General features: G+C 39.0%; 5 protein-coding genes and 1 long non-coding RNA gene across 7 annotated transcripts; 3 read left to right on the forward strand and 3 right to left on the reverse strand.

The window, feature by feature from the left end:
• Positions 1 to 60,498: 60,498 nt before the first annotated feature.
• Positions 60,499 to 64,114, reverse strand: mrpl22 (mitochondrial ribosomal protein L22). The gene is made up of 7 exons (XM_044369589.1): positions 64,062 to 64,114; positions 63,924 to 63,960; positions 62,314 to 62,449; positions 62,135 to 62,200; positions 61,686 to 61,763; positions 61,436 to 61,505; positions 60,499 to 60,807 (listed from the first exon to the last, which is right to left on the reverse strand). Exons 1-7 carry the CDS (start codon positions 64,084 to 64,086, stop codon positions 60,599 to 60,601), a joined length of 621 nt encoding a protein of 206 aa, XP_044225524.1. The 5' UTR covers positions 64,087 to 64,114; the 3' UTR covers positions 60,499 to 60,598.
• Positions 64,115 to 64,317: 203 nt separating this feature from the next.
• Positions 64,318 to 84,012, forward strand: gemin5 (gem (nuclear organelle) associated protein 5). The gene is made up of 28 exons (XM_044369585.1): positions 64,318 to 64,576; positions 65,159 to 65,313; positions 67,423 to 67,604; positions 68,625 to 68,776; positions 68,885 to 68,983; positions 69,148 to 69,280; positions 69,533 to 69,698; positions 70,270 to 70,482; positions 71,604 to 71,689; positions 71,943 to 72,025; positions 73,424 to 73,560; positions 74,094 to 74,167; positions 75,102 to 75,283; positions 75,657 to 75,796; positions 76,361 to 76,532; positions 76,652 to 76,867; positions 76,960 to 77,016; positions 77,115 to 77,240; positions 78,057 to 78,152; positions 78,480 to 78,617; positions 79,360 to 79,507; positions 79,659 to 79,778; positions 79,912 to 80,122; positions 80,334 to 80,594; positions 81,049 to 81,211; positions 82,128 to 82,629; positions 83,497 to 83,584; positions 83,761 to 84,012. The coding sequence occupies exons 1-28, from the start codon at positions 64,435 to 64,437 to the stop codon at positions 83,923 to 83,925; spliced, it is 4,407 nt and encodes a 1,468-aa protein (XP_044225520.1). The 5' UTR covers positions 64,318 to 64,434; the 3' UTR covers positions 83,926 to 84,012.
• Positions 84,013 to 84,508: 496 nt separating this feature from the next.
• cnot8 (CCR4-NOT transcription complex, subunit 8) lies at positions 84,509 to 90,115 on the reverse strand. Its single transcript, XM_044369588.1, has 7 exons — positions 90,017 to 90,115; positions 87,746 to 87,956; positions 87,461 to 87,654; positions 87,095 to 87,256; positions 86,651 to 86,795; positions 86,416 to 86,526; positions 84,509 to 85,460 (listed from the first exon to the last, which is right to left on the reverse strand). Exons 2-7 carry the CDS (start codon positions 87,860 to 87,862, stop codon positions 85,332 to 85,334), a joined length of 858 nt encoding a protein of 285 aa, XP_044225523.1. The 5' UTR covers positions 87,863 to 87,956; positions 90,017 to 90,115; the 3' UTR covers positions 84,509 to 85,331.
• Positions 90,116 to 90,970: 855 nt separating this feature from the next.
• fam114a2 (family with sequence similarity 114 member A2) lies at positions 90,971 to 100,985 on the reverse strand. Its single transcript, XM_044369587.1, has 14 exons — positions 100,706 to 100,985; positions 99,487 to 99,722; positions 98,320 to 98,419; positions 97,716 to 97,817; positions 97,454 to 97,557; positions 96,787 to 96,921; positions 96,092 to 96,256; positions 95,850 to 95,973; positions 95,657 to 95,742; positions 95,332 to 95,433; positions 94,669 to 94,793; positions 94,492 to 94,564; positions 94,071 to 94,124; positions 90,971 to 92,790 (listed from the first exon to the last, which is right to left on the reverse strand). Exons 2-14 carry the CDS (start codon positions 99,700 to 99,702, stop codon positions 92,689 to 92,691), a joined length of 1,488 nt encoding a protein of 495 aa, XP_044225522.1. The 5' UTR covers positions 99,703 to 99,722; positions 100,706 to 100,985; the 3' UTR covers positions 90,971 to 92,688.
• Positions 100,986 to 102,101: 1,116 nt separating this feature from the next.
• On the forward strand, positions 102,102 to 107,441 carry LOC122995348 (microfibrillar-associated protein 3-like). 2 transcript variants are annotated; one of them, XM_044370519.1, is made up of 3 exons: positions 102,102 to 102,341; positions 103,136 to 103,430; positions 104,358 to 107,441. In XM_044370519.1, exons 2-3 carry the CDS (start codon positions 103,181 to 103,183, stop codon positions 105,137 to 105,139), a joined length of 1,032 nt encoding a protein of 343 aa, XP_044226454.1. In that variant the 5' UTR covers positions 102,102 to 102,341; positions 103,136 to 103,180; the 3' UTR covers positions 105,140 to 107,441. The 2 variants fall into 2 exon arrangements, with proteins under 2 accessions (XP_044226454.1, XP_044226455.1); XM_044370520.1 differs by having other exon boundaries at positions 102,329 to 102,402.
• Positions 107,442 to 133,680: 26,239 nt separating this feature from the next.
• LOC122995263 lies at positions 133,681 to 136,208 on the forward strand. Its single transcript, XR_006406768.1, has 3 exons — positions 133,681 to 135,070; positions 135,442 to 135,462; positions 135,745 to 136,208. It is a non-coding gene; the product is annotated as an uncharacterized LOC122995263 (long non-coding RNA).
• Positions 136,209 to 144,179: the final 7,971 nt, after the last annotated feature.

Consider the following 144,179-nt stretch of genomic DNA (forward strand, 5'->3'; position numbering starts at 1 on the left):
AAATAATGTTTTGGAAAGGAGGAAAGAGAGCTAAACCTTTCACTGGGAGGTGGATTAGAGCCAAATGAATCAATCAGAAGTTAATACCTTCCTGGCCAGTCTTAACCCGCCTCTTTTACACACACACACACACACACACACACACACACAAACACACAATTGCCTACACTACTGCCAGATAACCCTGGAGTGGAGATTGATTCATGAGGCGAGTGTCAAGTTCAAACCAAGGACACCTGAGCACCTGCTTACAGCCAGTAACTGCTGAACACCACACATAAACACACATAAACACACACACACACACCACACACCTGCCCAGATATATATGCCATCACTAGACAGGTAACAGGGAAACACACACACAAACACGCACATGCAAATACAATCATGTAGTGAGAAATAATAGGCAGGTCAGGACTGACAGAACCGTTCTGACAAAGGCGACCTCAGGTGAGAAAACATACTTACTGGAGATAATCACCAATTAAAACAAATAATTAATTATTATTTCTTTGGGTTCATTTTTAATAATAAAGATTGTGAAATGCATGTTGCTGATGTATTTTCTGCACACCTTTGATCGTGTTTTACCTCCACAGAAGAGTTATAATCATTAAATAAGAGCACAAGATAAAAATTATTGACTAAAGTGAAATAAATAACATTCAAAGGAGCTGCTGTTTTCATCTTAAGTCCTCCACCAATCAATATGTGTTTTAGTTATTGTTAATTTATTTGAATGTTTGAGCTTCACTGTACAGAATAATGTATGTACAGAGTTTGACACTAGAAGGATTTATTCACATTCATCTGCTGAAAGTGTTACGAGAGAGTTCAAGGTGTGTACCTGCCAGCATGATTTGTGACATCACAACTTGTTTGGAGCCAATCACGGTCCAGATTACACATGTGTGATGAAACTTGAAGCCTCAGGTGCACATACAGTACACTGAGAACGGACTTCTCAGTGAAGTTGGAGACATCTTCTCCCCATCAATTAAACTTTTGAACATTTTAACATATTTGCATGTTCATACACTCTTGATTTTTTTTTTTTAGTGAGGCAGAAAGGAGTACTGTGAAGTCATTTTAATCATTCTTTACGAGATCACTTAGCTTTTTTTCTGGAAAAAAAAAAAACATATCAGACACAAATTATTATTCCTAGTAATTTTTTTTTTTTTTCTGGAAAAAAAAACATATCAGACACAAATTATTATTCCTAGTAGGGGACAGTAAAGTCATCTCAGTGTGTGGTGGTTCATTTTGATTTTCACCTTATATATTCCTGTGACCCACCAGCACCTGCATGGGGAGCTCTGTTCTTTGAGAGGATTTTTATAATTTTAAAAACATGTCTGGAGACATGTTTAATGCATGTACTGTATATCCTCCAAAGTGTTTCAGAAATCAGGTCACCGCATCTACAAGACATCCACATGGAAGCTCAGCAGTGTGACTCATTCAATCTTTCAGTTACTGAACCTTTGCAAAGCTGATCTGATGAATCACTTCCAGAAAATGTCCACAGTAACCAAACTTATGATAAATAAAAGGGTCACAAGTGATCTTATTTGCACAAGATTTGAAATAGAAACCTTTCCAATTACAATTACAAATTAATTATTATTTTTGTTTGAACTTTTTTGAGTTCAAAACTGCACAATGTTTGTTAAAACGACACAGTTAATTGTTTGCATGTGTGTACCTACTAAGTGCAAATCCACACATGTTGCAAAAACACAGACGTTGCATCAATCTCATCTATTATTGACACTTTCTTTCCTCATCACTACTCACTGTAATGCAATACATTGAAAATTTAACTGAGAACTGAAAATAAATCAAAATCTGTAATGGAAAAAGCCCTGTAAACACAAACACAATAGATGAAGAAGTAACACACACGGACACACCGATGCAGACGCTGCACCATAACACACACACACACACACACACACACACACAGCAGTCTAAGTACAGCATATCTCTCTCCTCTCTCTCCCCATCAGTCTCCCCTCATGTATGTGTGAGTAGCAGTCAGGGGAGCAGAGGTCAAAACTCGGCACTGAATCAAATTCTCTGCCTTCTCGCTGGGAAATGGAAAATGTCCAGTGGCTTCATAGCGAGGAGATGATGCCTTCGTAGCGGCTTAGCGCTGTCATCCGGATTAGCGTGTCATCAAGCAGCAATAAGGTCATTGAGTGTCATGTGACAGTCGGGAAGGGCGAGCCAATTATATGGGGTCAGAGACTGGAGCGACGGGCTTCCATCTGAGCAACACATGCACAAGGTTCTGCACGGAAGGATACATTTTTTTAATGCCTGTAACTTGATCATCTCCTGTGGCTTCTTGAATGTTGTTCTACCCAGTTTTCCATAAATAATGTTAAATGTGTCTGTGACCGTTTATCATACCACATTTAAAGCCTCTATGTATAGGAACTCATCTTCCAAAGAAAGGCAAAATTCATTACAACTTTAGTTTAATTTTTGCATCTTTGACCAGCAGATGTATTGGTTATAATAACACTGTACTCACTAAAGAAATTGCTTAAATCTTGGAACATCGTTTAAAATAAGAGGAACAAACAGGGCAACAAACTTCAGATAATAAAGTTGATGGTTGTAAACGTATTTGAAAGAGAAAACAGTAAAAGTGCAAAATGTCAGTTGTAAATAACCACCACCGCTTGCAACCCGACTTCCTGGTTCAACGATGACCTACCGTACTAGTCGTGCGGATTCACAGTTTTCATATATGTTGAGGGATTGTTGGTTATGGATGCGTTCACTTGTGTTTGTTGGATCTGTTTTTATCTGTGTTGCTGCTTTTCTAAGATCAGCAGTTGCTTTGATGAGTACATTATTATATTATTACAACTGATAAAACTGATGGAAATAAAAACATAAATTGTAAAAAATCATAGTTTTCCATTAAGAGGAATGTAGAAGCCAAGTGCGGTAAATCCAGATACTCTTTAAGACTGATCTCTGAAAATAAACTTTCCTTTGGCACTTTGGGTTAAACAAGACCAAGTCTATTAAAAGATGTATTTCATCAAGATTTTTAATGTTCAAAACAAAGACTGATTCCGACCTCACTGATTCTTTATGAGAAATGTGAAAATTATTGACTTTGCTGTATCAATTATTGCTTTGTTAGTATCAAACCCCCACGAATGGGATAAATACATGAGATTGTCTGCAACAATCAACAGAGGCAACAGGATCAGACAATAAACCCAGTCAAAACAACATGAATAAATAAACAATAAATAAATAAATTAAACTTTGGCTTAATAGTCGATGCAGAGGGCAGAACTGTATTTATTTATGATTCTCTCTATTTTTATTTATGGCGAAGTTATTATACTCCCCTTTCTCTCCTCCTTCCCCTTCCTTGCTCTCTCCTGCTTTAGGTCGCTGTCAGACCTGCAGGAGGTTACCAGCCTGTTGCAGGTCAGATACCCTCTAGAACAGCCCCCCCTGCACCTGGGGGGGGGGGGGGGCTGCTCAGACACCAAGCTGTCCAAACCAGTCAGGCACCCTGAGCCATCTTTTGGTTTTTGAAAATGCATTTTTTTTAAAAAGTAAATAAATAAATAAGTGGAAGAAAAGAGAGAAAAGTGAAATAAATGGCAATAATACAATAATAATCAATAAATAATAATAATAATGATAATAATAATAATTTAAACAACCAAACAAAGCAGAACAAAATGGCAAAACAAAACAAACAAATAAAAAAAAAATCATCGTACTATTGGAGATAATCAGTGTAATAATTTTTAAGCATAATAGTAACCATCATCACCAATGTCGTCCTACCAATAATAATCTATAAAATAATAATAATAATACTGATCATCATCATAATTCATCATCCAAATAATACTACTCCACATATCATATCAATAATTATACAACAATAGTATTGATGATAATGATGGAAACAAAAGCAATGGTAATAAAATAATGACAATAATAATAACTACCAGCATTAATAATCAATAATAATAATAAAACCATTGCTCACTTTTACTATCACTACTACCACCACTATTAATAACAATAATAACAACAATATTAGTAACCAGAAAATATAGAAAAAGTATATTATAATATTCCTAATATTATAAGAATATATATGTCTCTATCTATTTTCTGGAATCTGTTAATTCATTTATCAATCCTTTATCTTTCATGCTTTTTATGGACTTGTGGAGATGTGCGTAGGTTCAGCTCTAAGGTGTGAAAGGGTTTCAATTGAGAAGAGTAAGAAATAGGTTCCAGGTTTTATTACAGGCTGATATATTGCTTTTGTGAGAGGCTGCCATTTTCTCTATTGAGATGAATTCTATGTGAAGGAGTTGGTTCAGTGGTTGATGTGTGATGATTGCTTTGTCTTACTAGTCTTTAAACAAAACCAGAATAATTTGATAGACTCTATAATCACATCAAAATTTATACCTGAATGAAAATTTACATCCTTCTTTCTGGGTGTAAATCCTGAAGCTAGTTGCAATCTTGTCAGTTGTTTAGAGCTACAAAATCCAAGTTATCACTCACACATTAAGGTGAGAATACTAAACTACAACCACCCAAAACCCAACCCTGGTTTCAGTTCAGGTCTGACCTGAATTGTTTCAGAGCTTAGGATATGTGTTAAATATTTGATTGGTTAGGTAACAGAAAAACTTCATCATTAGGCACTGCCATGATTCCACTTTCATTTTTTTTTAAAAACTAAATTAAGTATGCAGTCAGATCATCAATAATGTGATAAGAGGACTGATCCTACTAATACAACTTTTACACTATACAAATAAAAATGTTTATTATGTTGTTTCATACAGAGAGCTATACTAAGTTTAAATTCTACTAGACTGTAAATGTGTTCCCATTGCACTTTGCACCCATATTTTCCATTAGATGAGTCTGCTCATCATGGACCAAATAAGGCAAAAAGTGAAAAGCAAAAGAAGGTTGAGAGAAAGATAGTCTAACAGTCTAATATTTACAGAGAAAGAGAGAAAGGGCAGAGGGATGGAGGAGATAAAGAGCGAAGGAGAAAAAGTTGGATGGAGTGAAAGAATACTGGAAGGACGAAACTTTGGAATAGAAAGACCATCAAAATCTTCATGACTGCAAACTGACGAAAACAAACACAAAATAGTACAAAAAAGAATGTTTTCATGGACTGGATCCAATTTCATATGCTGGGCTTGTTTTTGCCACAGGCAACCCAGGCTCCTCGCCCATGTGGAAGTGAGCGGCTGCCTTGGGCCATAATAACATATTTACCTGACTGTAATGAAGAGTGTGGACTCTCAGAGGCCCGGAGGTCACGCTGCCTTTTGCTGACAGCATCTGCCAAGATCTTACCATCTCATCTCACCTCCAAAGGAACGAGCCATTGATTTGCAGATGATGAATGAATGAATGAACTTTATTTATATAGCACCTTTCATGCACAGAATGCAGCTCAAAGTGCTTTACAAATCAGCAGCACAAACAAAAACACCAGTTTAAAAGCATAGACATACACAAGAAGGAAGGGAGAAAATAAGAACAATGAGTGTTACTATTTAAAAAATAGCATTTACACAGTTTCTTTGGAAAGAAAGACAGTGCACCTAAAAAAGTCATTACATAAAAATTATAGAAAACCATAAAAGATTTAAAAAAAGACAACCGCTAGTTATAGACTATATTAAAAAGATAAAACTGTCCACTGAGCCAGCAAGTCTAATATTTGAAGGCAGAGTATTCCATATTTTGGGGGCGTAGCAGCTAAAAGTAGCATCCCCAAACATTTTTGTGGTGACCTTGGGTACAGTTGAAAGAGCAGCTGCGGAGGATTTTAGGGTTCATGGAGGATCATAAAACGATGGGGAGTCTGTGATATAAAAGGGGGCGAGGCCATTTAGTGAGAAAGACTTGAAAATCAATTCTAAAAGATACAGGGAGTCAGTGCAGGTTTGTGTAAAACAGGAGCTATATTATCTCTCATTTTAGTTTTTGTTAAAACCCCGGCAGCAGCGCTCTGAATGGTCTGTAGTTTTGCAGCGGCTGCTTTTAGTAGGCCAGTATATAGAGCATTACAGTAGTCAAGACGACTAGAAACAAAAGCATGAACAAGCTTTTCAGCATCTTGCTGGCTCAGTAGAGGTCTCACCTTCGCTATATTGCACAAATGATAAAAGGCAGTTTTGGTCAATGAATTAAAATGGGCTTTAAAATTGAGGTCAGAATCTAAAATGACACCAAGTTTCTTACTTTTGGTCGTGTCTGCGAGGCCGGACTTCCCAGTTAAGCAAGAATGGGATCCCTCTTTTTTTTGAGCCAAATAGGAGGATCTCAGTCTTATCATGATTTAGCTTCAGGAAGTTCTTGCTTATCCATTTATTAATGGCTGAACACACAGTCAGTCAAACTGGACAGCGTACTTGGGTCATCTGGCCTCACGGACACATACAGCTGTGTGTCGTCAGCATAGCTGTGGAAATTCACACCATGCTGACAGATTATGGATCCCAGTGGCAGCATGTAGATTGAGAACAGCAAAGGTCCTAGGAGACTGCCTTGGGCCACACCAAGTCAATGTTTCTGCTATCCTGACATGGAATTTCCTTCTCAGTAATATATGACTGAAACCAGGTAAGAACTGTACCAGACCAACCTATTTCTCAAGATGGGTAAATTAAAGATTGTGGTCAGTAGTGTTGAATGCAGAGCTGAGGTCAAGGAGAATGAAAACAGATATATTTCGACTATCAGCATTTAATCTGAGATCAATTAAAACTTTGACAGTAGCTGTCTCTGTGTTGTGGTTCGCTTTGAAGCCAGATTGAACTTTTTCAAGAGTACCATTCTCAGAAAGGTGTTTAATTATTTAAACACTTCCTTCTCTAAAACCTTGCTCAGGAAAGGTAGATTTGAAATGGGGAGGTAATTAATAAGTAATGAGGGGTCTAAATTAGGTTTTTTGAGTAAAGATTTTACAGTTGCGATCTTAAAAGGGTTTGAGAAAACGCCAGATTCTAGGGAGGAATTTATAATAAGGAGTGTATTGTGGTGGAAATTTGAAAAATAAAAAGCTGACAATGACCAAATTGTCTTTTGTCTTTTAATGAGAACCTTACAAGGGATCAGCGTACAGTCACAACAAAGTGTAATTGCAGACTGATAATCAAATACAAAGCGTACATGCTTTTTATAGACAAGGAGTGTGGGAAACAGTATCAGGATGTGTGTGGGGTGCAGTGCTGGATGTCATCAAAGCTGTCAAACTGTCTCAAAAGGAACTGTAGCATGTTCTAGGCAAAGCTACTCCCTACTTCGATCCAGACAGTGACAAAAAAACAATAATGAGCATACAACCAGATGGTTACATGTCCAAGGTTATACAATGTGAGTTTATCCAAAGTGCAAAGTCTGAAGTGTGGAGCAGAGAATACAAAGTATGTTTTTTTTTTCCATCACATTATTTAAGGACTGTTTATCATAAGTGCTCTTGAAAAGGTCAGCTGGAATAGGGTCAAGAGAGCAGGTAGTGGGTTTCATTCTGGAGACAGTTTTGCATAGTTCATCCTCTGTGATTATGTCAAAGTCATGATACTTGGTGATGGAGGAGGGGAGGTTGGGGGGGGGGGGGGGGGGGTGTCTAGTGTTTACTGGGATAGTTTGAATGTTGAGCCTAATATTCTAAGTTTTTTAAGAGAGAGGCAAATTATTCACATTTAGTGGATGAGGCCTGGTCTACTAAGTCTACAGTTGAATGTAATGCTATTTATGGTTGAGAATAGTCTTCTGGGATTGTTAAAGTTGGCTGTGATAATGTTGGAGAAATGGGTTCTTCTCTCATCTCACAAGTGCTTTATTGTATTTTGTAATAAGTTCTTTGTATTAGTCATGGTGGACTGTCAATTTATGTTTGCACTCTGTTCTTCTACATTTACTTTTCAATTTACAGATAGCAATGGGTCTCACCATTGGTCTTTTATTCTCCTTTATGGGTGAAGCAGTGTCAAGTGCACCAGGAAGTTGACTATTAAAGTTAACTACTAGGTCGTGTATGGAGCTGGTGTGAGGGGAGAGACATGGTAGTTTGACTCATGATGTCAGAAAATTTGGGGACTGCAGAGGCATCTACTGTATATAACATTATTACATGATTTACTCTTTGCTTTGTAGTGGAAATAGACACTTCAAACAGAACACAAAAATGATCAGAGATGGCCAGGTCGGTGATAGCAGTAACATCAATGTCAATACCTTTGATAAAACTAAATCAAGGGTGTGGCTGTGTCTGTGCGTTGGTGTCTTTACATGTAGAATAAAATCAAGAGTCAATGAGATTTAAAAACTCTAAGGCAGATAGGAAGTTTGCATTGTGTTTTGGAGGGCAATAGATCATCACAAGAAGTGTTGGAGTATCATTTGGCCTTTACAGTGATACAGCTACATATTCGAAGAAGACCGAGGTCAACCTTGTGGCAAAGGGAATGATTTGAAAAAATAGTAGCATTTATATAATAGTCGCCCTTGGAGAGTAAATGAAACTAAATATATCCTTGTGGAAATCATTTGTAGATTGCCAGTCCTTCCCTCTAAAGAGAGAGTGGCAAAAGCAGAGATATATAGAAAGAGGGTGTTTTTTTTAAATTTCAAGTCTTTGTACATTAAAATTACTGCACACAGCAATTATGTGTAGGTGCACAAATACATACTTCACACTGGTGTCACTACAACTACAGACTAGTTGTGGATCCAAGCCTTTTCTGTGTTCTTTGTGCTGTTTAGTGTCTGTATTCATGTACATATTGAGCATTTCTCAGTGTTTTGCATCTGACATTTAATAAGTTTCAGATGTAACTTTCAGTTTCACATCTGTCCATCCTCATACTCCTTAACTGTCTTTTGTCTGCCAAACATGCAGACATGCAAAACAGTAGTATGAAATAATAGTAATAACCTTATTTCGATAGCACTTTTCAAAAGCAAATTACAAAGCGCTCTACAAAGACATAAAACCAAAAGCTACCAGATCAAAAAGGGATAAAATAATCAAATAAGATTGAAAAAAAATATATAAGATGCATTTGTACTGAAGCACAGAATAAAAACATGAATTAATAGAGAGAGAAAAGAAGAGAATGCAGTTCTAAAATAATGCATTTTTAAGAGAGATTTAAACAAAACACAGAGCAGTTGAGCTGTGAAAAGCCCTCCCATCTCTCTCGTTCTTCCTCCTTTTCAGAGAGTTGACTGAAGGATATTTAAACATTGGTATTATGAAATCCATTTTCATCCCTGGAATTCCCCAGGATCCCTGTATGGCATTGAGTTTGTAGTAGTTTGGTAATTTGGTTGGTAAAATGCACTGTGAAAGCACGATGTGAACTGAACATGCATTTTTATTCAATCTTGAGGCCCTGTCTTGTAGAGGAGCCTGGTGTCAAAAATCTATTTCAAAGACTTCTATCAGTTCTTGTGATATTAGCATACATGGTGCATATTCCTAATTTAATTTTGTGTTAATTAAGATTTCCTGGGGCTGATTAATATTCCAGCATTAAAGTACTTGGGCGATCATGTTAGGTTAGTTGTTTGCACTGTACCTGTTTGGTACTTAAAGAGGACATAACATGCACATTTCCAGGTCTATATTTTTTATTCTGGGGCTCTACTGGAAAATCTTTGCATGATTTACAGTTTATGCAGCATCTCAGTTCAGTCTCTTTCTGAAACAGGCCGTTTTAGTCTCTTTAAGGCCCGATCCCGATGAGCCCACTATGTTCTGAATGGTTAGCACCTGGAGGCTACATAAACAAACAGTAGAAGTTGGATTTCACTTCTTTTTCCCATCCTTTACTCAAAATATAAACTTCTCAAATTCATCTGTACATGTTTAAGCCTGAATCCAAAATATGCAAATGGACAACATGAACAACCCATGGAATAATGTTTGCAACAAGGCTACCAACGAACTGACGTTTGTGGACATGCATGAACAATTGGACGTCAGTTTGATGAGGAAGTAGGAGGTAACATTGCAAACGGAGCATTCATAGTAGGATGAAGCCCTCGTTTTTGACTTGAAGGCAGCATTTTTACACACGTTCACCTCATGTTTTGGAACTTTATGTTTAAAGGACGACTTCACCGATTTTCAAGTTAATTCCTATGGTTCTAATGTGGGTAGAATTATATATAAATGGCATTAAAACTTTACTTTGTCTTCCCTGAAATAAAATATCCCTTTTCATCTAGCTGCAAAAGTCGGTGTGCCTTCAAGGACTATCAAAGGGGGGTCTCCCAAATAGCTGTCTGCTATGTTGTTTTCTTGCTAGCAATAGGGAAAAGCAGACACTAAAATATTAGTATATTTAGAAGAAAACTAGTTTCATGATATGATGTTGGAATCAGAGATGTAGCGCTTCTGTTACGAGGCCAAATATTGTGCTGTAGACACAGACACTACAGAGTATGGAGGAGGAAGCGGCCACCAGACTATGTTACAGCCACAGCCTGACACACAAACTTCAGCTACTGATTTTCTTGTGGATAAACTCTGTGATTCCACCAAAAATGACCCTGAGAATTTTGAGCCTCAGTTGGACAGAAAAACTTAATCTAAAATGTTTTGTGTTTTTACAAAATAATATTGGGGTTATATACAGGCTATGATGCTACTGTGACAACGCCAAATATCTGTCATGATGGAGTGTAGGCAGGTGGACCCAAGTGCAAGAGATGGCAGCTATTTACAGACAGAAGTAACAAGGGAATAGGGAACAGATGACTAGGCAGGAGAACAGGCAGGCTAGCTTTACAATGTAATGTCAGATCAGAGACATGGCATTACTGTTACAACAGCAGTGCCCGTTGAGCATCGTCAGAGAGAACGGAGATTTCATGGTGCTTTGGTAAACCTGACTTTGTTTTCTCACAGAATATTATATCAGACTTTGCCAACTCTGAATACAGACCAGCACAACAGCAAGTGTGTTACCTGTAACAAACTCACAGCTACGTCCAGCTTGAGCACAATTAGGTCCAAGTTTTTCATTGTCTATAACAATAAAAGAAACAGCGTTTGGTTGCAGTTTTTCACCCCTTCATCCAGGATTGTTTCCCAAACTGAACTGAAATGGAGATGGCAGACTCTGAAGTTTTTTGACTGCCCACTGACACCGATGTGCATTCTGGCTTGTTAGCGGCTCTCAGTTTGCAATGATCTGTACAACTAACTCCAACACGCCGTTTGTTTTATGATCCTTTCACACCAGTATAATGTCTCTGCTGACCGGCTGCTCTGCTGGGAAACGTTCATTCGCCGCCTGTGTTCTGTAAATACACAGCTTTGGACTAGACTGCGTGCAATACATTCTGGTCGTTGCAGGATTCTCCTTTAAGATAGATACAGGAATTTACACCCCTTTTCTCCATTTTCTTTAGTCACAGGGCACCAGTTTCAAAAACAATTGCACATTTCTACTACAAAGGTGACCTAGTTTTAATAAATAATCATATTTACAGCTGTGAAGTTCCCCTTTAAAATAAACATCTGACATACAGTGCAACAGTATATCCATGACAGAAAACACTTTAAAGGCAACACAATATGTACACAGTAATTCAGTCCAGGCACCACAGGAATATAAATTTTGTTCTTGACCAACATTTTGGTCCATGCCAGGGAACTGCAAAGACTTTTGACCTGATTTCCATAAAATTTTCTGTAGACATTCATGGTCCTGTGAGGATGAGGCCTAGTGTTTTTAATGACCCTCTGACCTTACCTCTGGTATCATCTCAGCCCACAACATCAAGTTCAAACATTCAACAAAATCTATTGGGTAGATGGTGAAAATTACTGAACAGTCTCCTGCTCCCCAAAGAATGAACTACCTCCATTTCCTCTAGCACTGTCATAAAACTAAAATGTCAATTTAGCAAACAAGCTGTGTCAGCGTCTAAAAGGCAGTTTGTCATGACATCTGTTGAGCATGTTGCCACAATATATAAGTCTTTCAATAACCCTCAATATAAACCACCAGGCGGCTAAAAACAGCAAAATCATACATTGTTCATTCCATCCAACAGTCCTGTACACTGCTGTCTGTCAGGGCCACTGGCAGAGATAAGACTGTAAGTCTTATTATTTCAGGGGTCACTGGAGCTGATGGGGAGTAAGAGGGGGGCGGAGCTGCTCTGGACGAGTCAGTGGTCTCCAGAGCATCAGGAAGGTGATAAGACTAAGCTGAATATATATGAGCTCCAGTCCAGGGGATGGCCAGGGAAAAGGTCAGTGTCATCAAACCTGGACTGAACACATGTTCTTAGACCTTTTGTCAGAGACAGAAGCAGGAAGAGTTTGTGCCTAAAGCTCAGAAGCCCCACCCAGACTTCTTGCCCCCCCCCCTCACTTTGTGCACAAGCATTTATCACAAGTTCAGATGGAAAACAGCCCTTTAGGTACTGGTAAGACCATAAACTGTATACAAATATGGACATCATGACAGCTCCCCAAAAGTGAAGCCAAAACATCTTGATCACCCCCTGGTGGCTGGCTGCAGTACAGGTCATAAATCTCGCCCCCTCAATGTTAGCAGATGGGACATGAGCCAAACTAAAAATCAAAGTGCACGTCAAATAAATTTTTCCCAAAGTTGGTTTCTGTCATTTATAGGTTGTTCTTACCATGCTGACATGTGTCCAAGTACTCGTTTTTCAGATAAGTTTGTTTTTAATCAGCTATTTGACGATATAGAAAGTGATGATTGACAGCTGTGACAGCCTCAAACCTCTGTCAGGCAGCGGACAGCTAAGGGGGCGTGACCTGCATCCCCGACTCTACTGCACAGACTCTGGCTCCAAATGACATCACACAAGCAAGATGGCAGCTCCCAGAAAGGAGATATTTTGGCTTCGCTTTTGCATAGCGGTAGGAGGTGCAGACCTGTCGACCATATTTATATACAGTCAGTGGGTGAGACAGCAAAGGCTTAACAGACACCAAAACACTGCACAGGGGTTTATTATACTCAGAGGCAGGATTTTACAATTCTGGAAAGTTTTATCCTTTGGCAATTATTTTATCTTTGTCTGTATGATTGTGAGGTAATCAGTAAACAACCAGGAATGCGGTCTTGCACGTATATTATTGGTCACCAAAGCGCCTTGCCAGATGATTACATTGCAGATTTTTTTTACCAGAGCTCTCTGTGTTGGCATCCCCTGCTGCATCAACAGACTGAGAGAAACAAGCTTTATGTATCCCTTAAAGTAAAGGCCTTTGAGCTTTCAAACCAACCCTAGAAGTGACTTTCACATACTACTAAATTGCAACAACAAAAACGTTTTGCTAGAAACGTAATGCTGGCTGAGTTATGAATACTGCATCTCAACTTAATGAGACAATGCTCTTCATCAAAGGATTTGGCAGGTTGCAAAAATGTTGATACTGTACGTATTAGCGTGAAACGTTCAGAGACAACATATCTGGTTGTTTCCCACCAAAATATACAACCTTGCAGCACAATATCTGCTGGTGGAAATCACAGCATTATTAAACTTTTTATGGTTATGTTTAGACACTGGCAGCATTTGGTTAGAGAAAGATTATGGTCTCCGTTTAATACAGGAAAAAGTCTGCAGTGACTTGAAGCATAACACATATTAGCATTTAAGCCACACCACAATCTCTCACTAATCTTAACCAAAGTGCTTTTGTTACCTAAAGCTAACCACATGCAGGACTCAGTGAACTCGGGTCTCTGGTGTCAGAGTCCTGAGGCTTGTATGTTCCCCATCCACCCCGACCTCCTCCATCTGACCTCAGAGCGATATATAAATGTAGCACTTCAAAAATGTTACATCTGAAAATAATCCAGGCAGCGGTTACGTTTGCTAATGCAACGTAGGTGGTAATGCTATTTAGTTGTAGAAACATTATTTCTAGGAAACAGGGTTGTTCATACATAGGTAAATGTAGCAGCTGTAAATAAAAAAATAATGAATAATTTGTGTTCACAATTCTCTGAGTTTAAAACGTATTTTGCTATCGAAGCTTTAATTAATAGACCTTTGGACTAATGCAGTAAAATACATGCAGATGCAATTATCTACTTTATTTTCTTCTAAAAAAGTAATTCAGGTGACCTTTTCCTTTTCCCACTACTTAATTAAAAGCATAGCTGTAAGATAAAAATTCTAATTTAACAATTTCGATAAGCTTTTTAAATTGCAGACGTTATTTTAATGAGTTATATGTTAATATAATATAATATCGTGAGTCATTTCAACTCAAATTAATTCATTGATTTAAAACAAAATTCAGGTTGTAGTAACTTAATGAAATTGAACCTGCACCTTGAATGCAGGATCAAGTACCATTGCCCACCCACTTAACAAAATCAGACAGTTCAGACTGTGTATCAGAGGAGCTGTAGGAATACAGAGGACATTTTCAAGGTGAGTATCATTTTATTTACAAACAAATTCTACTGTAATGTAAAGTAATATCTTTGGGCATGCCCTGAATTGCGATATAACCAGTAGTGGACTTGTGTACAGAAGTTAGGCTACACCTGCTATCTGTTCCTACTACACATAGCTAAGGCTCGTCATATCTAGCAGTGTAATCTGGCCGTCATAGCCTTTATTTTAGTGAAGTGGTGGATTAGAATGATAAAGTTTTATTTGTGGAATCTGCTCAGCTAAACAGGGCTTTTCATGAAGCTTGAAGTTCCCTGTAGGCAAATCGCTGTTGGCCAAACGCAGCCGTTGGACTGTGGACAGTTCTGTCCGAGGGATGCGGATGATGCGGTGCAAGTTTTTTTATGTTTGTTTGTTTGTTTTGTTTTTCTCAATCTCTTCCTCATTCCTCCAGTGTTGCTTTTGTATCTATAAAACCAGCAGCAAGAGATATAAGGTATAATAATATTTGTATTGTAGATAATTTGGGATTTTGGTTACTGTGATATTGTGATACAACTTAGAGTGTGTGTATTTTTCCTGTTCTTAAAGGGAGCATTACATTTTTTCTTAAACCCACAGTGCGGAACTTTTACATATAAATGAACGGCCGTTATATTCGAGTCCTTGCTAAACGAGTTCACACAAAGCTGATTAAATCTAGAGAGTTTTTAATCTGGTGTCTGGTTTGACATTCCCGTGTATTTTACATTTGGCACTGTGGTTTTAAATACTGAAGGCCTATAACTTTATAGCAATATGGATATTTGTGGGACAATTTACATTTGTGTTGTTGTTGTTTTAAGATTTAAATATCAAATGCCATGTGTTCAAATATACGGAAGTCGAGAGCAGCCATGCGACACTTTTTTTTTTCTTAATGCCGTTATCTCGAGATTACGAGTTAATTATTCAGTTATCTCGAGAAAATGAACTTTGTTATCTCGAGATAACGAGATAATCAACCCATTATCACAAGAAAACAAAAGGTTGTTTCCTCTTATTACTCATAATGGTTATCAGAGATCAGGAGCGCCATGCCAGCGTTCATAGACGGTGTCTTGACAACTGTAGCAACTGATTTAAGCTGAAAATGTCAGATCAAGGAGTTCCCCTTTATTATTAACAGCACCTTTATTAATGACATCTGTGTCACGGCCAAATGGCAGGTTGATTAACTCCTGGTGATAATATGATGGGATGTTACATGGAGGAGAATTACCAAATAAGACCTTTCAAGTGTTTCCATTTTATTAGAATTAATGGGAGACAGAAGTAGGGTGGAGAGAAGGAATAAGAACCAACATATGACAAATCTGAACCCATGTCCTTAAGAGCCATCTGAAGGCTTCTTGTGCTTGATCTGAATATTTGAACCATCCATGTGAGGGAGACATGGAGAGAAGAAGACACCCGTGATAAATCTAATGATAAATTATCTCATTCTGAAGAAATCAGCCTTTTGTTTTTTTGAGATAACGAGATAAATTAACTTGTGATTTCAAGATAACAGCGTTAAAAAAATAATTGCAAGCACAGCTGTTCTCAGCTTCAGTAAACGGCAGTGCAAAATTTTAAAAAAGTTAATTTCCTAACAATTTTGTTGTTGAATTAATTAATTTCTTAAAGCTACTAACACGAAAAAAAAGTAAAAGCTAAAAACTACTGAAGAAAATCTAATTGGACCAACTAGATTTTTTACCAGCTGTTCATAATTATGGTAATCAAGTACATGACACTTTTAAATATTGTAGGAAAATTAGTTGGAACAACTTAATTTTTATGAGTAATCAACTTAAAAACTTGTGTTTATGCTACCAATTGTTCTTTTGATTGTAGAGATAAAAACTAATTCCCGTAACTCAGAGTAGTTTTGGCTGGTTCAACATAATTTCATCAGACGTTGTCATAACTCACAAAAGCTTGACGCAAACTGCTGCGTTAATTCTTTTTTTGTTGTTGTTGAGCCAAAACATTTGTTTTTCAACTGCCCTAGTACTCTTGTTAGGTAAGTAATTTTAGTTGTTATAATTTACTTACTTAATACTTACTCATCTTATTTATTTATCATTTCAGTTATAATTTTTTTCTCCTTTATTTTTAACCATTACATGTCACGTATGGGACCGCTGTAACTGCAAGATAATATACAAAATGTACATTGTTAACATAAAAACTTGCACATTTATGAGATAAATTCAATTTCTTCATTCATTTCTTATATTGAATATAGATTTTGTTGTTTATTTACAGTCTGACAGAATCCAAGCATCGCTATAAATGACAAGACGTTGTGATTCTCATTTAACTCCCATGCATTCATGCATTCACATGCTGTATCTATTCTGATAGATATTCACATTGTATGTAGCTGACTTTAAAGATAGTTGAAAATTAAGGAAGGATGGATATTTTTATAGACTTATCCGACAAGAGAAGAATCTCCTTGATGATAAGAAATGTTTCAATTATACATTTATTACAGTGCTCTTAATAAGACAAAAGAAATCACACATTGACTCTCTTTCTGTACATATTTAAACCTTCTGTATGCTGCCTTTCCATTAATGTGACAGTATTTATTTCAGATTTAAGCGATGTTGAAAAGTGTTACAGAAATGCTCCGGAGGTCAACATACTATGATTGCCTTTTTGACTTTTACAGAAAAGTGTCTCTTGGTTTATTCAAACATGAGACCTACATGTAAGATTTCCTTCACATTTATGTAATAAGGGGGCTTTTGACTGTCAGGATATGTTGATTCACACTTTAAGCAGCAGAAAGCAAACAAGGGATGCTAAATTAAATCCCCTTTCTTTGGAGATTCTGTCTAAATAAATGATGATAAAGATAATTGTGAGTGAGAGCTGGAAACTGGAGGGAAACTCGGGAGCGTGAGGGTGCAAATGCCACACGGCGGGGTAATTCTGCCCTTTCATTATGAATCATGGTAAGCTTTATTATGATCAGCTGTGGCTAAACTGAGGGGAAACACTTTTCCTGTGGTCTCCATTTCCCTGCAGGAAGGGGGGGGGAGCAACAGGGTTTAAAATAGGAAAAAATAACTCACATGGAAGTTGGGGAAGGAAAATTGCAAGTGACTCCTGCCATACTGTATAAAATGGAGGGAAATTTGTTAAGGGGTGGTATTGAATTAAAATTGTTATTCAGTCAAAGTGATATAAGAGCCCTTGACAGTGTGTAATTGCAATCAGTTAAATTGCTTAATTCAAACAGAGAGCCATGGGGAGCCACAATTTGCAGAGAGAAGAGAACAGAACAGAGAGGCAAATAATAGAAAGAAGGGAAGAGAGAGCAAGTAGAGAGAGATTTTGCGGATTTTATTTATTTTCATCCTAACCACCTCTAATAATGTTTACATCACACTGTGCAATTAATTAAATCTGGATATTGCAAACAAATGTGCCAGTGGATATCAGTATGTCGGAGAGTGACTTCTGAAAGCACTAAACTATAATAGATTTCTTTTTTCTTCCTTTTGTTTCAGTCTTTAAATGTTGTTACTCAGCCCCATTACTGAAACAAATACAAAAACCAATGAAAAACACTCCTGCCTCTGCGTGTGGTGTGTCAGAATCCAACAGCACGTTGTAAACAAAGACGATTTTAGTTCTATGAGGTTCATAACATCACAGAATGTCATTAAACAAGTGTTTATGCTGTGATCCCAGACCTATACTGAATGTCATTTGAACCTATTATTTGAAAAACACAAATTGTGTATTCCCTCCTGTCATGTGGACCAATCATGTAGTTTGTAGTGGTAGTTGTTGGCTTTCAAAATTAGTTTTTTTTCCACACAGAAACATACAGATAACCACACTGCAACATACTGATACATAAGCACATAACATTCATTCCCCTGCCTGTATCCCAACACATATGTATCTGCACACACACACACACACATCCACAGTTGAGTCTATACACCGTGTCAGCGAGGCAGTTTGTTCAGTGCTGCGATGGAGCTCTTCTCCACTTTAGGGTTCTGTATCTACGGTTCAATGGTACTAATGTGAAGTGTGGATTGAGAGGGTGATCAGTGTCATTCAAAGCAAACCAAGACCAATGTTCTGTGAGTCTGAGAACAGGTTTCGTGGTGCAAATGTTCACCTTGTGTTATTCCACACGTCCTCCAGAATGACACATGCAAGCAGTTTTTGACGTCACTATCTACTAGGGTTGTGCCCGAATACAAATACGTTATTCGGCAAAGCACAAATAGCGGGTTTTATACAAATATTTGTTTCATACAAATGTTTTAAAAATTATTTGTTTTTGGGAAGAAAAAAAACAACATGTCAAATACCAGTTCGCAGGTCGGTTACATCGTTGTCTCAGTCTGTCTCCTCTGCTCCACTGTTACATCTATCAGGGGCAAGTCCCAAGGGACTCTCCATAACCTGTTGTTCCCCTTCTCCTTTCCACAAAGTTAGGTTGTAAAAAATAGGCAATGAATGAAAAGTACAAAGCAAGAATCGTTTTTGAAGTTCTTACATGTTACATGGTGTGCTGTCTCTGTGTTATGGGTGTATAAATAGGTAGAGGTCTGTCTGCAATGAGGTGATGAGTAAAGTTTTAGCTCAGTAACGCAGTCGTCTATGATCTGGGAGACTCCAGTTCCAGACCCGGTGTGGGGACCTCCTTCATAAGGTAGTTTATTCATGAACACTTATTGTAACACTTTAATTTTCTAAAATTAAAAGTGTAACAAAAACAGGATTTTTAAGCCTCTTTCCACTTTTATTTGAATACAAATACAAATAATTTTGCTGCCTCAACAAATACAGATATAAATACAAATACTGGACTCTCTGCACATCCCTAGCATGTGCAGAGGACAGACGAGCAAGACAGCCACAGAAAACCAGCGAAGAAGAAACAGTATACTTTTTCCATTTCTGTGGCAGCTTCCTGATTTTAAGTTTATTGTGAGCAGATTACAACTGTTTCTCCAGTTCGAGACCCGGTGTGGGGACCTCCTTCATAAGGTATTTTACACTTATTTTAACACTTTAATTTTCTAATTAAAGTGTTAGAAAATCAACGACATTGCTGTGTCATAAATAAAACCTGATCTGACACCTCAGTGGTTATGATTTGGTGAGGTTTAGGCATAGAAATAAGTTAGTTAGGGAAAGATGATGCTCTAGGTTAAATATGTAACAAATACATTGTTATGGTTAAGGGACCTTCCCCGTCATGGTTGCATTAGTAACAACTCGGTTACTGTTAACATCCCCTCCACTCAAAAATGTGTTTTTCTTGTTCCTTCAGTTGGACGTTTGAGCTTCACTCTACCTTTTCCTTAAAAACAAAACATATCAGACACATTATTATTCCAAGCGGAGAGTTTTTATATCTTGCAACATGTCTGCAGGGGATCTTTAATGGCTGAAATTAAAAGAAAACACCACAAACTGAAACGTGATATGAGCAGCAATATCCTGTAAACTGATGTTTTTTTGTTGACCCACCAATCCACCCCAAACTCAGACTCTGGGACTCTATAACGTCACCCGACTTCCTCCTTTGTCCTCGACAGACAAGACTCATAATTTCATGATCACTGGACAGTTTGTGGAGTGTTTACTTGCCATAAAAGACCAATGTACCGACTGCACAGCTAAAACATGCAATTAGCTAGAAACATACAAATTCACAAGTATGTGTGGAGTTCAGACTTTGACTACTAACTAACACTTCTTTCTCTTTATTTGCATCTGTTTTTTTCTCCTGTCTCCTCTTACCTCTCTCCTTTTTCTATTTATCTCAATCATTCATGAGATGTAGTCATAAAACCTTCGGATAACGACTTTTTTTCTCTCAAAATGTTTTCCACTTGCTTGCACATTTGCATCTGTTCACATCCATAAACTCTCTGAAAGGAGGTCGTAGTACATTCTGGATCACAGATCATATCTCAAAAGTTGATCAAGTAAGTGAGGGGAAAAAAAAACCTTTTACTGCATGGATATTTTCCAAGCAGCCATGCTGGAGGGGAAAATAGGTAATAGTGGTTTGAAGTGGTTACTCATATGAACATGAGTGTATAATCAGGCATTAAAGTGAAGTGTGTTATGGCACTTTGCAAGCCACAAAGAGGCAGTTTAACACATTTCAGAGTGTGTGAGAGAGATAAGGAGATAAAGAGGATGAAGAAAAAGAAGACAGAATGACAGGGAAGGAAGAACAAATGTGAGGAAAGGGCAGAGAGAGTTTCATAAGAGAACCAGAGGAAACCGGATAAAGAAAGAAATGTAGAAAAGAAGGGGAGGAGGAGGAAGAAACAAGGAGCTCTCTGTCACATCCTTCCATTATTTCATCCAGTTTTCAGTGCAAAGAGAGCTCTCTGATTGAAATAATACATTTGGAGTGTTAGTAATGCCACCTTAAGTGCTGCTGGAAGAGTAGGGTGAATTAATCGCCTCCCTGACTCGATCTCAGCCAATTACATTATCCCCTGATTTATGACACAACAGGCCTGAACGCCACCATAACCTTGAGACCAAGAGGTGCTGACGAAAAACCATCTTCTGTGTTATTCCAACGGCAGGATGAAGGAAAATGTTAATGATAAAATGTCAGAGAGACCGTAATCACAGAAAGATGTGTTCATTTGAATGTGTTTGTATGTTGTTTCCAAACCTTTGTACGTCATGCTTTAGATTTGTAAACGTGGTTTCTTTCTGACACCATCTGTGCCACAAGTAACACCAGCTACTGGTACATTTTTTGTAATTGTTTAATATCTTTTACGCATTTTATTGTCATATATTTTGATTTTTAGAGGACCTACCACCTTCAAATGATGTGTTGCTTTTTGTATTTCTTGCACTCCCAACCGAGTGTATTTACTTTTTAGGATTGTAAAGCTAAAGGACGGGTTCACAGTTTTTCAAGTCTTTCTTCCCAAATGGACGTTGACACATGTTTTTTCATCCCTCCTGTTTATACTGGCCATTAGAAGATCCCTCCATAATGCACTTACAATGTAAATGATAGAAGACAAAATCCACAGTCCTCCTTCAGTGTAAAATGTTAAAAGTTTATCTGAAGCTAATATGAAGCTTCAGTCGTCCAAATGAGTCAAATCAAGTAGATATCTTTCTACGTTTGTTACTATACTTCCACCTGCAGCTCAACAGGGAAACACTGTCCGAGGAAACACAAAGAGGGAATTTGATGCTAAAAAGACTGTAAATGTGTCAGATATCCACTTGATATGACTAACTCAGACTGCTGAGGCCTCATATAAGCTTCACATCAACCTTTAAATGCATCACTTCCATTGAAAGCACATTTAAAGGGGATCTTTAAATAGCCAGTATGAACAGGAGGAATGATTACAGCTGACCGCTGCTTGAAAAACTGTGAAGTTGTCCTTTAAAGGTGACTTGAGATCGATGAATTCATGGAGAGATAAAATAATTAAGACAGAAAAAACATTGGTGTATATAACGTAAAGCGCTATCTATTCTACACTAAATGAAAGAATTAGATTAGACTTGGAAAATGGTTAGTCAATAGACAGACAGAGATGCCCCCTGTAAAAAAAACCAATCAGTTTCCTTTACTTTTAATTTTCACTGACTCTGTGATCGACTTCACAGCTTTATTCCCAGGAGCATCTGAGAAAGACAACAACCAGAAAAGTCGGTAGCGGCACCAGCTCCTCGTCTTTTGACAGGCATTATGGGTGATTGGATTGTCTGTATCTGCGTGTCAGCGGCCATGAGTCGCGCAATGGAGACCCTGAAGCTGATTAAAGGCTGGCGCCGTCCGCCACCTCCTAAACAGCTTGTGACAGGCTAGAGTCCAGCAGGCTCCGCAGAGGCTCCTGCTGCAGCGAAGCGGAGACCAGAGGTGCCATCGCTGCTTAGACTGTGTGTGACAGGAGCAGCTTTGCAAGCCGGACAGACAAAAACCCACAGAAATCAATGGATGCTCAGCAGCGGCAGCAGCAGCACCAGCATGGCAGCTCTGGTTGGCTGCTGCTGTTGTGATGTTGCAGTCTGAAAGCTGATCTGATTGTCGTTAGCTGGCGGATTGGCAACAGAGAGGCAGATAGAAATTAAAACCAGCTCCCCAGAACGTCCTTTTCAACCTTAGAGGACTATCTGCATTTTTGAATGGCAGACCAACAAACAGCCGACTTAACGGCTACACGCAACAGTAAGCACAGAGCAAGGAGTGAACATAATGACTTTGCTCAGTACATAACAAAGTCCCTCTCCGCTAAAAACAAGTTAATGGCTGCTAAAGATATCCAAAGGCAAAAATATCAGGTATTTTCACTGTATCAGGAGGGAAACATTATTCAGGGCTGTTAACAACAAGGAATTACCAGGCCTTTACTTTTCAAGGGTCTTTGAGCTCCAAGGACGCTAATAGCTCCTATTGATATTCAAGGAAAAACATGAAGCATTTTGCCTTTTTTCAGCCACATCAAAAGAAAGCAAAATACTTTGCACTGCAGCAAGATCAATAGAGCCTGGCCATTCTCTATCTGTTATATCAGTCTCATTATGTTACATACAGTATATTATGCTCTTTATGCTCTTCGAATGGAGAACAGGTCTGTACACATGCAATATGTGTGCTGTTTCTATCTGTATGTGCCAAAAATACGAATCTTATACAATGTAAACAAGACCGCATTCACCTTTTAAGAGTGTATGTCGGTTGGTTTTTATACACTTGATATATTTATTATTTCACCACAGTGGGCTAGCTTGGTATTTAATATAGCTGCAAAACACTTCTCCATATTTACATTAAGTGTAATGCTGGAATTTGTACCTGCAGGTAAAACTGAGACACTTTCAAGTGGTAATTGAAAATATAGGAACTGGAAAGTAGTTGCTCTGAGAGTTATGTTGATGAAGTCATACAGACTGAAAAAATTAACCCTGCCATAACCCCACCCCCGCAAACACACACTTATGTTCCCAAACACAATGCTTTTGTCGAACACACTTCTGATAATGTGATGAACTAGCAAAGCGTGTGGACAACAGGTCTTCCAAACTAAACAGCAAAATAATTTGTAATTGACATATTTAAGTGTTTTCTGAGTAGACACTCCTAAAACTGCAAAACTGTCATGAATCACAATTGCAAATATCAATCTTTTTCTGATCTTATACCACTATGGTTTGGATTTGGGGGGCTTTATGCATGAAAACGAGTTGGTTAGGGGTAGAGAACTACTACTTGGTTAAGGTTGAGGACTAATCATGGTCATATAGATAAAAGAAACCAATGTTTACTGTAACAGAAAGCTTTCTCCTTTGTTAAAGGAGTCCGTCCACCCCAACATTCTCCCTGTGCAGACTTTGTGGCTCTATAACAAGGCTGACAGACAAGGGTCATTATTCCTACAGCCACTAGAAGATTTTGACATTTCAGTGTACACAAATTTTGTTTTGGGGCATTTTGCTGAAATGACTGATGTGTTTTTAGGCCTACATGACAGCAACTGCAATAGAATACCTTCTCAGAACTTCTCACAAAACCCAAACCAGCTTCGTTGCCAGCAAAGAACAGAGTTCAGATAAGAACAGCAACTCTACATGATCACTTCACATTACCTACATTATTTTAGTCTGCATTCTGCCATTAATAACTTTAACGTAGTTTGTCGTTTGGCATGCGAAAACATGTTCAGACTCCTTCTCTCTCTCTTTACAAATTAATTCATGGTCATTAAAGATCTCTGATTCTTTGAGTTAATCGATAGTTGAGTCGGGAAGAACAGGGAGCAAGAACATATAAATGCAGGGCTGAATCCCTCCATGGACCTAAGAGGAATTGGAAACACTCACAAGGTGAATACTAAACAAATAAGTAAAACAAATTTAAACAATATGTTTTTGGTAAAAGTTAATCATTTTATTAATTTAAAGATCCCGTTGAGTCATGTTTAAAGATATAGAAAAATACTCAAAGTTCAGTTAACTACAGTAGTTAAAATATAATAAAATGACATCTACTCCTTTCTCCTCATTATAAAATCCAGAATCTATGAATATGCAAATATTGTTCATTTCAAAAGTTTAAAGGTTCTATATGTAGGAATCAGAAATTCCTTCTCATTAGTGACACCGGTGGCCGTTAAGTGAACTGTAGTCAACATCCTGTTGCACGCACTTGTGCATGTGCTCGCTCAGTGGCGAGAATATTGCAGGTGATATCTTTTTTCCTCGCTTACACTTCTCATAATATCATAAAAGATCTCTAACGTTGACACAGTCAGTCAGAAAAAACATCACATCCTTTGGATTTTTAAGGAAAATCCGGCCCAGGTCCTTCACGTAGAAATCAGTCCACAGGTTATTACAGACAACTGTGAAAGTTGGGGAAGGTCTCACTTTTTATGTTATGTTTCAAACCGTTCACTCATTAGCAATAAAAACGATTAATACATGTAAGGCTTCACACTTCTTATATATAGTAGGGATGCGCAATATTTTCGGCACGTCATCGGTATCGGCCGATAAAATGAAATATCTAAAACGACCATCAGGGTGATACAGTCCATCAAGGAGCTGCTATGTTTGGCTGCACAGATAGGAAACACTTGGGCTGACAGGATGTATCACTCTGTGCAAAAAAACAAACAAAAGCTTCTTTTTGGTTTATAACGGCGGTTGGCAACCAGCGTATTAGTTGCATTACCGCCACCCTCTGCTCCGGAGTTTGGGCCAGAGATTAAATCCTACACATTAATCCTGTCTGTCTAATGAACTCAATGAAAACTCTACTGCTCCTCCTACTTGGCAGGTTCATTAAAATTTTAAGGCTTCCTGAATTCTTCCTTCATATATTGTCTTTCTTGATCATACTTAGTACAATCTAAGCTTGCATGCATAATAGTCTCCTCAGCCAGCTGGAAAAAAATGTGCATATATCGGCATCATCATCGGCAATCAGCCACAGTGAGTTGGAAATATCGGCATATCGGATATCGGCAAAAAATCCAATATCGTGCATCCCTAATATATAGAACCTTTAACTGCTGGACACAAGATGTCTCGTACTTCACTGCAAAGTCTATTCTCAGTTTATGTTCACTGGAGGTTTCAGAAACATTCCCCCCTTCGGCAGATTAATGTGAAAACAGCTTTCTAGTGTCAAACTGCACATACATCATTCTGCACAGTGAAGCTCCAACACCACAGTCAGGCGACAACCAGAAAAACATATTTTTGAGTTGAGGGGGATGTTTGAGAGTTAAAAAACACTTCTTTTTTTTTCCAGGAGAGATGTGACTAAGATGGTACGCTGTTAAAAAAGCAATCCTTCCAGTGGCTGAAAAGGAAAAACTTTCTGAACAGCTCCTGCAGATGCAGCAGCACAGCTGAATCAGTTAAATGTGGGACTTTAACAATGGCTGCATCTATATACTGACTGTGTGTGTGTGTGTGTGAGCAATATGCGCCCCTTCCTCCTGAGACTGGGCGAGTTGACAGTGTGGGCTAGACCAGACGAATGACCATTTTCACATACACACAGACCTACACTCACGGTCAGCTGTTGGAGAGCCACAGATCCATTATCGAGATCAGCCTGTGGAGGATCCAGGTGTCTAGACATGGAGCGCATTACATGATTAAGGAGAGTTAAGATGCCACGTAGGTCGAGTGTGTATGTGCACACCTGTTTGTGTATAGTGTGTGTGTGTGTGTGTGTGGTGCAGATGAGGTGTACCCGTTACTTCAGCAGCTCAGGGCTCTCGTTGAGCTCTCAGATGAATCAATCCTCGGCCATCCAATTTAGCCTGTGGGGAAAGGCGCATCGATCCAGGCTCGGGGTTTTCCACACATGGTGGTGGCTCCAAAAAGAGAGAGAGAGGGGAAAAAAAACACTTCCTGCACTTGTGCAGCAACAGCCACTGCAGCATAATTTACATCTTGTAACACCTCTGAAATCTTCTAAATTCTTCCTCTCCTTCTTCTTCTTCTTCTCCCCCTTCTTCTCCTTCCTCTTATTCATCTTCTTCTCCTTCCTCTTCTTCTCCTTCCTCTCTTTCCTCTTCTTCTTTCTTCTTCTTCTTCATTGTTTTGCCCACAAGCACAGAGTGATGTTAATCTCTGAGCAATTTCTCTCCTGGGAAGAATGTAACTAGGTTTAATAAACTTCTTGTTATAAATGTTTGTTCAGACTAAACACAAAGGGGATTTTAAAAGTTGCACAATTTGATTGATTGGTTTACTAAGTAGGCCAACACAGGTGTGAATAATCAAAAGAATTGATGGCTGAATTTCCTTCAGCTGCTGTTTCAGGGTCCCGATATTGTGTATTCTGGCTCGCTGTCACACTGGCATGACTTACTGGGATACTTGAATAGAACAGTAATGGTATTAGTAAGTTGAAAATGTTCCAACCTCAGCAAATAATTCACACTTTTCCCAAGTCTGTATAGCTCTACTTCATGAGTGTACAGTGACAAGAGAAAAAAAAGGGGAGAAACTAGAGGAAGTTTCCTGTAAGTTTTTGGTTCAGTCAACTGTCTCATGAAATAAAATTCGGTGAAAATTTAAAAATTCAATCTGAACACACCTTAAAGGAGCAGTTTGTAAGATTTAGTGGCATCTACAGGTAAGGTTGCAGACTGCACCCAACTAAATACCCCCCACCCCTCCCTTCCAAGTGTGTATGAGAATCTATGGTGGCCATTAAAAACACAAAAGGCCCTGTCTAGAGTCAGTGCTTGGTTTGTCTGTTCTGGGCTATTGTAGTAACATGTCAGTGCAACATCCATGGAAGAGGACCTGCTCCCTATGTAGATATAAAGGACTCATTCTAAGATAACAAAAACACAACAATTCTTATTTTTAGGTGATTATAAACAAATTAAAACATACTTATGAGTATTACCGTTAAGCCAGTTCCGCTAGATGCCATTAAATTCTACAAACTGGACCTTTAACTGTTCAGTAAGAGAATTGTGGTCCTTTGTGAAGTAGGTTTAGTGTAGTGTCACCATGTATATCTAAATGAATCAAAATTCAGAATTTTTCTATTATTTATATCAGGTCCATGTAGTTAAAGGGGACATATTCTGCACATTTCCTGTTCCATATTTATATTCTGGGGCTCTACTGGAATATGTTTGCATGATATACAGTTAAAAACTCCCTTTTTATCTTATACTGGTCCTTTATGCAGCCCGTCAGTTCAGCCTGAAACAGGCCATTTCAGATCATGTCTCGTTAAGGCCCGCCTCCTGATGTGCCCGATCTGTTCTGATTGGCCAGCTTCCAGAAGCTTCTGCTGGCTCCAGAGGCTTTTTTCTCGTTCTTTATTCAAAACGGCAACTTCTCAAATGCATCTGTACATGTCTGAGCCAGAATCCAATCTGAAATATGCGAGTGGACAACATAAACAACCTCAGAAAGAAAGATTACGGCATGAATGACGAGGGGTTAAATTGAGCCAGAGCTGTCTTAATAAATTCAAACAATGATTAAAACATGTTTTCTTTGTAGCTGTAGAGAACATATATAGAGCCTATATGAGGTGATGTAAGAACATCAGAACTTTCACAAGTTTTCCCTTTTTTTCTGTCACTGAGTTTCCTTAAAAGCCACCTAGCAGATCAGCACCCTCAGTCACTTGTCAGTCAGTCAGACAGCACAGATGGCAGAGTGATAGGTAGATGGCAAGGTAGGGAGGAAAATAGGTCAGAAACTGACAGGTTTTAATAACAGAATGTAAATTGCTCTGAAATTCTGCTTAAACGTTGTTTCTACTTTACAAAATGATACCATAACTTCAACGCAAGGTAGTTTGCAGAAGATTGTCTTCAATCTTTGGAAGCTAACTGTTACATTAAGCTAGCTGGCAAGCTCTATTTAGAGTTAAACTGTCAAGCATGCTAGTATGTATTGAAATCTCTCAGCATTGTCAAGACAATCGTGGTTTGAGCAGAATATCAGAGTAAATTACACCATGGCTAGGTAATGCAGGCTAGTTTGACCATTTCCTAGCTATAACAATGAATCAAAAGGAACTAGCTTGCGGTCTTTCACTTGCCTTTCATAAGAACAAGGCTTCATTTAATTTTAGTTTATCAAGCTTCTGTACACTTCAATTTTCACTTAAGGTAGATAATGTGTGTATGTTGCATGAATTTATTTCCTTTATATTTCGAGGTTTCAGAGGCTAAAGATACGTGAACATATCAAACTGAAATGGCTCAAAAGATTTGGTCACACTTGCTTGCTACTTGTATACTAGGTGAGATAACGAGATAAGAGAAAATTGTGAAGACTGATAAAGGCTGACATAGAGGTAGATTTAAGGAAAACGTAGAGGACAGAGCAACACAAGAAGAGCAAGGTGGTGAAGGAGACTGATACCTGTAAACGCATTCAGTTGTGCTAAATTCCCTCGTTGAGATGCTCCACAGCACTGCTCAAATAATGAGCGAAATACTGCCTGGCTATCAAACCACATATAAACCTTTATCACTCTCAAGCTTTGACATTAAAAAACACCTCAGAGTAAACAGTCACCCTTATAACCAATATAACCAAAGCTCTGTGTTTATGAGCTTAACAGTGCTGTATGTCTTACATGTTGATCACCGTCAGGACTGTGTCAGAAAATCAATATCAGTCTGAGCCTCCTAAACTCACATGCTACACACGCTCATTGGATCATTATATGGTGGACCACAAGGGTCTAGAACATGGATCATGCCCATTACTCTGTTTACCTTATTGCACTGTCTGAGTCATTTCTGCACTTACAGCAATAAAAGATGTAGTGTTGCAGCTTTTACTTGAAGAGGATCTGTAATTGAAATCATTACTTAAAGGGTAATTTCATCGAAAATTAGCAGGCAGGGCGAGTTGTTTGGGTTTGCGGTTCAATCTCTGGTTTCTCGTGTCCAAGTGTGCTTTGTGTGTGTGTGTGTATAATACTTAAATAATAAAGTTCCCCCGAGACACTAAAGCCTTGAAGCCATTTCTTTTGTAAAAGTGAAATGTTGACATTAAAGCAGAACATAAATCCCAACATTTATTTATCTTGTCTATCAGTCACACACTCACACTCTCTCCTCTAAGGCTTTTGGAAGTGGTCAAACTTATTTTCTCATGTAGTTAGCATTTTTCAAACTTGAGTGTTTTTGATTTTTTGAGCTCCTCATCATCTGTGACAGCAGTAAATCTTGGCTGCTTGATACATGATTCAGTCCATGGTCAGTTTCTGCAATAAACATGTCAGAAGATGCTTTGGACTTGTTTTCACTCATCATAAATGTATTTCTTCCGTGGCAGAAAAACACTTTATAACAGCCTTCAGAAAATCTTGCAGGTTAAACTAAGCTAATGGAAATACTGTTAGGTCTGAATATCTCCAACAGACACTATAAACAGACTTGGAGATATTCACTAGCATAGCAACACCAAGGCTACAAACAGCCTATAATGTTACATCAGTGCTCTCTCCAGTCCCCCTCATGACCATGATCCCCACTTTGTCAAATGTAATTACAGGAACAAAATGTTGTTTTATATTCAGGCCAATACAGTAAATGCAGTCAATTTACCATTCATATACCAGTAAGTAGTAAGTAAACTATTTATAGAGTCGACTAATTTTATATATATCACTTATCAAACTAGTATTTACAAAATGCTTCACAGAAAGAGGAGACAATGCTAACAGGACAAATAGCTTGACCATCCCAACATAAAATCCAGCACGTGTGAAATCCATGTTTTTACGTGTACACTATGATGTTTAACTTGTGATTAAAAAACCACATGTGCCTCCACTGAGACATTTATCACATTGTCCCCAGAGCGCCTTGACCCCCACTTGGGTACCACTGCCCACTGATCCACCAATGAACTACAACTCAATAAAGTAAAAAGAGAAAAAATATTAAACTTGTCATGTAACTGCAGCATGACAACAGCCACTTCAGACATGCTGTGTCCAACTGGTTTGAAACTTGAAAGAGAGAACGACACGTCAAACATATGATAAATCTAAAAAACCATCCACTGATACAAAATAAAAAGAAGCAACAATGGGTAACTCATCATGGAAAGAGACATCTATTGATCATTTTAACATCACTGACTCCAGACTCTTTCAAGCAATAATTGCAAGGAGGAAGAATGGTTTATTGAGGGCTTTTTTCCCCCTTTCACAGACAATTTCAATTACACAGTGCCCATCTTGTCACATTTCTTGTTAGACCATTTAATCCCTCTCCAAAGATTTGATGCAATCAAAATGGAGGGCTCTAAATGTTGATTTATTGCTGAAAGCTGTGTTTACTCTTTGTGCTCAGTTTCTGGACTGGCCTGACAGTAACATTTTTGATGGATATACAAACATCAAGGTCAAATGCTGCTTATAGGACAAGTCAAACTAATTAATTAAAGGATCATACCAAAGCCCTTGTCGGTTTGATCTCCTCTTTACACTCAGTTATTGGTTTTAGTGATTTTCACCTGTGATCTATGAGAGAGAGTGGCTGCACCAGAGATGGGTTCCTGAATACATCTCAAACTTGAACCTAAACAGTGGGACATTTTGCAAAATAACCTCCAAATAATCTTCAGAAAAGACTCTAAAAAAAGAGGTAACAGCATTAATCAGCAAGAGCAGAAGAGGAGATATCATCTTTGGATGTATTTTTTAAACCAAAACAACTAGCTAGCTACGTCTACGTCTGTGTCATCATGTGGAGTGCAAGGCATAAGCGGAGCAACCGTGGAGGCAGAGGGGGCAGCCGCCCCAGGGCCCACACTCAGTAGGGGCGTATTATGCAACCCTGCAGGTGTAGCAGGTATAGGAGAACTTAACTCTCTCAGCTTCTTCTGTTCATTCTTTACGGTAGTTCTTATCACTATGGTTGTAATAAATTTTGGTTATGAAGAAATCAGTAAGAATATTAGATTTATCTGTTGTTTAGCTCCATGCTTATCGCATCTCAGCACCTGTCAAATTCAAGTTCAAATAAGCTTTATTGGCATGACAGATCAGAAATCTACATTGCCAAAGCAGTACAGCAAATTATAAACATTGACAGATTATTAATAATTTTACAATAACATGTAAATATAAACAATAATATTAAATACAATATAATAAAAGGCATTTTTTTACAGATGTAACTACACAGAAACATTTACTACAGAGCTTATTTCTCTCTCTTATGTCTCTGTCACTGCCTGTGGTGTTGTAGACTGTCCGCTTTGTATTTGAATAGGCCTTGTACTGTTGTAGACCACTGTCTCTATTTTATGTTTATGTTATTCCCATGTAAGAAACACATGGTATGGACACAGAGCACCCCAAATATCAAAAGCGGTGCGACAGGACATGGAAGCGAGGCAAGCGCAGAGGAGCGCAAGCCAGGCTAACTGTTAACCCATACAACCAGCAGTTCTGACGAACATGTTACCTAATGTTCTCTGGACAGCAAAATGGATTATATAACTCCCCCATCAGTACTGGTAACTCGTTGACATGCGAGAGCTGTCTACATCCAACTGAGACTTTTCTCTCTAAGTGCACTTTAATGCACTGTGCTGCAAACTACTTGTTCTTTTCTTTTGTTTTTTATTTTTTTCTCTTTGGGATTTATATGTTTTTTTAATCATTTTTTTAAAGGGACTTTTTAGATATACAATATATCTTTATCCTTTCTTTTGTTGTTGCACTGTTGTGGGCTGGGAGAACAGCACTTTGTTGTTTGTGTATGTATGCATATAATGCCTGTTTATTCTATATAATCAGCAATTATTCACTTTATTTTATAAGGACTGTCTTGAAACCCTTTCTTGGCGGTGCATTTAAAGACACTCTGCATATCAGGGATTTGTGACTCATGCAAATGCATTTTATTTTATTGTATTAATGACATATGTTGTTCTACAATAAAACCCAGAGGATAACCAATAAGCAAACATGGACTTGGATTTTAATTATTTCTTGCATTAAAACATTTGTTGTCAGGTAGCTGACTGTCAAATCTGAGATGTTGGAGCATCTGTTATTTTGGAATCATATGTCAGTCTTTAGGTAATACATCAAACAAATCACAGGGCACATATGAGTGGAAGAATGCTTATTTGTTACCATACTATACCTCCAACAGTCTCAGCAGCTTGTTGTCCTTGAGTTTCGATGCCTCCTGGAATCTTCACCACAATCTGCTAAAAAGATGAGGTTCATTTATCTTTTTAAGTGGGAGAAACACGCTGAGATGTTTTTCTTGCTCGCAACAAACCACAACCTTCCCCCAAAACAAACTTGCGTGCAACATTTCCAAAGCAATTAAGGACGTAATTAATGAAACCCAGCACCTGTAGTGCCAGAGCAATCACCAGAGAGGGGACAGTGAAAAATGTAGCAATCAAATTAATCAAGCAAAAGGCACAGACCAATTACTCACAAACCATCTAGAGTATGGAGCCACACTCAGAGAACAGGTGATAGTTATCATTAAATTAGAGGGAGATCAGTGGCTCGAGCTGTTTCATCATGTGGGACCTTGATGAACTGCGGGCCGGGCGCCGTATTTGTTGCGGGCACAGTGGCAGACAAGGCAGCCCATATGCTCGATTTTTTTTTTTTAAGAGGAGACGAGGAGAGGTGTTGAGATAATGATTAATGAAAATGTGAGTGACTCTGCAGTAGCAACACAACAACAACATCTGGTCCTGCATCGGGCCCTCTTGTACATCCAGTGGATCAGCGGTGGGGCCTGTAGGTGAACACACACACACAGCCTGCAGAGTTAGAGAAAGTTGTCAGAGTTAGCAGGTTTGGGAAAAATTTGCAGCTATTTCACCACACATAATGGCAGCAGAAGTGGAAAAAGTGCTTAAGTTTTTTACTATTCATACTGGATTTCAGACAGTTGGCTTCTTCAGCTATGTTGATGAGTAATCAAATCCAGATAACAAACAGGAAGCAAACACTGAAAATGTCCTTATCATCAGTCTTACCATACCCAACTGCACTATAGTATAACTATGCTAAAAAGTAAAGGAAACTAAATGCGATGGATCACATCAAAATGAAATCAACAGATGCAAAATAATCAATCTACAAATTCATAATTCATGCCAAAATATCAAATCCTTTATTGTCTTTGTAAGCCTCTTGTAATGATGAATACAGACTGGTGTCTCATTATGTGACCCTGGTATACATGTTGTGTATGTGTTGTAAATAGCATGATTGCTGTAGACACATATAGGGGTAAACTGTTAAACTGTAATCAAAGGATAAGTCTAGCGATCTTTTTCTCATTGTCAACAAATCTCATGTGCAGAGCCAAACCAACAATGAACTGATTTACTTAAAAGTCTTGTGTGTGTATCCAAAATCCTGATATATCTTATTCCTTTGTGCAATAGACCTCCATTTTTGTCCAAAAACTATTAAGTGAGCCTGTGAACCACTGCAATGGGTGACATGTTCTTTACCCCCAAAGAGAGTAATTACCATAGCTTGTTTAGAAACAAAGAGTAATAAGAGCGATAAGATTGTTTTTAATAGTTTTTGGAGGTCTACACCACCACCAGGAATACAATATATCAGGCTTTGGATACACACACAATACTTCTAAGTAGAATGTGTTCGTTGTTGGTTTGGCTCTGCACACTTTTTAAATATTAATATAATGAATTACTCAAAAGTAAATGAGTTTCTTTATACGTAAACGCACAAAGTCAATCAAAAGTTGTAACATGGGCTTTTTCTGATGCCAATTGGGACAATTTTTAAAAATGTCAAAAACAGAGGAGTCGGCAATCAGCAACGTCATGTAAAGTTCCATCAAAACTCAATCAGATCAGAGATGACGTGTGTGATGATGAGATTTGGCAGATCTGTAGTCTGTCCCCCAGTTTCATCATTGTCTTGAGCTTTTTTTGTCTTAAGCTGGCATCTCTTCTTTTACATTCTTCTAACTTACTCATTCGATAGCTTTGAACTCTTGAAGATATGCCATACAACTTTAACTGATGATCAGTCATGGTCCTCTTGGCGTCATTCATCAAGGTTCATTTTCTAAAACTTTGTCTCAAGCATATTAAACATGTCGTCTTCCCTCAACGATACAGGCTAATCATTTGGAAAATAAGTGACAAGTTGCATCATCCATCCTGGAAGAGGGATCCCTCCTCCATAGCTCCTCCTGAGTTTTCTTCCATCTTTTCTGGGTTTTTGGGAGAGTTTTTCCTTATCCGAATCAAGGATCTAAGGATAGCAGGTATTGCGTGCGTGCAGAATGTAAAGCCCCTTGAGGCAAATTTGTGATTTATGATATTGGGCTGTAAAAATTAAACTGACTTCACTAAGTAAAAACACTTAAATTATAGCTCACCCATCAGGGAAATCATGTCATTCATCTCAACCTCCTTTTACAATAGTACCAAGACATAGATATGAATGTATCATATGGGTTTTTAAATCATTGCCCTTTTTAGATCTTGTGTTTTGTATTTCATTACATTTCTTATTAAGCTGTTAGTCTCATCGTCACCATGATGTGAGCACTTTTTTTACTGTTTTTACTGCTCTCTTTCTCTGCTGCTAGTCTTTGTGTATGTGTATGTATTCATTTATTTATTTATTTTGAACATCTTTTACCTTGTTATCTTTGTACGATCTGTTCTTTCCCTTCTGGCATAATAAAGGTTATCTTATCTTACCGATCACATTATGTTCTTAAGCTCTGGAATCAATTCAACATATCCCACCAGTTTTATCCACAGCGTGGTAGCTGTAGCTGTTGAATGCTAACAGAATAATCCATCCTTTATTTTTGTTGAATGATGAATGTGTTCAAATGTTACTCTCCATTATAGTAGTAGATACTCATATGTATTAGATTATAGACATAAAACTCCAAAAACATATTTCAGTTTTTCAGAAAGACAGATGAAAGAAACCTTCTATGAGAAAACAACTCTGGTATGAATTGACAAAGTATGGATTGTGGCTCCTGATAACACCATGAATTGCACATTATTTGCAACCATTACCTGCACCGTCTCAAGGCCTGATTCACAGAAGCACTAATGATATGATGGCACAAACACTGCCATAAAGGTTTTGCAGCTTAGCGTAATTTACCCCTGAAATTTGCGTCTGACTGAGTGAGCAGAGCGGTTTCCAGTGTTTCGGGCTTTTCTCCACATGTTAGCACACAGATCGGTTCATAATGAAAAACTGCAGAGAGCACAAAAGCCTCAGATTGCATGTCTTTAATTAGCAGAGGTGCACACACTCAGAGCTCTCTTTCATGTACTTTGCCTCTTCTACTTCTGGTCGTCTGACACATGTTAGATTAATGTCTGAATCTTACAGTAACGTTGTTCAGGTGTCACTGAATGTATCCGAGATTTTGCAGAAACATCAGTACTGATGTACATCAGTGCATCTCCAAACTGAGAAAGAGGCTATGCACATAACCTCATTAACATTGGATCAGTCAGGATCTGATGGTAATTAATGTTCTGTGTCTGCTACACATCTACACCAACCCAGTCTCTCATCAAAATGTATAATAGCTACGCTGGTCCACAGTGCAACAGCTCTAAAATTGTGAGATGCCTATGTTTTTGGGTCTTTTTTGGCCTCTCTATTGGCCTGTGTCCACATTACAATGGCTGCCATTTCTTTTATTCACAGTGGAAAATGTAATACTTTAGGATAGTTTCAGCATTAAAATGCATTTTGATGACATGTCTAGCAAGAAATGTGCATTCTGTTTTCATAATCTTTGTTCAGTGAATGTATATGATGTTTAGTTTGTAAGTGTTAGTTATGAGGGTTGTTTCAGGTCTTGCCAGAAAACTGTAGGAATGTGTGATGGAAATCTGAAAATACAAAGCCGACAAAGACCAAGTTGTCTTTCTGTCTTTAATGAAAAACCTTGCAAGGGATCAGCATACAGTCACAACAGAGTGTAATTGCAGTCTGATGTCAGTCTTTTTATAGACAAGGAGTGTGGGAAACAGTATCAGGATGTGTGTGTGTGTGGGGTCCAGTGCCGGATCTCATCAAAGCTGTCAAACATTCAGGAAAATAACTGTAGCGTGTCCGAGACGAAACTACTCCATATTTGGATCCAGACTGTGAACAAATGAGCATAGACTAAATGGTTGCATGTTCAAGGTTATACAATATGAGTTTTTCCAAAGCGCTAAGTCTAAAACGGTGTAGAGAATACAAAGTGTGTTTATTTCATTACAAATGCCACATTTTCTATCGTTGCTATGGTGATTGCTGCTGTTACTGAAACCTTTCCGTCGTGTAGTTATCTGAGCTGTTATGTTATTTGTGTAATTTTATTGTTTGATGATGTTATTTCAATAAACACGTAGATTTTAGAGTGCAGAAATGACTCATTGTCACCTTGTTGAGGTTTTCTTTTAGTGATATTTTTAACATTAGTCAACACAAAAACACAACAGTGTCCCTGATAACTCAACATTATGATAGGTTAATGCTACGGCCATCCATTTTAATTATTTCTCCTTTGATTCTGAGAAATAAAGTTTTTCTGTCAGGTTTTGATAGCGGAAGGCTAGGGAAGAGCATTGTGTTGTGGGCGGATGTGGCGCGTTCGACTACCTCATTCCATTTCAAATTGCCGCCATTGGCCACAACCAAAATCCAAATGCCACCAAATACTATGTGTAAAGAAAATTTTAGAATTTTAAGAATTTTATAGCCTGTGATTGTAAAATGTGAAGTTGCTTTTATATTTTATAATTCCAGGAAGATGTGGCTGAGGATATTTAATATGAAATCATTTTTCTTAAAAAATAGAGTCTTCTTCAATGATATATTGAGCCACGTTATCCAATAAAGCATTCCACCTCTGTGTGTGTGTGTGTGTGTGTGTGTGTGTGTGTGTGTGTGTGTGTGTGTGTGTGTGTGTGTGCATCAATACCACATTTAAGATGGGGTTATCAAACCTGACTTTACATTTCACATCCCTCATTTAATCCCTGCATTTGTCACTTTCATATATTTAATGTGCATTGCATTCAACTTCCATTGTTACATAATTTAATTATTTATGCACATTTAATTGCTACTCTTGTCACCTTAACATATTTCATGCACTTCATTTCTTTGTCTGCAGCACAATCCATATTTCCTTTGTACAGTCAATATTTCATTTTAAGTTTTATATCCCATTTCAAAACTACTACTATTCCATTCTGTAAATAGATTTTAAAATTTCAATTTAATTTTATTATTAATCTGTTTTTTTTCATTATTTTTGTTATCTTACCTTTGTTTTTATTCTTCTGTGTTGTTTTTGGGAGCGAACACCAAGACACATTCTTTGTATGCTTGCATTGGCTAATAAAACAGATTCTGATTGAATGGGCTACTGTATTTCATACTGACAAAAAACAAGAATCATAAAGATACAAAAAATATCCAGGGTTGTGTAAATAGTAACCTATGCATGCACTGAAATTTGACGACCTGGAAATGAGAACAGGTTGGTCATCTCAGCCCTAGTCCTAACCCTAACCCGAATCTGAGCACTTAAGGCCTTCTTCCAAGCCTGTAGAAATGTACTAGATTGTCAGAAGTATGTATAATCTCTGAAGGTGACTCATTTTGGTCACTATTTCCACCAAAAAAAACAAACACGCAAACAAAAAGCTTAATTTTATATATCAGACCTTCAATGTGTTCTCTGAAACTAGGCCTGAGATGGCTTGTGTCCATGAAATGAGAAAATTAAAACTTTGTCATAGAGCTAAACCAAATACATTGTTGGAAAGGTCTCAACCTGGAGAGTAAGCAGTATGAGCATGGCTCCGTCTTTGAAATACTGACCTTTGAACTTTGACCTCAGTGCATGTTTGAAGGCTTATAATTCAGCAACAGAAAGGGGCTTCAGACATGGGACCAACTGTTATAGAGAGCTCTTGACCTCAGCTATCATGTGAGTATAGTCAACAACTGGGGGTGCTGTCAGATATGGTATTATGATATTTAATATCTGATTACACAAATGTGTTTACCATCCCCTTAAACTCCTCAGTGTAATCTCAATTCAGTATTTACAACTTCAAATTCTAGGAAAAACACTTATATTTTTTAAAAACTACAGTTCCCAAGAGCTACGCCATGCAGCTTGATACAAATCAGCACCACAGTTGCAGTTCTTCCGGTGTGCAAAATAGGGTTGTAAAATAGGGTTGTGAAAAGATATATCTACTGAATATACAGTGGAAACCGCTTACAGTGATCACCTCCATACAGGTCAAATTGATCACTATAAGCAGACGATTATTATAACTGATTTTTTTTCTTTTTCTTAATTTCTCATGCAGATTACCATCTAACATTTGATACCATTTAACATCTGTATATTTATAACGTGAATATAAAGTAATGAAATGGGCAGCTTCGCTATTTACTGAATTTTATTGACTGTTTCAAAATACAGAACAGCTGTTTAAACACTTGTCGTTTCGCTGCTGCATCTCAGCTCGTATTTGGCAGTTTGTCATAAGCTTCAAGGAGACTACATTTTTCATTGAGAGTAAATGACTTTTTCCTTTTCTTTTTCCCATCATGATTTCAGTGTGCACGCAGCATCAGCCTCAGGTCACCAGCTGGCAGCAGACATGTTGTGTGTTAGGTTTCAGGGGTGGGGGATGCAGGGGCTTTGCAGCAAGAAAGTTGAACCAGAATGAACTTTTGGAGAAACGCAACCTGTAACACTGTACAACCCTGCCATGAGGGAGGACAAAAACATTACTAGGAAGAGGGGAGGACATTTCTCTTTGTTTGCTAACGATAAAAGTAAAGTTAGGCTTTGCTGATGGCTTCCTGACTCATTTTAAAAAAGGTCGAGCAAGCTAGAAAGTGGATGAGGAGAGCAAGCAGTGGTAGCAAGAAAGCTGGTGGATGAGAGGAAGAAAACGTTATTTTCTAATGGGTTGGGGTGGGGGAACTCCATGAACCAACCTACCTTCGTTTCCATTGCAAAAATATTTATTTACTTCCAACTCTCTCTGCAGAACAAACAGTCCTTGCTGCCCGCATATCCCAATCCATTCTCTCATCCATATTCTTTTCTTTTTTTTCAAGTGTTTTGCTGCACATCAGCTTACTTCTTGCGTGTGTTTTTGTAACAAAACATTGTTTGGAGACCAGATTCCTCCTGCCGAAAGATCTTGTAATGTGTGACCCCCTGTTGCCAATCAGTCATGTAGTGTGCAAACCACTACGACTTCAAGCCTCTTGATTACAAGACAGAAAGTCGTGTAGTGTGTCCATGGCATTAGGCGACCTTCGTCATCATGGCTACAATAATAACCACAGAGTTAAGGTTAGGGGACGATCATAGTTACAGTTGTTAAAAACTGTCCTGACTAGTGGTTGAAAATGTGACTCTCGCAGGAAACAAACAGCAGTCTCCTGTCCACTGTTGGCTTATAACCTCCATCCACCCCTCTTCCCCCGAATGAGGAAATTTGCTGACATTTACATCATATGAACTGCTGCTCTGCTCCACGTCATAATTACTATGGCTGCTAGTTGGCATCTGTCACTCAAACGTAACTATTGGTCATTTTTGGGTGACTGACATTACGACCTACTGTGTAATTTTTCTTGGGAAGACAGCCTCTTAGAAAGACATATACTGACCATAGAGGATGTATTTAGAAATATTTTCACCATTGTTGCAGACAATCATCACATTTTCCAGGCTGCTGTTTTTGATCATATCTATAGTATGTTGTGTGTCCCTGCAAAGAAATTGATTGCTCTGTATGGATCTAAATTTGATTAAAGCTTGTTGTGGAATGGTAAATAAATGGTGGATTTCTGCTGGGACATGGGGTGAAAACAAAGGCTGGACTGAACGTACCGGAGTGTGAACGGCGTTGTGCATTTCAATTGTGTGAAGCGGCGGCCGAGCAGAGTGAAGTGTGAGAGGTGCTGTCCATGGTGCTGATTAGTCTGGACGTGCATTACAGGTCGGCTGAATGGAAACAGCTCTGATGGACTGTGTGTAATAAACCATGATGACCTCCTGCTAATCCACACACTGCAGCCCAGGGTATCTACAACACGGCCAATGAATGGCCAGCTGGCCAGTCACCACTCTGCAGCTATGGTCAGGTAAACTGCATTGGAAATTTAATTTTCGAATTTTTCATATATATAAATATATATATATATATATATATATATATAATCTTTATTTAAACAGGAAGGGGCCATTGAGAGCAAGCTTTTTACAACCATACCCTGAGTTGCAGGGTATGGATAATCAACAGATTATACAACAAATAGGCCAAAGACATCAACATAAGGGACAACATCAATTCATAGAAAACACATGCATTCACACTGCTCTATGTCAGTCAAAAGAAATTTAAATTGATTAAAAGGAATTAGCTTGTCTAATTTACATGCTCCTGCAGGTTGTTCCACTTGTGTGGAGCATAGATTTTAAGAGCCAGTTTCCCAATCTCAGTATTAACATGGCAATTTTTGAGGACCAAATAGTCTTGGGACCTAGCACAGTGTGACAATGATCTATGTTCAGAAAGGCAAGTGAGATACCCAAGAAATTTTTCCAAGAAGTGCTTTGTAAATAAATAGAATGCAATGCCTTTCTCATCTTACTGCCAACAACTGCCACCCAACTTTCTCATATAGTATACAACAATGCATTCTAAAGCCATACCCAGTTATAAACCTCAGGGCGGAATGATAGATTGCACTGAGAGGTTTGAGAGTAGAGGCAGGAGAGTGCATATAAATTACATCGCCATAGTCCATAACGGAAAAATGTTGACTGAACAATTTGCTTTCTGCAATTCTGGGTAATACATTCCTTATTTCTATAAAAGAATGCCAGTTTTGCTTTTAAGGACTTAGTCAGTTCATTAATATGTTTTTGAAGCACAGCCAGAAACCAAGATATTTATAAGAGGATACTCTTTCAATTGCTGTCCCATTAAGGATCGTAATATTCACTTCAGTGGAACTGTTAGAAAGTAGCGTGAATTTTGTTTTTTATCAGAGTTTAAGTAACTAATTTAAGATCAATTAAAATTTGCTGTACAGCACAGAAATCAAAATGCAAGTTTTGAACCACCTGGGCAATAGAGGGCACTGTTATATAGAGAATAGCATCGTCCACATACAGATGAATTTACTGTTTCTAACATTTTCTCTTAAGTCATTTATAAAAATTGTGAATAAAAGTGGTCCTAGAATAGAACCCTGTGGCACACCTTTGTTAACACTCATAAAGCTGGACTGATAGCCATCACCCACAACAGCTTGTGCTCTACTACTGAGATAATTTACAAACCAACTACATGACTTTTCATCAAATCCAAAAGATTCCAGGCATTTCAAAAGAATTTGATGATCAACAGTATCAATAGCCTTAGATAAATCAATAAAAAGGGCACAATTCTGCTTGTTATCTAACGCACTAGCAACATCACTCAAGACTTTTGATGTTGCTGTCACAGTACTATGCCCAGGTCTAAATCCTGATTGATACAATTTGAAAATGGAGTATTGACTTTAAAATATTCTCACTTGATCATTTACCAGTTTCTCTAACACTTCAGCTAGACATGATAGTTTAGAGATTGGACGATAATTATTTAGCTCGTTGGATTGACCACCTTTATGCAAAGGTAGGACGTAAACTGTCTTTTAAAGGTCAAGGATGAAAAAAAATATAAGTAAAGCATCCAGCTAGTAATGGAGCTGCTAATAATAAAAGCCTTGGCTGTAACTGATCAGCCCCAGTGGACTTTTTTGGGTTGATAGAACAAAGAGCATTAAACACTTCATGATTCATAAAAAGCTTCAATGAAAAGGTCTGCATGCCCAATCTGTTTGCCCAGCAAGGTGCACTATGATCACACACAGCAGGATGAAATCCAGTATTTTCAAATAATTAACCTGATGAAATAAAATGTTCATTGATTGCATTACATATTTTCTGAGATTTCTGAGATAGCGGTAGAACCTTGAACAGTTTCATTGGGTAAGGATGAAGTAGGATTATGTGATAATGATTTAACCATTTTCCAAAAATTTGCTGGGTTTCCTTTACTTTCACGTAATGCTGAATCATAAAATGATCTGGCATTTCAAATAACAGTGAGACACCTATTACTTTATTGATGAAAATATTGCCAATCAGAGGATGATTTAGTTGTTTGTGCTTTGCACCAGACAGCATCAGCAATTTCCATACAAAACCAAAGATTGTTACGTTTTTTTTACTCTGAATTTCTTACAAGGTGCATACTTGTTAGTTGTCTGGAATTGAATGTTTTTATAAAATAATCTAAGGCAAAGTGTGGATCAGGAATGACCGTGGAAAATATTCAATATCACTGTAATACAAATCAAACAAAAATGCTTGTTCAGAAGAGTGTTTAAATTTTCCTTTTGACAGTGATACATGGTTTGGATCTTTGTAATTTCATCTCACAGATGCATGCTGTTAGGCAGTGGTCACTGAAGTCGAGAGGAAAAACACCACTAGATTTATAATGTTGGGGTCTACTGGTTAAAATAATATCCAGAAGTGTGGCCTTTACTGCATTTTTTGGATCTGGCCAAGTAGTAGAAGAAATGAGCTGTGTGAGATTGAATTCATTACAGAGATTTTTTCGATGATCAGAAGTGTTAACCAATTAATGTTCATATCACCCAGGCTAAGAAGTTTTAATTTTCATAGCTGGATATCAAATCAAATGAAACATCTATCACACCCACAGGTGTATAGGGTGAATGATAAAAACCCAATGACTAGTACTTTTCCAGTATTATTTTTCCCCAAACACTTACATTCAAGAGTTCAAAACATTTTGGCTTAGATACAGAGGTAACACCAGAGACAGATAAACAACTTTTTACAAAAATGGCAACACCTCCTCCCTTTGTAGGCCAATCACATGGAAAAACATTATAGTTATCTAGACAGATATCAGCATTTTTAAGTTTGTTCAACAACCATGTTTCAGAAAACACAAAAATGTCAGGGTCAGTTTGTTGTACCCAGACTTTAATATAGTCCATTTTAGATACAATACTATCAAATGCCTATGATCAATTCCCATGCCCTTGCAATGCAAAAAGCTTTGCATGCTAAAATCAGCATTTAGAGTTTCCAACAAATTTGACTCTCAACCTCCAGAGCCACAAGTGGCACTATTTATAAGTGGAGAACATAGTAACGGGGTATGTTTTGAATCTGGGTTCATGATCCTTTGACTTGCTTCCTTCTGTGGAAAGCAAACAGTCTGAATCATGATCAAGTTATTTAAATCAACACTACTGTGATTAGTCTAGTGATAGTTTAGCTGACTATCACTCATTACTACTGGGATATTAAAACCAAAGGGAGTGTTGTACTAATGGGTCAGACTCACCGAGTGTCAGTTGTAAAAATGTTGGAAGGACTTCAAGGTGAGCTCCATGTGAAGAGACAGGAGTTCCACACATACTCAGGTGAAGGCTATCCTTTTTGAAGAGATCTGGGCAGTTCAGGAAAGCAGCTGAGCTGTCAACAAACAAAACACCTCGAGATTCACAATGTCCCTTTAGCCATACGTCAAGCTAACAATGCGACTAAACATGATGTCACCAAGTTGGGGTGAATGAAGGGGCCCACATACAACACATTGGATCTCCAAATCCAGTAGAGTGTCAATAACATATAAAATTGTTCATAAGCCTCTCAGACTGCTGGAATTTAATTTAATTTTAATATTATTAAATCCAACATGTACCAGGACGGTTTTCAACATCAGATGTTTTTCAAGGAGTGATGGTATTTTTAGAGTGACATCCTGCAGTCGGGAACCCAGATAACAGTATGTTGCTGCTGTAGGATTCCTGATATCCCTGACAATCGACAAACCCAGAATTAGCATTGTAGTGAGCTGGAGGGGGACACTTACCTCAATATCCAGGGCCAGGGACTGGGTCTCCAACAGCAGCAAATGGGGGTGCACACTGGTTCCAAGCCCAGTAATCCCTCTGCTGCTCCTGTGGCCAGTGTTCACTGGTAGTCTGAGGGCTAGGTGAAACCATGCAAATACATATTATGCCCAAGTTACTCACCTGATATATATGTCATAAATGACAATATATGCAAATATGCATATATTGTCATTTATGACAATTACTCCAGTGTCAATACCTATGCAACTTTTTAAAGTTGTTAGTTTCAAGTACTCATGTCTATATATAAACAAAACTTGAACAACTTACAAAAATGTTCCTCACAATGCTGTTTTAAAAAAATGTAAAAACTGCTCTGGTGTTAACCAGAATATTCTGTAGATTGACCATAAAAATTGTGTTTACATACAATTTAAAGATGCCATGTAGGGCTTTCTTGTAAACATTCAGTTAAAAGTGTTTATTTTTATATTGACAATGGCTCAAATGACTTCAATGTAAAAGGTATCATGCTTGTAGTGATGAACTCAGAGAATTATCATTTGACTCTGCAGTTCCTTCAGCTCTAAGAACTGTTTTAACTTCTTTCAGCTAAAACAGTCCCTTTTTTTGGCCCACCCTCACCACTCACATAAACTTTGTTTCCAATTTTCAGCTCTTTTCAGAGAACTAGCTTTAAAAATCCACTGTCTGCTATCTATTCATCATCAAATAGCAGAAATGGAAAGTTAGCAACTAGCTGGTGAACATAGTGGAACAGCTGCTAGCTGCTAAAGAGCCAGATATTTCCCTCAGGTGTTGGTTACAGATATTGGAGTGAATATTGGATCTGCATTTGTTGGGTTGTCAGAAACATGACTCCAAATAAATGCTAATGTTTGTCTATGTCTGTTGGATGTGTAAATAAGCAAGCTTGCCAACACATTCACCATTACAACTATATAATGTGAGAATACTGTATATAAGTGTTGTGTTTACTGTTTGTTCCACTGCTCCCAAGTAGAAAAAAAATGTACAGATTTTTTTATTCAGTATTTCCGAGCAAAACACAATGTATGTCCTTGAGGCCTCATAAATGTATTGAATGCATTTACTCCCTCATAAAACATTTGTAAAGTTACTTTCCTAAAAAGAAAAAAAAAACCATTAAACTTGCACTCTCATGCCAGATAGCAGTCTTCTTCTTCCCTACCTTTTGCCAGCACTTTTCTGTGTTTCTTGGTGTATTACCACCACCAAGACCAGTAGACTAGCATGGCTTGGATTCACTATACATTTGTGTTTCCACTCTGCAGTCGGAAAGAATGGGTATCATATTACTCATGTGCTTGTATGTGTCCTTGTCCTTGTATGTGTGCATATGCTGGTAGAGCACAACAAACAAAATACAAACAAAAAAGGAGCTGCTCATAAAAAAACATTGCTCCATAGTGCTACTTGTGCTCAGAAAGTCCACAGGGTACCTGATATGGGCATCTCAGCTGTAAATATAAAAGTAAATATAAAAGCCAGTGTGCTTAAAACAATAAAACTGCAAATAAAGCCAAATGTATTTTAAAAGATGGCTCACCTTGTGTATGATCAGTCTGAACTACTGCTGAAGGGTACTTTTCTAGAAAGCACCCAGTTTGGGGAAGTTTATCATCCAAATATATACATGTAGTAAAGATTTTTGGCTATTTATTCAGTGTAGCGATGATTAGTTTTATCTCACAGTTTGAGTTGTGAGGTTCACCAAAGTCTGCTGTTCAACACAGATACCAAAATAACCAAAATTCGGGCACCAAGTGGCTTCCATTTGGTCTGGATTAGTTTCTTATCTGTACTGTACAGATGGATACTACAGTGAAAACACATTCAAATTTTTGTCATTTTTGATTCATGAGGTTCTCAGAATTGGCCCAGCTTGGACACCAGAGGCACACAATCCCATTATAGTGAGTTGCTGATTGTGAACTACATTTGGAAATGTGTCTAATTCTCTACTCTTTTTTTCTGTTTCTCTTTTAACAGCTTGACTGGAATAGGAACAAACACATCATTAAATCAGCAATGTCCCACTGTCGCCGTCATTATGAAACTCAGTTTGATGCCAACATCTTTCATTAAAAAAACATGCAGCCATTTGGGGCCCTGAGTTCCCTCGGTACGGAAATATGACGCTAATCATGGACACAGTGGACGCCAAGCCCAGGGAAAACTACTCTATGCTTTAGGAACGTTTTCAAATAATACCATTAAAAAATAATAATTGATGAAGTTGGCTCTGAGCAAAGGCAGTAAGCGCTTTAAAAGCTTTCTGTCGTCTTACAATACAATTTCCAAATCAATATTTCATTAACTGGATAGAGGTGCAATGTTCTTTGTTAATAAAGAAGGTTTGGCTCAGCACAGAGTTAACGTTTAGCTTTAGTGAATTTCAGGCAAGGAGGTGGGCAATTATGTTCCACCTGGCCTTCACACGCACACACACACATACACACACGTACACACACATGCCTGGTCCTCCCTTGATTGTTTCTGTGTTTATGGGCCGTTTTATGACTGGAGAGCCCCTGATCTCCAGCGTCGGTGGGCATCAGGTGACTTTCCCCGCGGCAACAGCAAGAAACAAACATGAGATCGTCTGACTTTGGCCCTAATATAAGTGACAGAGAAGGTGCAGCCACCACGCTAACAACGCTGTAAATACAGAGTGAAGTTCAGGACCAAATTAACTCACAGAGAGGCCGTATGCATCACATTTATAGAGCTGATTTGAATTAAGGAAGAGTCAGACCAATTTATTCAGTTCTGATGAGCTGGAGGGGTGCATTATTCTAACATAACCACATGGCTCTTACAGCCTCATCAGCATCCAAAATTAATATCCAAAGCTGGACAATTACTTGTTTCAGCTGTTCTTCTCTTACTTGTGGAATTAGTATTTTACATTTATTCCAAAGGTTGACAAAGATAAAAGCAAAACTAGTTTTATATGTCAAGAGTGTAGTGCCCCAAAACAATAAATATATTTGATTTGATCACTGACAGGAGGAAAATGTATATGTGAGATAATCTGATCTGACCTGGCTTTTTGTCTTTTTATTTGGATCACAGATTGTGCCTTTGAAGACCTACTGTCACTTACACTATTACATTTAAGTGGCTTTCAGTGGAGAGATCCATGCTTGGTCCTTCAACACTTCACATTTATCTCTTGACAGAAATTACTTTTTCAAGTGGAAGAAATACTGAAGAGCATAAGTGATGCAACTTATGTTGTACTTCTTGATCTAAGCGCTGCATTTGATACAGTCGATCAAGTGATACTTCTTAAAAACTGACTTAAAAATTGGATTGGTCTCTGAGGTACAGCTCTGAACTGGTTTAGTACGTACCTCAATGGCAGAAGATGTTTTGTTAGCCTTGGTGACCATGTTTAAAACAAGCATGACATTGTTTTTGGTATTCCACAGGGTTCTATTCTTGGTCCTTTTCTGTTTTGTCTAACAACTTGGAAGAATTATTTGTGATCATGGAGTAAATTTGGATTTATATTATATTTATCTGTAGTGCCAGATGATACTAATCCCCTAAATCCCTTGATAAATTGTCTCTCCAGCATTGTACAGTGGAGTAATAATTTCCTCAAATTAAATAAAGATGAAACAGAAATTCTTATAACTGGTAGAAATATACGGAGAGAAAAAATATTAAACAAACTTTGAAGTCTGGCCCTACAGAACAAGGCTGAAGTAAAAGGTCTGGGTGTTCTTGACTCTGAGTTGGATTTTAAATCACATATCAACAATGTTACAAAGATTGCTTTTTTTCATTTAAGAAATATTGCAAAAGTTAGACCCCACTTCTCATAGGAAGATGCCCAAAACTTGACTCATGCCTTTGTATTTTCATGCTAAAAAAAAAAAAAAAAAGCTGCAACTTGTACAAAATGCAATAGCCAGAACATATTACACCAGTTCTAGCATCATTACACTGGCTATCTGTAACATTGAGGATTGATTTTTAAATTCTTTTACTTTTTATAAGGGCCTAAATGGTTTAGCACCTTCATACCTCTCTAATTGCTTATCTGAGTATGGTTCAAACTGTTCTTTAGGTCGTTTAGTGCTGGCTTGCTCAATGTACCAAAAATGAATCACAAAAAGTATGGTGAAGCAGCTCTCTGTTAATAATGCACCAAAGGTTTGGCACAAACTCCCATATATCAGACTGTCATGTCATGTAACGGTTTGTTTGTGCAGGTCTGAACACTGTATTAGCACTCGGGTGTGGACCAAAACATTCGCACTATGACCCTATGAAGTGGTCTCAGTCTGGTCCCAAACACACTCTGTTTGTGGTGGGAACGTGATTCGATGTTGATCAGTTCCAACTACTAGGTGTACTGTGCAAGCTTGAGCTAAACGGCTCACATAGCCAGGTGTGCTTACTGGAATGAGGATGAGTGAAATCAACAGTTGCTAGCAGCTAGCCCGAGAGATCCGATCTGGAGTAGTGCAACGTAGTATGTTGCATTTAGCAAACAGGAGATTCTTCAGGACCTTCTTCTGTGTTTATGTTCTCATTCCCGCCCCAGGCACAACTAACCAATGAGCGGTGTGAATGTGGCTTTTAGTGACACATTTTGGTTGGCTTTAATTTTCTTCTGTGTGAAAAGACAATGAATACAGTGGAAAATGCAACAGGTTTACCAACCCATTATCACCCATTAAGTTGGACCACAGTAAACAAATATGTATTCCCCTACATAGTGTGTTTACCTTTATGTTGTATGTGTTGTCCAAATGTCTAGTGAGCATCATTTTACCCATCATTAGTGGACTCAAATTATCCTGCAATACAATTAAACAGCAGCATACAATCAATACTCTCTAACAAAGAGCCACCTCAAAACAAGGTACATTTAGATGGCTTCAGAGTCATAGGACCAGTGGTGTCTGAGTATTTTGCCATTTGTCACACTATTGTGTACTGAATAGTAAAAAAAAATAATTTTCTACTTTCTCTTGCCAAGGAATAAATTACTATGAGATGCTATTTTGTCGCGTGTCACTTTGGTGTCCTTTGGCGGGGTTTTTAGAAGCTTTTCTACTCTGACACATTGAATATTTTCAAATATTTGGTACAGAATATTGACATACAGAAAATCCCTGCAACAGTATGGGCAGCATAACTCCTGATTCTTTTTTGCTTTAGACATATTAAAAAAAACAAAAAAACAAACCCTTTAGCTTCATTCACGCATAGAGACAGAAGCAATGTGGATGTTATAATAAAAAGCATTTATTTGTTTCATGGCTTATTCTCAATCCTTAATCTTGATCTTTGTAGGTAAATAACTATTTTTATACATTCATTCAGTATGGACAACATATGGATGACTTTTGATGACATTCAAAGGTTTTGGAGAAGTATCTACTCCACGTTTGCCAACATGTGAGTTTTGATGAGTTTGGGGGAAGAAGATATGACGATGTGTGAGCCCCTAAAGATTTAAGACAGCGTTTGTTTCTTGAGTGCAACCAAAACCTTAACGATCAAGCACAGCACTATCCATTTGTACTTGTATATCAGTTGCTTTTAGTCTATATACATTTTGATTTTTCAGGCCCAACTAGATGTTACCTTAAAGGATGGGTTCACAATTTTTGACGTCTGTCTTTAAACAATAGTCAGGGGCCAAAATTAACATTGAAATAGGTTTTTCTTGCTGTAATCATTCCTCCTGTTCATACTGACCATTAGAAGATCCCTTCATGATGCATTTACAATGTAAGTGATGGAGGACAAAATCCACAGTCCTCTTTCTGTGCAAAAATGCATTTAAAAGTTTATCTGAAGCTAATATGAAGCTTCAGCCGTTCAAATGAGTCAAATCAAGTAGATATCTTTCAACATTACAGTCTTTTTAGTGCCAAAGTCCCTCTTTTTGTTACTGTACTTCCACTGCAGCTCAACAGGGAAACACAAAGAGGGAATTTGATGCTAAAAAGACTGTAAATGTGGCAGATATCCACTTGATATGACTAACTCAGACTGCTGAAGCCTCATATAAGCTTCATGCAATGAATTTTTGCACAAAATGACTGTGTGGACACACTGTGGATTTTGGCCACTTCACTTGAATTGAAATTGAAACACTGAAAGCACATTTGAAGGGGATCTTTCTATAGCCAGTATGAACAGGTGGAATGATTACAGCGAGGAAAACCTCTTTCACTGTTCATATGACTTTTGTTTTAAGAACGACTTGAAAAACTGTGAACCTATCCTTTAAAGTGGCCTGGTGGAGGTGAGGTGTGACAACTGCTTCAGACTTGTTTGTTCCTCTTATATTTTTGACTTTGGGCCTCTGCAGTCTGTAAAACTCACTTTACTTCTATTCAGTTTTAGATGGATTTATGGGGAGAAATCACTGTGGAGTTCTGGCATCGATGCAAATTCAGTGGTGCTTGTCATTCAGAGCTGTGTGCCTTGTCGTTTGATTAACCATTGTACGGCTGTAATGAAATATTGGAATGCACATGCACAGTATCAGAATTACAGAAAGTCAATTTTACTGTAACATTCTTTAATAGTACTGTTTTTCTCAGCCTGCTGCACATCGTCCCTGCACTGCATGGCTCTCAGCTTAGAGCTGCAGCATGCGTGACGAATTGAAATATTGAAATTCATCTTGATGAATTGAAAGACATGCAGCACACATACCCAGCAGAATTGTGTCAGATTGGTTTCTGTGTCTTTGGTTTCGTGTGGGATGTGATCCGTTGGAGGAGTCCGCAGACATGTTAGGGGAAGCTGTCCTCTGCGTCCTGTAAAAATGTGACTCTCGGGGTTTGTCCTGCTCATGCTGCTGCTGAAGTGTCAGACAGGCAGTTTGAATCAGGATGACTCAGACATGATGCAACAGTGACACCCAGTGTACTGAAAATGCAGCAGTGATGCTGATGTGCTACCATGCATGTACTCTGTTGTGTGTCATAAAAATCTGTAATGATAATTACAGCCAAGAAAATAGGAAAATTCTCTCCTCCCCTCACCAAAATACTGGTTAGCTACCGCTTCTGGCTCCAAGCAACAAATACTGCATGTTCATATGTAGATTTATACATACTAATGTATACTGTAATTAGCTATACAACTGTATAACAAATGTTATGTATTATTTTGTGATTGTGTATTTTTAGGTCACAAATTCAGAATTAACAGTGTAAAGTGATCAGTGATTTTTTTTCCACTTTCATACATCATATTTGATTTAATTTCATTTTTATTCTCTAACATACTATTTGGACTACTTATTTGATATTGCTGTAAAAGTAAATGTATCTTCAAACCTGTGACTTTCGCTGCCAAACTAAAATTCCCAACAGGGATTGGCAGATTTTAATTCTTATGTAGTCCTTAGTAATCATTGGGCTCAGAAGCGTTTGTGCACCTTATGGTAATTTCATACTTTTCTTTTGCTTCTTCTTTTCAGGGAAGTCAGTCAGTGCAGCTCAGCACCCATGGGACCTGCAGAACAGTACCCATGCTTTCTGTTCTTGAACAAAGCATTGAGACAAAGTAGAGCAGGGAGGTTTGATGGTTTGAATCTGGGTCTGCTGTTCTGCTGATCTACAAGGCCTCTCCAGCTACAGCATTTCAGTGGTGTCTTCCTTCAGTTATTGTACATGTTTCTAGAGTTAGGTCTAGAAACCAAGCCTATGAGAAAATAGAGAGTGAGTTTGAGCAGGTTGGGTTCACAAACATAATTATCATTGGAGCCTGACAGCGCAGCAGCAAAGTATTTATATATATATATATATTTTGATGAAACAATGACTGTTTGTAACATGCTGAGCTGAGTGGGTTGGGAACGAGTTTCTGCCCTTTATGAAGATGTTAAAGTATCTTCGTCATTTGTTCATGAATTCACCAAATGAACAACATTGCAGATACAAGCAGCTATAATGAATTTCACTTGCAGGGTCCATGTCTTTAAGTCATCGTTAAAGACAGGGTGAGGGCATCTGGAATGAACTTGGAACCGTTGCTCGTTCATGTTCAAAGGAGCCAGTTGAGGTGGTTCAGCGTCTGATAAGATTGCCTCCTGGACGCCTCCCCAGGGAGGTATTGTGGACATGTCCAACTGAGAAGAGACCCTGGAGAACACACTGGAGAGATTGTATGTACCATCTGACCTGGGGACACACACTGGGATTCCCCATGAGGAGCTGGAAGACCTTGCTGTGGAGAAAGATGTCTTCCTTATCGCCTCAGTAACAAAAGCACTTGTCGGATCATCTGACAGCATCTGAAACTCCCTTTCCAACATCAGAATCGGAGGAAGGTCGGTGACAATTTTGGTAACTTTCCAAAACAAAAAATGCAACATTCACACTCACTTCATGCAGGTGTAAAAGTAGGTTGGGTTTGAACTTGTAGCTAAATCTATCTTTTTTCATTCTTTTTTCCTACTACTTCTATTACTTTTCCTGTCCTTTACCAAATGCAACACCACAAATGCATTTGAGGAGAGAGAGTTGGACTGTGTGTGCTGTTATTCTCAGTTGTAAGGTTCATTGGCACGCTTTTCCCAATGCCTTTTAGTGTGGTCATTCAGAATAGGTATAAATACTTTCTGTCTTTAGACGTAGTCAGACTCAGACACATTGTACAAGTTACAGTAGGTCATTTGAAGCATACTGAAACCTTTAATCTATTGCTACCACAACCCAGATAAGCAGCAGGAAATGGATGGATCAATGGATGAACATAAAAATGGACAATGCAGACTGTGAAAACCATTGGAGTACATTGTAGGTGGTGACCTTAGTCCTTAGTCACTCTTCTCAAGAAGGAAACCATAAGCCATGTTTCAAGCTTACAGGGTATGTTTGATACTCAAAAGATTAAAAGGTTTCAGTAGTATCACATGCGTTGAAGAGCATGATGGGGAAACAGAGTATTAAAAAAGCCTCACTGTTGTTAATTCCAAAAAAAAATCAGCTAAAATATTGAACTTCAACAAGAACAGACAAGCACTAAGGTACTTTTGTTTCTACTACTTTTGTCCTTTTTTTTCTTTTAAAAACAGAAGTATCCCTGTCAAAGAGATATAGACTGTGAGCTTTTTTCAGGGAAAAAAGAGGTGAACGTAGCTTTATTGGAGGCTGTCCAGAGAACTAACAAAGTGTTTTGTGTCTGGATTTGTTTCTCAAGGGCAAAGCATTCAGCGCCGGCCAGCAGGCAGCCTGCTCTGTGGTGTTTGTGCCGAAGATTTCATTTGGGAGCTAACACTATTTTGCGGATGTCATTCCCCGCACACTGCAACCACAAAGAGAGAGAGAGAGAGAGAGAGAGAGAGAGAGAGAGAGAGAGAGAGAGAGAGGGAGAGAAAAAAAACATAAAATGGAAAAGTTGAAAGGAAATGAATAACATCCTGAGGCACTCCCCACACAACTGGCTTCTGATTTCTATTTGTTTCTCAATCTGAGCCTCCGCTGGGCCGCTCAGCACGTTGACCGACAACCAGCATTAAAAACAAATGAAAAGAAGCGTCATGGCATCCCATTCTTTCATCCAGGTGTATGTATGTGTGTATGTGTGTGTGGTGGCCTGGGTTGTGTAGTGCATACATTTGTGTACAGAGTATTTTGAATGCACAATTTCACCCGTCATGAATAATAAAGTCCAGACTATTTGAATCTTTCCTCCAGTTAATTCCCAACGCTGGTAGCATGTTTTCTTGTCTTGTTGGTGGATGAACTCATGCTTAGAATGAAACGATACATAATTCACTTCATGTAACCACTGAACTCCTCCATGGCATCCCTGCAGAGGGATGTTGGGGGGCAACAGAGCTGGATAGAAGCTTACTTTTGCATTTCTGATCATTTATTTATATGACTTCTCATGAAAACCACAATGGAGGGAAATAAATGTTTCACCACACAAGTGACTCTTGACAAAAGACATTTAGATTCTGGAAACGATGTGTTAGTTTTGCATGTACTTACATCATGTGCTTGTGCAGTGGTTATATAAGGAAATGTTGATTTGCATGTGGACCTTGCTGCATGGTCAAGAATGTGTTTGTCTTTGCCTACACAGCAACTACAGTAAGACATTGACAGACATGATATGAACACAAAGCAGAATATAAACTAAGCGTAAAAGTTGATTCATGACCTTGGAAATAGTTTGACAAAACTCAAGGGCCGCTTATTAGATTTTTCCACTTCCATGAAAACTGAGCACACTCCATCTGCTGAAGAAGACCATATTATACAGTTAAAAGCCGGGGACAAAACTAAGTGGACGGTTAATTGGGATTGGTTTATCCAAAAAAAAGAAAAAAAAAAGAAAAAATATGCTTTTAAGTTTTCACTGTTAACATTATAGGCTATTGATACAGATTTTAAACTTAGATTGGCTATAATCAGTATTTTTCATAGTAACATGAAATGTAATGTGTTGGCTTTACAGAGCTTTACAGCAAGTTTCAGCTCATGATCCAGCTGCACCGGCTCACTACTTGTTTCCGCTGCCCTCAAGTGGCCAAAAAATATGCTACCACAGGTTTAAGTCATACAAATGCATATTGTACAATCTTTGAATGTATGTCTCCGGCCACTCTTGGCAACAACTGGTTTCCATTAGCCCCTTAACATTCCTTTAAATTCCTGTAAAATTAGCCTTAAATGCCTATCCAAGGCATACCTAAAGTAAACTGAAAGCTCTTCTTGAACCATTAGGAGTGCATGCATTGTTTTCGTCTCTTTTGAAAGGTAACACTCTGAAGTTTTTCCTCCAACAGTCACTGTAAATGTTACTGGCATTGAGTAATAGAAGTCTGAACACACTGAAGGTTTTTATTTCTGTCTGAATATTTTTTTTTTGCAAACAGATGCCTGCAGATGACCTATAGTTGTGACTTATTAGCTGGAAAACACAATGGGACCACAGTATGGAGCCTTACGTAGTCCAAGTTCGAATTTAATAACAATTCCACAGAAAACGAATATTTTACACATGTTTTTCTAAGGGTATTTCCAGGCATCTGGCAAAAAAAGGCCATTTAGAGACACCAAATAACCCTGCTTCAAAGTAACTGAAGCATAAATTACATTATAGTGCTTTGTTCCCCTGTTGAAACTAAACTTTGTGCATATGAAAGAGTCAAAACAAACACTATGGTGGAAAGCAGTTAATAAAAGTAAAGCACAACAAACTATTTAAATGCACATAATTTCCATGTTGTGGCTTTATAGAAACCACTAAAGTTGTATATGGTCATTTTTGGAATTTCATTGGCAACTTGAAGCGCCAGTCATCGGCAGAATCTGTTCCTATTGGCTCGGTCTTTACACGAAAGAAGAGGGGCAAGCACCTCCTTTCAACGCGAACTCTCATTGGCTATTGTAGTTTATTTTTTAGTTTGGCTCATGTCCCATCTGCTAACATGAAGGGGATGGGATTTATGAGCTATACTGCAGCCAGCCACCAGGGGGCAGATGTTTTGGCTTTACTTTTGGGGAGTTGTAATGATGTCCATATTTATATACAGTCAATAGTGTCTATTGAAACGTCAGAGTGCAGCCACCATTTCGATACTGAGATGTGGCTAATGTTTACATGCTAATGCAACTTATGATGGAGAATACAATGAAGATTAGGACATCTGCTGGGTAATTTGAAATGATGCAACAGCCGTTCATGGATATTTATTGGTGTAATAATGTGTTTTGGACTAGATATTTTACTGGATTGGATCGACTGGACCTTTGCCAAGAGTTGTATCAATCAGTGGAGGCTTCACAGATGAGTAACATTAGCATGAATTTTGTAATTGTTGTCTGACAGAGGTGTCATTGTACCTGTTGATTGTATCCTGAAATGGCTTGCATCAATCGAATCACAAGAATCTTGCTTGCTTTCCAAAGATGTGTCACATGAGTACCCAATTAAAGACAGGAGTTGTGTACATAGCATAGTTGCATACTCAATAATCTGACAACCCGTAGGCGGGCTGTTGGAACGTTAAGGGTTCTTCACATTAAAAAATAAATTAGCAGAATTTAACACAATGTGAAGATCAGGTCTGCATTTATTTTTGTCCAAGCTACATTATTATTGTGTGGTATTGCATATATTTCATGTATATCACAGATATTCATTGAATCCAATGGATGTTTAAAGGTATAACAAATTCAAAGTTCTAAAACAACTTGCATGATCTGCAAAATAGTCAGCTGTGGAGTAAATGTCATGTAAACATACAAAACACTGATATGATTCTTTAAGAGTTTTTCATTTTCATTCATTGTTATTTCATTGAAAATGATGACTAGAGTATAAGACAAGAGCTGAGTGACAAACCACACTTATACATTCTCTCAATGGGCTATTCACTGTCACACTCATGGCTCAGTATTCGCGCATCCATTCATCAGCGGTATTGCCACTTCACCAACACGACTCACAGAAACGCACTCTTATCTGACAGAAAGCCCAGATGGACCACGAGCCTCTCAGGTTTATTGGCCGAAGCTTTGCCAAACATTTTTCACTTCAATCTCAGTGTGTATCTGTGCGTCCGAAGCCGCCGGGCGAAGGCAGTCATCTGTACAATTTCGACTAATTGGTGGAGGCATGACACACAAGCAAAGTTGTGTGTGTGTTTGCGACCTGTCTTTGCATGATTACAGTGGGAGAGGGGGACAGTTTGTGGAAAACAAAAGTTAGTGCTGAATTTTTCTGTTTTTCTGTGATAGGAACCCTTTTCTCAGTGCTCTTGAATGCACCATTGCTCTATTTACTGACCTCATGGATCAATGAATGAATCTTCCAGTCAGTCTTAATGAATTTAAAAAGATACAAACTGATTATTCCATAGATTTTTGCGGGAATGTTCTTCTTTCATCTTTGAAAAATCCAATAAACTCCATGCTTGGACTGTACTGACATCTATAGTTGTAATGACTAATGAAAAACTCCGTTATCTGAAAAGGATTCATTGTCCTGTACTCTTTGGAGCTGTGTCCCAATTCAGAAGCTGGATCATCCTGTGGACACGGCAGTCAAAGGTCGGTTTACTGGGCCACATCCTAAAGAGATGCTGAATGATTGAACCTCACAGCCACACATAGACTAACACTAGACTGACACTTTTGGGTCGCCCTTATTAACTCATAATGCCAAACATGTTCTATCACCTGGTTGTGAGGTGTAAATATTTCCTTTTCAGATTTTTGCCCTTGTTTTTTCCAAACATTGGCCGGGATCCAATTCAACCCCCTACCAACCTGTCAAGGATATGATACCTCACTGGCTTCCCACACTTAAACAGCCAATGGAGCTCCTTGGAAGCCACAACCAGAGGCATCGCTACTAGGAATTGAACCCAAAACCCTCAAAAGAAAACCAGAAAATATTCACATTTAAGAAGCTTGAACCAGAGAATTTTAGCATTTTTTCTTAAAAAATGACTCAAAACGATTATTCAATTGTCAAAATAAAGAGCGATGAATCTTCTGTCGATCAACTAATCCATTAATCAACTAATTACTGCAGCTCTAAAATGGAGGCATGGCCAATATCATTGGATATTAGAGATGTTGGTATCAGCATATACTGTATATCAGCTGACAGGTAACAAGAAATATCAGTACAGAAATGTAAAAAGTGTCTTCATTGCAGTTTGTCCACCAGAGAGCACTGAAAGGTTTATTTTTAAATTGTAAAATATGCCTCCCAGTACATATCTTTGTCACAATTTGACCAAATTCAAGAGATTGTTCTGAAAAATGTCCAATGCTATCAGACATTTCATTATCTAATTTTTTTAAACTCTCAAATATCAGTGTTGGCAGCTTCAAAAAATCCAGTATGGCTAAGGACTGTGTGGCTATAACTGTTTTAATAAATTGTAAATAATTAATATTCCACTAAATGTTTTCTGCTCAGAGAGGTGGAGGGAGGGCACGAGGAAACAGAGACCATCGGGTAGTGGAAATCTTCAACAGAGAGGAGGAAGAAAAAAAAACAGATTAAGCCTTTTGGTCTTTTCAGAAGTCAGTGTTGCTTTGTGCGGTGGGACCGAGCCGGCCTCCAACCTGAGATTGAGGGCAGAAAGTGGGGCCAGCAGATGGCATTTTATTTGAAAATACACTGAAAGCTGCTCAGAGCTGACAAGGGCTTTGGGAGGGACATGGTGACAGGCAGATACATGAGCTGGATCACTCACATCAGGAACAGGAAACTGAAGGCCAATTAGGAACATTGAGACCAAATCATTGAGACACTTTGACCTTTAGAAAATACAAATTCCCAAAGAGGACATCTTTTCATGCTTCAATCTCTGTTTATTCTCCCGTGGATGTTTTCTCTCCCTCTAACTTCAATTTATTAGCAGAATAAGACCATAATGATGAGTTGGTGGCTGATTAATCCAAAAGAAAAAGAAAATAAACAGATGAAAACATGAAAGACACCACATTGAGTGGACGTAATTAAATTCAGTAGGGTTTTAGATAAGAATGTACGAGCAACAAAAAAAGCAAACTGATAAAGCAAGAAATTGAATGAATAAGCAAACAACATATCTGTCCTCCCACAAGTGTTAGTCACAGGCAAACATTCAACAGATAATGGGAGCTGTAACCAAGTAATTGTTGTATTTTTAAGAAGGCTGCTTTTACCTATGAAATTCATTTTTAAATTTACATTTAAAACCTCTTTTTTGGCAGACTGAAACCTCCTACGAAAGCCAATCACTTCAAGCTTATTGTTTCCTGTGTTTTATAAAGGCACTGAGGTGGTTCTCAGGATGTCTGTGGGCTAGTTTCTCACAGAGCTTCGGTCCAAGTGACAGGATGAAGAACAGTGAAGCTGACAGGTTTATACTCAGAGGAGGTGTTGTGGTGACTCCTGTCACCCTAAAAAAAACTACCAAGCCCATCAAAGTAAAGCTGGGACAGTGTGACACACACTTAAAGCTCTATTTTCATGTGGCACAAAAACATTTATATTTTCCTGAGGTGCAGTGGGATGTTCTTCCTCGCCTGTATAGTGTTGTGGTGACTTGCTGTGTGCTACACTGGGAGCAGAGGCACAGCAGAGGGAGTGTCACTGTGGCAAACTCCAATTTGAAGTCTGGTTTCAGGTGCTAAAAGTGAAATTTTAGAGAAAGAGAAAAGTAAAAAAAAAAAAAACAAACTCCTACTCCTACTTGCAAACTTAAGAATAAAAGCAATTCTCATATTCTTTTGGAATATTATATTTAAGGGGGCTCCAGAGGTCTTTTAAATGCAGCTTTGGCAAAGGTTCAAGATCTATTTCTCCCTCACATTCTGCCTTTATTCCACTGAATGTCTGCTGTGTCCTCCTGTTCTATCTCTCCGTCACTTCTGCTTTCCCACATTGTCAAAATCCCTTCATAGAGTCTAATCGCCAAATATCTTTCTATCACCAACATCAATAATTATTATTATACACTTCCAAGTGATCTCTCCTTATTGATTGAGTGGCCTGTCCGGGTCTTAGATGGCTGCAGTGTACAGAAACAAAGTTGACGACACTCTAGAGGCATGTTTTAGACTGACAGCACAATACAACACTGGTCAGGATAACCAATGTAATCTCAAGCAACACGTATGACTCTGAATTGGGTAATTTTTAGCTACTATTTGCAGTTGCTGTTATATCATATGTTATATTATAGTTATTTCCAAATGCACATTTGCAGTGGTACATCGGTCATTGTGGAACTAAATTCCCAATTATCCCTTTTCTGTTACATAAATTTACTTTAATATCAACAGGAAACAAAATTTATTATAAGTTATCTTTATATTTGATTAATATATGCTTGTTTTTTGTTAAACATTCACTTAAGCTTATATATGATCTCTGCCTTACGTAGTCCCCATTTTATTTAATACTGCATAACTGGACACAGTCATTATTATTTAAAAAAAAAAAAAAAAAGACAAAACACAAAAAATGAGCAATGGTAGAATTCATTCACTCAGTAATTTATTTACAAATGTCAAATGAAATATACACACAGACAGAAGAAACAGTTGGGGTAAAATATGTTGCTGGATGTCTGGTCTATAGACTGTGGATAATGGTTCGGTTCTTGAGGCTCTGGACGTACTCTTTTGCCTGGTCGAAGCTCGTCTTCTCCTCTGTTTTGGGTGGCGAGCCCTCCACCAGTTTGACGAAGTAGTGACAGTAAACTTTGTCCATGATGCCAAACATCCCCCTGCCGTGGAAACGGATCCGCTTCAGGTACTTCCCTTTGCCGGTGTGGGACTCAGCTGCGGGAGGTGAGAGACGGGAGGAGACAGTGTGTGATGGAAAGACAGGATGAGATAAGCAGAGAGAAAGATAAGGTACAGAATTACTCATTTGATTCGTAGAGGTGCCTTTGAATGAAAACAAGTCAAAATAATAAGGATGGCTTATCTGTAATGACGTCCGCAACTCTATATAAATTACTCGCTCTGCTCAGCTCCGAACAGAAAGGAAATCTGCTGCTTTTTACCGAAATATTCATTTACCAGCTTCCCCTCCTACTGAAGGTCATTTTTTTGTCACTTTGAAATATTTGTTATTTGCTTTTGGCACAATGGCTGACAGCATGATGACTAATGTGAGATTTCTGAATATGTTTGGAGAGGAAAAAGTTTTTCATTTTTAAGTCTTTGAAGAAAGTTTCAATGTCCAAATATTTAAAAATGTACTGCATCCTAAAATAATATTGCTTATATGTTCTCAGTCTTATCTTCTTGTCCGTTTGTCTTGGTAGTTCGCAGACTGTCTCAAAAAATACTCAATAACAAATGTTTTATGTTGAGACATATTGAGCCATTACTAATGGGCGTCACATTACTTGATCCTAATGTCTTCTTGTTGACCTTGTGTTCCTAATGTGCAGACACTTACCTACATACAGGTTAGATTTGTACTCTACGTTGTGATTCTTAACTGCCTTCTCCTGAGCTTCCAGAAGAATCTGAAGAAACAAGGATAAGGGGGATGATGTCAAAATAATGCATGAATAATAGCAGTAAAAAGGGGAACATTTTAAAAATCATACAGGCACTTCATTAAGACCTATCTGTGACTGAGGTCTCTAGTTGTATCAAACAAGTACAACAGCCAGGAAGGCTGAACTGAACACGCAGCTACGGACCTCTTTCATGATCTTAGCCCCTTTCTTGTCGTTGAACTCCAGCTGCGCGATGGCCTCGTCGATACTCATCCCTTGGATCTGTGGAGGAGAACGAACATTTAGACGAGACAACCGAACGAAGGTTTCTTGCACAGCTGTCAGGGCAGCGGGGTGTTGCGCTGCCTGAGGAGGCCGCTTTTTAACTGCAGCTACTATACTTTAGTCAACCCTGAGCACAGCGAGTCTATCGACAAAATAATAGGGAAAAAAAATGCTGCATGCAACAAATGAGATTAAAACTAGAAAGCACTCAGCTCGTTTGTACAGGCTATATGCACACAGTGACAGACAATCATGGGATACATCTTGTTTAAAGTGGAAGAGACATGATTTACCGCTTCATGTTCTGGCACGAAAGTGTTTTGAGGATGTGATATTTATGACAAAAAGGTGTCTCCTGAACGTCTCACCATTTTGGCTAGGTACCACATCTTGTCTTTGCTGTACTTAATCTGTCTCCTGGAGTGGTAGATCTCCTGTGAAAAGAAAAAAAACAAACAAAAAAAAACACCAGAGTGTTCAGATTCTTCACACAGGAATAACAAAAGATCTTCTCTGCTTATTCAGTTAATATTTATGAAAGACTCACTGCTGGTCTGCGGGGCTCGTCCGGAAGCTGCGGTGGATACACCTTCAGGTTGTTCCTCTCCCAGTTCTTTGATTCCAGCGGAGTGCTGGTGTGGAGGCATGACAGCTGCTGAGGGCCACCGACCAGAACCGGTAACCTGGAGAGAGCAAGCTCAGACCTTCACACATACAAAAAGCTGTGTTGCTTTGAAAACAGAGCATCAAAAAAATCACAGGCTCACCTCTACCGTCACACAAATCTCTGTACATCAAACACATAATCAGAAAGAGCAGGTACAATCATGGAACCTGTCTGGGAGGTGCTACAGGTCTTTGTCCACCAAAACATTCTGCAGTAAGGACTCTGAACTCTGCCTTCTAACTGTAGTATATACCTCTGCATGTATGCAACGTGTTTTCAACATGGAGATTCCTCTGCCTTTCTTGGAACACCATTACATTTGATTATAATGTGACACTGATGTCTCACTATGTGTAATGCTGCTGATACTGTGAACTGAGCCTTGTTAAAATGCTACACCCGAAAGGCCACAAACACCCCTATGTAAAAGAAGCCCAGCTGTGCCTGTGTTTCAGGATGAAAATGGCTATTTCTGTTATTTGGAATCTTCTGGAATTCTTTGTATATGACTGAAGTACGCATTTTTGATATTGATTTTTCTTCATAATGAATAAGATTTTTCTTATTTTTTCTCGATTGATCAATTAGGTGTTTGGTGAAAAATGTCAATCTCTGTTTCCCAAAGCCCTTAATGCAACCTCAATTGTCTTGTTTTGTCCCAACCAACAGTCCACAACTCAAAGATATTCAGTTTGTTGTCATAGAAGATTCAAGAAACCAGAAAATATTCAAATTTGAGAAGCTGGAACCAGAGAATTTGTTTTTTTATTGTTGTTTATTTCTGGAAAAAAAATACTCAAAGTGATTAATCTATTATCAAAATGATTGGCAACTGATTTTCAGTCAATTTACTAATCGTTGCAGCTCTATGAAAGTTATCATTACATGTAAAAAAAAACAAAAAAAAACAAAACAAAACAAAAAAAACACCTAGACAAAACTAATGCAGTGTAATATAACAGCCCTCCAATAAATCCTACCTTCATGAAGGTGTTGATTTTGGAGGCTGTAGTTTGTGGTGCTGTTGAACTGTGTCGACTTATACTGACAAGTGCTTCTAATATTTAGTCTCCCTCAATGGGATGGACAAAATATTAGAACAATATTAGAAACATCTCTCAGTATAACCCAGTAACTACAGTTTATCGTGCCATGTCTCAACCAAAAACAACCAGGAACCTCCACCATTAGACGGTAAAGTCACACTGTAGTTGTGTATTTCTAAATGCTACTCAACAAAAACATTTTCTTCACCCTACAAACTAACCAAAACGAGCAATGTTTTAAATTAAATTTCCCTTTAATTAATTCTGAACTACACCTCCTGTTTATGAACACTTTAAAGGATTTTAGCCGAATATATTATGCAAAGATAACTTTAATGTAAATGAGAAGTAGCCAATATGAGTTTGATTTGTCCTTCTGCAGTGACAGTGATAGCTTGCTAGCTCTGATGCTAACGTTACTGATATCGATGTAGCGTTACTTACCGCAACAGCCCAGTTAGATTCCTAACGACAGCGATACCTGTAAACAGGTAAGATGCAGTTAAAAACACCAGCAGAAGACACAGTTAATAATACCAGGTAATGACAAATTTGTAGATAATTAGGCTACATTACTCTTACCACGTCCTGTCATAGCGGTGGCCATGTTGCATTTTTACGACGGTTTAGCGTTCGCTTTACGGTACAGTTAACCTCTGTTTATGTAATAGTTTTTATCAGTACTATGTGGCGTTTGAGATTTATTATAAATTTACAATTAATGAGTTGTCAGTCCTAGTGGTGATGTATATAAAATGTAGTGTTAAACAGCTGTAATTGTATTTTGACCCAGCTAGGATTCCGTACTAAGAACCGGCACGATTTACGACACCACGCTGAACGTACGGCCGTTGATGTAGTCGCTGCGACAGTGATGTTAACATGTGAGGAGTTTGTTTTCGTTTTTTTCACACTTAATTATTAAAACGTTTAACTTTAAAGTGTCCCAGGCACCATGCACGAGAGGTCGCTCCCCGCCTCTCCCAACTGGTACTGCTCGCGCTGCAGTGACGTCAACAGCAGCGGTTTATTGGGCGTCGGAGCCAAAAACATCATCTACCTGATTGATGTGTCTGCGTCCTCCTGCAGAGTCGCAGGTGAGTCTTCTGTCACACCCAGCACAAGGCTCACTCTGGTGTTTGTCTGGAAGTCTCTGTTGTATAAAACCAGTGTGAAACGCCAGTAAAAGTCATGTCTTTGTCTAAATGAAGTGGATCTGATCATCTCAGGTGTGGTGATTACCTCTCTTGCAGCCCTGAGCCAAAAGAAACACATATCCGATCACCTGGGTGGATTGGTGTCATGAAACATTAAATATCCCCTCCAGACAAGTTTTAAGATGTATATAAAATAATATACTTTGAATAATAATCTGTGTCTGATATGGTTTTTCCACTAAAAAGTTAAATTGTCTTGTTAAAATCCTTGAAATCATCATTTAAACTGAGTCTTGTCTTGATATGAGTGCTAAAACAATCAGACAATTTATCTTATAAGTCATTTATCAAGCAACAATTTCAAACAGTGGTTGGTTCCAGCTTTTCAAATGTGAGGATTTGCTGTTCATCTCTGTTATATATCATTGTAAAGTGAATATCTTTGTGTTTTAAACTGGTCTTTTTCAGCATTGTGAAGAAACTGACATTCAACCCTTTGTGTATTCATTTATGTATTTTCAGGTGAGCTGGTCGGCCATAAAGGCTTAGTGTCAGGCTTTGCGTTCTGTCAGCATGCAGGCCAGAGTCACATCTGTGTCAGCTCCTCCAATGATGGGAATGTTCTTTTCTGGGATTCAGACAACAAGACTCTTATTAGAGAGTATGCAGCTCATCAGGTGAGTTCTGTTGTTGGCAAAGAGACTGCATCTTCCAAGCAGGTAGCTCCCTGTCTGAAAAGTGATGCCAATGCGGAAGTGCCTTAAACCTGCATTCTTTCTGATGGCCAGCAGGGGGCGACTACACTGGTTGCAAAAAGAAGTCTGATTGTATGGAAGTCTATGAGAAAATGCTGCTTCTCCTTTGATTTATTACCCCAGTAAACAGTTTCCTAATGAGTTTATGGTCTCAATCGCTAGTTTCAAGTCTTCCTCAATACAGCATGATGTTCATTTTGTAAATTATGGTCCCATTTAGAGTAAAATAGACGATAAAGCAGGGTATACTTTAGGGCGTGGCTACCTTGTGATTGACAAGTCGCTACCATGGTGACAACGTTGATTACATAATGTAACCATGGCGTAACCCCAGATTCACAGAGTATAGGCGTAGCTGCCGCTATTTCACAATGTGTTTTCAGTTCATTAAAGTTAATTGTAACATTTTGGTCACCTAAAAAAGTCTTGTTCAGTGTTTAATTGTAACAAAAATCTGCTAATTTTTTCCACTAATGCTCATTTTCGCTAGCATTATCATTATCACAGTTAACCATAGACTGTAAATGCACAGTGCTAACCAAACTAGCAGCTAGCACAAGGGTCAGCTCCAACCTCTGGTACAAATATGGTCACTTCTGGCTCCAAAAATCAAAGACGACGATGGTCAAATCCAAGATGGCGATGGTCAAATTGCTAAACCCGAGGCTTCAAAACATGGATGTATTATAAGAGCTGGATAGGGCTCTGCTGATCAGCCTTGGAGCCAGTTTTTCCCAGTGGTCACTTGCAGTATTGCAGTGAAAAATCCCCCTCAGACCCAAAAAGACATCTGTAAAACTGTTGATAGGACACCTTGAACTGCAAACGAGGTCAATAATGACTCTTTCTGTTATGAATTTTTGATCCATGGAGGTTTTATAATTCTAAAACTTTATTCAAGCTGAGAAAAGCAATTTAAAAATCTGTGACGACATCATAATGTAACGTCTGAGGGCCGAGTGGGAGAAACACTACTGCACATATTCAGTTGGCCGCACAACGCAGAAGCAAACCCGGAAACTAGAAACTTCTTTTGGTTTATGCGCCAGCCGAGCAATTCTTATTGGACTGAATAGGCGCCATTTTTTTGTCCGGTATCCAGCTCTTATAATACATCCGTGCTTCAAAACAGCAGTCCATAAACCACTGTGTGGCGACACAATGACTACGTCCATATTTTTATTACAGTCTTTGGCATCTTCATGACATCCTGGTGCCCCCTGCAGGCTGCATTCAGCTCCGCAGGGGGTACAGAGGTGATGAGGCAGCTTTCTCAGCTCAGATGCTGAAGCAGTTTCTCTCTGCTCAGATTTTTAGCGGTGATGATGCCAGTAAATGAGCAAGTCTGTTACACATTTTGGTTTCACATTTCTGTACTGATGTGGTCTGAGTGGGCTGCTGCTGACCCAGGTCTGGAGAGAGGGAGTTCACTCGACAGGATGTGGAGAACAGTTTTTATTTTGCAGGGGAACAAAAAGACCTATTTTCCATTATTTACTTCAAATTCCACCTTCAAGGGTCATATTTAATGTGGTTTTAGACAGGATGTAGACAGGATGATGAGACTTCCATTTTTAAAGACAGATTCAGACCCTGAATCGATGTGATTCTCAATTTGTAATGAAGAGAAACAAAGGATTTGAATTTGCTGGCATGACACGAATGAAGAGTGAGACATCCGAGACACTTTACATCAATGCTGTGATACAAATAGTGCTTTCTTGCTTCTTCTGTCTTTTGAATATATCAAATTAATGCTCAGCTAAAACTGATAACAATGATTTTAGACTGAGATGTTAACATTAGGTGTCTAGATCGTGTTACAATGTTAGTTTTCACACCAGAAACTGAAAATCCTGGGAAAAAAAACATGTTTAGCTGTGATTGATTTCCTGTCAAGGTAGAAAAGCATTGGATACATCATTCTGACCGTTATAAGACATTAACCTGCCACTGAAACTAGACAAATAAAATTATATTATTATACAGTATCAACATAATCACATAAAGCTGTATTGTCTACACACTCAGAGCCCCGTCTCAGCCGTGCACTGGTCCCCCGTGGATAAAAACCTGGTGGTTTCAGGGGATGAGAAGGGCATCGTGGTCTGTCACTGGTACCACACAGGAGACACCGCCAGCTTCTTCCCCGAGCCCAGGACCATCTTCTGCCTCACCTGCTCCCCCCACACCTGGAGCTGTGTGGCTGTGGGGTAAGAAGCCCACAGAGTACACGGCTCACTACACTCTGCTGGATCACAACATGTTTTTCTCCTAAATAAAGCCCAGAAACTCAAATTTGGACACATGTTTTTATACACAAAAGAGGGATAAAGTAATGTTTTTGCTTTTGACGTTAATTGTCCTTTTAACCGTAAAGTTACAATCTCAAAGATTGTTCTCTTTTTACTTGTGAAGCTTTTATTGCAGTTATAGTAACGTAAAAAGTGTAGTTGTCATCAACTCAAGCATTTCACCTGGTTCACTGTCCTCTGCTCTGCTGTGAGGAGCAGCGAGGGGCGCTCAGCCCTCTGTGTGTGTGTGCTGCACGTACAGCACAACACAAGAGAGACAGTTACTGTATGTACAATAAAAGCTTCACAACTAAAAAGCCAATAAGAAAAAGCTTTTACACAAGTGAATGAAGAGCGAGTCTGTCAACTCAGCTGATTTGAATGCATGTCGGGAAAATCGCCACCAACACCCAATATGTAATACTCAAGATCCTGCAAATGCAAGGGCTTTCATCAGCGGGCCATAGACTCGCCATTCAGGGAAAGATAGTGACTTAACAGACATTCATTTAAATGAAATCTTCGAGATTATAACTTTAAAAGCATAATGGAATTCGGCCGCTTAGTCTTCCATGAGTGAAACAATTTCATATTTGGCTGTTGCCTCCAGGCAAATCAGATCAAATCAAATCAAATCGGTTTGACCGGTTGTTGCAGTTTTCACAGGGTGTTTGCAGTTTATTTGAAAAGTCTTTATGAATACCAGGGATTACATTTGATTTTATAAGGTCTTCATTTTAACATCACTAGTGTGTGATTTTATTTTTTTGTCAAAATGATTCAATTGTTTCAGCCACAGAATCAATTAAAACTACTCAAAACCACCTTCCTCTCGAGAAACAGATTCTCAAACACTATCTTTACGTAAACTTGTGCTCCTCTAATAATCCTAAAAAAATAAAAATCTAAATATGCAACACTGTTATTATACTGTTTAAGGTACAAAGACGGGATGATCGTGCTGATTGACGTGAGTAAAAAAGGCGAGGTGATGCACCGTCTCCGTGGACACGATGATGAGATCCACTCGCTGGCGTGGTCGCCGCTGGCCAATGAGAACACCCTGTACAGCAGACCCGAGGACACTGAAGGTAACCGTGAATGTTTGTGTTAATTTGGCACAAATGACAAAATTTTGACAGAAAAAAAGTAGAAAATGTGGTGATGATTTTTTTTTATTGTTTTTTATCATCCCATAGCAACCAATGGCATAACTGCAGGAGAGGAGAAGGGCTGCTATCTTGCCTCTGGGAGCAAAGACCAAACAGTGAGGATCTGGAGCACAGCAAAGGGCAAAGGTGAGAGATTCAGCCAGCCGAAGTTTGAAGTTAGATTTTTTTGTATTGAAGGTGCAGATAGCTGGAGTATTTTTAAATAAATTAGTTTTAAGTAAACATAAAAGAATCATCTCAAATCCACAGACGACTCTCTGCTTTCTCTCCCCTCCCTCCCCTCCTTGCAGGCGTGATGACCATGAAGCTGCCATATCTGAAGAAAAGAGGCTCTGCAGTTGACCCCGGGGTCAAAGAGAGACTCTGGCTCAACGTCCACTGGCCGAAGGGACGAGCGACACAGCTTGTGTCCAGCTGCTTCAGGTACACACGTCTTTTCAGTCAAAGGATCAGAGGGAGACTGATGAAACGTAACAGCAGAGCTCAGTAGTGTTGGGTTGAGCTTGTCATACTGTTTTTCCTTCATATGTTATGATGTTGTCTCACGGTAGCAGGGTTGTAAGCAGGGGCTACTGAGGACTAACAAGACCTTTTTACTGTATGTTTATTTAATACACAGAAGCTTAAATGAGTAACTGAGCATGCTTGTGCTTATATTTGTGTGTGTGTCCCAAGTGGTGAGTTGGTGATGTGGGACTTGACCAAGACAGGGAAGCAGAGGTGGACTCTGTTCGGGACGTCTTCAGAGGGTCAGAACCACAGCAGGATCGTCTTCAACATGAGTTCAGTTCACCTGCAGGACGACAGAGAGCTGCTCCTCAGCACCTCCATGGACAGAGACGTGGGTCACAACATCCACTTTTATCAGCCTTTCTTTGACCTGTCGTGTACTTGTTTGTGTAAGATGTATTTGTTTATATAGAATATACTGCGTATCGGACAGACCTGATGACCTTTCATCCTGCCTGGTTAGAGATTTTTGAAGTTCAAATACTAAATCAGGAGTCGGGCCTTACCTGACATTCAGCAACTTCAGCCCTTATTTTATAAATCCATACCTGTGTGTATCAGGTTATGTTTAACCTTTTTTCAAGACAGAAAGTCTACCGTTTTATAAAAGAAGGAAACACCTGAATCGAGTGAATTTTGGTGAAGAGTAACTGTGTGAAGTCAATGCTTTTAACTGTTCGTATAAAACAAAGTCTGGGTTTGTTGATCTGCTAGAAGCACGATAAGGCTGTTTGACATATTTAGATGTATTTCTTGTAGATGCACTATTGTTTATGAGCTTAATGTGAACTTTACTTCACTAATATTGTTCCAAAAAGGGCCCTTTTGATTGAAAGCAGACTCATCTTGTTGCAGCAATAACTTTTGATTAGTGGTTTATCTGCAACTTGTAAAATTTGCAGATTAAATGCTGGGACCTGGCGTCTCTGGACTGCTGCTGGACTCTACCCACCCTGGGTGGTTTCGTCTACGCCCTGACGTTCTCCCCCGTCGGCGCAGGGTGTCTGGCGCTGGGCGTCGGTGACAACATGATCCGGGTTTGGAACACACTGACCACCCAGAACCAGTACGACACCAGGTCCTTCTGGCAGGGCATCAAATCCAAGGTCACAGCGGTAAGATGTCACCCCTGTTTTAGTTGAATTACATTTAGTTTTTTCAGGATGAACTTTTATCTTTTTTTACCAGTGTAGTAGTGAAGTCCTACATGATGTAACTAAACATTTAGTTTAACTGAAGATCCTTCAGAAATACCTTTTTTCTTTTTAATTACATGACATTTCAGGGGTGAAGTGGTGTCTTTTTGTGTTTAATGAACAGTTATATGAGCAGTTGTAATTTTTCTAAAGATTCCTTTCTTCTTAAATGCATCTTTAAGAGAAAGAGGAGCTTTAAAATATCATAAAATGTCAAAAATGTTTTTGTTTCGTTATTCGTCATTAATTGTTCTGTGAAAAAAATTAGTGAAATATGCCCGTTATAATTTCCCAGAGTCAACAGTGACGTCTTTACATTCAGTTTACTATCATGTATGACGAAGAAAAGCATTAAATCGTCACATTCGAGAAGCCGAAACCAGCAAATTTTTACCGTATTTGCATAAAAAATGATGATTTTGCAATTATAAAAATAGTTGACGATTCATTTTCTCTTGATCTGCTAATCAATTAATCAACTAATTGTTGTAGCTCCAGACTTAATGGTGTGTGAGATTATGAAAAGACAGCGTAGTTATATTTCATACAGTCAGCATGTCGGGGTCTGGGAGGTTTGTCTAAAATGTGAGGAAAAAGAAAAAGCATTTCTCTTCTAAATGTCTGCTTTTTAATAAACGCTTACACTGAACTGCCGATAAAACCACACACACACACTCTTATCACTCACTCGCAGGCGTAATATTCAAAAGAGACATTAGTATAAACTTGCAATGACTCGGCCTATAAAATAATAATTCAGACTCAATTTTTCACCCAAATCTTCAAACCTCCATCATGTCTGAGGTTGATGCAACGGCTGAATGATTGTCAGTCGTCTAATGAAGAGCAAATATCAGCCTGACACATCTGTTTTTAGTTGCTCAGAGCGACCAGAACATCTGCGAGGAAAGTTTGTTAATTATAAAAGTGAAGCATCTCACATTATCAACAGCCGTTAGTCATTTTGAGAAACTTTTTTAGATGACACCAAAAGAAGCACTCGACATAAAATAAAGAGTATTACTTCTCTTTCATTGCAGCTAGCGTGGCACCCTAAAAGAGAAGGATCCTTGTCTTTCGGAACAGACGATGGTAAAGTCGGCATCTACGATGTCTTCTCAAACAAGTAAGATTCCCTTTTTTTTGGCAAGTATTTAATCTGATTATTTCAACTATTCTCTCATGTCAGTCCATACATATATATTCACCTGAGTTCCTTAGTGTGAAAACTTTTGTCGAAAGCAATGAAGCCTTGTTTGTGTTTTGCTGGGGGGCCTTGTGGATTCTTCACTCGAGGCTCCCGAGTGGCATTTTTCCCGCCGCTATCCACATCGTATATATTCCTGACTGGGCGTTTGCTCTGCTCCGTCTCCTCCCAGGCCTCCTCAAATATCGAGCTCCTATCACAGAAAAACAGTCTACACGTTGGCTTGGGGACCCCCAGTACCCCCGATGTCATTTGGTAAGTGCTTAATGAACTCATAGCAACTGCTGCTGTTTGCTCCGAACGCTCTGACCCAGCAAAAAAAACACACAAAAACCAGGGAGTCAGCAAAAAAAAAAAAAGTCCAAACATCTCCGCACGCTCTTTTTTTTTGTAATCGACTCCGTAATTGAATGAGCTGAGAAAACACTTAACGGCTCACCTCCCTCCACTTCAGCCGCTCGTGGGGAAATCAAGATGTAGGAAGTCAATTTTACCAGCTGTCGGCAGACGACGTTTTGATTAGCGTATCAGTCACTCGCCTTCCAAGCCTTAAACGTAATTGTTGCCGTGCCAACAATCTGCTGCCTCCTAAACAAACAAAATGATTTTTTAATTTGTTTACCTGCAGCATCGGCGCTGATTCAGCTCTGTTCATTTTTCTGGTGGAGTCCTGCGATCTCATTGGTTCAGACCGTCAGGATGAGCCGCAATAGGTGTGCAGAGGGAACGAGGAGCAGCCGTCAACTTTCACCTTCCTTTTTGGTCTTTACATTGAAAAGCTCTGCACAAATGCAGGCTAAACCAGATATGTAAACTCATTTGTTCATTCTATAAAATGAGCTGAAAGTGATTTACAACTTGAGGTTTTTTCATAATTTTTCCCATCATTCATATCACCAGCTTCATTGTAGAAACATGAGGACACAGGGGTCATGGGACATTGCCATATGAGCCATCAAATTGGTTTCAAACAAGACATAAATATATAGTTTAATCTACTTATTTGGAAGGACAGCAAAGGGGATCTCTCCTAAACTGCACATATAGTGGATCAAAGCTGAACCAGGATGTAGCTTTGCAGTGCAGTGGGTGTTGACAGTTTGCTGAAAGTGAAAACATAAAGGTGAATGTTTGAGGTTTAAATTTGTGATTTTTTTTTTTTTTTTTGCTACTTGGCTGACCTTCATGTCTTTTTATGAAGTTGGTGAACAAAGTCATTTTACAAAAATGAAGCAGAAATGAAGGTTGCAAAGACGGTTTTAACGCCAGAAATCCAGTAAATGACAAGTGTTAGCGTTTCTACTGAAATGTATTCTGTCAGGATGCTTCTGAAACAGCACTTAGGTTATAACGAGACACCGAAACACTTTACTCAAATTCAGCGTAATGAAATTCTTTCACCTGTTCATTGTTCAGTAAATTTGGGATACAATCAATTTTCAGAAACTAGCACTGACCAAATGAGTTAAAAGTCGATTTATTTTCATTCAGGTTTTTATTTTCCCAGTTTTTGACATTCAGTTTGGTCAATTAAATCAATATATAGATTAATATTCAGAATCTAAACAACTAGTCCAAAGTGTTAATAAAACACGTCCTTTTGGTCCTTCCAGTGTATAGTCATCAGTGATTTCGTTTGTGTGTGATGTTCAGGTGCAGCGGGAGGAAAGCCGTCCTACAGCTTGTATAGCTGCGCCGGCGAAGGCGTCATCCTGCAGCACGATCCATCTAAACTGAGCGGTGAGGCGTCGGATATCGACAGACTGATCAAAGACACCAACAACATCAAGGTGGGAGGATGTTGATGCTTTTTCAGTGTGGATCAGTGCCATGATTGACTCACTGAAACCACACAGCAGCACCGTTTATTACATGTCTTCATCCACACTTGTGCACACTAGGGACCGGTTTTAATCTATTTATATTTTTAATTAGATACAAGTAGTTCTAATGTCTTGAAATCAAGTTTTTATCAAATTTTAAAGATAAACTTCTTCTTTACATACATCACTAAGCTCTTGTAACCTGAAAGCAAAGAGAGCTACGACGACCTCTGTCTGTTCTCACTGTCCTCTTACATACATGCACAGACTTCATAAACCCTTCGGCGAACCGGGAGCGTCTGTCAGCCGCAGTAAAACCTGACAAACACACCTCCAGGTGGAGGACAAACCCAGTAGAATTCACATTAGAAGTTGTGATTTCAGGTTGTCACGGTGCAGATACCGCGGCCAGCGCTCCTGGCTGCAACTTCATGTTTGCAGCAGAATGTAAATGGAGGTGATTTGAATAGGTTATGAAGGTGAGCTCTGTTTCCCAACAGCACAAGCTGTCTCCACACACCGACCTCAGCTGGAAGCCAGATGGGAAAGTGGTTGCCATCGGCAACGAGGATGGGTGAGTGAACGGCCAGGCCTGACCCCGTCTCATAACAGACCATCAGCCTGTGGAGTCCTGGGAGGAACCAACTGTCTGCTGACAGCGTTCAGTCTTTAGGCTACAGAATAATGGATTTGTTTCTGTGTGAACTCTGTGAACTAGGTCGCATTATGACTTTATGACTGAGTGTCACACTGACTCAACTCAACTTTTTAAAGACTGATTCATAGGAAAACAAAAGCACACATCAGTGGTTGTCTGTGTAGGATGAGATCCAAGAGCTACAAGCTTTTTTTCTCTGACATTTGAACTTTTTGATTCTTTTTGATCTTGGGGAAATCTGTTTTACACTGATCTTTTTAAATGTTTTCTTTGATATAATTCTTTGATAATAAATTATTTGGGCTTTAATAAAACAATGACATTATGCTGAAGACCATCAATGTGTTGATAAGCCAATGGCTAAATGTTCTTTTATTTAAATTTCCAATAAACACTCAGTGACTGATAGCAAAAAGTCATTGTAGAATTGGTATAGAACCAAATGCAATTTAAAAAAAACAAACAACAAAAACATATGCATGCTTACATGTTTTTCTTTGAGTCTGTCTGCAAAAAGATTAATACTTTTAATCAATAATTAGAACTCCCACAGTGCCACATTTTGTATTTGGGAGGATAAAACTCATCAGCTCATGGAAACCAATCAAGTTCTCTAAAATATATATTTGTTTTTTTTAATTTTTGAAGCTGTTTTTACATTCAACACTCTTAGTGATTTTAAGTCCCTGTCCTTTACCAGTTTCGAAAGAGCAGATGTCAATTTCTTCAAAATAGCAGATATTTAAGAAACTTTTTCTGTTGTTGCATCTCGTCATGTTTTCCTGATTTTAAATACCAATTGAAGTTTTGTGTTTTCTTGCAAATGTCATGCACATGTTCTCTGCTGCAGGTGCATCGACGTGTATGAGGCTCCCAGCCTGAAGCTGCTGTGCAGCATCCAGCAGCACCACAAGATCATCAACACGCTGAGATGGCATCACGACCACAGCTCTCCCACAGAGCTGCACTGCCTGCTGGCCTCAGGCTCCAGCAACGCCGTCGTCTACGTGCACGACCTTCGCTCGGTGATAGGTAGGATGAGGCTTTTTTTTTTTTTTTTTTTTTTTTTATTCACTCTGTCCGAGGAATTTTCCTGGGAAGCACTCATTATTTTTGTTTGACTCTGAAGTGAAAATGGTCAGATTTGAGGAATTATTACATATTTCTATTTTGTTATCAGTTTTTCTACCTACTGCACAGAATTCAAGCCCTTTCTTTGTGTTTGAAAGTCACCAAAATGAATGTGTCACAGACTACAGTAAAAATAGGCTACTTTACCAAAATATAAAACTACAACATGTAAGTGTATTCCAGCAGTTACTTTTGGAAGAACATCAAATCTTAGATATGTGAACGTTTTAAAGAGCTCAGTATGTATTGACGCCAGTGTTTTGCATTTGCACAGAGAATCCTCCAGACAGCCCTGCGGTGTTGACGGAGCCGTATCGCAGGCTGTGTGGTCATACGGCTAAAATCACCGGCATGGCTTGGAGTCCACACCATGACGCCCGGCTGGTCACCGTCTCGTACGACGGCACAGCTCAGGTCAGTATCAGGCCAGTACTGAGAAAATGAAAATGAACAATTGGCACCCACCCTGCTATCCATCAAGCAAAGATCCAACATCTTTATACCTCAACAAGTGTTTATTTAAAATTGCTATGAAGGTGCACATTAGAAGAGGTGAAATTAGCTGCTGAAACTATTAACTTCTTGTTGAAAAACATAATTTCCCATTTAGGTTGAATCTAGGAGGAAATCTTTTATATGATTGTAAAATTATTGCATTTCTGTTTTAATTCTGATTTAGTGTGAACTGTCTTGCTTTCTTTGTCTGTATCTTGTTGTTATTGCTGCCCATCTTGAAAAAGGAGAGGGTTTTCCCATTCACTTCAATACCACCATCACCAGAAATAATCAATAAGAGGACTTAGGTTAAGATTTTATTGTCAAAGTATTGGTTTCTTTTTTGTTTAGCTAATGAGTCAGATTTGATTTCCTTTTTATATATTTTGATTCCTTTTTTTAAATTTCTGACTTATCCACTTTACATAAGTAAATACAGTCATTTGGGGTTAACGTGTTGTTGGGTGTTTTTGTTCTGTTCAGGTGTGGGATGTGCTGCAGGAGGCGCCCGTCTCAAACTACCGGGGTCACGTCGGTTACCTGTTATGTGTCGACTGGTCGCCCGTCGACCCGGATGTGATCTGGACCGGAGGAAAGGACTTCACTCTGCAGGAGTGGAGAGTCTCCAAACAAGAGTTTACAAATCCACCTAAAGGTGATCGTCTCGAAACACCACCTCCTGCAGCATTTAAGAGCCAGTTAAAGATCACTTCCTCTGCTCTCGTCCTCTCGTGTAACCAGTAGCCTTTAACGTTCACGTGCTTGTCCTCTCAGGGAAAAAGATGCTCGACCTGAAGGAGAAAATGAAGGCCAATCCCAAACAGAAGAAGAAGAACAAGAAGGCGGCGGGGGCCAGTGGAGCGCTGCCACTGGAGACGAACGGACAGCCAGTTACAGGAGGAGAGAAGGTGGCGGCGGCAGGACAGGAGCCATCCGATGAGGACGAGGAAGATGAAGTCAGCTCGACAAACAGTTCTTTACCTCCATCAGGTAACAAAGTAGGAAACACACATGACAGATTTGATAAGATCGTTGGGACCTTGAAGTCTCAAGCTAACTTTATTCTAAAACTTTTTCTTCAGCCGCTTTTGAGACGCAAAGAAAATCCTCCACAGCAGCAAAGAGCAGAGACAAACCAGGTACATACTTTTAATTATATAAAGGTAACTTCAACTGAATGCATTTCTGAAATCGTGTGTATGTATGTAACTGTGTGGGTGCATTTGTATGTTTCCAGACTTAAACTTGCTGAAGAGAAAGAAGCCTCGCTCCATGCTGCCCATCAGTACGTCCATGGACCATCGGCCCAAAGAGGAGCTGCTGCAGGACTGCATCACTCTGGCCTCTGTCAAACACAGCGACTGTGAGTCTGCCATGGAGAAGACTGGTTGGGTTTATACACTGATTCTAATACTAGAATAAGGGAGACTGTTAATTGTAGGCATAGGTCTGGGGAAAACGCTTTGTTTCTATCTGGTGGGAAGATGGGAGCAACTTGAGACCGGGGGGGGGTTTGATCAAATGAATCTTAGCAGACTAGCTTGAGATAGGTGGTTGCTATGGTAACAACTCCTGACTTTCAGTAAACCAGTACATTCTGCGTTTGAAACTGACTCTCTGACGCTATGAAGAAAACCTCAGTAAAGATCGTGTTGTGACCCCAAGTCGGTCAGTCCAGGGTAGAGAGGAGTAACATAAAACCAGAGGACAGGATGTGACTCTGCAGTTCCCCTCAGCTCTGTGGAGCGTTTCGGTGTCTTTAAGCTCATTGTTTTGGTTTTCCGAACTGGTTGAACATAGCAGAGCTTCTAGCTGCTACAGAAACCAGATACAGTATTTCCCTAAGGAGTGGGTGAAGACCAAAACAGAGTTGAAAGGAGAGTAAATATCGAGCTGTGAGAATACTTGAAACGAAGAAGACGATGCCTCCGGTTCTGCTGCATCGATTTTTGTCCTTTTCATTTGTCCGTTGTGAATTCGGTGGAGAACCCCTTTAAAAGGTGATGGTGATATGTTGTTTTCACAGCTTGTTTTTCAAGTTTCCAAAAAAAAAGAATCAGTAAATGCAGGATTAAAACTGTATTTTGACCAGCTAGACTAGTTAATTTCAGTTTATACCTCACATCATGTTGACTAGCTTGTTTACTGGACTGTGTTTGTGTGTGTGTTCGTTCTCCAGCGCCCCCTGCAGGCTGTGTCCCAGGCCAGGGAGAGCACATCCATCTGGGTCTCTTCTCTGACAGACAGGCTCTGTACCGCATGTTTGAAGCAGAAGGTTTGTTTCTCTTGTTTTTTTTCTCTCCTCAGCCTGGAATTATAGCGTTCCTTGTGTAGTAAACCCACTCTCTGGACAACACTGAATAGTCCTTTAGCGATTCATTTTCCGTCTACTCTGTCATTCTGCTAATTTATAGTTTCACAAGTTTTATTAAAGTGATAACAAAATTAAAACTTCAAACCTTTTAAACAGCCTGAACATACTCATGATGCACACAGCTAATCCTAGATTAAAACGTGCTTGTGATATAAATCACAGCACTGAATTACTATTTATGGATTAAATGGAGAGTTGTGTCGCTCTGCCGTCTGTCTCGTTCCTCAGAGGAGAGTCACGTGGAGGCGGGTCACTTTGAGTCTGTTGTGTACCTGCGGCTGTGGAGCGGAGACCTGGAGGGGGCCCTGCAGCTCGCCACAGAGAAAGGAGAGCTGAACGACCACCTGCTCTCCGTCGCTCCCATGGGTAAAGGCTTGTTTAGAGTCGATCCGGCATTGATCTCTAGCCTCTGATATACACCGCATGACATACAAGTTCAAGATGAGTCATCGAAATTGAAAATATGTTATTGTTTTATAGGAAAAAGAAGGATTTTTTTTGACATACTTGTCATATAAGAAGAGATAACTGAACTATCACCTGGTTGAGATAGGCTGTAGCTTAAATCGAACAAACAGTCAAACCTCAGGTAGAAATGTTGGTATGGAAGCCTGTTCCTACCAGGGAAATAATGAAATAAACTCACAAGAAGATATAAAATGATTAAACTAACTGACTCGATCAAAATACTAAGAGATAATAAATGCAAGTTCTGAGGTTAAAATTTTGACCTGCAGAGTTGAAGTTGATGTATCTCATAAGAGAATCTAATGATTTTGTCTCACTGAGTAAAAATTTGACCAAATGTCTCATAGTTAACCATCATTTTGACTTAAAGCTCAGCTCCACTGATACAGAAATCAACACAAACCTTCCCTACACTCTCCGACCCTTTCAACATGACTTGCAGGGTTTCTATTGGTCCCGGCTGTCAAGCCAGGAAAATATAAATCTGAGAAATAAAACCAGGGATCAGAAGTTGTATCATTCTAATGTGGCCAGAACTGATGTTAAAAGATAATGAAATACACAAGGAAGCTTCCAGATATTGTAGAGACACTGATCCTATGTTTTAGTTTTTGTCCTTTTTGTGTGTTTGTTTCTCCAGCTGGGTTTGAGGTGTGGAACCGGACGGTGGAGGCGTTCGTCAAGCAGCTGTGTCTGCAGGAGCAGTACCTGAAGGCAGCGTCCCACCTGCTGTCAATCAACAAGCTGTACGAGGCCGTCGACCTGCTGCGTTCTCACAAGCTCTACAGGTTCGTCTTTTCCAAACCGCTAGTTTTCAAAATGTTGTATCCTGTTGAATCCTTTTTCTAGTCTTACCATGTGGATAGATAGTAGAGTGTAATCTGCTGTCTCCAGATGATGTTTGTTTATCCGCTAACAGAACAAACGTTGTTTTTTCAGGGAGGCCATAGCTCTGGTCAAAGCCAGGCTGCCAGCAGACGAGCCGGTCCTGAAGGAGCTGTACACATGCTGGGCCTCCACGCTGGAGAAAGACGGACATTTCTCTGCAGCCGCTAAATGGTGAGAACTGGAAGGACTCAAGGAATGAACTCTCATAGAACCATACCTCTAGCTTTTAATGTTAATACAAATCTATGCACACAAACAGTATTTAAATTCGCCGTCCCTTGTTTGTTTTAATCTCGTCTCCTAGTTATGTAGCCGCTGGTGCCAGCTTCGATGCGGCCAAAGTCATTGCCAGGAAGAACGACGTTTCCTCGCTGAGGACGGCGGCCAGTTTGGCGAGGATCTCGGGGGAGGTCACGCTGGCTCAGTCGCTGGCGATGCGTTGCGCTAAAGATCTGGCCGCTGCTCAGGACTGGGTCGGAGCCCAGGAGGTCCTGAGCTCACAGGAGAGCCTGCTGGTCAGTGGCAAGAACGTCATGAACACACAGAAAAAACACAAATAATAACTTTTACTCTTTACTCAAAGAAGGAGACATGTAGTTTTAAGTAAGCATTGCTTTACTTAAAAGGTCACAAATCAACAAATCAAACAGGCAGGTTTAACCTTCTCTGTTTAAAGGTCAGAAAAAGATATTTGTCTTAGTAAAATCATGTTTGAATCATCTGCAGGTCCACAGGCTTCATCTCTGCGTCGCTGAGCTGCTGTCTGCGACGTTGGCTGAAGTCGTACCTCAGTCCCGCATCTCCAGTCACCCGTGGACATCGCCAGGCCAGCCGCACATCAGCATCCAGGACCGAGTGAGAGACGTGTGGGAAGAGCAGTTTGGCGTTTCACAAAAGTCGGAGGGTCATCGCAGCGCCAGAACGCTCCTGCAGGAGCTGAAGTCCGCGGAGAGTCCGACACCCACCGCCAACGTTCCCCTCAGACAGGTACGGTTTACTTTCACTTTACAAGACTTACAAGCAGAAAAGGGATGTAAGTAGGATCAACTGACCTCTTCAAATGTCAAGTATATTTAGTAGAAGCAACCTTGGATGGATAATGACAAGATTAACTGATCACAAAAAATATTCACAATTTCTGTTTATTCAAATTTAAATTAAAACTCAAATCACTTATAGTACAAATTCCACCAAACTCTTTCAAGGTTCGTTGGTATTTGAGTCTGAAAGAAAACTGGAATTCACTTTTCTTAAGTCATTATTTATTGGACTGTCTGTAGAAATGTTTTTGTTTTCTTTCTTAGAGTTTTGGAAATTCTCTTACAACCATATTTTTAACATTTTCAAGGATATTTGACTGAATATTTTTTTCTAATAATAAATATTTTCTCAAGATGCTTGATGCAACTATACAGAGAATTTAATCAGACTTCATCCTCAGGTGCTGCTGTATTCATCCCTCCATCTGACCCGCTCCGTGTTGAGCTGGTTATCGGACGATGATGGACAGCTGATAAAGGAGCTGTGGCTGGCGGTCGCTTGGTTCAGAGACGCCGGACACTTCAGTGTGTCTGCAGAGCTCTGCAGGCTGCTTTTCCCTGATGGTACGTCTGTCTGACAATCAATCATTCACAGATTAATGGCTCAACATTTCAATATTTTGATTAATCCTGAAGATATCCTGTTGTGGATGATTTGGTGACACCTTGTGGCGGCTGGTGGTTTCTGCAGTTTGTAAAAAAGGAAATGAATTAACTGAACTATTTTGGACTAACAGGGAATGATTCAAGGCATGTGACAAAAGATATTAATCAAACTTTAGAGCAATTTAAAGAGAAAAAAATAAGATTATAAATAAAAAGCCTTTTAAGTAGAATTACTACTTAATGGTTTGGGTTCATTGTGTGTCAGGACACCCTGAGGAAGACAAGTGTGCTGGTACGTTTTTTTTATTTTTAACCAGCCATTTGAATTTTCCTGGAATTAGATTTTTTTGTGCCACGCCCAACCTCGGACGAAGGCACATAGCACCAGTGGTTGTGGTGAACACCAGAAGTGCTCCTGTTCGTGTTCCTTTCTGCCAAACTTAAGAACAACTTTAGAACTCAGCTGCTAATTTCAAGATAAAAATCTTCCCCCAAACAGCAAAAATGTTTATCCAAAGATTCCTACATTTATGTCTTTTATAATGCTGGAATCATTAATCAAATATAGCTGACTGACAGAACAACTAATCGTTGGTTTTGATGATCGATTTTATTACATCATTTAATAACTAAAATACTCTCTGGTTCCTATTTCCATGAAGATTTAGCTTCTTCTCTCTGTTTTTAATATTATAAAATGAATTGGCCTGACAAAACAAGACATTCGAAGATGTCACATTTTGGAAAATGATGATGGGCGTCTTGTATTATTTTCCAGCATAACAGAGTAACCAGTAATAAAAACCATTCGTCATATTGATGTTATTTCATGAGTTATGACACCACCATGCCTATTTTTCTCTCTGTCTGTCAGGTGACGTCAGTGTTTGTTCCAGGAAACATCTGAAAACACTTCATCACACAGAAGAAGAAGAAGAAGCCAAAGCTGCTGCTGACAGTCTGCAGGCTTTTGTTCATCTTCACCGTCTGTATGAACGCTGGTGGAGTCGCTCAGCTGACAACCAGAAGGTCCAGAACGGACATTCTCCCTCAGCGGCCGACTCCAGCCCCGGAGACGAAACGAAGGACAAAGCGGTGAACGGAGGATCGTCAGAGTCAGGACAGAGCAGCGTCTGCTCGGCGGACGGGAGGTTCGGTGAACTGGGCTTCGATCCGTCCCTGCTCCTGTCTGAGCCTCACGCCGCCTGTCAGGCCACTCAGAGGTCCATGAGAGAGATCCAGGAGCAGCTGGCCGCCATGGTGCTGAAGCACGGCAGAGCCCAGGGAGGACAGCTCGACGCCGGGGAGAAACAGGCTGACGGTCCCGCCGCCGGAGAGTCATCAGACAGCCAGGGACCCTCCGATGCTGGACAACGGTGAGGGCTCCGTTACTGATTATTGATAATGATTGTTGTTCTTTCCCAATTCCCAATGTTTGGATTTGATTATTACATCTATAATTACACCATTTAGAAAACTATAAACTGGAAGATTTCACTCCAAAAGTGTGTGAGCAGAGGTTGTTAAATGACTCCTGACATACAGTTACAGGATATTGTGAGATTAATTTACTATTGGTTCTAGCTGGATGTCTCACAAAGCTCAACTTTGCGTCTTCATCTTCATTTCAAACATAGATTGTGTTATTTTCACACTCAAATTCCCCTAAAATACCTTCAGACTGATTAAAAAAACGTTTTATTTTCATACAGATTTTTACTTAAGTAAAGTATAAGACTCGTCAGCAAAAATACACTTAAAGTATCAAAAGTAAATGTACTCATTGTGTAAAAATGCCTCTAGGAGTGTTACATTATAATACACAATTGGATTATTATGACTAAACTGGAGCTAATTTTAACTACTGGTTAGTTTAATCCATGACAGTTCATCATATTTTATAATGTTTGTTCTATATGTAAAATCGTGAAAAGTACAATATTTCCCTCTTTGACGTAGTCTGATAGAGGTATAAAGTTATATAAAATTGAAAGTACAGTATTGTAAATGTACTTAATAACTTTCCACCATCGTTGAAAGCTTCTCTTGTGTCTCCTGGCTGTATTTTGAGACTATGTACTCTATAAATTTAAGTGATCACAGTTAGACATTTCAAAGTAAAGCTCAATAATGTCAAACACTGAAGATTTCCTTTTTCTGCCTGATGGATGGATTTGTGTCTCATCCTGAAGTCTAACAGTTTGATGTTTGGTGATGTTAACGTCTTTCTCTCTCTCTCTCAGGCCTGATGACCAGGAGACTCTGCTCTCATTGTCCGTCAAGATGTCTGACTACCAGAAACAGCTGGCTGACCTGCCCGAAACCATCAAGGTACAACACACTCACGTCTTTGCATGTATTCAACCTGCAAATCTCTCCTGTCAGTTATGACTGAAGGATATATTAAAACCCTCAAGGATAAAGGTTTTCCTCACGCTGCCAAAAAGAATCTCACTTAACAACGAGCGCTAATGAACCGTCGCATCTCCGTCTGTGTCCTCTCTCAGATGTATCCTCACCCAGATGTTGTTGAATGCTGCCTGGTCCTCCTCCACCTCAGCGAGTCTTCCCCATCTGTCTCAGAGTCCCTGCAACAGGAGACCAAAGATCTGCTCCGCAAATACGGAACAAGTCCCTCCGTCCTGAAAGCCTCCCAGCGATTCCTCACCTGAATCTTTCACTAGCAGACTGAAAGAAGCACTTCCACTGTACAGCTTTTTGTTGAATTAAAAAAAAACTTTAATTACAAAATGATGTTTAAACATCCTGAGTCGGTTTGATTCTGTATCAGAGGTGCCTAAAAGGAGGCTGGGAGTGATTTAGGTTCTTTCTTGAAGGAGAGTCTGGTAACTGAAGCAATGCATCACTTGTTGCTAGGCAGGATTCCAGCTTTTTTAAAACATTACATACTTTCATGACCTTATTTGAGCGCTATTATTCTTCACTGGTAAATGGGTGTCTATTGGTAATTTGTTGCTCCTCAAAAATCATGAAAATATTTTGTGCTTTATGACGAGTCAAAAGGATCTGGTACTCGGGTTACAACAAAGAAATGTCTGAAACAGACATCAGCTTAATGTAATAATTCAAACAATTTGATTTGAATTGACAAGGATTAGAAGGATGTGAACGTTTCATTTTAAACCTCAACCTACTGCTTCACAAAAGAGTTTCAAATGAAGCCTTTTCAGACATAGATGTTGCACAAGCTGTGTCAGTGTATGGCTACTTAGTGGAAAAAGATCAAATACTTAATACTTTTACATTCAAAATACAAAACAATTTAATATACAACTGTTTAAAACAATGTATAATGTAAAAACAAGTGTAACCACAACATCTGTAAACCTGACGGTGGGACAGTTCGGTTCGGTGAATGTACAGAACAACAGTAGTTTGCCCATTGAAACACATGCATAACCAGGCACAGTTATACACTTTGACGCCCACTGTTAAAAGTTTCTTGTGTTGAAAAAAGCTAAAACATTTTTATTTTCATCAAAATTATACATTTTTAATTTACAGGCCCTTCCAGCATTAACTTAAAAAAAAAAAAAAAAGAAAAAAAAAGAAATCCCTGCTACAAGAGGCAAAGTCCCGCTGGTGAGAATAGTCTGAACTGAAGAATCTGATTATTGTCAATAGTTTGGTCTGAAATCACAGTATGATACAGGAGCTGGTCCCATGCTGTTAAAGAAGGGTGTTGCTAATGCTGTAAAAAAAAACAACAACAACAACAACAAAGATTTTAAAAAGTGTTCTGAATATATGGCCATATACTCAGTAAAAGCGACTAAAAAGAAACGTCCGGTCTGGTGGTGAGAGTGTGAAAGTGAGCGAGCCAGTGAAGGATCCACTGTCGCTGCGAGTCCCGTTTTTTTTTGTTTTTTTTTTTTACAGTCACTCAGGAGGGAAATTTTAAAGAAATAAGATTTAGTCGTCTTGTTCAGGGATTAAAGGTTGAAAAGGGGGGGGTGGGAGGAGGGAGGGGTGGAGGGGGGGAAATCGAAGGGGGAAATCTGCTGGTTGGGGTTTTAAAAACAAGTGCGTATTCCACTTGAGAGAGTCGACCGCTCGGTCAGTGCTTGTTGTTCGTCTCCTCCTGGCCCGAGCTGGAGAGGCCGTTCTGGGGTTGGCTGGAGCCCGAGCCCAGGCCGTACAGTCTCCCACAATACTTTGCGTCGTCTATGTTGTCTTCAAAGAAAAGCTGAACGAAATGATAGAAAGATGTCAGTTTGATGACCGCCGTGGTACTAAACTCACAGCTAATATCCGTACATGCTGTTTACTTAAAAGTCCCACAGAATACATTAAATAGAGAAAAATGACCGTTATAATTTTTTTTAGAGCCCACGGTGATGTCTTCAAACATCTTCTTTTGTCCAACCAACAGCCCAAAATCCAAAAATAAATCAGATTATCATGTATGACACAAAAACGTGAAGCTGCAACCAGCAACTGTTTGGCATTTTTCCTTAAAAAAAAAAAAAACTAAAACAGTTTAATTTTCTGTCGATCGACTAATTGTTGCAGCTCTATGACTGTTTCATATTGATGCTTTAGTGTCACAGAAACCTCAACTCAATGCTATTAAACTTTGAGACCTTTATCTAAATATTGCAGCGCTGTGATTGGTTAACAAAATAAAGTAGAGCTGCAACGATTCGTTGATCGACTGAAAAAGAACCGCTGACTATTGTGATCAATTGTTTTGAGTCATTTTTAAAGAAAAATACACTAAAATTGTCTCGTTCCAGATTCTTAAATGTGATTTTCTAGTTTCTTTTGGCTTCCATGATAGTAAACTGAATATCTTTGGGTTGTGGACTGGACTTTTCCATTAAAATGTTACCAGTAGCAATTAAACTGAAATTTCTTATCAAGTCACAGAATACGTTAACATCTTCCTAGATGTTTAAGTGTCTATTTCAGGGCAATGTCTCTCAGTTTTACCACATTTTCACCATAAATTCCCAGACTTTTAAGCAGTAAAGTTTTCAAAGTATTTTTCAAACTGATTGTATGCTCCTATGTGATGTTTACAGTAAACAAGGTCCTGTGGTGGTGATGACAGTTAAGATTCTTCTTTCCATTAATCAAAAGTTAAGAGAAAAACGGGGTGTAAATGCTGCATTCACAGCTGGGTATTTGTGAGCTCGTACCTCTTTCATCCTGAAGAAAGCCATGCCGGTGAGCAGCGAGTCCGATCCCGCCTGATGCTGTCTCCCGATCCTCTTCAGCTCCAACTGGTCGGCCACTTCCTGCAGCCCTCCCTGAACAAAACGCATCACACAGAAGTCTCAAGACTCTTTCCTGACATGATTTGATTTCCTTAAAACACGAACGCCGTCATCTACTACAGCTTCAAACTGCTACGTTGAACTCAGGCTATGATACCTTTAGGTTCTTGCAGCTCTTCATTAAGTATTTGACGTCGTAGATGGCGGGGAAGAACAAGTTGAGGATCTGGAAAAAGTCGTGTTCTTCCTCGGGAAGCCGCGCGTCTGTCAGGAGCTTCACCAGGTAGCCGAAGTCGTAGCCGCTGAGAGACGGAACAGAACAGGAGGGTTCAGGTCAGGGTGGTCTGGATTACAAACTGATGATACTGGGTTCAAACTAATAAACAGTCGTCACGGCTGGAAGTTGACGCCAATGTTAAAGTACCTTTAAGTAGTGCAGTAACTGGGAAACTCCCAGCGGTTAGATTAGATGTCTCACTTTAGCATACAAGTACATATCTAAATGATTTGCTATAAAAAAAAAAAAAAAAAACACAGGCACTGAATCTGTAAAACATTTAAGAAACTGCAGGTTTCGCTGAGACCAGTTCAAACGACCGACCTGTGGAAGGAGAGCCACTTGACGTTTTCACACAGCACCAGACCGGACGTCATGAGAAGCTCGGCGAAGTAGAGCGTATCGATTCCCTCTTCTTCGTGTTTTTTAAACTGGAGGCCGGAGTTCTGGAGAAGGTCTATGGAGTCCTGTGAGTACATGTCTTCTCTGTGATGAGACAAAAAAAAAAAAAAAAAAAAAAGATATTAATTTATCAAGCTCAACCTTCAGCTGATGAGTCTTTTAAGTGAGGATGATCATAAATTCTGGCTGTGTAACAGTAGATGGGATTTGCTGATTCTTTTGAAATCTAAGAAAGATTTCAGAATAATAAACAGCTTCCTGTCCTGATGAGTGTAAAAGTCGACCTACGTGAGGTTGAACTTGAAATTGAACTGCCACGTCGTCGTGCCGGGGGGATAATCTCCGTCCTCGTTCATGAACGTGAGGCCGAGCTGGATGATCTTCAGGAGGTCGACGTTGCACCTCAGCAGCTGGTACTGGTAGTCCACTGTGCTGCGAAACTCACCGATAGGTCGGACAACTACCCCGGGGAATTCTGTGTCCTGGTGAAAAAAGACATGAAGAAAAAACACTGAATATTTGCACCATGTTATTTGACATAAATCCTGCTGTTAATGACTCCTCATCTCTTACCATGGCGATGTAATTGTAGCTTTGAATAATCTGCCGGATCTTCCTCATTTCTTCCTCCACATTGCTCGCCCAGACTTCACAGATTATCTGACTGGAATCTGTAAGTGCGGCTGGCATGTTGGCAGGTCACGAAAAGATCTAAAACCCCAACAATCCTGCAGCTGCTGGTGAAGGGGGGGCTGAAGGGTGGCGGTGTGATGAGGAAACAACTCTGAAAGAGGATGAAAAAAAAAAAAACGAGTTAGTGAGCAAATCTCACCTCAACACTGACATCAGGACAAGATGAGATAAACGAGGATGAGAAGCGACGCTGCTGTCGTTACAACAAAGTTTACACATTAAAAGCAACTTTAGTAAATAGACTAAGACAAGTTTGACAGCATCATTATTAAAAAACATACAAAGCTCAGAGAGAAAAGACTGGAGCACACTGATTGATTTGCTCCCTCTAATAGTGCAAACAGACTAACGTTTTCACACGACTGTGTCTTCATTAGAGTCAAAGAAAACACAAAGCATCACTACAGCAGTGGGACAAGAATCTGCCAAACAGATTTAAGTTGAATCTTTTGAAAAAGAGTTTAAATAAGTCAACAGTTTAGCAAGAGAACATTACTGTTCTGAAATTAGAATATTATATTCTGTGCAGGGCTGCAAATGTCATCATTTTACCACTGATTATCACATAGTAGCAGCAAATGTCAATCATAAGTCTTAAGTGTTCATATTTTGTCTTGATTTACAACAAGAATACAAGGACCATTGTCATCTCACCACAGTTCAGGGCTGCAACTAGTAATCATTTTCATTATTGATTAATCTGACGATTATTTTCTCAATTAATTGATTGGTTGTTTGGTCCATAAAATGTCAGAAAGTGGTGAAAAATGTTGATCACTGTTTGCCAAAACCCAAGATGACGTCCTCATATTTGTGTCGTTTTGTCCCGACCAACAGTCCACAACCCAAAGATATTCAGTTATATTGTAGGAGACTAAAGAAACCAGAGAATATTCATATTTGAGAAGCTGAAATCAGATAATTTGGAAATGTTCTTTAAAAAGTGACTCAAAACAATTAATCAATTATCAAAGTGTCGGCGATTAATTTAATAGTTAGCAACTAATCGATGAATCGACAAAAAGGAACAAATGCCAATTATAGATTTAGAGTCCCAAGTCATGTCTGTCACGTTCACATTTTGTCTTAAACAAGTTCAAATGTGTTTTGCAGATTTAGTGACATGAATCACAACGGTAGTAATTCCTCACAGGCTACATCTTCTGAAATGCTCATTAACTGTTTTAAAAGACAACCTTAAGCTGTAGTAAGTGAAATGTTAAGAGCCACTGTGTTTTCCAAACAGCAGGAAGGAAGATATTTTAGTTTCTGTCAGCCACGTTTCTCATGTTGCTTTTTGTCTGAATATTACCGTAAAACATTCGCTCATAAGAGTTTTAAATGCGGGAAGAAGCCACTTTTTGAAGACAAAAGCCAGCACATGTACTACCAGCTGCATGAGTGCATTTTACTGGTGCACCACACTGTTTCCAGTCTATTAAGAACACAAAGCCAAAAGCAATGTTATCTAAACAAACCTCCATGAAAGCTATAATGTACAGTTTCTGTTGAACCTACTTTAGAGGTGATGATTCAACTTCTGAATTGTCCTGAGAGGCGTTTTTAATAATTAGCCTCTACTCTCATTGACAGAAATGGCATTTCTTTTTTTTTTATTAATTTCCAAGGACAAAAACATTTTCGTGCAGCTCGTTAGGGATGTTAAAAAAATATTTCTTTGTATAGCAACACAAAGCAATGTATAATATACTCGAGATGAATTGACCTCACGTTAACGTTGTAGCTGTGGTAACGTTAGTTGTTTACACTTTCAGGCAAGCTAACTCAACTGATATCTATCAAATTGACACCAAATATAAAACGTGTTCAACGTAACTTGATGTCTTTGGGAACAGTTAATGACTCCTAACACCTCTGGAGTTTTTAGTGACTATTAAGTCTGAAATACTGTTAATTGTAAGCAACGACGTCGCAGCGAAGGACTGAAAGTACTAGCTGAGTGCTTAGCATGAAGGGCTAACGTTTACAAGCTAACCCTCGCGTTATCGAGAGAGCTAACATCACCGGAGCAAAGATTAAATGAAACGGCTCTGTTTTTTTCACTTCTCAATAAGTCACAACGGCTACGCACCTTGTAGACATGCCAAAGTGTTACTGAGTGAAGTATAAAACTAAAGAAAACTGTTTTACCTGACAATTTCCTCGACGTAACCTGCCAAGCTATTCTGTAGCGCGTCTGTCGTCTTCTTCTACGTTTTCTTTCCCCTCCTGCTTCTCCTTCGTTGTGTTTATTGGCGGATCGCAGCTAAACGATAAACGTGTCACTGCCGCCTACTGTGCTGGAGTGCACAACGACGCGCAACTAGACCTTATGTTGTACATATTGACATATTTTATATTTCTGATGACACTCAAATACAAAGGACTTGAATTGTGTTTGTTTTACTGCTAAAAAAAAGTGTGAAAATCTACATTTGAAAAACTAACGGCATTGTTATTATTCAGTGGTGAAATGTTCTGTACTTGAGTTACTTGTACTTTACTTGACTATTTCCATTTCATACTATTTTATACTTCTGCTCCATGACATCTCAGAGTCAAATACTGTTATTTTTACTCCACTGTATTTATTTGAGAATTATAGTTACTTTACAAAACATGTGACGAGCATATAAAACAGGATGCATTATTTTAAAACCCAATTTGCAGATTAGAACATCTGTAGTAATAATCCAATATTATAATGTATAATGGTATAATCCTCTCAGGGCTTCTTTTCTGCATAATGAGTACTTTTAAGTACATTATGCAAATAATACTAAAGTAACATTTTTAATGCAGGACTTTTACTGGTAATGAAGTATTTTTACATTGTGGTATTGCTATTTTTACTTGAGAAAAAGATCTTAATACATCCGCCACCACTGGAACTATTTTCAGCCAAAGAAACAGTCCTGTTGGAGTTCATTGGAACTCAAAAAAAAAAAAAAAAAAACTCGACCAAAGACACACAAAGGGGCAGGTGTGTCCCCCAGCAAAAACCACAAATAAAAAAAACACAAGATTCCTCTAAATTAACATCTTTTCATACATGCCAAAACTAGATTAGATGACTAAACATGTTATTTACACACACAAATCACAGATTGGGCCTATAAGAAAGCACATTTATTTTTAAACCATCTCAAATACCTGATGTACAGTACAGTATATTGCCCACAACACAAAGCTGTTAGCAGTTCAATATCAGAAAAACTGAATCTTATTGAAGATAACTGGCTAAAAGAAGAAAATCACACAATCTTCATAGCAAGTAGAAGCTCCTTCGTCTGATAAATGAACACCTGGAGTTTTGAGATTATGTTAAACAGAGAAATAGGCTTTAAACGACTATAATTTACAATCTGTATGTTTGTATATTTCTTCAACATTGAAAATTTACGAGAGGGGAAGAAAGAGTGGTAAGTTTTGTCATTTATGTCTGAATGACAGTGAATCCCAGGTGATTTAGTCAGCATGTCTTAATATTGTCGCCATGGCTACCTATATGCAGTGTTATTTGAACATTCAGACAACATTCAAAGCTTTTAATAGTGTTTTTCTAAAAAGCTGATTAGTCTTTTCAATGAAGACACCAAATTATTAAACATTTAAGCTTGTACAGTATTTTCTAGATTTGCCTTGTACAGTATTTTTAATGGTTCCAGGATTTTATCAGGATTAAACTTGAGACTTTTTGCTTTCAAGTCTTACTGCAGTAACAGAAAATCTTTTTTTTTTTTTTTTTAAATTCATCCAACTCGAGTCTTTAGCCTTAGAAGGATTAAGAGAAAATCAGACAGGAAGTGATCTGAATATGGAGAGTCTGAAACATGTGAGGAGGTCCAGTATTTGCAGAAATACTGAAGAGAAAATACTCACTTAAAGCTGATACTGAGTTACAAAACTCAGAAAATCTGTTAAAAAAAAAAAAAAAAAAGAGTATCAGAGGCAAAGACAGCATCTAAGTCGAATTGCAGACTTGATGACAGACTGTTTAAAGCCAGTCTGCTCATGATTTGAGGATGATACCAAGGTTACCAGACACTAAAAAGAGCAATCTGTGCACCCAAGGCTTATTGAGTCAGCTAGAATCCAGTTTGTCAGATAAACGATGGCCTGGTGGCTACAGAGAAGAGTCACAAATCAAATTTTAAAACTGTCTGCGAGTTCAATCCTTTAGCAAAGATACTTAGCCTCCAGCTTAGCCTCCAGAACCAGACATATGTTGGATGGCAACTGTTTTAAAAAGATATGCATAGAAAACCAACTATTTACTGCTCAGTAAAGAGAAAAATACATTATCACTATATCTTACTTATTTATTTTGCGACACACCTTTTCTTGAAAACGAATGACCACTGATGTTTCCCATCCTTTATGTCCTTTTATGTGTTCTCTGAGGCAGAATTGAGAATTTTACGTTCACAAGAACTCAAGTGCTGTTTGAAAAAAAAAGTAGTGTACATGTTAGAATAAAAGGAGAAATAATATGTTTCTCCCTCTTTATCACAGATGTTTCCCTTAGACTGTGCCTGGTAGATCCAGACGTTCTTCAACACTGTAATTCAATGAGTCCATCTACTGTACTTCACAAATAAACCAGCAATGCAAAAAAGTTAACACTGTTTGACAAAAAAAAAAAAAAAAACACACTTTTACTCCCAGGCGTGAAATTGATTTTGTCCTGAGCTGAAAACCAGACAGAGTAAAAGCTGATGCAGGTGATTTTTAAAAAAAAAAGTTTTAAGGATGTGTCAGTTTTCTGCTGTGACAGTCCCGGCGTCATGGCAACGATGGAGGGCAGCGGTGACGTCGGCTGCTCACTGCTCTGTGGATTCAGTTCTCCTCTGGATGTGGGAGATCTCCAGTATGGGCATCAGCAGCTGGAAAGCATCTTGGATGTAGGAAGCACTGTTGGACGCCTGTGAGGGAAGAAGATCAATCACACAGTATTTTAATATCAGCCTTATAACACACATGAAGACGGTTTAGCTGCAAAACTACATAACATGTTACTTAGGATGCTGTTCAGCGTACGAAACCTTTTTTAACCTTTAAATCGAAACATTTCTGCCAATGATGTAAGATAATTCCACTTCTTCCCAGTGCAGTTCCCCCTTATTGTTGGAGGACTTCAGTATAGTTCAGTATATTTAAACAAGGCAGCAGAAGGTAGATTGCTGCACTATGAAGAAGAGGACTCTTGATTTTAGGAAATTCTTTCAGTTCTTTTGTCTTTTTTTCTGTTTAAATAAACTAAAAAACTCATTTTAAGAGAATAAGATTTTACGATTCAATAACTGACTAAATATGTGGCGAAAAAATAAGATTTCTTTTTTTTTTTCAATCTAATTAGGATAGAAAGCATCACATTTTTGGAAATAATCCTGTGATGTGTGAATAAGAATCAAAGTCAGAATCTTTGACTTTCAGTTGTTTGAGAGAACTGGGACTTTGTGACATCCATCTCATGTTATCAAGAGACAACAGCAATGAAATGTAGAGTAGTGTGTCATCTGCATAACTATGAACAACTGATTTTGTGTTTGCTGTAAAGCTGAAACAAATGGTTGGTCAATGGTCAATTAGTTGGTTGAAAGACAACTAATTTGCTACTATTTTGATGATCAATTAATCATTTGAGTAATATTACAAACACAAATGCTAAACATTTACTAGTTCCAACTTCTCAAGTGTGAAGATCTGCTGCTTTATTTTAATATCTTTGGGTTTTGGACTGTTGGTCAGATAGAACAACCTATTAGACAACGTCAGCTTGGATTTTACACTATTTTCTGACATTGTATAGGCAAAACGATTAATAAAGTAAATAGTCCATTAAAAGATTATTGGATAATGCAAGTAACTGTTAGTTGTAAGCCCACCTTGGTAATTATCGAGCCAAACAGAAGCATATAAATATTAAACAGGAGAGGTTAAAGAATTGACAACTGTGGGATTCCAAACATGTCAAATTAACCCTTGCATGTCTAAAACAACTACACATATAATAAAAAAAATCTCTGTGTTAATCTGATTGTGGTATTGTGTATGTTTGCATTGGAAAGTCAAATCAAATGTCCTTTTTAAGACTTCGAGGAAGATTTCAGGGAACCATTTTCCCCATTGTAGAGGCAAGAAAATGGATAGAAATGAAACTGCAATAGTGTGAAGTAGAGTGATGTGGTACTAAAGCACAAACCTCTAAAAAGACTCCTGTTATCAGCGGGTTGAGGACATCTCCCTTCTCGTTTGACTGTAAAACAAAAACGTTTAGATCAAATTATAAATCAGCTCTCAGATGAACAGACTGCAGCAGTGACGTATCAAAAAACTCTGCAATGATTAGTTTGACATATGAAGTAGAACATAATAATTTGGGTAGAAACAAACAGAAGCCTTTGTTACTTTAATGGTTCAAAATGACATGATAACGACAACGATGAAAACAGATGAACATCCTTTCCTATGAAAAGTCAGTAGTTTGGTTGGCTAAAGTCTAAACAACCTACATGTATTTTACTATAATTTGTTATACTTGCACATTAAACTAAATAAAAAGTCTAACCGTAGAGCAAAACTCTTACTGATACATAGAGATTTCATTGAATCATCACACTTACCCCTGCTGTTGTTAAGCAGGAGGTGAACTTCTTGGAAAGTAGTGAGATTTCTTTACACAGAACAACAGTTAACCTGAGGACAGACAACAGAAAAAACATAGACATTCAGTTGGAATTGTGAATTTCTTTTTACTAAAGCTCTGAAGATGTTCAAACAGAACGTCCACATTGTCTTACTGTGACAGGACGCTGGCCTCCGCGCTGCCCTTGGAGAAGAGGATCATCTCAGCCAGTTTGTGGAAAAGCTCGATGGATCGAGCCGTCAGCTCCGCCAGACTCCTGATGGCTGCGGCATGAACATCCTGACAAGATTCAACACATAAACATACGCGCACACAGGAAGATGAATGGATCAAGAAACACACACAGAGTGAAATATGAAAGTACGGTAACATCCGACTGCATTTTTATTTTAACATGTGAGATAGTTTCATCCAGTTGTAACTATGTTTATAAATGAACATCCTGCTTTTCATTGTGAAAAACACAAAAATCTAAAACTCCATTATATGCTCAGTCATGTTGATGATAGCATTACTGCAGACATAACAATGTTTGAAGCTTGTACTGTACATCTTAATCAACTTAATTAAATAACTTTGTACCTCAATAACGTTGTTAGTCTGCTGTAACTGAGCAGTGGCATCCTTCTGTCACAGGGTGGTGCTACTTAATTTGATTAAAAATGAACTAAACTGAACATCTTCTGCTCTCAGGTTGGAGTACTCTATCACACCTTGTAATATAAACTTTATAATGTGTTTGAAATTTGCAACCCCAAACGATTTCCTCTTTTGTAATGTTAAATATTGATGATGATTCATCTCGTCTTTACTTTACCTCTACAGACAGTGTTTTCTTCCCGCTCTCCTCGCTCTCTTCCTCCTCCTCGTTCTCTGGTTTGGTCATGTCAGCGATCTGGCTGCAGGTGCTCTTGCAGGCCTGTTGGAGGTGAGAGAATCAGGAACGCATGTGAGCACACACAGAGGGCAGACACAATAAAAACAAATGCGCATACTAATTAATATACTGATTTTTAGGCTGAAATTTCGCTGTGTTGTTATATTTGACTGCCACATGCTCCTGTTATTTTGTCCGACTAAACGAACAATACCACAAATTTCAACCTCAATCCGATCCGAATCACAGAAATGTGTAACTGTACCTTGCTGAGTTTGTCGGCTGTGGCAGAGACACTGAGACCCTCCAACGCCTCCGTTAACTCCTTCTCAAACTCTGAGCCGTCTTCATCTGAGATTAGAAATGTACATTCAATCATTTCAAATATTACATCAACTCCGGTGCTGTATTCCTCTTGCAGCGCTGGTGGTTTTACAGCCGTTTCACGGAGACGTTACCTTTCTTCTCGTCCACTTCCTCGTCATCAAACTCCACCAGAGAGAAAGAGTCCTTGATGAGATCCAGCTCTCCTCTGAGCTGCACCACCTCGTCTCCCGAAAGAGTGGTGAGCACCGACTTCACCTGCAGGACACACAGATATAGATATTTTGAGGCTTTTACCAGATCCCGATGAAATTTCAGACGATGTCTCCGTATGTCACAGTAGGTGTCATATTTTGGAATGAGACTTCCATCGTACCTTAGACTCGCTCTCACGAGACAAAATCTCCAGAGCCTCGAGGTGCGACAGACCCTGATATTCATCAAAAAGCATCCCGTAGTGAGCGACCGGCTTCTTCTCAGAATCTGGCGACTCCTTCTCAGCCGTCTGCAGCTCCTCTCGCTCCTTCGCCTCCCTCAACACCTGAGAGACAGACACAGACAGAGAGTTTAAAAGACAAGAGACAAAAACTTCAGTAATCTGTCAGACAACTGGGGGGGAAAACCAGTTTGAGTCAGCTGAGGTTTAGATCAGTTTGGTTTGGATAAAACATGGAAGCAAAAAGAAAACTCTGTTCAATCCCATCCTGTCATGTCCTGTCTGATTTAGCTAGGCTTAGTTTTTAGTTTATTTAAAATTATATTATGGCGCCTCTCGTGCCTTGGATCCATTACGAGTAATTTAGTCCATTTTAATCGAAGTCATCATTTAAGCTCATTTGCACAGTGATTTAACACAAACAAAGGCATTAAAATCTATGCTTTTTAATTAGTTTTTAAACCACTTTTGGTTTATCTGAAACCTGAAATAACCTGAAATAAAGAGTTAAAAAGATTGTTTGGTCTAATCTAATCTACTTACTGTTTATTTTGGAGATTTTATTCATTCTCCAGCCGTTCCATCATTTAGCAATTTAAAAGTGAGCTTTTAAATGTGTCCGTTGGTCTGCTCACCTGAGACAGGGTGGAGTTCCTGATCATCAGTCCTTTGGTCTTCTTAAAGCCCGGATCACCTTCTGCTATGACATCCATGGTCTTCTTCCCGATGAACTCCAGAGCATCCAGCCCGCCTGTTATCACCGTCTTACTCTGTGAGCAGGAGAACATAGGAAGAGTTTAGTTTCAGTGTAATATCCACAACAACACCTGCACTTAGTAAATGACTGACATGAAAGTATAGCATCTTTAATTAATGCACAGTGAAGAACTATAATAAACAGTATGATCCTACTAGCTTAGATGTTGAACCAAATAGGGCAAAAACAAAAGCATCAGTAGTTACTGAAAGTGCACAAAGCTACAATTTGGCAGAAAAAGTATAAGTATAATAAAACCCCATTAAGATTAACATTCAGGTGTGAGTTAAACATGGTTTGTTGATTTCAACACCCTGCAGAAAAGGACAATATCTACCTTGGTACAAACAATTTTCATGTGCAGCTACTTTAGGTGACCACTGGTCTGTTTTTGACATATTTCGAGTCAAAACTCGAGTCATCTTAATGAACTAACGTAGAAACACTTCTGGCGGTTGACTCAAGACTGAGAGTATAATGTAAAGTTTTAGAAGAATGTTAACTTCTGTCTCGTTTCTGTAACAGAAACAAAAGAAACAACTTACTGTGCTCTGCACGACGCTGGTGAGCGACGACAACATTCCCATCGCGCTTCCCACCGCTGTCGTTCCATCTCCCTCCGCTCTGTCGGTCTCACTGCTGGCTCCGTCTGCCAGGAGAACAAACACAAACACACACACACACAATACATACTGCAATACTATGTTTACATGATGCAGAGAAAATATCTGATGTGTGATTCATATTCATATGTCTGTACAAAAAGATCCATGATGTTTGGACCCGTTTACTCTAACAATATCTTACCATGTTCTTTCTGCTCTTCTTCCACCTGAGCTGACAGCTCGGTCGGACTGGGGATTCCCAGCGACGTCTCTGCCTTCTCTATCACCTGGGTCAGCCCCTGGCCTGGACAGACAGACAGACAGATAGAGAGGGGTGATAAGCGGATTATAACAAATGAATAACACATTTTGCTTTTTGGAGTGAATTCTAGTTATTTCTTGGACTATTTTTTGATCATTTTTGTTCAAAGGCAATGAACAACTTAAACCTACACACATGCATTCATACAAACAACTACATTTACCTTGAAAATGATAAATCTAAGGTTAATGGAAATTTCTTTACCTACTATTAGAGATCTCATGTAACTGCAAGTCTGCATTATGCAATCATGTTAAACAGTAAAAATGCTGAACTATTAAAGCTTTATATGAACACTTATGTTACATGCCGCTTGGTTTCTAATGAAGATGTAGAACCGAGGCAAGACAAAGCTGAGGCATGTGACGCGATGATGACTGGGTGTTTTTTTTTAGGGGACAATCTCTAATTAGATTACTAAAAAAAGACCACCATACACACTGTATAGAATACAGAAAGATTGGGTTACGTGGTCTATACTCACCCACAGTGGCCACAGTAGCTGTTGCTGTGGATAAGATGGATTTGCCCCAGTTGCCCCAGTATCCCCAGCCGCCCTGAGCCACTGCAGACTCAGTGGATATCTGAGAGAGAGACAGAGAGAGAGAGAGAGAGAGAGAGAGAGAGAGAGGGCATGGCGATGGAGAGGATGAGGCCCGGATAGTAGGAGGAGGAGGAGGAGGAGGAGGAGGAGGGAAAGGAAAAACAAAGAGAGAGAGAGAAGTTATGACTGTTGTAAGAAGACAAAAATCAATGACTTTTGTACACAAAAAGAAGTGACCTTTGGTATAACCTGGTGCACCTCTACTGACACAAAACAAGGCTTATCACATGTCTTGAACACTTGCAAAAAAACTGCAGCTAAAACTCAGACTTAATGTCTTAATAGTAGCTGGATAGTGTTTAGTATAAAACCAGGAAGTCGGTTGATTGGGCTTTCCCAGGTCAGCATGAGGGTTATTATGAAGCCTTGTTACACATATTTTCAGACATCAAAATATTACATCACAAAACAAACAGTATTCACAAGCAGGAAGAAACACTGATGGTTCAATTAATACAATGCATAAGAGAACAGGGTCTGTGATTTAAGAGCAGAGTTCAGAGTCAATATTGAAGAACAAAAGAAGCTTTTGTTGTAGCTTGAAGCGCCTTCCAGTGACCAAGGTGAGAGAAGTCAGATATGACCTGACTAAGGAGTACTTTTGTTTATGTCTTTGTAGTACAGAGACTTTGATGATGGGAGAGGGAGCCGACGATCTGTTGAATATGGGCTGTATTTATTTTTGGCTGTCTGACTTTCTGAGTTGCCGTAGGGATGCTTTCAATGACGGCTGTATAAAATCCTTATTGAAAGTGTTTGATATTTTAATCTACATTCTCGCAAGTTAAATATTTGCTCTAAGAACGCTAAGATAAGAAAGTACTGCCAGGTAATATCAGATGTCCTCTGTATGCAGAACACATCTATTTCAAGGCATATACTCTCAAAACTTTATGTCAATAACTGTAGTTAGTAGTATAATTAATGGGTAATACATATGCTCAGGCATTCCCAGGGAACCAGAGTCAATTTAGTTCCCTTTTTACCCTTTTTCATCCATCTAGGTACTTAAAGATTTGGTATAAATAATGATTTTCTCATCAGTACCTTTGCAGACTGCTCTTCTACTTTGGGCATCTCCTTAATTTCAGCTGCAGGTTTGGCCTCTGGTCTCCTCCTGGCTTTCCTCGTCGGGGCCACGTCAGTTGAGATGTCAGGTGTGGTGGGCGCAGAGCTGTCGGGAGTTTCGGCAGGGGAGTCATCCTGAATCTCTGCCGGTGCCGCCTTTGAACCGTCAGCTGCTGTAGCTTCGCTGTCTGACATCTTAATGTCTTAGTACATGCCTGCAAATTGAAAAAAGAGGAAAGGATATCAATCTTAGTCACATAAGGATCCAATTAAACTTCTGCATTCAATATGTTGCTTGGAACAAAAAACTGCTGGGAACAAAAAATAAAGTTTAAATTGAGTTTTTGTGGGTTATAAACAAATCCGCAGAATTTAATGCAGAGAAGGTTTGCACTGGAGACTGACTGGATGAGTTAACGATCACTTTGAGGATTTTGACATATAACTGACAATATAGTGAAACTGTTACAGTGTCTAGATAGGATGTTTAAGTAAAAGTCAAATAATTTGCCCACTAATGGATTTAAAAACTCCTTCCAGGAGTTATTTTATAATAAAACATTTTAATTTGCTGTTTTGTTGAACCCACTTCCTCTCAACCAGCAGTATAATACATTTCCCAGTGTGCATTTCAACAACATCCAGGGAAAAGCAGTCAACAATTCAGCTGTTGGTTATCTATGAAGCTGGAGAGCTTAATAAATCCAGCATGGGTTTCCTGAATCAAAATCAAACTGAAACAAAAGGGGGGTCCAACTGACATATACATACATATACATGTTTGTACATATATATATAGATAGATAGATAGATATACTGCACACTGTATCTACTGTATAAATAACTCACATACAGTATCTCTGTGCATGAAAGTATCTCACATACATATAAAGGACAGTTAGACATAACCTAACGTTACCTTATATTTAGATTTTGCAATTAGTATTGTTGTATAATTGCAGTATTACGTCATTTGTTAGTCATTTGTTCAAGGCACAGTGACACATTCAGGCTTCACTATGGGTTGCTAATAATTTTGGTTAGCTAATGATCCATCATTGTACTTCACAACTAACGCTAGCTATGGCTAGGAGGAGCGTCAGTTTTTTTCTAGCAATGTATGCTATTTTAATCATTATTACAGCACATCTCAGTCGGAAAAACAACACACAGTTTTATAGTTTTGCTACAAACTCACCTTTTCTCCTGCTCAGCTGTCAAAGTCTTGATGCTAGCAGTTAACGTTGCCTCAGGCTGCTAACAGTTTCCTTCTTAAAATCAGCAGCAAGACAAGTTTATCTTCTTTATTTATCTTCTTTATTTGTTACACTTCTGTTCCTGCAGTTTACAGGCCTTTGATTTTCCCTGTAAATAATTCAGCGATTTGGGTTTCCTCTCTCACTTTTGTCCAGCACGATTAGCCACGTCACATTTTGTTTTCACTGGCAGGTCCAACGGTTAGCCGCGCTGACGCCACAGTTCCGGTTACCATTTTCAAAATAAAAGTTGTTTTTTTTAGAACCAACAAAACAACCAGCACCGACACCGGGTCCAGAAACGAAACTGGTGCAATAATTTAGCGACTACTGACACTGAACGGGTTTCCGTGTCAAAAGTCCACAGGGTGTTGGTCCAGACTGGTTTTGCAGATAGTAAAATTGTTCTGAATTTTCTGACTCCCTGCAGAATCCTTCCCGTGAACGCGCACACACTTCACGCAACAAACTAGTCATATCTCCGCTCTGGTTTAACCCTCATCCCACCTGAGGACCCCAAGAATAAATACCTGTTGGAAACAACCATCATAGCAAAATGTTAACTTAGTTCTTCTCAAAACATTATTAGATTAAAACTACAATTAGATTATTATTAATATGGGGTTAAGGTTGACCCTTTCCCCTGGGTATACAGTGGAATTCAGGGTATATATACTCATGTATATATCTACGTGTGTTATATGATATACATACATATACATACATATATATATGTGTGTGTGTATACATACATATATACATATACATACACGCACACACACACACACACACACACACACACACACACACACACACACACACACATATATATAATGTCATGTGATGTAATAGCAATGGAGAAAATGTAAGAATATATAATATATAAATATTCCAAAAAAAATACAATATATACAAATACAAAAATACACACACACACACACACACACACACACACACACACACACACACACATATATATATATACGCTCATTTTCACAGCTTTCCTATTTTAAAATATACAGTATTCAGCAATCAAAATGCTAAAAATGTCCAGAGTTGGGTTTGGCTTGGAGTCAGCGCATTTTGTCTTGTGAATAATCTCTTCATTCAATCAATCTCATCAGTAAATCAGTATCAGTATAAAACACAATGAAATCCCCACATCTCCAAATTTCTTGTTTTACAGATGCTGAACTGTAAGTTACTGTAGAACTGATACATTAAAAACAACGAAAAACAACAACATTATTATTATAAATATTACCGGATGGATTAATGTTATTTTTATTATCGTTAATCATCTTTCCAACCACCAAGTGACGTCACCTACCTTCTTGAGAGAGTTGACAGCAGGCGACGCCCCCTCTCTCACCTGAACTAGGAAGTGGAAGGACGGGACGGAGCGTGTTTGTTTGCTTTCTGCTAACGTCTGACAGGTGAACGCTGAGTGACAAGAGGCCAGAATAGGACTAAAAGGATTCAAAATATATATTTTTTGAATATACATCAAGTTACAAAAAGTGTTAAATGTTTATGTCGGTCGAGGATTTTTTGTTTTCGTTGCTGTCTGAGCAGCAGGTGAGCATTACTGGCTCAGACTGACTTCTGGGTGTTTGGTGTTGGTGTCTGTTTTCCCCTGGTAAAATGTGCTTGATATACTGTTATAATGTCAGAGAAGTTTGATATTCTGTACTTAATAACTGTATTTCTATTACACTAATTTTCAATTATTTAAATCGGTTTTATTTTAATCATCATAATGATCATAACTGCTATGTGACACAATACTGAGTTAATTACTAAGGGTTACTTGAATTACTATGTCTGTGGTGATATAGACTCACAGTTTGTAATTGAATGTGTCATAATGTCAGCACTCACTAATGAGAATCTCCACTAATTCATTTTTAGTAAATTTGCAAGGAACAACAACACTGAACAGTTTTATATATGAGGCTTTGAAAAGTCAAAGGAAGAAATTAAATTCACATTAGATTGCTAAAAATCAATGCAGTTTGTGAACCAATTTAACACAATTTAAACACATGCATTAAATGTCCATGAAACCAATAAGATATTCATTATTGAAATGAAAAATATGGGTATTTGATGGGCGGGGAAGATTAAATAAGATAAGAGGAAATTGAGTTTAAATGAGTAAAATTTAGTCCTTGAAGTTTCAGATAGTAAATTTCACAGCTAAAACTCATATATTGAATCAGAAATTAACCCATGAACATCCTGCAGTATGTTCTTCTTTGTGGATTTATGTGTAATATATGGACAGCACTACAGAGTATGTAAACACTAAAAAGTGCTACAGTCCTGTGTTGCTTCTGTAGCTGTAACCCTTGTCTCTTCCTGTTCTGCAGGTTTGTCTTGTCTAGCTGTAAGCTGAAGCTGTAACTCCTTTCATCATGTTATTACCTGGCAAACACCACTTGTCACACCTGCTTCTCACAGTCCTGCTGCTCAGTGGTCGGACAGCGGATGGAGCTCATAACGGGTCGGAATTGGCGTCCTCTGTGCGGCTGGCCGGCGTCCCCTCCAGCGGGGACATCGTGGTGAAGGAGGGATCCAGCGCGCTGATCAAGTGTAACGTGACCGGAGGCCGCGGTGACATCAAGTGGTACAACTCTAAAGGACCTCTGCTGGGTGACGACGCAGGTAGGAGGAGAAAATGGATGGAGTGTTGAGAAACGGTTCAAGAATTACTTTGAGTTGTTTTTGTGCCACAGAGTAATGTTATATGTAAAGCCAAACGTCACCCAACTATGTGTTTAAGACATAAATCCATAAAAATGAAGTAACATCACACTAAATGTTGATTAGATGATGCTTAGATGGTCCAACGGATGCTTTGATGCTTAGATGCTTTGGCTTCCCTTGCATGTCAACAACAGAGGTCTAAACACCCAGTAAGTGTGCATGTGGTGGGTAAAAAAACGTTCTGCACCAAATAGCAGAATAGAAACACCTTTGTGACAACTGTAATAATTGCCATAAAATTTTAGTTTTTGCCACACAACACAGATGACAAATCAGAAAACTATTTAAATACTCTGAACACTAAAACATTTGATATTAGAATGAAATTGAAATGAAGTTGTGACATTGAATCCAGTTTTTAGGTATGTTGGTATTACAAAAAACACTGAACTACTCAATAATTCAATTTATCAATCCTTAAATATTTATTAACATCTTAATCCCAACGCTTGTCCATATCATTATAACTAACCATTAGCCATTAGTTTGTGAGTCTAAAACATGCTTTCATGCTATTGTTTGTTAAAGGTACTCTGAGGTATAAAGCTTCTTTTATTTCACCAGGTAGTGTTTTGTGTGGTAATTTGTCAAAGGATTCAAATGACATTAAGTCTAATTTGAATTGAATAAGTGCTAACTGGGTTTGTTGGCCTGTATAAATGTTTTTGATTATGCTCAACAAACTGCTTGATTGATGAGGATTTTCTAATCTGCTCTTAATGGGAAAGTTTCCCCCTGTTTCTCCAGTTCTCAACTCACTTCTCTAAAGTTTTTGTTAAAACTAAAAATCTCTTTGTTTTGTTGTCTTATGTCTTTTGACTCCAGGTGGGAAGTGGCAGATTCAGGAAAAGGGCGCCCTGAACATCACTGCAGTCTCCTTTGAGGACCGCGGCCGCTATACGTGTGTCGCCTCCAGTGGCGCCGGTGGAACCTCAAACTACACTGTCACCCTACGTGTCGCCCACACCGACAGCGGCCTGGGCCTGTACTATGTCATCGTCTGCCTGGTGGCCTTCACCGTCACCATGATCCTCAACGTGGCGCGGCTCTGTATGGTCAGCAGCCACCTCAAGGAGACGGAGAGGGCCATCAACGAGTTCTTCCGCACCGAGGGCGCAGAGAAGCTGCAGAAGGCATTTGAGATCGCCAAGCGCATTCCCATCGTCACATCGGCCAAGACACTGGAGCTCGCTAAAGTCACGCAGTTCAAGACTATGGAGTTTGCCCGTCACGTCGAGGAGCTGGCACGGAGCATCCCTCTGCCACCGCTCATCCTGAACTGCCGCACAGGTGTGGAGACGGAGAACCCCGGGCCTGACTCTGCAGGACAGGCAGGGAGGAAGGGGTCTGGAAACAGACAAGCTATAGGCCCGCCCCGCTCCGATAGAGAGGAGGAGGAGGAGGAGGTGTGTCAGGCGCTTCTGTCGAGTGAAGGACGAAGGAATGATGGAGGCAGCGTTGACATCAAGGTGTCAGTCCACACGGTTTCTGAAGCTGTTGGTGCAGAAGAAGAGAAGGATAATGGTGAGGAGAGGACGGCCGCGGTGCACCTACCTCTGCTCACACCAGGCTCACGAATAAGTGTGTCCTATGAGAGCAACATATAACCTGATTGAGTCCAAATCCCCTCAGAAGAAACACAAGTTTAAGGTGCTCAGAAAGATCAAAAAATCATTAGAAATTGTTGGTTATCATTTAGATTTCAGCAGTTCTGATTGTCAATTCCTGTTCTTATCAAATCCTGGCTCTGAATCTCGTCGCACAACATGTTGAAAGCAGCAGCTTTATTTCAAGGCGATCAACAGACAGAATATGTTTTGATTCTTTTTGGTTAGAAAGTAAAATAAAGAAAAATATAAATATTCTATTTTGCCAAGTACAAGTTGGATTCTGGCTTTTTTTTTTTTCTCAAAATGGACATACTACCATCAGCTGATATTGGACATAATGACTATGTAAACTTCAAAACTACTAAAGTAACATTTGTTGGTTCGAGCCTCGAAATGTGAAGATTATCTACTCTTGGTTGGACAAAAGAAGACATTTGAAGAGGTTACCTTGGACTTTGAGACACTTGAATGCGTGTTTTTTTGGGTTTTTTTTTTACTATTTTGGGGGGGTTTTTTGTTGAAAGAAGTGCACCAAGTCCATTGTTACTTTCAGGAGCCAAAATGCTCCAAAGAAATATTAAATTCTTATATATTTGTTACTAGCACCAAATCAAAACTGCTTATCGGTACCCATCTGTAGAAAGATGTCCACGCCTCAGTGGTGATTTTTATATATTGTTGCCTTTATTTGATAAGATTACAGTAGAAGATCAGAATCAGACAAGAAACTTGAGGGATTCAACATAATTTCTTGGCTTAATTCAAATCAGTGACATTGCAGTTATAGGTCGTAGAGTAGCAGGCCAACAAAACCTTTGAGGATAATTTGCTAACATGCAATATTCATTTTTTGAATTCAATTTTAAGTTGTTTCTTTGTGATTTTGGAAAAAAGGACAAATGATGCCAGTAAGTTTCACCAGAGCTAAACCGCATCAACTGAGCTCAACTGAGAATTCTACTTCCTCTTGTTTTGAATATATTTTTGTTTTTGTTTTTGTCATGTTTGTGCTGCGGGTTCCCTTCAACTTTCCATCCAGTGTAGCAGCGGATATAAGAGCTCATTTTCCTCCTCCGGAGCACGTCGTCTGCTGCTGTTCACTTTGACAGTCAGTCAGCTTCTGCAGAACAAAAATGTTGCAATGAGATATCCTTATTTCATTGTGTCGATTGTTTTCATGTCAGCGCTTACTGTCAATCATCTGATACTCACAGGAAGAAGCAGAAGACTTTGAAGTAACGCCTCAAAAACATGTCACCATGTCATTTCACAGACTGGATTGCCATCTCCGTGTCTGTTTATGTGGGTCTTTGTCAGTGAGGACAGCAGTTAATTGCAGGTTAGGCTTTGCCTCAGAGCAACAGTTTCAACAAAAGCAATAAACATATTTTTAAAAATGCATGAGCAATGCAAATGTGAGATGAACTTTCAAAAAAGTTGTACAGTAAACACCGAGCTTCTCGCTACTTTCACCTCCCAGAGGCTGCAGCGAAAGAGAAATATTAATGTGATTATTTCTACATTAGAGTTTGATGTGATGGAAAACGGCTGAAATTGCGCTGACAAATATTCAGATGTAATCGATCATGGACTTTAATGTTTTTTTTATTATGAAGGTGATGCAGTATTTTCTCTTTTTACATTTCCAAGATCAAACAGTCTCTTCCTGCAGCTGATGAAGTCACGACTACACTGTGATTAATGAGGTCGGGAGGGTTAATAGTGACTCATTTGCAGCGAGCCAGTAATTTATTGTGTGTAGAAGTTTACTTTTGTATAAATATATATATATTGTTATATCCTGGTAAGGTGTCTATATTTTTTCAATGTTGAGTCACTTGAAATCTCTAAGCGTTACAAATTTATATTGGTTATGTTCTATATATAAAAATATTAAATTGATTCAAGTTCTTGAGGGAAAAGGAAAATTCTCAGAAAATGTTTTAGAATCCAAAAACCAGTTCAGAGTCCAAAAAATGTTGGAAAATGCAAATTCACAACTTCTATAACTGTGTATCAGAAGGATTTATATAACAAAATAGTATCATGTCAGGTGTGTACACCATGAATCAGTTGTGAAACGCTATCTGTATGGTTGAACAGAAATTTTTTTTTGGAGTGATTGTGGTACTATTTTCTGCTGAGCTGAATCATGCTGTATATAGGCTGTTGCCATGGAAATGGGTTCATATTTAAAGGTGTGGCAGCAAATCTCAGGGATAGAAAGCAATTGTTTTTCTGACAACAGGAGAAAAAAATATATAATTGACAATAAATAAATGATTGTATATAACTTGAACATGTTTGTTTGTTGGTTATTTCTTGTCTTTCTTTCAATAATGAACCACAGAGTGGAGCTGTTGGGCAAAACATCAGTTCTGCAATTTAACTGTAATGATGGTACATTCACTGCCTGAAACACTCTGGAGGTGTTTTTTTTTTTTTTTTGCACATTAACTTCATATTATTGTTAAAGGAACAGGAAGAGATTTTCTGCTGAAAGCTGAAGTGTCACCACATTACAAGGCTGAAGTAATGACTGCAGATTGAAAATGTGTCATTACATTTTGAAAGTAAATGTTCTCAATCTCGTCCGTTTCATTTGGTTTGCTGGGCACCATTTTTACTGTGACTTTGGATGAATGTCTTTGCATGTGGCTAAAGTTAGAAATGATGCACTCAGCCATGATTTATGAAACATTTTGAGCACAATACAGTTAATCCAAAGTGTTTTGCAGCTCAGAGAGAGAGACAAAAGAAAAGGAGAACATGACAACTGAATGGAAACAAAAATGACAGTCACTGTTGAACTCTGATTTTCCACTGAATTATCTGCTTCTTCCAACACTTAATTTAAGTTATGGTGCTCACTTCAATCTGACATCGATATATTTGGAAACTTTTGGGATCTCTATAAAGTTCTGTGGGTGTGAACAAGAGTTTGTGATGCTGGACCAGCTGCAGAATTGATGAGGTTAATTTAACACCGTCCTTAAAGGACCTCTGCACACTCCCTGCATATATATATGTCACTGACCGTCTTCCAAAGCTGAGATATATTACAGCTCTACATTTAAATTACACTGTGCTGTGCTTTTTCTTCTGCATCTGTAACCAAAATCTATTAAACATTTTAATGTCTGATCATATAAAAAATCCAGTCCGTGCCAAAGTCATCAGAGTAAAACTTTATTCATACACCAAAGCAGTTTCAAAGTTCTTTACATCCCTTAAAAGGAATAAAAAAAATGAAAGAATTTAAGGTGCTATGAGCTAAATGCAGCATGCTCAGCTCACAATGATAAAAACACTGATCACCATCATACTTTAGAGGTATTTGTCATAAAACACATTGGACAAACAAAAAAATTGACTTGATGATGAAATAGAATAAAAATAGAATAAAAACAATGAGTGATAAAATATTAAAATATGTGTTTTATTTTTCTTCTTCTTCTTCTTCTTCACATTATTATATAACCATATTAAAATAATAATAAATAAATAATAAAATATAGAGGAAAAAATAATTTAAATGATGTTTTATTCAGTCAAGCCTGAGGGGGAACATGAACTTGTGTACCAAATTTCACTACAACCTATGGTTGTGTCAGGGAAGTAATTGCATTAATTATGTAACCATGTGATCACCTGTGTATGTGTAATCATATAAACTGTGCATGGAGGTTTAGGTCAGCTGTGTGTGAAGACCTTGACGGTGTATGACTTCGGGCATATCTGAAAACCACAGAAGGACATTTACCTGATAGAGAAGAAATTTAATGAATTTGGCTTTATGGAAAGGTCATGGACAGACATCCATCTGTGGAAGGCTAAGACAAAAAGAGAGCATCAACATAACAAGTTCACATAACCTTGATTAAATAGTAATACCCCGCTGTGAGCGCATGAGCACAGCATATGCTGATAACCACTGTAGCATCATTTTAACTAATACAGAGATTATTGTAAGTGTCAGGGACATATAACATGCCAAAACCTGTTGTCTACGTGACTGGCCACAGCTGAACACAACCTTCCTTATCAAATCTTACCAAATAAATGTACTGTACTATGTGTTTGGTATAAATTTGAGCCCGTAATCTCAATCAAGGCCTCTCATCGCTATAGTGCATGTATGGCCCGTATATGTACGTTCTGCGTTACTCATTAGAGGCAGTTTGACTGCAAGTACTGTGTCTTTGGTGCCGAATGCCAGCCTCATGGTGGCACTACTGGAAAAGTCAGGGGAGCAACAAAGTCAGTAAGATTCACCCTCTGGGGATCATGAATGTTTGTGTATAATTTCATGGCAATCAATCCAGTAGTTGTTGAGATATTTCAGTCTGGAGCAGAGGTGGACGAACAGACACTGCCGACATTCCCTTAGAGCCATGACGTTAGCTACCGACAGCTTTTGCTGTCATTTATTAGACTATTTCCACCTTTTCTGAGTAAATGATGCACTGAGGCCTCATTAAACCCATCCTGTGCACTGCTGCTTTGTACTCAGAGTACTCTCCTAGACGTTAATCTCCTGGAATACAGCAACCAAAGTGTTACAGCCTGCTCCATACCTGTGAGATATCAAGTTGGAGAGCAGCCCAAATAACAATAACCTTGAGCCTCTGCGTTGAATAACTCAAAAAATCCATCCTTCTTCCCTGTCCTGTCCTCTCTGGAAGTGAGCTTATCTAAATAGAATTGATTGGCTTGAGCGATCATTCATCATGCTGAGCCAAAGCAGACGTTTAAGGAGGAAAGGAAGGAAGATTTTAAGGATAGGATATTTCCAACGGGCCCTCTGTGTCATCAAGGTAAACTGAATGAATTGATTTGGCTTAAAAGGACAGACACTGCGTGTATGTGTGTGTGTGTGTGCGTGTATGAGGGAAAGAAAAAAAAAGTATATATATGAGAGACTGATTAACTTGAAGGACACATTTATAACAACTTGTGAGTATATTGTGTGTGTTTACATGCAAGACGGAGCTGTCCTCAGTCTGGAGTGTGTGTGTGTGTGTGTGTGTGTGTGTGTCTGATTATGCATACTCACGTAAATGACTGAAGCCGGTGCATGCAGTAAATTTGGGCCTCTTGAATTTAATTCGCTCATAAAACCAGGTCAGAAGAAAACTGTCGCTAATTCCATTTTATTTCCAATCAGCCTGAAGGAAGAAGATGGGAAAAAAAAGAGCCAAGGACAGTAGACGATGAATTAGATGACACGACGAGAGAAGTGCTCGTCATATCTGTTCATTAGACGAGAGGATTTGGTGCTGATGCTGCAGCTGTGATTAGCTCTGTTGTTCAGCTGTGTGTGTGTTTACTTTCGTGATTCACTGGCATGATCCCAAACACGTTGTCCTCTTTGCTTTGAGCTGGATTGCCTTGTCGTGTAAACTGAAGGACAAACAAACACTCCAAACTTTTTTTAATTCTCTGTGAAGACAACAGATTAATTGCTTAACTTTTATTACAGCAAGTCAGAGGAAGTTTGTCCTTCCAAGTCTTTGTGTTAATTTCTGCAACCGACAAAAGCACAACTTCATTCTAGTCATTGGGGAAGATGTGAACATGTCATTCCAAAACCATGGGCATTAGCATCTGCTGCTAAAACAGCCTCCTCTCTTCTGGGAAGACTTTCTACATGATTTTGGAACCTGGCCGCAGAGATGTGATCCCAGTCAGCTAATAAGGTTTTGTGATAAGGCCTGTCTTGTACTTGGCGCTCCAGTTTATCCAGTTTTTGAGCCAGCTGAGATGGTTTGGGCACCTGGTTAGGATGCCTCCTGGATGCCTCCACTCTGGAGGTGTTCCGGGCACATCCAACTGGTAGGAGACCCTGGGGCAGACCCAGAACATGCAGGAGGGATTACATATCTCTCCTGGCATAGGAACACCTTGCAATCCACCAGGAGGAGCTGGAGGGCGTTGCTGGGGTGAAAGATGTATGGGTTTCCTTACTCAGTCTGATGCCACCGCAACCCGGAAAATGGATGGATGGATGGATGGATGGATGGGGTTGAGATCAGGGCTCTGTGCAGGCCAGTCAAGTTCTTCCTCACCAAACTGGGAAAACCATTCCTTTATTGAGCTGACTTATTGTCATGTTGAAACAAGAAAGGACCAAACACAAATTGTTGCCACAAAGTTGGAAGAACAGAATTGCTGTACCCTAAAGATTTCTTTCCTTGGAACTAAGGATCCCAAACAACAAAAAACATCCCATAAAGTATGCAAAACTATGTGGACTACATGTAGCCATGTAGTATCTTCCACTCAGCGATGGCTGGTGTTGGTACCTATTTCAACCCCATCCTCTCACATATGGAAATGGGATTTTTAATGTTATTTATTTTATATATTTTTTAGCCAAAGTGTATGTAAATAAACACAGTCAGACAAAGCAGACAATTACTTTTGTCTTTTTCTTGGTTTTATGACGTTGTTTTTTTTTTTTTCTACAGTTCATATCCAGGTTCATATCCATACTAACTGCCTGGCTCGATGGATAACAACAACATGGATAACAGTCTGTCGGCTATGACATTTTTTTTTTACAAGTGTTCATGGTGCTGAGAGGAAAATGCCTACCAACTTTGGTGATCCCAGGACTTTTTATCTAGCACTACCAGAAGGGGGTCAACATTTTCACTTATCCAGTGGATGGATTGGTGTTAAATTTTGTACAGACAATGTTTTCCAGATGATGCATCCTAATGACTTTGGAGACCCACAACTTTTCTTCTAGGGCCACCATGAGGTTGACATTTGTGGTTTTCAGTGAAATGTCTTGACAACTATTGGATGGATTGCCATGAAACTTAATTCATGTTTCCTACGTGATGAATTATAAGAACTTTTGTGATCCCTGTATAGTTACTGTTTTCAAAAAGCACTATACATATATATCATAATACGTATTGTGTGGTTTTACATTAAGACAGCTTCAATTGTTCTGTGTTTGCAGTCAATCAGAGCAATTTATTACACCGTCAGTATAGCTTTTAAGCTCATGTCTTTATTTTTACATAACCTCCAACAAAAATGTGCATTCAGAGATGGTCCAGGTAAGGTCAAGGCCCAGCACTGCAGCCCCACAAACAGCACATGTGCTAACAAAGGGATGGGGGCAATATGGCTGACCTGATTCTCCACAGGGCCTCGTCGCTACAAATGGCACCGCTGTCAAGCACTAATGGGAAATAATCGCTGCAGCAGCATCACAGCGGCAGGCTGGGCTTGCTGGGGACCAGGGTGAAGGTATTGGGGTTATGTCTTCCGACGGTTCCCCACATCCTTGGACTGATCAATACTGCACAAGAAAACATCTGGAGGGAAAGCGTGAAAGAGGCGATGATGTCAGCCAAATTAAGGTCGCAGCAGAAAGGTTGTAACTTGGAGGAAGTCAGCAGGGCTTCTTGTGTGTCCATAAAGCTTTAAATGGAGTTGTAGGCCAGTCTCGTTGACATTATATAAATATGGATGACATGAGAGTTCCCCAAAAGTGAAGCCAAAACATCTTGATCGCCCCCTGCTGGCTGGCTACAGTACAGGTCATAAATCCCACTACCTCCCTGTCAGCAGATGGGACACCAGCCAAACTAAAAAAATCAAAGTACACATCAAATAAAATTTTCCCAAACAGGGTTTCTGTCATTTTAGGTAGATCTTGTCATGCTGATGTATGTTCAAGTGCTCATATTTCTGATAAGTTTGTTTTTAATTAGTTATTTGACAACATAAAGAGCGGGTGTGATGTCATGATTGACAGCTGTGACAGCCGCTCTCAAACCTCTGTCAGGTGCTGCCGCTGCAGCTGGTATGTGGATCACTGCACCATGAGATTGTTTTACTCGGAAACATTATCATGAGTTTGAACTTTGTTAACTTCTAAGTATGTCTGAGTGGTTATATTGTAACCATCTTTCCTTCCTCGATGTTAAACACCATTAATTCAAGGACAGATGTAAAGGAGAATTAAAGAAAAGATGTCTGTGTCATCAACTTGCAGTGGGAATAATTTAATCAAGGCTGTGAAATAGCCTTAATGGCATATTGTGAATTCATTACGTTTGACATGCAAATACACTCAATGACATCAACCACAAGCATCCCTCCTGCAACATCTTATCAGTGGGACCTTGTGCATGTGTTATCAAGACTTTTTTCATCCAGATTTTATGTTCGTGAAGATTCATTATCACAATTTAACAGGCAGAGCTTTAGACTATGCTGAATGTAAGACAGTGAGGACAAAAATGTAGAGGAAATACAAATAAGTTGCTGAGCAAGCGCCTAGAGTCTCTCACAGTGATTAAAAATCTTTACAGTGTTTGGCATATGGTGTAATCAGAGTATTTTTTATCTTCTAAAATCAAAAATAATTATTTACCAACCCAGGGTCCCAAGTTTGCTCTTTGTATTCCCAAAGGAGCACACAGCCTGTTGCAGCCTGTAATTTGTTGTATTATGTGAGTCTTACTCAGACCACATCGAAGTGCCTTAAATTGAAACTGCCACAGAGGTCCCTTCATCTGCATAATCATTCTTCAAACCAACAAAGGAAACCATAATGATTTCTATGACGCATGTTCACTGCTCCAGACTGCAATTTAAATGTCTCCAACTGAGTTACTGAAGATGTTTTTTCTCACTTTTATTCATCCACTTATGGTCTACCTTGTTTTATCTTAAAACCTACAAGGTTCATTCGCATCCTGCTCACTTCCATCCCCCTTAATCTTTACACTAGGCAGTTCTGTTGTTAGAATCATTTAGATTGTATCCTCACTCGACTTCAGCTGTCTCTGTTAAGCATAAAAATACATGGACAGGTAATTACTTATCACGGATTGGAAAAGAAACCAGAATCTGAACAAATTTATTGGGCCTTTCTTCGGTAGAAAATAGTTGGAATGAAAGCATGTATCTTAATTATCTAGAATAACCCAGATATTGTTTCTAGAAAGATACATTGATACAAAGAGCTTCGAGCAGCACGAACACAGTTCCACACCTCCATTGTAGTACGCTAGCTACAGAAGTCAGAGACCTACTGTATGTCTAAAAATGTGAGCAAATTATACCAAAACATTCTGCATGTGTGGATATTACAAGGTGTAGGTGGTGAACATAATGTTCTTTTGTGATTTGGGTGAAGTGACACTCTAACACAATAGGATGTTTGTCATTGTCGTGTATATGATTGTTTTCTGAGCTGGGGCAAAAAAAAAGGTGGATAGTGTGCACATCCAGGAAATTTTCAAGCTCCCATGTTTTTATTGCAACAGTCAGGCAAACACATATATAAAGCGTGTATTGTGCAGAATATTCATATGAAGTACATTTACGTTAGCTCCAGGTTTTGGCACCAGGGGGTGAGATATATGAAAGGGAGTAAGGATGTTATATTATTTTTAATTTCTGTTATTATAAAAGTGGTTTTATGTCAAATTCTTTAAACCATGGGATGACACTGTGTTTAAGTTGTATATCCAAAATGTTTCACGTTGGGGAACTTACATTTTTCATGCTTAAGGACAAAGGCATCAAACAACCAACCCTCCAATTAATGGCTGTGCCCACATCATATCATTTTATTCCAATTAAAATCAATGTTTTTGTCTTTGTTTTTAATTACTGTATTTTTTTTTTCTTTAAAGCAGCTACATTTTTAGATTTTCACATTATTTCTTCTTTCACTCTCCTGATGAGTAATTAGACACTCACTGCATGAACCAGCAACACATAAAAAAACAAAGTTGCTGTTATTTACAAAGATCAGCCAACAAGATTCTACCCTTGTTGTCATTTCGCTGGTGGTATCAGCTGTGCAAGCTCCACTTGGCAGGGCAGTTAAATAAGACGACTCGGCCTTGCCAGCGATGCAGGGCCTGACTTTTGGTCGTTGGGTTAAAGATCCTTTCATGGCACGGACTCAGACAGATTTACTGAGTGGCAGACACACTATAAATATGCAATAACGAAACTCATGAAATATTTATTGACCAGCTTCTTCCTCCAGCTTTTCTCAGACAGGTGGGATGTGCTCCTCTGTGAAATAAGACTCTGGAACTTACTGGATGACATTACTGTAATGACTGTTACTATTCAAGCCGCTATTCAAATGGAGGATTTTTAGCTCTGGTTATAATTCAGTCTAAGCCAAGCTGTCAGAGGCAGTCCCAGGCTACAGAGCATTATTTCAGGGTTTGCCAACATCCAACATCGGCACTGTACGAGCTGCATGGCAATAACATTCTGTCATATTTAGGTCATGGCAAACTGGCAAGTGAATTACACTGTGCTGAATCTTCAAATACATGACACACTGTAAACAAGTTCACTATGTATGAATGTGTGTGTTGGCATCTCTGAAATATACAAATATGTGTTTGCACACTGCTGTCACAGGATTTAAGGAGGCTACAGTGCAGTAAAGTCAGTGAAGTTTTAGGCTGTGAAAGATTTTTACTGTTTTGTCTTTATTGCAACACATTGGATGTGACATTAAACAATCACAATGGGGTTAAAGTGCTGACTTTTAGCTTTATTTTGAGGTTAGAAACAGTTTAGCACTGCTGTGTCATGTCTGGGAGACTGGCAACACTACAAGTATGACCCCGACCAATCATCGTTTACGACCTTGCACAAGCTCATAGGTCATTGGGAGGAAGGTCAAGAAATTGTCAGTCATGGCTACAGAAGCGCTATTAGTGATGCTGGCGATTTTGTGTTCCAAAAAATAAAAGACGAGGAAGAATAAACGATGTCGGACCCGTTCCTGGATTTCACAAGGAGGGGATTATGGGCCATTATGGGCCTCTAGGTTGGCAGCAATCTGCCTTGACCGGTTTGGAGATGAGAAAGCACAAAAAAAACTCCTGGGAGGAAGCCAAGTTAGTAACATGCATTAATGGTACATGAACGCATACAGATGGAGAGGAAGAGGAGGAGGAGAGAAGAGCTAGACAAAACCCGCCCTCCTGAAGCTCAGCAATCAACCAAAATGACGAATGACAACCTGTGACCTTGACGTGATAAAGCTGAACAATAATTGCAGGTCTGTCTGCAGGTCTGTCTCATTAAATAAAGGGCACACTGCTTCCTGCACTGACACTGAATGTTACCATTAGATGTAAATGTAATGTAAATCATAATTTTTAGGATACTGGGCTGGAAAAAAAAAGAAAAAGAAAGAGATATGAAACAGGTGGGATACAGTGAACATCACAGTGAACAAGTTATTCCCTTTAAAATGACATTTTTATCATGTGGAGGTGCTGTTGTATAAAGAGACCATTTTTAAACAATCCTAAGTGGTGCACTGAATATCTGACAATTAATATTCAGCTGCTGATAAACAGCTATGCACTGATGAGCTGCAGACAGTTAAATTAGAGCGAAAAAAACTGAATAAATGAGCAGAGAAACATAACAATTGCAGATGCTTCTGCACAGGGCTTGAGGGGTCACTGGATGATTTGATGAGTATGAAAATGATGTTAATCATATGCTATAGCCTCCACAGATTTTTTGGAGCGACATGTTGGACAACATGTTTTCCACCCCCATCATCAAAACACCGAATGCAGGGGTATGTTTGGGAGGGATGTTGTTCCTCCTTCCGGGAGAGTTCGACAGACTTATTGAAAATGTGCCAAGAAGCATTGAAGATGGTGTGGAGGCTTGCGGTGCCTCAACACATTATATTCAACTTCCTCAAAACTGATGGTTTTGCTGTGGAAAATGGTCAGCAGCGATGTACAGTACTTATATTTGTGATTTGCAGTTAATGGACTGAAACAGGTTAGAAAGGAAGTAATATTAGCTCACCGTCTGTGAAACGTACAAGTCAGAACAACCTCAATTTCTCCCAAAGTTTGATCCAAAAAAAGTATTTAAACTTTGCAAAAAGCTGGCTGCCCTTTCCAACATGGCAGGACTATGTGGGAGGACTCATGCAGGGAAGATAGCTACAGATGAGAAGGATATGAAGCTGGGGTTGTAAGATTAAAAGAGAGTGCCCTTGTGTTACTCAGAAAGCTGAAAGAAAGCTGTCTTTTCCTCTCTGCACCCACGAGACGTCATCATTTTAATGCTTCATTTCTCCACTATCTACAGCCTTGGGTTCATTTCTCTGATGTTCTCATTAAGCGCCCCTGAGTGGTTGCTCTTGTATGACATTGACAATTTATGTTACATCTTATTTTATGTCAAACTATTTTGAAAACCTTGAGGGGCCTCTCTCTGTTAGTGTCAATCAATTACGTTGCGATAGGCCAAACTTAATCACAGTAATCACTTTGAAAAGACCAAAACCGTTCGCTTGTGTAGAAAAAAACATGAGTCCATTTTTCTTCCAGATTGGATGTTGGATTTCTAGCTGTTAAGACGCTATTTTTACTCAAGGTTTTCATCTGCCTTAGAGCTCCAGCGACTCCTCAAATGAGAAAAATCACACTCTCAAAACTCAAATGGATCTTGGCGAGGATGAAGTGACCATCTCATCTGCCGTAACAGCTTTGTTTTATGGTTTTGAGTCCCGGAGCTGAATGGCGTCTCAGACAAACACTGTCAGTGTGTGTTTGCTCATTTGGCAGCACTTTTAACACATTGAGTTTTTCAGGAAGCTTTTATACAAGGAGAGAACGCCACATGGGAGCAACAGCTTGTGTAAACAAAATCTTAAGCGAAACCACCCACCCGTAAACAGCAGACAGGCCTGCGCTCATTCACACACACACACACACACACACACACACTCACATATTCCAAACACATTTCCTTTGCCCTCCACCACAGTACTTCACAAGACAAGCACTTTTATTCATAAAACACTTGAACGCCAGGAGTACTCTGATGCCTTCACACCACAGGTTTAGGTGTCATTAACAGACTACTGAGCTGCTGAGATAGTAAAACCAATTTGGAGTCTGAATATGCTTCTTTAACAGAGAGATGAGACAAGGGGGCTCAAGCTGTGGAGGCCTGACAACTGGTGATAGAGGAGCTACGTGATTTCATCAGAAACACTTTTCCACACTGTGATTTTTGCAGAAATCTGCTATGACTATATGCAAAGCTATTGAGATTAGTAAAACCAATTAGGTGTCTGTATATCTTCACTAATGAAGGAATTCAATTTGTTGATAAATGTTGTTAGGGACCAGAAACTAGAGTTTGATCAAGGGGCTGCAAGGACATCAACTCAGAATTATATTAAATGAAGAATTTAGAGCTGTGAGAAACAACCTGAACACAAAAATGCACCTTTTTAGGTGGCAGTAATTTTCACACTGGCATGCTGGTCAGAGCCTGCTTGGCTGAAATTATATGTTTCCCAAACCCTGGTGTGCACCAAGAAATTGAACTTGTCTGTTGGTCCGACTCCACCTAAACAAGGTAGACTCAGATCGGTCGCAGCCAAACTGTGGTATAGGTTTGTGAAGTCAGAATGCCATCTGTACTTGCACAGGAAGAAAATTCATGCCAATATACTGCCTCCAAGAACTGTGACTGGTCAGTGTGGGTTGCTTGTGCTTTTAATGTCAGTGGAGACTGTTGACAGGGAAAACAAGATTAAGGAAATCAAGACAAGACTTAGTATTTATCTCCTTTTCAGTAAAACACACTGTAACCCCTTGACACATAAATATAAATCCACCTTAACAATGTGGAAGTCTCCTATTCAGTAATGAGACAAGATGAAATAGACATTATCCAAGTCCAGTGCGTAGGCCATCACCAGTAAAGAAACCAGAAACTAAACAGTTACTGTGGACAACATAAAGCACAATATCCTCTGATCACATACACTTGCATCTATTCTTGCTGTGGTGCTGTCAACAGGTGACATCAGATGCTGAACTACAAATTAAAACCTACAACGGAGGTTATGTACAACGAGACTGCTGTTTTTGCATCAAGTATAAAGCAAGCTCTAGCAAGAAAACTGAAAAGATAACAAGACTCTTGGTTTCATGAGGACAACTTGGAAGATGTCTTTGCAGGTCATATGGTCGTCGCACTCTTTTGATTATGCTCACATGGCTTTGCTGGCCTGGATCATCAAGGACGGTGGTTTTTTTTTTACATTTTTCCTGTGATAAAATGTCTGTGCCAAACACCGACTGTGTCTTAACTTAAAGGTCAATCAGTTGCCTTGCTGTGTGGTAACCCTCGCTCTAACCCTACTGAATATCACCAAAAAAACAGCTGTTTGCTCAGGTTGACTGATTCTTTTCAAGCTACAACTCAGGAAGCAAAGGGCAAATCCCACAAGTAAACATATAATGAAAAATGACTTAACTGTACTGATAGACATGTAAGCATCCAGCCTGCATCCTGTCCGTTCTATTGCAGTATAAAAGGTCTTGTTGGCTTTGCACCTTGTGTCAGCACGCATGTCAAACTTGTTTAGTGCATACATCTACAAGACTACAAGACAAGTGTTACTGCACTCTATGAACAAAGTGATAATGACATGGCCAACACCCTTCTTTCTCTGTCTCACTGACTACATTTACATGCACACTGATATTCCACTATTATTATGAATATGACAATATTCCAAATTTAGGAGGTTTTAGGAGCATTCTTTGGACATGTATACAGCTCATATGTGTCCCGATTGGAGTTTTTATTGCAGTTTGCGACACATGTCTTCTTGCCTGTTTACAGTCAGCTCTTTGCATCATAAACAAACCAACTGGCCGACAGTTTGCGAGGCTGGTATAGAGATGTATGACAGGCCGGTTGTGTAACGCACCCCTGTGTAGGCAAGATGACATATGCTTGTGCAGGAAGGCCGACAAAGGAGAGGAATGGGAGGAGAGTGGAGAGCTGTTCAGGGCGAGCTGGAAAAACAAAGCACCTTCTTCTGACTGACGGTAATGATTTAGTATGATGCACGAACAATACTCAGCAGTGTAGTAAACATCATGGGACACAGTGGGTACTGGATGTGCCTGTAACTATAAATTTATAATATCAGTCAAATCAATATCACTTATAAATATCAGGCAGCAGCTCATTAATGTTTTTTTACCTAGCTGTTAGTTCCTGTTCCCACTGGAGCAGAGGGAAACCCTGAAAACCCTCTGCATGTAAATGGGAATATTAGTGGAACATTCAATTTCATTAGCCATGTAAACAGCCTAGTAGGAATACTGTCTTTTTCCGATTAAGGGCAAAAACCAGAATATTTTCTGCGTGTAAACGTTGTCACTGATTCACATACTGATGCGCTTTATATTGATTTCCTGACCATCCTGGTTTCCTTCTCTTCCCAGTCTGTCGGCATCCCAAGGAGTCAGTTAATGGTGCGTTACTAACTCCAGCCCAGTCATCCTTTACATGCTGCTGTCACAAGAACCCCTTCACCCTGAATATCCATCACTGCTGGACTGTATTGTAGCAGCAAGCTGTGCTCATAACATATTTATAAATGCGGCCTGAGGGAGGCTCGCACCCTGAATGCAGATGTGCTGTTCAGACGACACATTTTTTATGACTTTATTACTTTTTTCCCTCATTGTGACACTGTTGCATCGTTGAGGACCGTCGACTGTTTTAAAAGTTAACCTGGGGAGCAGAGCACGAGTCAAAACATAACAAAATCCTCAGGCGAGACCCTCTCTGATTGTTTGAACACAATTAAAAGAAGAACAGAAGTTATCTCAGGACACTTCAGGTCCAGACCGTACTCTTTAATTTACAGAGACCCCTATGAGCAGCACTTTGGTGACAGCAGGAAGGAAAAACTCTCCTTTAACGTGAAGAAACCTCAAGCAGAACCGGACTCTAGGTGGGCGGCCATCTGCCTTGACCGGTTGGGGTGAGAGAGAAAGAAGGAGGGAGGGGGAGAGGGGACAAGTTAAGGTGTTAAGCTGTATTGTGTTGCTTTTTGCTGCTTTCTTGAGCGCAGCTGCACAGGATGGAACATCTGATCAGCTATTACAAACTATTACTCACCCGTTGTACCAGAGAGGCAGTTATACTGGTAAAGCTTTTAGTAATGATACTCTGCCTTGATGAGGGATCATGTGTAAACAATAGATCCCAAATGTCAATGAGCAAGACACCGGTCCCCATTCTGCTCACTCATCATGAATCGCTCTATGTGAGAGCATCATCTAAATACACGCAGCGTAAATTTAAATTCGAATGTAAATGTCTCTCTAAGACGTGATCCCTCAGTAAAAACGCTCCTGTATCAGCTGAAAAATGGGGAATGCTGTGTTATAAAACAGCCCAGCGGGATGCAGATGGGTATGGCTTGGAGGCAGATAACACAAGCATTACAGGTGTTATATTTCTGGTTTAGTGTGCGGTGAAGCTGCAGCGAGATTGGATTGCGAGGGGGGAATGTCACACACATGTCTGTAATGATCACATTCAAGGCCCTTTTACATAGAGTGCAATTTTCAGAGCCAATAATTTGCAATCTATTTATAAACTGACTGAAACCGTACATGTAAAAGGTGAAATTTCGCTCTGGTGAAATGTGGCATTTGTTTTATTCCTTGTTTTGAACACATTCTCATAAAAAGATGCTTACGGTCCACAAAAGCGCTTGTGTGCTTCTACCGGTGCACAGGTAGCCTATAAGTGGTGACAGCAATTTTAACTATTTACATGATAAAAATTTTGTTTGTTCTGCACCACCTTGGTTGCTGTAGACTATATTAATTTACGAGTCCTATAAAAAGATGCTTATAGTCTTTTGATGATGTGTCTGGGCTAGTCTCCCCTTGTCAACTGAGACTATGGCTGATATTACAGTGGCTCTTCTCAAATGCAACGCTCGCATATCCAAGATGTAATCAAACTGTCTCAGTCTCATCTTGTCCTTTTGTGGTGTGAAACTTTACTGAAATAACCACAGGAATTGCCTTAAATTTTGCATCACAGCGGATAAAAGAGATTTTAACAGCAAATTTGTGCTCTGTGGAAAAGGGTTTGTGATCATCTTTTGTATTTTGTTATTTTGGTGAACGCACAAACAGCCAGTCCTTCTGTATGGCTCTTGCGTCTGCTGTATCTGAGCTCAAAAGGCTTTTAGCTCCCTCAAAAAGAGTTGTTTTTACAGTGATTATTAGAAGAGTCGATCAGAAAAGTCCACTTGTGTGGTTAAAACTTAGAACTTAAAAACTTTTCTGAACTCCAAGTTAAATACACAGCATGGCCGCGGAATGCATTTTGTGAAAATGTCAAAAACTTTGGTGTTATGAAATTAAAATGCTTTTGAAAGGGGAACAAGCTGACATTTCTTTTTTTTACTGACAGTCACTAAGCAACACAGTGCTCACCAGAGGAGCTTTAACACTGAGCATATTGTGCAAAATATGCTCATTCTGCTCATGTCAAAACTACAACCTTGTGTTGTTTACAACACATAGACTACAAGTCTATGAAATATGCCCCTCTTTACTTGTACACATCAGAAGCCTGAAATTGAGGGGAAACTAAGAATGACAGGACTGTGGAGAGTGATTTTCTTTGTTGTTTGGCAGATCACGTCCAATTTGTGTTGTATTACCTCCCTCCTCATGGAAGTGGATCAATTCATTACCACGTTGGAATTAAACGGCTCCTCATGGAGCCTCTGACTTGAATAGTATTGTGTAGATGTCAACACTATTACAAATAGCGGTAATGAGGTGATGTGCCCTACACAGATTTTTCATAATTGCAAATCTGTAAACTGAAGCTCTTTAAATCAAAGATAATGTCCCCTACAAAGATTGTGTTCCAAAAGACCGTCAATACCCTGTTGATGAAAGAGCTGTAAGTCTGTCTTGTTGTTTAGCTCTGATTGATCAGAGCATGTGGCTTCTTTTCTTTTTTTTTTTTTTGTTTTGTCCACACTAGATGTGTTAATTTAAATAGCAATGGAACAATGATGAAGACTGCGGCACAATGAACGAGCACAAAATCTTTTAATGTTAGAAATTGCTTTTTCACAGTCATGGACGTGACAAACATTCACGTGTGCAAAATTCCTTTTGACGGCCCCCTGACAAGTCTGCCTCTACTTTAAAAGGCAAGACAGGTATTCACCAAGTAGCCATTATTCTCCCTGCAGAAATATTAAGTTAAAAATGAGCTACAATGCACCAGCCTCACATTGAAAATTTGTATATAACTCTGTGATCACACAACTATTTAGAAAATGATTAATCCATTGAAAATCTTAATATTCAAACACAAGTGAAAATGAAAGGTTTGTAGTTTGCTCTTTTGTGGAGGACGGCAGCTCTAATCAGCTTGGATTCACAGCAATGCTGGATTCCAGTTCACTCACTTCCAATTCCCTCCGTCGGCTCTACAGTCCGCATTACCCATGCCTCTCCATCCAAGGTCTCATCCCAAGTTCTGTGCTTTTTTCTTCCTTTTTTTTGCCATGTCAGTGCAATATGCACTGCATACAAACAGTGCAAACTACTGGTTGCCATCCATGTTTGTTTTGGTCACACAAGTGAGAATTTACAGAAGCGTAATGCATGCACTTGAGAAAATGTGAGTTGTTAATGTAAGTTGGTGGAAACAATCTCTATTTGTGGTTTGCCCAGTCTTTGTAGAATCCAGCCAGTCTTCAGGTTTGTTCAAAACTAACATCGTTCTGATGTTACACAGTGTGAAGCAACTTGACACATGCAACATGTTGAGAGAAAGTTAGCTGTTCATCAGTCACAATGCCCAGATTTCTTGCATCTTCTTCTTCTTTCTTGAATTTAAAGGAGCTGAACTGGACATTAATGCTGTGAATATGAATATGTAAATGTGAATGAATAGAGGGACCGGCTGGGATCACCAAGAGTTCAGTGTTAGAGAGAGTTGAAGGTGGCGTTCCATCATCCATTTTTAGATATCAGTGAGACGGGCTGAGATCCGGAGCGAGAGTGAGGTCATCTGTTGGAAGGACAGGTAGAGGTGGGAATCAATCAGCACAGCAACACTAAGAGAAACAGTGTGAGCAGACCAAGGAAGGTGGTGTATACTGGGTTTCGGATTCTTTTCCTTGACATGCCAATTTAAACAATCACCCGCTAGCTCCAGTTAGGTTTGGGTGGAATGCCGTCTTTTGAGTCAATTGGATTATTTTGCACGAGGAAACAAGAGACTTGTGTTAAAAATCAAAAAGTTTTGATAGGTAAGATAGCACCTATGAGACCAGCCTGTAGTTCTTCATTTGAGATTTGTTCACTTTTTGAACATTTGATGTGGCTTATGATTCTTTGCCAGATAACTTTGTTCGGGTATGCTTAGTGTACTGAACCATGAGAGTTAGCTGAATATGAGTGGGAGTGTGCTTGAGGGGAGGGAAAGCTATGTGTCTAAATTAATTAGTTATTGTTAGACACTCTGATGAAAAACAGAGGGCAGCATGAAGGCAGAAATTGGTCATGGACTCTTCAAAGTGTACAGATTTATGTTTTGGCTTTGAATCTGAGTACTCTATCTTAGGTGCTGTCTCTTTATCTCCCAGAATTAAACTTGCAACCAATCAAAGGGAGACATGCAAAGTTGAGAATAACTATCATAAGAAACGTAATGACATCTGGAGGATTTCAGGCACTTCAGCACTGAGCAGCACCTGCAGGAAGACATATGGCCTGCTGGTTTTTGTTTACTTCAGCGCCATATGTGCTGAGAAGTGCATGTAGCTCTAAGCATTCATATTGACACACATGTGCTTATGTGTGGATGCACACAGTCACTTTTACCCAACACACAAATAAACACATCCACACCATAACACAATCACACACGTCAGCTCGCACATTTTATGTAATTTGCAAAAGCAAAAAGGGGGACAGTTTTTTCATCATCAACACCCAAATTAACAGGAAATGAAAACAAAGCCAGACGAACACATGGTGCTAAGAGCAGTGATGGATGGCAGAGAACGAAATGCGATTTAGAGACTCCAGAGATCAAGATGACAAGGCAATGCAGGTTTCTCTTTCACTGTTTGTTTTTTTTCTCCAGATGCTGCATGACAGACAACCCTTGCTTTTTTACAGAGAGGAACTGTCATCATTAATTAAACATTAACCACCTTGGTTCCTGAACGTCAAACAGGAAGTCTTGGAAGTTTCTTATGACAGATGCCAGTGTTTGCGATGTGCCACAGTGCCACAATGTCACTCAGGGAAGGAATTGAACCAGGTGCAGCTGTAAAACCATACAGAGATAAATCTGATTTCTGTGAAATTTGCACAGTAGGAAACAGCACACTAATTCATTCATTTCCTACAGAGCTGAAGAGCTATGGAAACTCACCTATAGGGTCAACATGTTTGTTAGCTGGAAGAACTTTTGTCCATTTCATCATCTAACAACAACCAGTAGGATTTTTTTACAGTGTAGGCACGAGCACCGTGTGGTTTTTTATGCATGTCTAAACAGTGCTACGAGTGTAAGTTTTTGTGCTTGAGACCATCTTGAGCGCTCCTAGTTTTGTGGCACTGTTTACTGTGCAGGACATCAGCTACTTGACATTGCAGCTCTCCGCTAAACTGTCACTTGCCGCAGTATATGTGACACAAAAAGGGAATTTATTATTTTATGTATTTTGGTAAAAAAATATCCTCAGCTGGTGGATTTTTTTCATCTACCGGTCCCCTTAACAGGTGAGTTAAAAAGTTAATTTCGGACAATGAGTACATCGCACTCTTGGTATTTGGGTAGATATGACCTTTATCAGGAACTTTTTACTATGTTTACGTTTTTGTTCCCTCCCCAGACACATTTAACCAATTAGAGGAGAGAACTTTTTCACATGGCTTTCAGCGATGCCTTTTGGTTCGGTTGAATTCTTTTCTGTGTGAAAATAAACAGAACCGATGGGAAAACACAACAAGTCTTCCAACTCATCCACTGATTCAGACCAGAGCAAACCAACTACAGTTTTGAAAATGCCCTTAGTCATCAATATTTTTACATGCATCATATGTATAATCGGAGGCATTTGTTCAACTTGTCCACTTTTTTATTGACTGGATGGAAATATTTAAAAATGAAGACATACACAAATATTCTTTGGCAATTAGTTCCCTAATGAGGTGGTGGGCAGCGTATGAATTCCCCTGATGGAGTATAGACACTAATGGTGGTTAAAAATAATCTTGGATATGACTTCTGGTGACTAAAGACATCTATTCATGTAGCTGATTGTCATCTGTGGAGCCAGATGGATTTGACCTGGACCTGATCAGCTCATTAAGTAGGACCTAGAGCTGTATCATACTCTGAAGGTTGGCTATTGATTAACACAGGAGCTGGAGAAGCAGAGATAACTACTGCACAAAACTGACATAATGAGTTGAGTTGGAAAGCACCTTTAAGGAGGGCTGTAATGATTATTTTCATTATTGATTATTCAATATGATTTTTGTCTATAAATTGTCTTGTGTTGTTTCACAGTCCAAAATCCACCACGAAAGTAGTAGTGAGTAATATTTATCCACGACAGAAACGTATGTGCAAGAATCAATTTGCTAGGTCAATATCTACAATTGAAATAACTCCAGATTTACATTGTTCTACAGCAGCAGTGAGAGACAGATGGAGAGTTTTCTGTGTGCTGCATACAACCATGTTACAGATGAAGGCAGAGAAGTCTCTTCATCTACACAAAACCCAGCAAGGCTTGAAGGTTAGCGATCTATTTTCTTGTTAGGAAAACTGTGGAGTTTGTGCAGCCTACAAGGATACAGTAAATCGGCAAACCCCCCCCCCCCCCCCCCCCCCCCCCCCCCCCCACAAATGTGTAACTAAAAATCACCTGACATGATATAAGAAAAAGACTATACCTCCCTTTTCTCTGAATTTCTTCCCTTACGTCTTGTAAAACACATAAAAATATTAAAGTCCAACTGAACACATAGGTACCTGCTCTGTAAATCACTCGTCCTGTGTTCACCTTTGAGAAACATTTAGAAACCAAAAGGGAGAATCATATTTATATTTAAATTCTTTGATTTCAGCATGCCGTCTCCTAGTCTTGCATTAATTCAATGAATTGCTGTTCTATCATCCCCTTACGTAGCTGGAGTCCTTATTTTGATACAGAAAATCAAATCTTAAGTAAAGCAATAATGTGGCGTTCTGTTATCAGCAGACGGTCACACTGAGCCTGATTGCATCATGCTACACAATACAAGAGCCACAGACTCTGAACAACAACCCACATTAGCTTTCCTGCGAAAGATCCTATCCTTCTAACTTACAAACATGAACACACGTCTTTTCCTGCACCTTAGCTTGTTGAACGAGCCACCAAACAAACATTCAAGTGCACCGCTAACATCAGTTAGCTGCTCAGCTGCTGCATATTAAACAGCATGTAAACATACCTGAAAATGTCGCTTTGGACTCTTTAGATTATGGTTTGGTCGTTGCTCTTTAAAGTATCTGTTAGCAACACGCTGTCTGTCCATGACTTGGAGCTACAGCAGTTTGCTTACTTTGTCTCCATTCCATTCCGAAGTCAAGATTTCAATGAAACCTAAAGTATAAATTTAGTAAGAAATTCAATGTGCAATTGGCTTTTTAAGTGAATCTTTTGTTATTTGAGGTCAAAGAGATGAGCCAAAACCTTTTTGACAGTTAAAAGAAAATTGCTGTTCAGGGGTTAGTCAATGAGGACAAAAGAAAAAAAAATAAAATAAAATAGTTAATAGTGAATGGAACTGGGCTCCTGCCTCATGTTCAGGCAACAGCTCATATTCACAGCTGGGCTGCTGGAAAATTGTCAGTTTGCAATAATGGGGGTCTTGAGGCTGAAAGCCGACAAACTGGAAGCCAGGGTCAAAGGGGGGTAACAACCTTATATCATGAATTTGATGTGTCAGACCTAAAGGTCCAGTATTGGGATTCAGGTCAGTTCAGGTCAGATTTAGATCTCATCAGTGTGCAGGGAGAGAAAATTTGTACCGTAGAAGTCAAGACTGAAAGGGTGAGCGGTCCTAATTGGTGGTGAAGTGCAGAGCCAAGTGCTGTGACTTCTAATAAAACATGCCAGATTCAATCATCTCAGCTCCATTGCAACAGGGTGGCACTTTGTCTTACTTGACTGCTTTTGATTGATCTCCTACCACACACACACACACACACACACACACATACACACCACTACCCTTCGCTCATCAATGCTCCTTCAACCCATGAATTCAGAGAGAGATTACGACTCCCACCACCATCGTCACCAGTACAGTATCTGTCTCTGCAGTACAAAAGAAAGGCGTGAGAGCTGTATAAAACTTAAACTGAAAATGTAAATTCCAATTTGAAAAGATTTCTTTTAAATTAATCCTCAGTGTTCCTCGACATAAGCACAGAGTCCCCTGGATAATTCAAAATGTTATGCTTAATGGTTTTAATTCTTCTATCAACACTATCCTGCTGAATTCATCCAACATTATCCCAGAATCTAAAAGTGAACATACTTAAAGTGCTGAATGTTTTATCAGGTTTCTACAAAATGTAATCTTTAGTCTTAGCTTTGCAAATTTTAGCTTAGTGACAGCATGTTGCATGTTATTTCCTTTGAAGGAACAGTTCAACATTCCTCAGCTCAACCTATTCACAATGAAAAAATCGACACCACTTTCATGTCTGTACAATAAATATAGATGGTTAGCTTAGCTTAGCATACAGACTGGAAGCAGGGGGAACAGCTAGCCTGGCTTTTATTTATTTATATATTTTTTGGATGTTTTTTTTTCGCTGCTTCAAATCTTTTGCTGGATTCCAGACAACTCAGAACACGAACATTCCCGAACTCCTACTTGAAAAAGTATGATGGAACTATGATGAAACGGCTCTGGAAGTCGGAGCACCGACTTAAAAACTCAGGCAAATTTCATGCACCCCGACTTCACCGAGAAGCAGATACTCTGACGTCACTCAATACAGCAGCATCAGCAGAAGTTTCAAATGGGGTTAAATAAATAAAACTCTCAAAATGAAGATTATTGACTTACGCTATATCAATGAATGACATAGGGTATCAGAAACGTGACGATAATGGTACTTGGTAGGATATTGTGTGTAATATTAGATTAAATTGATGTAAAATATTATGTCTGACAAACTTATACATTGTTTATCCTCCTCCGTTTTGTAAATATCCAATTAATATCTCCTGACATTGCAGATATTCATACACTGTTTGCTAGAATGTGGCTTTCTCGCAGTCAGCCATGTTAATTTTTTACATTTGACTCTGTGAGACGTGGGACGTGCTCCAAGCTTCAGGTTGGAATTTTTAACTGGGAAATTTCTGACCTCTACAGTGAGTATGCATATACTCACTGTAGCTACAGTACATAACCAGGACTACAATGGAAATGTTAATATACTGTAAGTCATACTCTTTTGAATGTGTTCTATCTTTTGGATATCTTTGTGTTTGCTTACGTGTATATTTTTGTAAGTATATTGTAGATTATATACTATATGTATGTCTGTTGTTTTATAACAAAATAAAACTAAACCAAGCCAAACTCTTGCTTTTGTGTCCACTCTGCTTGATATCACATTCAAAAGTGTGAAATCAACCATTAAAGCAGATAAAATGAAATGAGATCTACTCCTCTCTGTTTTGGCCCTCCTGCTACACTAACTCATGTATTCCGCCCCAAAAAGTGGAACGATTTGGGAAAATGCCTCTGTAGAAAAGTCTGAAAACACTATGGACGGGGAAAGAAAAAAGGGAAGCAGTACTAAAATACACATGCATAAGTGCACAAACACACACTCTGTTGGTGTGTTTGATGTGCTCTCTATAATCCTCCTCTCCAGTAATAGAAGAGGGCTGTTTTTGTTGCCGTCGGGGGAAAGCCATCATGTAGAACAGCTGCTTCAGGCTCCGGCTGATCAAATTATTACCTGCCTGATCTGACCTTCCTGCTGCTTTGTAGTTTACCAGCATCCCGAGGTAAACAAATCCCTGGAAAACAAACTCCTACCCCCAGAGCTCTGACATGAGTTACACTTTTATGTCCTTTGAAACAATTTTATCATCAAAGAACTTATTTTGGGAGACAGAGAGAAGTTTCTGAGTCACTATCAGGCAAGAAATTACAACCAGACAGAATTATTTGTCCGGTGGCTCTTAGTTTTACCCAGCACACAAGTCTCTGGCGGGAGAAATATTTAAATATTTATTGGATGGAAAAGCAGTGACCCAACGTTCATACTCACAAGTGCTCACAATCTGACGGCTATTCTGCAAGCAAGGTAATTAACGTTTAATTTGAAGATACCATCGGTTAAACATGGCACATCTAACAGCAGCTGTGGCAACATGCAATAGTATTGGCTAACTCCACTGTTATTTGAATTCTACATTCACTAACTCATACAGCACAGTTCTATATGTACAGTGCTAAATGTTACATCACATTATCCATCACTACTGAGCAAACTGACTAAGGTGAGGTGGTGCCACGCTGCTTGAGCTAGCAACCAAAAGCTTAATTTAGCCTGCCTCACATGTCACAACCATGTTTTAATTCCTATAGGCACATTAATAATATTGTTAAACTGTAAAATATTTTTCCTGCTCAATTAAATGAAAACATTACTGAGCTTATTAGACTGAATTGCCATTTTCTGTTTGGGAAGGTTTTTCATATTGCCCTAACCAATGATGTATCTGTCCTATTCATATCATAAAAAAATTCTGCAAGCAATTTCTTACCCCAGTGCATGCTGGGTCTCTGTTCTGTTGAGTGCATTTCCTTTATCATAAAACATTAGAAAACTGATTTTTAAGGTATTTTGGAATCTGTATTGTTCATACATGCTAGCTAACAGTCTTCTTCTGTCTTTCTTTTTTGCTGCAACATTGCTACGTTTCTTGGTGCATTACGCCATCACCAGTCGATCAGTGGAATAATATGAAAATGTATGCCAAGTGTGCCAAGTGTACTGAGTTGCATATTCGTCCTTGTTAAGTCAACTGCCAATATGATGGGCTTCCGACAGTTATTGCAATTCTGACAGAAGCAGTGTAAGCTGGACTTTGTGTTGTTCTAAATGTACATACAATGATCTGATTGTTAAACGAATCAATGCTTTTTCTGTTGAACTCAGTGTTCACTGGAAACCATTGTAAGGTGTACAAAGATAGAGCACTTCACCTTGTAGTTAGATAACTAGTTTAAAGGTCAGTATTTCAAAGCCAAGTTTAACAGATGTCTGTTGAAGTGTTTTTTTTCCCCCTTCCAGCAGTGATGCTGATTACACTCCGAGGTGAGCAGTGAGCCTAGCTGCCGATACAACTCATTTAATAGCACACTCTATGATTTCATGGTCCCATTTAGATGATTGATTCTGGGCATCTCAACCAGCTCAGCTATGCATTAGTGATGAATGGCGCCGTGATTTAATGTTCTTTCATGGAGGCACTTGGCAATCAGCTAATTCTGTGAAAAACACAACACAACCTGTAGTCTAAGGGGTCTTTCCATCAAGGGACACTGAATGTCACAATAACATGATTTTACTGAGGTATGTTTGTCTGTAAATGAATACTCTACATCCAGATATTTTTGATGTTGTTTGTTGTTGTTTTTTTTTTGCCTTAAATTTGACCTACTTTTACCAACCTCATGCTTGGAGGTTTGTGTCATGGCTGGCTGTCACATGAAATATCTTTGTGCAAGGTATTTGTGGTTAAAGGTTCTGTATGTAGGAATCATAAATTCCTTCTCATTAGTGACATCTGTGGCCGTCAAACAAGGTGCAGTCAACATCCTGGTCCTGGACTATTGCAGGTGATGTATTTTTCCTCGCTTACACTTCTTATAATTACATAAATAATCTCTAACGCTGTGTTTTGCACCGTGTTTCAGCAAAAAATCTCTGACTCACAGTCTGTCAGCACCGCTGTATGTAAATTCACACACAAACACACACACAGAGGCTCCTGCTGCACTGCCCAACTCCCACAAATATACGTTAATCAACCACCACCCGAACTTGACCCATAATCAACCGTGTTTACTAAACACCGGTAGGCTCAATGAGCTGTTGTCAGGAAGCAACACAGAGCTGATATCTGCAGGGTGTTTCTAGTCGGAGAGCACCGTTTTTGTTGTGTGGTCGTTTGTTGAAGTTAGCGGAAGAGAGGCAAGGCAATCGGGAGCATGCAAACTGTCACTTCTGTTGGATTTTCGTGGAAAATCCGGCCGGGGCCTTCACATAGAAATCAATCCACAGGCTTTTACAGACAACTATAAAGTCAGGGAAGGTCTCATTTTTTAATGTTACATTACTACCTGTTCACTCACTGGCAATAAATAAACATGAATACATGTAAATTGCTTCACAATTCTACATATTGAACCATTAAATGGCTGCATGCCTGAAGGACATTTATATAATCTATATAAATTTATATAATATATAATCAGCGCACTGTTGTGCAATTGGTACTTAAACCATGATAGAGAGCACTTTGCAGGCAGTTTCAAAATTATTATTTGAATCAAAACACATTATTCCTTCAAGTGTAAAAAGACAAAATAATTACTTGTATTTTCTCCTTCTGCACAGCCAGATGGATAAAAGCCTCAGAGTGGATCAACGTGTGGCAGTACAGTTGAGTTGAGTTCAAACTTAATTAACTTTTTGGCTAAGAAAAGTTTTCATGAAAAAAAAAATTCTGCTAGTTCATTCAGAAAAAACAGCTTTTTCCCCCCCCCCAAGTGAATGCATTACGCTTCTGTAAAGGTCTGTATGTAATAACAAAACTACATACTGAGTGCACCTCTCTTACCAGCGGGAGTTGTCAACCAGTAGTGAGTGGTAGTGGCAGATTGATTAGGTAGTCAGGCAGTGGACAATCTAAAAGTTTAACACCTGGATTTAATACAGTTTGGTCTTGATTTTGGACAGATATATGTAGATATTATAGATTTTTCTATTAAATGTCATGTTATCTCTACAGTACCTGCCGGGCTGCGTATAGTTGTTATGCTGTGCTACATTATGTGGTTGTCAGTCAGTAGTGTGCATACTTTCATATTTTATATTATTTCTTGGCAAGCACTGAAATTCCTGAAATTATGGTCATTCAGCCTTCTTGTGCCCAAAACTGCAATTTCAGTTCACAGCCTCACCACCTCCTACGTACATTTCCCCTCCAGTCAACAGTCAACATGGACCAAGACAGACTAATTACATTAACACCAGACAGTGGAGGTCGGCACCTCCGCGGCTCGCTTCTGCAGACAAGTTGAAAAGCAAGGGTGAAGATAAATCCACTTTTTAATCCTAAAAGTTTAAAAAATAAACTCTGAGCTCCTCTCCTGCTGGTAAACAGCTCCGGCTCAGAGCAGGATCCAGTGTGACTCCCGGCTCTCTCCTCCTGAACTCCCAGTAGGGGTGTGCCCGAAAACAAATACTTAATTTGGAAAAGCAAAAATAGTGTTTTTTTGGGTTTTTTTTTTATGATTATTTGTTTCATATTTACAAATATTTCAAAAATTAATACCAGCACACAGGTCGCTTACATTGCTATCTACATAGCTAGCTAGTGTCTCTCCTCTGCTCCGCTGTTACGTCTATCAGCAGGTCTCAACAAGGGGAGTCACATCCACCTGCTACATGACGCACATTTCCTAATCTGGACATCACTCCTGGATTCGTGTCTTTGCATCGACTTTGTATGTAATTGCGCTGCACAAAAAATTCGTACAAACACACCTTTACGGTCTGCTTGTTTCCCAGCTTCTGCATAACGAATCAAACAAAGGTTATCTCATAGGTCCTTTCACTTCCCCCACATTACTGTTGTCCTGCACCAGTCCAAATGGCATTGCAACTCGCAAATATTCTGGCAAGAAAAGGTTGATTTTTGATTTATCTGCCCCTCGTTCAGGTCCAACTGCCAGCATCAACCGTCTGATTCCTCCCGAGCTATTTTCTCTCCATGTCTATGCCAGACAATGTGATTAAACTTATTAAGTTAGCAGGGCCAGGTGTTTTGCTTTCCAAAGTTGACATGCATTTAAAATCGTGCCAATACACCAATCCCAGTAGCATTTATTTGGTATCGAGTGGGATTCCAAATTCTGTTTTGCAGTCAGGTTAATTTTCAGATGCAAATGGAATGTCAATGTAAGCCATGTTGTGCAGAAAGACCACCAACGATTGTTCTTTTATCAACTCAGGAAGTTTAAGGTATCAAAGGCAGGGATGTGTGAAAGAGAGTGTTCTCACATTCTCAATGTTAAGGATGGGTCTGAAAATAATCAGACCTCTCTCATCCAGCCAATGCACTTGCTGTCCCCCTCCCTTCAGGAAAAAAGGTTATGTAGTATTAAGAGCAGAACGATTTGTTTCAGCAACAGCACATATCCTGAGGCAGTGAGGGCCCTTAACTCCTCATCATCAGTTCAGTCCATGAACTTAATTTAACTGTGTCCCTTTTTAATTTTTTAATGCACTAGACACTTGTGTTTTATTTACTCTGTTGGAGTATTTTATATGTTTATGCTGATGTTTTATTTATTTTGCTAGAGTATGTTTGATATGTCTACCATTGCTTGTGCTGACTCCCCTTTCTGTCCTTATGTTTTCATTTTAAAATATTTAAAGCTTAGAAAATTCTCCGACCCATCATCTCCTCTCTTTTTAACACCTGATAGTTATCCCATTTCTCAATCCTGGTTTATTCATAACCCAAGACAAGTGCTTCTTGCCTGAGGTTAAGCCTTCAGCTGTACTCAGGCCACTCTTTCCAGATAGGAGCTGCTACTTCCGCGGCCATGCAGGGGATTTCATCCTCTTCTCTCCAACAAATGGGCTGCTGGTCATCTCCAGCTTACTCCACATACATTCGGCCTGACTCTGATGTCATCCTCTTTGCTCAAAAATCCCTCAAACCCTAAGAATCAAGGGGTAAGTAATGCATATAGCTGGTGGTGGTTGCTCATAACATTAACTTTATTCTTCTTTCATGTCATTCTTCCTCCTCTCTGCTGGTTCTAACATTCTTCTTAATCCTCTGTCCTTTAGCCTCCTATGGCCTTCTAGCCTTCACTGCAGGCTAAACGTCTCTCTTCTATGGCCTTTGATAGCCCTCTAGCCTTTATTGCAGTCTAAACTCCTCTCTCCTTTGGCCTCTAATGGCCTTTAGTCTCCTCAAATTGTCTTATCTTTCCCCTTTCATCTTAATTCCTAACCATTGTACTCCATGTAGGTGAGTTAATTATGTTACTGTGTAATTGTCTGGTATGTTGTTTCATGATATGCTCCTCATCTCCTCTCAGAATTGGATCATTCTCGGCATGGTAAGAATGCTTTCATTTATTTTTGGGGATCCTGTCCTTTTATGCCTCATATCGATGGAGTCTAATCACCAAAATATGTGTTGCAATTCTCAATAAACATTGTTATTCACTCGAAATGCCTTCATTTACACCCCCACTTTCCCACGCTGTCAAAATCCTCATTCTCAATTCTTACATCACCATACCAGACCAATGACCTTTCTACCCGTGTGCCTCCAGCTTATCAGATCCTTAGTGCTGCTCTTTGAATATCATTGCAATATTCTGCACTCTGTCTTTCAGACCTACTATTGCGCAACCCACCTCCTCCCCATCACCACCATGTCCTCCATGTTGTCCAGAGAGACCCAACTAAAGGTCCATCAGCCTGGCTCATTCCACCACCTCCACAAGGGTCTAGATTCCATGCTTATAAAGATGCCTCACATCGACAGTTCTTTCTTCTTACAATTTTTGCCTGTGTTAATACTTGGCATCTTCTGGACTCTGGTGTTCACAGTAACTGCAGTTCAGAATATTCTCCTGGAGTTTTTTAGATGCAGAAATTGGTCTTTTTTCCCGATTATTACTTTCTCTAAATTGTGTGCTCTGCAGAACTGTATTCATAACACATCTTTCAGTCGGCGACTGTAATGAAGCCAGTAGTGGAGCCTGTACCAGCTCGCTTGGAAGCATATGAATCTATTTCATGTTTCTAAACAGCTGCATAATTTGTTTCATGCAGGCTAAATAAAATTTTCATTGTGTCTGCAGTGTATCTTTACTGCACCTCTTTTTCACTTTCTGCATAATATGGCACATTGTTTAAGTGGTAACATATCCTTAAATAATATCTGTCTGTGATTATATTATATAGTAGTATACAGTAATTCATTTAGTTTGGAAAGTGAGCAGTGGCAATAATTGGGGGCTGGGGATGGATGGGTATGAGGAGGTCCTGTTGAAAAAGAATAGCTTAGAGGAGCTCATTTAAAAAAAAAAAAAAAAAGGAAGAAATGGACACGAACGATTTCATTTTTTGGGACTGTGAATTTAGTTCAAAATTCAAAATTGTGTGAACTAGTTCATTTTAATCTGTGTGAACCAGACTTTGAGCTGGCTCTTGTGAAGTGTGAGCTTGTACAACACTGAGTGTAGCCATGTAGCTTATGTATAAAGTTAAATGAGACCGACCTCCCAAGAAAGACAACAAAATCAGTCATTTCAGCAAGCCCACCAAAACGACATACAGACATACCTCTAGTGGCTGTAGCAATTAGGAATGCAGCAAAAGAGGAGATTAGGTGACATTATTATAGCGCGACTAAGTAAGAGGAGGTCGGGGTGGATGAATGCGTCAGCAAAACTCTTTAATACAGGACATTGCTGGTTGTTTCCCATTTCCAACTGCAAGTCAACATTGGTTTTAAGCGATCACTGACAAAATTAGTATTATCTTCCTGAAAAAATCATTTTAATGTGGTTTTCATATGAAAGCTGTGTAACACATCATGGCCTTAACACTCTGGAAAAATGAGACAGGAATGCAGAGTCTTGTTAAATCAAAGCCTTGAAGAGCACAAACTGCAGCATATGGTCATCCAGAACAATAACAAGCAGTACAAGTAAACACATGACAAGCAAAATAACTGCAAATGAGATAATGGGGAGAAAGAGAGAGTAAGAGAGGGAGCAGAGAATGCACTGAAAATGTCATTATGGTGAAGGCGAGGGTTTGCTTTAGAGCCGCATGTAGAAAACAAATGGACCTTCGAAGTCTGCATGGCTGAGGAGACTGTTTACACAATTTGCTTACGCGTGGCTAATGTAATAACTCACAGCAAATCTGCAGCCTGAATCAACACTATCATTTCTCACATGTGGGGAATTTGTTGAGATTAAAGCCCTTTCCAGTGACAAATGGGCCCTGTTTTAATTTTACTGAATCAATAACTTGTGAGACAGAAGCTAATTTTGTTGCTTTTTCATCTAAATTATCAATCGAGTTTGCCATCTGTGTTTTATTAGGCTGTATGAGACCACTTTGATTGCAATATGTAAGAGATGAAAGAAAGCTAAATTAACACGTGCTCATGTGATGTGTAGATTAGAAAGCAGCTGTTTTCACCGTGGCTCTTCTTCACGAAGGCATGGAAATTGATTGGATTTGCCTTGTACCGTTGCCAAAACAAAGCTGTCAGTTGCCTGGGGACACACTGCGCTTTGTAACATCAATCAGTGATATACATGCAGATATGCTTTAATCTGGTTGAACTCCAGCAACGACACAAACCAGGAAGTCAACACTCAAGCTTCTCAGACAGTATTTCAAAAAGAATCTAAGGTGATGAATATGTGCAGTTAGAAGCTTCTGGGAGATGGGGGTCCTAACATGACCTGCATATCATATGTTTGGAAGTTTGGCTTTAGTGGAGAGAAAAAAAAGTACACCACAGACAAGTCCCAGACTGGATTTGGTTATGAATGTATTGCTGAATTGTCCAGGGACCCAAAGGATCTGAGGTCTGGGCCTCAGTGAGAAGTAACTTTAAGTAGGTTATTAAAACTGAAGGAATAGCCTTCACATTAATGAGAAATTAAAGAGAAATGTCACAAAACCTTTAAAGTGAGTGGTATCCTCAGGATGTTAAAGCCTGGTGCTTTCTGTAATCACCATGCAATATGGGCCCTTCAACTCTATGCATGTGGGCTGCTGGTAGCCCAAACACCAATTATCTTGTAATCACCCAAGGATTTGATGACACTTTATTAGATACTGTTATGCTGATACTGAACTGAAAAGCAATAATTTCCTGTTTATACAAATGCAATGTTCTTGTTGAGGACTGGAAGTCCATCGTAGAACAGTAAATAATTTCTACACAATTTTTCCTTCTATCTTCTGTAACTTTGTCAAAAGCTTCTGAAAAGGACAAAATGTTGAATGCAATACAATTGTCGTTTAATATCAAAAGGTAGTGTTTGCATTGCTGTCTGCCGCAATGTTTTCTTTATTCTACCGCCAGGAAATAGAAATGTTCTTTAACAACCTTAAAGTGGAGGAAGGCATTTGGTTCATTGCCAACATCATACACAGGAGCACAAAATTCATTATATGGCCGTAAGTATGTGGACACCTGAACATGACATGCTTATGTGGTTGTTGAACATATCTTTCCAAAACAATGGATATAACAACCTCCACTCTTCTGGTTTCAGGCTTTCCACAAGATTTTGGAACCTGTCTGCAGGGATTCTGCAGCCACAAGAGCATAAGTAAGGTCAGCCACTGTTGGGCGATGAGGTCAAGCTCAAAGTTAGCTTTCTAGTTCATCTAGTGTTGGATGGGGTTGAGGTCAGAACTCTTTGCAGGCCAGTTAAGTTCTTCCACACTAAACTGGGAATGACATTTATGGAGCTGGCTTTGTGCAATGGGAAAGGGCCTTCCCCAAACTGTTGCCACAAAGCTGGCAGTACATTACTGTCTGAAATATAATTGGATGCAGTAGCATTGAGATTTCCCCTAAGTGGCACTACTTATTACTTAGAAAATATCCTCGATTAAATGAACATTACAACTTAAGGATATGAGACAGAGTAAAGAGCCTCTTACATAGGCAGCATCAGTTTAACTTTAAAAGTGTCACCTACACTGTCTCTGCTGCTTTGGAAAAATCTTTTCTCGCCTGCAAAAATCACATATGAAGTTCCATTTTTAGCACCTGCACTCATGTAGTTAGAGTCGCACTCCACTGCAATCGCAGCTCACATCTCAGCCAATTTTCATCTCTGCTCTTTTCACTTTCATCCCCCACATGAACTAAATTTCTGCCTGCCTGTCTGTCTGTCTTTCTGTCTGTCTCCCTAAAAGAATAATCATCACAGACTCTGAGCTTCCTCCAAATCCATTGTGATGGAGCACTTTATCATCCCACACACACTAATGGAGGCACAGAGAAAGAGATAGACAGGGGCCAATTAACATCTCTGTGCCAGACTTAAACCCCAGAGAGTCTCCGGTCGTGTCTCATGGTTTTCATTATGCAAAAGATCTTGTTCTTTACATGGAACTTGCATTAACTCAATTCAAGAAAACTGAAAACTACCTCACAGAAAATAAAAAAAATCCAAAAACTGTTATTTTATATTGTTTCAAAACTTAACGTGTCAATCAATGCCAAGTGCTAACAAAAAGCGAATGATGTCATGGCCAGCAAATTACATGCAGACGTGGAGTCCCTGTGCTACACAATTGAGAGTCTGGGAAGACGTTGTATTATGCCCTATTCCAATTCTCCCCCAAAACGAACGATTTAGCCGACTCCTCAGTCTTCACCACTGGCTAAAAAACTTCTGTTCTGCTGCAGGATATGACTTCATCTCCAACTTCGATTACTTTTGGACTAACTCAAGACTGTACAGAGCAGATGGTGTGCACCCAAATAGAAAGGGAACACAGCAGTTGACTGCTAATTTCATCCAATTTATAGTCTTTAAATCATTCTGATATGCACCACGGTAACACCCGATCCACACCTATGTGTCTCCTGTTCTAACAGTGTGGGTCCTGCCACTGTGTGCTCCAACTCTCAAACCCAGTCTCTGGAACACTCTAGCCACAGCAGGCCTGACTCTGCCACAGCTGACAACTCTAACTATTCTGCAAGCACCTTAAAGTTTGGACTTGTCAATGTCAGATCCCTTAGTAATAAAACCTTAATTATTAATGATCTCATAACATCACACAGACTTGATTGTATTCTCCTTACTGAGACTTGGCTTGATGAAACTGGGAGCAAGGGACTGATTGAAGCTTCTCCATCTGATTTCTCATTTTCACATTTTATCAGGTCAAACAAGAAGGGTGGTGGTGTTGCTGCCATTTTTTCAGATATTTTATCATGTAAAAGTGTCTTATTTGGTTCTTACTCTACTTTTGAATATTTAGCCCTTGTAATGAAATCTGCATATCCCTGTCACAGTTTACTGCTCTCCAAGGCTTAAAAAAGGCTTAACATCTGAAGTTACTGAGCTTTTATCTAAAATAACTATTGAATTTGACTCAATCCTTACCTCCGGCAATTTCAACATTCATGACAGACCATTTCTCCAACCAGTTTGCTGACCAGTTTGATTTCATACAGAACACTGCCAGACCTACTCATAATCAGGGTCACACTCTTGACTTGGTCATTTCCAAAGACCTTGATATAACCCTAAACTGCACTCTAGATGTTGGGATTTCAGATCATTTCTGTATTTTTTTCAGTGTCGCTTGGATGACTAAACCTGGTCTAAAATCAGTTAAAAGGTGCTCCATCTGTGCAGGCACATCTGATAAGTTTATCACTAGCTATACTAACTCTGCTAGGAGTACCTGGTCACATCCTGATATTTAATTCTGATTTTACTTCTGATTTTAATTTGTCCTCATTGTCTTTGTGTGACAATTTAGTTAATAATTTTAATCTTTGAGTGACACACATTTTACATGATATTGCACCTGTAAAAACCAAGATAATTTCTGGTAAATCAAAAGCACCTTGAAGGAATGTGGAGAGAGTGAAGGCACTAAAAAGAACCTGCTGCAAATCTGAGTGCAAGTGGCATAAGACAAAATTTCAGGCTGATTATATTCTCTATAAAGACTTGCTCTGTAAATATAACAAAGAAATAAAAAAATCTAGACAGCATTACTTTTCTCAAATTATTAGCAAAAATCTCAATAACTCTAAGTTTCTCTTCAGCACAGTTGATCATTTGGTCAATCCCTTCAAACCAATACCCACTGAACTCCACTCTTCACAAAAATGTAAGAATTTGCCTCATATTTTAAATCCAAGATTATTAACATTCAAAACAAAATTGTGGCTTCTTCTGCTGGTGCAAGTGACTTCTCTTCTTCCCCTCAGTGCCATACTGCCAACACTCTCCAGCTTCGCTCCCATTCAAAGTTATGAGCTGCAAGAAGTAGTACAATAGTTAAGCTCTGCTAAATGCGCTCTTGACCCAATGCCCACCAAGTTGTTTAAAAGCGTTCTCAACTGTTTGGTAGATGATGTCCTTGAAATTTTCCTTGGAATCTTACCCACAGCTCTTAAACATGCCATTTTTACACCACTGTTAAAGGAGAGCAATCTTGACCCATTTGTCCTTGAGAACTATAAACCAATCTCAAACCTACCATTCCTTGGGAAATTCTTGAAAAGGTTGTATGTCAACAATTACACATGTATCTGTCATATAACAATTTATTTGTTGTTTACAAGTCTGGTTTTAGAGTTAACCGCAGTACAGAAACTGCCCTGGTCAGAGTTGTGAATGAACTTAAAATTAGCTCTGACAACCACAAAGTTACTGTTCTGGTACTTCTTGACCTCAGTGCAGCCTTTGATATGGTTGACTATGTAATTCTTCTTAAGTGTCTTGAACACTGTTTAGGCCTTAGAGGTACTGTTCTTAACAGGCTTTCTTCTTACCTTACTGGTAGATCTTTTTCTGTGGAGTCCCTCAAGGATCAATTCTTGGTCCTCTACTGTTTAGTTTGTATATGCTCCCACTTGGGTCCATCATTCAACAATACAACATATCATATCAGTCCTATGCTGACGACACACAGTTATACATATCTGTTTCTGCCAGCCACCTTAACCAGTGCATGATATCATCCAGTGCATTACTGATGTCAAATATTGGATGGCTAAAAATTTCTTGCAGCTAAATGAGGACAAAACAGAGATTCTTTTAGCAGGTCCGAAGGCTTTGAGGCACCAGATTCAGTCTTTGTTAACTCCCCTGTTGGTAAAACCCTGTGAGGCTGTCAAAAACTTTGGTGTGATTATGGACGCTGATCTTAACTTTCAGAAGCACATTTCCAATATCTCTAAGACTGCTTTTTATCATCTTAGAAATATATCAAAAGTTAGATCTTTCCTGTCACAGCCAGATTCTGAAAAGTTAGTTCATGCATTCATTTCCAGTTGACTAGATTATTGTAATGGACTCTTTGCTGGACTGGCAAAGCAAGTGCTTAATAAATTCCTGCTTATTCAGAATGATGCAGCTAGATTATTAACCAAAACCAAAAGGTGTGAACACATCACTCCTGTTTTAATTTCTCTTCACTGGCTCCCAGTAAAGCAAAGCACTGATATTAAAAAACTTCTTATTGTCTTTAAAGATATGAACGGCCTAGCTTCCTCCTACGTTGCTGACATGCTCTCTGAATACACACAAGATAGACCCTTGAGATCATCAAATAAAGGTCTCCTCACTATACCAAGAATAAACTCTAAATCAGCTCATGATACCTTCAGTCATTATGGTCCTACTCTTTGGAATTCTCTACCACATGAACTCAGGTCTGTTACAACGGTGTCTTCTTTTAAAAGCAGACTAAAAACATATCTTTTTTTTTGCAAGCTTTTAGTTAGGTTAATGGGTCAAACCTTCATTTTAGAAACAGTATTATTATTGTTATTTCTTTTTTAATACTGATAATAATAATACTTTCTTACCCTACTCTCTTATTGTAATACCTTCTGACCTTCTAATATTATATGTTGTCTTATATGTTTTTATGTATGTAACCTTATTTTATGTTTTTATCTTATTTGTATTATATATAATGTTAATGTAATGTTATGTATTTTTGTCATGTATGATCTTTACTTGTTTTTAAGCATATTGAGTTTATGCCTATGCTATATAAATAAATTTGACTTGACTTTCTAGAAAATTACTGGAGCGTGAAAAAAATGTTTTTTCTACATTAATATATGTAATTATTACTTACGATATGTCAGACATGTAGACTTAATTGTACTGTCTTACATGACACAGCTGAACACTTGCAAAACTCAGTGACTGCAAACTTTGTTCACGTTTTTTAAGTGATGATTTCAAATCTTTCAACTAAAGAAAAAAAGATCAATTTTCAATCATCCATCAATAAAAATAGTTCTTGAAATGTGATGATACACATTTCTGACAACTAACACATTTTCAGATTTCCAAAAAACTCCTCTCAGGTGCTGGAGTGTAGTTTTTGTTGTTTTTTTCACTTTTATTTAACAATTTTGTTCTATTTCAAGGGTGCATAAGATATTGAGATTCAGCTGCTGGAAATGTCCAAAAACACATTATTCTTTTTAAACATCGATGGCCAAAGCGCAAAACCTCCTATCTGCAGAATTTTCTGATTGACGGATTTCACTTTGGATGATGAGAACAAGGAAGGCTGCTCATATTCAGTCTGTCTGCAACATAATCCCAATCTTCGTTGTAACAGAAAAGTCACACTGGGTAGTTTTCGAAGGCAATGACATTGGACTTTGTTGTTGAGTTTGGAGGACTTTTTGACATGAATACATACTGCATAAAGAGATATTTTTTATATTCATTGTAAAACAAAATGAAGCACACACCAGCACACTCTTTGCTGGTGATGCTGATATTGGGTTGATAATAAGTAACCATGAAATTAAAATATATAATGGAGACAAGCAGCTCAGCAAGCTAGATTCAGACTTTCTTGGTACAAAAGTTCAGAATTAGCTCTGCAGACAGAAAAATAATAACAACAACTCCAGAAAATTGGTAGCAAACCAGCATGTGAATAATTGGCTGATTGCATCTTTAAAAAGATCCGACATCCATCAGAAAAATAATACCACACTGGCAAACACAGCCCTGGAAGCATTTCATTGTGAAAAGACAAGAGCTGAAATCATCAAAAA

This window comes from Thunnus albacares, chromosome 13 (genome assembly GCF_914725855.1).
Source record: "Thunnus albacares chromosome 13, fThuAlb1.1, whole genome shotgun sequence".
Lineage (NCBI taxonomy): Eukaryota > Metazoa > Chordata > Actinopteri > Scombriformes > Scombridae > Thunnus > Thunnus albacares.

Coding starts and splice junctions, on each gene's coding strand:
- mrpl22 (XM_044369589.1), bottom strand. CDS start 64,086: ATGGCCACCGCTATGACAGGACGTG. Junction 61,506..61,685: donor GGGCTAAGATCATGAAAGAG/GTCCGTAGCTGC, acceptor TTGTTTCTTCAG/ATTCTTCTGGAAGCTCAGGA. Junction 60,808..61,435: donor CAAATCTAACCTGTATGTAG/GTAAGTGTCTGC, acceptor CACCTCCCGCAG/CTGAGTCCCACACCGGCAAA.
- gemin5 (XM_044369585.1), top strand. CDS start 64,435: ATGCACGAGAGGTCGCTCCCCGCCTCTCCCAACTGGTACTGCTCGCGC. Junction 75,797..76,360: donor CGTACGACGGCACAGCTCAG/GTCAGTATCAGG, acceptor TGTTCTGTTCAG/GTGTGGGATGTGCTGCAGGA. Junction 80,595..81,048: donor CCAACGTTCCCCTCAGACAG/GTACGGTTTACT, acceptor CTTCATCCTCAG/GTGCTGCTGTATTCATCCCT.
- cnot8 (XM_044369588.1), bottom strand. CDS start 87,862: ATGCCAGCCGCACTTACAGATTCCAGTCAGATAATCTGTGAAGTCTGG. Junction 87,655..87,745: donor GCTACAATTACATCGCCATG/GTAAGAGATGAG, acceptor TTTTTTCACCAG/GACACAGAATTCCCCGGGGT. Junction 86,527..86,650: donor AGAGCTGCAAGAACCTAAAG/GTATCATAGCCT, acceptor CGTTTTGTTCAG/GGAGGGCTGCAGGAAGTGGC.
- fam114a2 (XM_044369587.1), bottom strand. CDS start 99,702: ATGTCAGACAGCGAAGCTACAGCAGCTGACGGTTCAAAGGCGGCACCG. Junction 95,743..95,849: donor GGAAGTGGACGAGAAGAAAG/GTAACGTCTCCG, acceptor TTCTAATCTCAG/ATGAAGACGGCTCAGAGTTT. Junction 94,794..95,331: donor AGAAAACACTGTCTGTAGAG/GTAAAGTAAAGA, acceptor GAATCTTGTCAG/GATGTTCATGCCGCAGCCAT.
- LOC122995348 (XM_044370519.1), top strand. CDS start 103,181: ATGTTATTACCTGGCAAACACCACTTGTCACACCTGCTTCTCACAGTC. Junction 103,431..104,357: donor TCTGCTGGGTGACGACGCAG/GTAGGAGGAGAA, acceptor TTTTGACTCCAG/GTGGGAAGTGGCAGATTCAG.